At 45.0% G+C, this 121,896-nt stretch overlaps 1 protein-coding gene and 1 pseudogene across 3 annotated transcripts; one reads left to right on the forward strand and one right to left on the reverse strand.

Moving 5' to 3' along the window:
• Positions 1-23,196: 23,196 nt before the first annotated feature.
• On the reverse strand, positions 23,197-108,002 carry BARD1 (BRCA1 associated RING domain 1). Of its 3 annotated transcripts, none has more exons than XM_088449919.1 (12): positions 107,755-108,002; positions 104,085-104,141; positions 101,098-101,246; positions 65,426-66,657; positions 61,776-61,856; positions 61,101-61,273; positions 33,432-33,537; positions 30,798-30,927; positions 29,988-30,080; positions 28,301-28,398; positions 26,119-26,321; positions 23,197-23,893 (listed from the first exon to the last, which is right to left on the reverse strand). In XM_088449919.1, the coding sequence occupies exons 1-12, from the start codon at positions 107,904-107,906 to the stop codon at positions 23,776-23,778; spliced, it is 2,592 nt and encodes an 863-aa protein (XP_088306045.1). In that variant the 5' UTR covers positions 107,907-108,002; the 3' UTR covers positions 23,197-23,775. The 3 variants fall into 3 exon arrangements, with proteins under 3 accessions (XP_088306045.1, XP_088306043.1, XP_088306044.1); XM_088449918.1 differs by having other exon boundaries at positions 23,812-23,893; positions 25,985-26,321; XM_088449917.1 differs by having other exon boundaries at positions 23,801-26,321; positions 107,755-108,001.
• Positions 108,003-111,110: 3,108 nt separating this feature from the next.
• Positions 111,111-121,681, forward strand: LOC148501824 (polyphosphatidylinositol phosphatase SYNJ1-like; annotated as a pseudogene).
• Positions 121,682-121,896: the final 215 nt, after the last annotated feature.

Here is a 121,896-nt window from a genome sequence, read left to right on the forward strand (position 1 = left end):
AAGTCGAGCCTGACTCGGATCGGACTTGGATCGGGGGGGCTCGGGGGGGTTCGGATTTCAGAAATCCGAACCCGCTCACCCCTAATTTATATATATATCTCTGTCTCTATCCTCCAGCCGTGTGCAGGGACAGCGCCACGTGTAGCTGTACTCACACATATTACACTGAGGATTGGGAAGGGGACTCTCTGCCACCATAGTGCTCATTTATACTTATTATTATCCTGTATATATATATATCTCTGTCTCTATCCTCCAGCAGTGTGCAGGGACAGTGCCACGTTCTAGCTGTACTCACACAAATCACACTGAGGATTGGGAAGGGAACTCTCTGCCACCATAGTGCTCATTTATACTTATCATTATCCTGTATTTATATATATCTCTGTCTCTATCCTCCAGCAGTGTGCAGGGACAGCGCCACGCTCTAGCTGTACTCACACATATCACACTGAGGATTGGGAAGGGGACTCTCTGCCACCATAGTGCTCATTTATACTTATTATTATCCTGTATATATATATATATCTCTGTCTCTATCCTCCAGCAGTGTGCAGGGACAGTGCCACGTTCTAGCTGTACTCACACATATCACACTGAGGATTGGGAAGTGGACTCTCTGCCACCATAGTGCTCATTTATACTTATCATTATCCTGTATTTATATATATATATCTGTCTCTATCCTCCAGCAGTGTGCAGGGACAGCGCCACGTTCTAGCTGTACTCACACATATCACACTGAGGATTGGGAAGTGGACTCTCTGCCACCATAGTGCTCATTTATACTTATCATTATCCTGTATTTATATATATATCTCTGTCTCTATCCTCCAGCCGTGTGCAGGGACAGCGCCACGTGTAGCTGTACTCACACATATTACACTGAGGATTGGGAAGGGGACTCTCTGCCACCATAGTGCTCATTTATACTTATTATTATCCTGTATATATATATATCTCTGTCTCTATCCTCCAGCAGTGTGCAGGGACAGTGCCACGTTCTAGCTGTACTCACACAAATCACACTGAGGATTGGGAAGGGAACTCTCTGCCACCATAGTGCTCATTTATACTTATCATTATCCTGTATTTATATATATCTCTGTCTCTATCCTCCAGCAGTGTGCAGGGACAGCGCCACGTTCTAGCTGTACTCACATATATCACACTGAGGATTGGGAAGGGGACTCTCTGCCACCATAGCGCTCATTTATACTTATTATTATCCTGTATTTATATATATCTGTCTCTATCCTCCAGCAGTGTGCAGGGACAGCGCCACGCTCTAGCTGTACTCACACATATCACACTGAGGATTGGGAAGGGGACTCTCTGCCACCATAGCGCTCATTTATACTTATTATTATCCTGTATTTATATATATATCTCTGTCTCTATCCTCCAGCAGTGTGCAGGGACAGCGCCACGTTCTAGCTGTACTCACATATATCACACTGAGGATTGGGAAGGGGACTCTCTGCCACCATAGTGCTCATTTATACTTATTATTATCCTGTATTTATATATATCTCTGTCTCTATCCTCCAGCAGTGTGCAGGGACAGCGCCACGTTCTAGCTGTACTCACACATATCACACTGAGGATTGGGAAGTGGACTCTCTGCCACCATAGTGCTCATTTATACTTATTATTATCCTGTATTTATATATATATCTCTGTCTCTATCCTCCAGCAGTGTGCAGGGACAGCGCCACGTTCTAGCTGTACTCACATATATCACAGTGAGGATTGGGAAGGGGACTCTCTGCCACCATAGTGCTCATTTATACTCATTATTATCCTGTATTTATATATATCTCTGTCTCTATCCTCCAGCAGTGTGCAGGGACAGCGCCACGTTCTAGCTGTACTCACACATATCACACTGAGGATTGGGAAGGGGACTCTCTGCCACCATAGTGCTCATTTATACTCATTATTATCCTGTATTTATATATATCTCTGTCTCTATCCTCCAGCAGTGTGCAGGGACAGCGCCACGTTCTAGCTGTACTCACACATATCACACTGAGGATTGGGAAGTGGACTCTCTGCCACCATAGTGCTCATTTATACTTATTATTATCCTGTATATATATATATCTCTGTCTCTATCCTCCAGCAGTGTGCAGGGACAGCGCCACGTTCTAGCTGTACTCACACATATCACACTGAGGATTGGGAAGGGGACTCTGTGCCACCATAGCGCTCATTTATACTTATTATTATTCTGTATATATATATATCTCTGTCTCTATCCTCCAGCAGTGTGCAGGGACAGCGCCACGTTCTAGCTGTACTCACATATATCACACTGAGGATTGGGAAGGGGACTCTCTGCCACCATAGTGCTCATTTATACTTATTATTATCCTGTATTTATATATATCTCTGTCTCTATCCTCCAGCAGTGTGCAGGGACAGCGCCACGTTCTAGCTGTACTCACACATATCACACTGAGGATTGGGAAGGGGACTCTCTGCCACCATAGTGCTCATTTATACTTATTATTATCCTGTATTTATATATATATATATATATATATATATATATATATATATAAAATTAACGCATAGCAATTAAAAAAGGATCTGGTTGTGGAATTTTAATCATCTCCATTGTTAGAAATTCATAAGTCCATACAACGATACATGAATGGTCCTTCGCTGGGTCCAGTCCCTCTCTGCTGATACTGTAGGATTGGCAGGCTTTGCTAACGTATATGATGATTATCGGCAAGGATGGTAACTGCCGGGTGAAAATAATGGTGTATCAGTGGGTATCTTCCCTCAATGGAAACCAAAATGGTTATTTCCTTAGGTGTATATACACGGGCGACCTCCTCTGCTTAGTAAGACGCTGTGATGTAAACATTCAGATAAACCATTATTGCCTAGTATTAGCAGTGCCAAATATCACTTAATTGCATTATGTTGCAACTATTGGTTAATAATTCATGGATGTCTCCAAAACACCCTAGACACATACTTAATGATCTTCTAGCATATCTGTAAATAAATCCACATGGATAAGTTCTTAAATGTTACCAATTTATTAGTTAATTATATCAATTATGTCGTTCAGTGAACTCATTAGCTACTTATTTATAAATATTTATGTACTAATTAGTGATATATATAAATATTCATTTTTATTTTATTGGAATGAAAAACTATTATTAACATTATTTTTACACAGGAGATTATTTCATTTGGGTAAAGAGTTTATTTATTTTGCTTGGCACTGGAACCGGGTCTCTCTTTAAATATCTGGCAGTTGTGTTTGATTAAAAAAGATATATTAATTGAGGAAGCTAAAAATTGTTATCTGACACCCCTTATCAACATCCGTAACCATGGAGACAGTCATTGCAATCCATTCTGTTTCCGTGGTTACAGATATTGCTAAGTCGTGTCATATATTCAAAACATGACTGCCAAGTGGCAGCACCAGCCATGTCTGAGTGTTCATACTGCAACTTTAGGTAGAAGTCTTATTTCTAATATAAAGAGTTACCTAACTAAAGGTGAGGTACCAAGCATGATGACTTAAATTAGGCAAAATAATGACTTTTTGTTTACATTGTTTAGAGTCATTCCCTGATGAGACAAGGCATGTCTGTTGATGGGCGGACCAAGGCACCTGTTTGAATGACCATGGTACCTATCCAGTCAGTCCAAGAAAATACAATGGAGAGGTCTCCAAACTAAAACTACAAAATACTACATAATGGAACATATGTGTAGGCAAATCCCCACTTAAATTGTGGCAAACATTAATAATATATAATTATCTTAAGTCTAAGCTACAAATCTAGACGCTGCCTCAGATTTCATATGGGTTCAAAGACCCAGCTGTCATTATATATCATCCTGGGGAGAATATATTCCTGTGTTTCTAGACCAGGTAAAAATGACCATATATGTAAATCTGACAGTTATATATCTTATAGCTTTCTCGCTTGTCGACCTTTTGGCTAAGATCGGGTGTAGATGTTATCGGGCTTAAAAGGACCCCCAGTAGGTAATTAATCATACCCTGGTCCTCTGGCCAAAAGGCCAGTTGCCTTAAATGCTACATGCCCCTGTTGTTGCCTGAGCAGGGGGTGCATGGAATTGCACTAGTGATGGTTCCCACCTTTGCACATTTCATTTTCAAGTAGCACTATTTTCCCTTTTACCCAGACTTCTAGCCATGGCAAAGACACTTTTTTTCCCTGACAATAAGTTGTCGGGGGCTCTCTTGTTCTGGGGGTGAACTGAAGATTCTGTTCCACGGGGGAAGCTTTGGCCGACCTCGGTTAGAAAGGTACCCACCAGAGCCTTGCAGGATAGGCGAGCCTTAAGACACTTGCTGGGGCCCATTTATTAATGATCGCATTTTGCAATGCGATCAGGGCATGCAGTACCGCCCATGATCGCATTGCAAAATGCGATCCTATCTGCCGGATGTATTATCGGGGACATGCAGGGAGACGGGCTCCGAAAAGAGCCCGTCCCTGCGATGTCTCCGGAGGGCAGTCGGGGCTTCTGCGCATGCGCAGTCCCGCGGACTGCACATGAGCGTCGCCCATTGCCAGCGGAGGGATCTGGTAGATCCCTCCGCCGGCTGATATGCGGTGAGTCCACATAGACTACAGCGGCTAACACTATCTTTAGATAGCGTTAGCTGCTGGGGCCAATATCGGGAATGCGAAGCATTCCCGATATTGATACATTTTGCAGCATCGCATCCCCCATAGAAACCTATGGGGATGCGGCTGCCAGCGGCAATGGAGGGATCGCAGCAGGTATCGGAGATAGCTGCTGCGGTCCCTCCTTCATACATCCAGGGGATACTAAGTATTTGAGGTAAACCCCCGAAAACATGTGTTTTCGGGAAATTTACCTCAAATTCACTTTGATAAATGGGCCCCTTGCTCCCTAAGGGGCCTGGAAATGTCAAGAGGTCCCTCAGAGCCTTGGCAAAGGGAAACCTGATGGTTGATTGTATCCCCGGGGGACAGGGAAAAATGGGGCTCTTTTCATTTTTCAGATCTAAAGACCTAGGCCCCCAGCAGTTTTGCACTGCACTGGGTGAATGGAACATGTACTCGAGCTTCAAGGAAAAGAAAAAAAAAATGTTCTAGCTTTGCTTAGTTATCATTATCATTTAGTGAGAATAATCCCAGATTTTCCTTTTTTTAAGAAAACTGCTGACAATGGGCCTGATTCAGTAAGGATTGCTATTGCTATTCCGCACGCAGATGGCCGATTGTTACTGCGCATGCATATGCATCGCAATGTGCGTGCGGGAAGGTTCCACTGCGATCGCGTTGCGATCGCAGAGACTACGCAGACCCATAGCAGAGTGATTGACAGGAAGTGAGTGTTTGGGGCTGGTGACGGGGGGTGGTCGGCGTAATGTAGGCGTTCCAGTGCATTTGTACGCCGTACAGGGGCGTGCATATATTATCCACTCAATTAATACATGAAAATACTGTTCCACTAGATTAAAAACAACAACATTACATTAATAGCCCCTAATTCTCACGTCACATTAACGCCCCCCACTATCTCCCATATTACATTAATAAACCTCCCACAATATATTAATAGTATCCACATTATTAATTCATTGCTCCACTACTGTACATAACATTAGTATCCCATCACTACACTTCAGGCTAGGCTTCTCTGCCGATGATGTGGGGGAGGGGCTCCTCTATCGGTCTCCTACACAATCTCTGCGCACATTGGAAGCAGCACCCACCCCATGTGTGCTGAAGAACGGAGCAGTACATGGCGTAGATGGAAAGGGTGGATTAGAAGGAATGGGAGGAACAGAGGAGGGGGAAGGGAGCAAACACAGGTGATCCGTTAGATGCGGCGGTACGGCCAGCCTGCCGGAGCTGAATGTTTTTATTTCAGATGTGGGCATTATTCCAGAGCATTGGAGCAAGTCCAGGAGTTTGGGGGAGCAGCTGGAGAACCTAGCCCTGTCCTGGACATGGTGTGGTCTGCGGAGGGGGTTTCCAGGCAATTGGAACCCCCCTGTGTTTGCCTGTGGAGTGAATACAAGGAAAGGTATATAGGGAAGTGAAGAGAAATAATAGAGGGGAAAGTGAGACAAATGGTGTGGAGATGAGCAGAGCGGTAGGGGAGAAATGGGGAGGATCATATGGGTAGGTCAGAGGAGAAGGGCAGAGAAAAATGATGGGGGAGAAGGAGAGGACCACGTGGGAGGGGAGGAGAGAAACAGGAGGGGATAGGAGAGTAGCATGGGAGGAACAGGAGGGAAGGATAAAGGAGGAATAGGAGGCAAGTCACAATGTATCCTCTGGGAGTAGGACTGCACCTGCCCTGACTGTGCGCCCTAAGCATCGTGCACTAGGCTGGCAGTGACAAATGGGCCCACGTGTGCTGCACGTCCCACATGGTGGATAGGCCCCTGAACTCTATGGGCCTGATTCATTAAGGATCGCAACTCCGTACGCAGATCAGTCGATGGTGCGTACTGCGCATGCGTCACAGTGCGCGCACATGAGTTAGCATTGCGATCACCTATGCAGATACAAAGCCATCGCAGATCAAGAGACGGGACATCAGCGTTTGGGGGTGGTGACGGGGGAAGTGGTTGGAGAAACGCAGGCGTGCCGGTACGTTTGTACACTGTTACATGGGCGTGCATAAATTAGCCACTGCAACGGCATATGCAGCCTGAGTACTCTCTGCGTGCGACACAGTTAGCAATTTCTGAGTAGGGTCAGACCTGCTGTAATTGTGCGTGAGAGGCCGATGTTACTCGATGTTTCCGATGTATACGCAGGACTGCAAGGTATTACAGATAGTGGTAGTGGGCCTCTCCATGCTGTCTGTGCGACAGCTTTGCGATTGCATACATTAGCATATTTTCGCAGAAGATCTGCGTGTTGTAATCACAGCCGCGATCGGAATAGTGATCCGTAGTGAATCAGCCTCTATGTCCGATGTGTTTTTGTCAATGTTTCCCGTTTTCCTCCTGCACCTCGAACAGGGCATGTCTGCAGGGTTTATATCTGAGGAAATAAGGATAATCACTGACCCAGCCAAGTAGACTACAGACGTTGTCCTGTTACATCATTGCTGTGTAGGCGGCAAATTGTGCCACTCATGGAGCGAGGCGTGTGCCTGCCAGTGGAAATGCGCACTGCGTTCGCACCCGCAACTCCATAGGATTGCATGGTGCGTTCACAGTGTGCTCCATAGTGTGCCGTAGCGTACGCTGCTGTGGGTAATCGCATGGCGCGATGCTTGCCCACGTTTGTAGTGCGATTGGCAAGGATGTAAGAGGACACTTCTATAAGTCATCTGAGCATAATTATAGAAAACCTCAAAACATGTACTGGGGGGAGGACGGACCCCAGATTTGGGAGAAATTGTGCTAGTTTTTTTTTTTAGCTTTACCTAGTACTTATGAGCACAAATGCTAATGTCTGCAAAAGATAATGTAATACATTCCATTTATTATTATGGAGCCTTAGGGCCATATCCAGTTAGCACCGAACACTGTTCGGGTGCTAATTGTTCCCCGCGATCGGCGAAAAATGGGGATTTTTCGCCGATAATCCCCGATTTTCACCTATATTTATTTACTCCATATCCTATTAATTCGGGCAAAATAATAGGATAGTTCGCCCGCTAACACGTAGGAGCCGCAATAAGCTTGCGGCCCTATGTTTTCTCGCCTTTTTTTGGCCGAAAAAACAGCATTTATCGTGGATTATTTTTCGGGACACAACAGGTCCCGAACCCCCCCCCCCGATAAGTGCCGTTGTCAGTCAGGCCCACTACCGGGCTAATTTTATAGCCCCCAAGCGAGCTAATTAGCCGCGGTAATTTAACGCAGCTAATTGGTTGTGGCCCTTACAATAGTAATGACTAAACTATACTGCATCGACTTACTTATACACAATACATTTAATTTGATCCCCGGAAATGTAAACGCTATAAATTACATATTAGCGAGGATCTTAAAATCGGCGTCATAAAATTGTCTGGTTAAATCAGTGCCCTCTTTGGCACTAGCAGACTGATGGCGAGCTGACATCATAGTGTTTGCACATTTTACAATATAAGGGGAACACGTAGACACGTTGTGATCTGCCGGGCAAATCCTCGGTAACGGACAAGAATAAAATCATGGCTATAAATAATTGAACATATGAATATCCAATGAATAAAAGATAACCAGTCATCTATTATAAAGCTGAAACATTTTTAGGCCTTTTGTTAAGCAAAACAACAGCTATAAAAGAAAATAAAAAAAATCAAGCTATTTAAATGCTACCCACACGCTCATAATAGACACACATCATTACTCCAATACATACTATTAAATATACATGTACCCCAATGAATACTTGTCCAAGGTCTGAGATACAAATGGCAGAGATGGACAGAATTGCAGAGCCACACACCGGTGTCACAATATGCACACTTTAATGTAGAACCGCTAATATGGGAAATAGCAAACAAACTAAAAAAGACACACTTTAAACCAGAGGTTCTCAAACATGGTCCTCAGGACCGCACACAGGTCATGTTTTCCAGGTCACCCAGCAGGAGCACAGGTGTATTCATTACTCACTGACATATTTTGAAAGATACACAGATGGAGATAATTATTGCACTTGTGATTCTGTAAGGAGACCTGGAAAACATGCACTGTTTGGGGTCCTGATTCAGAGGCGCTCGCTATTTGCGAGCGCTCGCTCTGAGTCAGGGTGGATTTTTTTTCTTAAAAATCTGCCTCCAGGCCGCTCGCATAGCTGTGGGTGACCACCCACAGCTTGTGCGGGCGGCCTGGCGATGGTCGCGATTATCGCGACCATCGGGCTTGCGATGAGACCCTTGTGGTAGGGTCTCGTCCACCGCAAGCCCCAGTGAACTTCCTGCTCTAATAGAGCAGGAAGTTCCCTACTGACATCACGTGTGATGTCAGTAGAGCCGCCCACGAACGGCAGGCGTTCCTTCGGAACGTTGACACATCTTTGCCTGGACTTGGAATTCTTTTTTATGCCTTGAGTGCCGCACTATCCCCGCTGTGTATCTACCTTTATGTGAGGGCACCGGCAGAAGCTGACACGTGTGTACTGTGAGTGCCATTCTATATCTACTCTATATATATATACACACACACACAGTTCCCCAAAACGTTGAAAATACATACCACGTTTTTCCTGCAATTGCAAGTCTCTGAGTACCGACTTCTTTGCGGATTGCACATTTGGGGGTTGTAGGCCTCCTTAGGAAGGCACCAGAGTCAGATTTTAAAGTGCAATAATGAGTGCTGGACTACAAGTTGCTACATATACACACACGTTATTATCCTTTATTTAGTGTTCCGCAGCACCTTACAGGGTACATAAACATAACTGAACAAGCAACCACTGACTTAAGCTGCATACACACACACGATTTTTTTTAACGATTATCGTTAAATATCGTTTTACGATAATCGTTTGTAAAAATCGTTCACTTTCTGAGTCAAACGATGAACGATTATCGTTCATACGCGTTCACGTTTGTAGTTCAGTCAGACTTGTCAACTGAACGATTTTCATTAAGGGAATATGCAAAAATCGTTTGTAGTTCAAAAAAATCGTTCATTACATTTTAAAAAATCTGACAGAAAATCGTTAATAAAATCGTTGGTAACAAAATCGTTGTTTGTATGCAGCTTTATAGTACAATACAGGACAAAGATATGCTGCATTAGCGATTAAAACACTCAAATTAAGTAGCAGGGAGTCAGCAATCAAGTGTTAGGTGCCCTAGTGGGGAGTAAGGAGTAGAAGAAAGTATAAGGAGAAACACATGAGGGAAAAGGGCCCTGCTTGTGAGAGCTTACTTAAAATCTATGTGTGTGTGTGTGTGTATATATATATATATATGTATGTATATATGTGTGTGTGTGTGTGTGTGTATATATACAGTCAGGTCCATAAATGTTGGGACATTGACAGAATTTTCAGATTTTGCCCTCTATTCACCACCACAATGGCTTTAAAATGAAACAAACAAGATGTGATTTAACTGCAGACTTTCAGATTTAATTTGAGGGTAATTACCGTACATACTCGAGTATAAATCGACCCGAATATAAGCCGAGGTACCTACTTTTACCCCAAAAAACTGGGAAAACTTACTGACTCGAGTATAAGCCTAGTGTGGGAAATGGCAGCAGCTGGTTGTGCCCCCAGTAGTAATCCCCCCTTTTAGTGCCCCCTGTAGTAATCCCCCACTGGTAGTGCCCCCTGTAGTAATCCTCCTCTGGTAGTTCCCCCAGTGGTAATCCCCCCTTTTAGTGTCCCCTGTAGTAATCCCCCCCTGGTAGTGCCCCCTGTAGTAATCCCCCCCTTGTAGTTCCCCCAGTGGTAATCCCCCCTTTTAGTGCCCCCTGTAGTAATCCCCCCTTGTAGTTCCCCCAGTGGTAATCCCCCCTTTTAGTGCCCCCTGTAGTAATCGCCCCCTGGTAGTGCCCCCTGTAGTCCCCCCCCCCCCCCTAGTAGAGAGAGACGTGAAAAGATTTTAAAAAAAAGTCACTTACCTGAACTCCCGCTCCTGGTCACGCCGCTGTCCACTCCTCCGGCCGCTTTGCATGGGAGAGACGTCGTCATGACGACGTGTCTCCCATCACCCACTGCGGGAGCCGGAAGATGGCTCCCGCAGTGGGAGCAGCAGCAGCCGCTGAGAGTCTGACAGACTCTCAGCGGCTGCTGATTACACCAAACATGCAGCTGCCGGCTCCGGCGGCTGTGTGTTTGGCAGTGTGTAGCGCTGACCGAACTCCGTCCGGTCAGCGCTACACTTGACTCGAGTATAAGCCGAGGGGGTACTTTTCAGCACATTTTTTGTGCTGAAAAACTCGGCTTATACACGAGTATATACGGTACATCCAAATCAGGTGAACGGTGTAGGAATTACAATGGTTTCTATATGTGCCTCCCACTTTTTAAGGGGCCAAAAGTAATGGGACAAACTAAACAATCCTAAATCTAACTTTCACTTTTTAATACTTTGTTGCAAATCCTTTGCAGGCAATTACAGCCTGAAGTCTGGAACGCATAGACATCACCAGATGCTGGGTTTCATCCCTGGTGATGCTCTGCAAATGTCTTCAGTTCCTGCTTGTTCTTGGGGCATTTTCCCTTCAGTTTTGTCTTCATCAAGTGAAATGCATGCTCAATCGGATTCAGGTCAGGGAATTGACTTGGCCATTGCATAACATTCCACTTTTTAGCCTTAAAATGCCCACGCCATGACACTACCACCACCATGCTTCACTGATGAGGTGGTATGTTTTGGATCATGAGCAGTTCCTTTCCTTCTCTTCTCTTCCCATCACTCTGGTACAAGTTGATCTTTGTCTCATCTGTCCATAGGATGTTGTTCCAGAACTGTAATAGCTTTTTTAGATGTTGTTTGACAAACTCTAATCTGGTCTTCCTGTTTTTGTGGCTCACCAATGGTTTGCATCTTGTGGTGAACCCTCTATATTCACTCTTGTGAAGTGTTCTCTTGATTGTTGACTTTGACACATATACATCTACCTCCTGGAGAGTGTTCTTGATTTGGCCAACTGTTGTGAAGGGGTTTTTCTTCACCAGGGAAATAATTCTTTTATCATCCACCAGTTGTTTTCCGTGGTCTTCCGGGTCCTTGGTGTTGCTGAGCTCTCCAGTGCGTTCTTTCTTTTTAAGAATGTTCCTAACAGTTGATTTGGCCACACCTAATGTTTTTGCTATATCTCTGATGGGCTTGCTTCACTGATAGTGACAGCTCTTTGGATCTCATATTGAGAGTTGACAGCAACTGATTCCAAATGTAAATGTCACACCTAGAATCAACTCCAGACCTTTTACCTGCTTAATTGATAATGAAATAACGAGGGAATAGCCCACACCTGTCCATGAAATAGCTTTTGAGTTGATAGTCCCATTACTTTTGACCACTTAAAAAGTGGGAGGCACATATAGAAACCGTTGTAATTCCTACACTGTTCACCTGATTTGGATGTAATTACCCTCAAATTAAATCTGAAAGTCTGCAGTTAAAGCACATCTTGTTTGTTTCATTTCAAAACCATTGTGGTGGTGAATAGAGGCCAAAATCTGAAAATTCTGTCAATGTCCCAATATTTATGGACCTGACTGTATATATATATATATATATATATATATATATATATACACACACACATTTATATATCAGCACCCCCGAACTCCACCAGACACTGGGAGGCTCGTTCTCTACTTGGACCACCTATCTCAGCCCCTTCCACCCATACCCCAGCATCCTACTTGTCCCGGTCACACAAGGCCTGTTCCCGGGCTCCGAGCTGTATGCACTGAGGTAACATGAGCAGATCACTCAGTCCATCCTTAGATGAAGGAAGATACCGGAAATGGAGTGGGCTTGTCCTGTGTGCAGCTTTCAGATAAAAAGACCCATATCCCTTCTGTTGTCGTTGCCGGGTCCCCTGTCTGGAGCTGCACTGTTGCAGCATCAGTACTGTGTACACAGTGGCTGTGTGTTCCGGGGGGCGATCCCTAATCGCCAACCCCTCCCCCCTGGAGCCTCCACTGAGGCATGGCATGACTAGAAGGGCTGTGTAACCCGCAATAAGGCTAGATGTATGTGGACAAATCTGTATTCAGCTGGGTACACACTTCAGCAGATCAGACTGTTTATACCATCCTACTGCAGACCTGCTCGCAGGTTCTACATCCAAAAAATTCAGGGAACAAAACGTGTAGGGATTCCCGATATTTGATGAACCAGCACCAGAGCTGGCACTGGTTCTAAAAATAAGAGGAATAAAACAAGTAGGGGTTCCCCCTGTATTTTCAGAACCAGTACCGGGCACCAGTAGCAGGGGGGTAATGCCACAGCCAGGGGACACACTTGACGGGGTCCCCCCTAACTAGTCAGCCGAGGACGGGGATCATGGGGAAGTGGCTGCAGATGAAATCAGTTCAGTGCATCTAAATCCTTTACTACATGAAAAATACTTGGTAAAACCATTGCTTAGTGTATATTGGCTGCAGGCTTCCTCTTATTCACATGTATGCATTGTACGTTTCTCCTGATCCATAGCGAATCCGTCTTCCACTGGTGTCCTTCAGGCTGTTCTCCACAGTACAAATGCTGTTTATGAGACATAAATATATTTGCGCACTAGGTTTACTTTAAAAATTACCACTGAAATAGGCATGTCACTTTTTATTGAAATATACTGGAGAAAGTACACATATTACCCTATATAGAATGCTCATTATCCTTATTTGCACGTACATAATCGTGAAAGGCAATAGGGGCCTATTCATCAACACTAAAATAACATTTTTAAGGACATTTTCCTTAAATAACGTTATTTTGGTATTCATGAACAGACTTAGCACAGGAGATATCACAGATATCTCCTTGCTAAGTTCCCCTGCGTTAATTTCCACACTGGAAATTGTGGTATTCATCAAATTCCGAAAAGTATGAATTTTCGGAATTTGATGCAGTTACTATTCACCACTGTGAGGTGGCGAATAGCAGAATCCACTTACCTGTATCCGCGTGTGCAGGTCCCCCGATGAGTCCCTCTGGCGCTCTGCTCCGTCCTCAGGCTCCGGAGGCTGGTCGGACATGTGTGCTCCCCAGCAGAGCACAAGAAAGTTTAGAAAAAAAATAAAAAAAGTTATTTTTTTTTTCTAATCTGTCATGTGGTCTGCTGGGAAACCACATGACAGACCAGCAGGACAGAGCCGGAGGCTGCTGCGCGGACAGGTAAATCGGGGGGAGGAGGTGAGCGGAGGGGGGAGGGGTCGGGGGGTACACAAACTTAACGCATCTGTAGGCAGTGCTGCGCATGCGCTGGTTTTACAGATGTAACAGCGCATGCGCAGCACTGTTTCCAGAAGCGATAAGGTAGTGTAAGCAAGGAAAAGTATCTATTTCCCGAAAAGCTGTCATCGCAAAAATTACAGCTTTTCGGAATACTTATGGAGAGGTGGAATGATGAATTCCACCTATAATTAGCTAGAACTCCATGAGAGTTCTAAACCTAATTATCTCTAGAGAATTTTTAGGTTTAATGAATAGGCCCCATAGTCTTCTAATTAGGAAGTTGTAGTTTTCATATAAATGTGAAAGCAATAATAATACACTACACATGATAGATTACCTTTCAACCTAATGGAGTTCCCTATACTGATGTCTGGATTCTGGCTCCCTAAGTGGCAGATTCAATTACTGCTACTATCCCGCACAGTAAGACCAGAAGGTGCACTTAACGCAGATTTTTCCTCGCAGCCTCTGGAGCTGCGAGATAAATTCCACATTAAAGTGTGACCTCTGGGGCTTACAGCGCATGGTAATTCCATAGCTCCGGGCAATTAACCCAGGAGCTATGAGTTAATGTGCGTTAGTCACGTGCTTACCGCGCAAGGAAATTGCAAAGTGATTAAATAGCTCCGGACATTAAACCTTGGAACTGCAGCCGCACAGTAAGTCTAGTGGCTAATTGAATCTGTCCTTAAAAGCTGAAAGGGAAGGTAAACAGAATTTAGACATTCTTCCTTTGGTAACGAGAGACACAACCCACTAATAACCTGCTGTATGACAGCTCCAGTCCTCAAGCACCCATACTGGTCATGTTTTCTGGATTTCTTAATCGTGCACAAGCGAGTTTATCAATTTTCCTGTGCCAAAAGGCACATCACCAGACAAAAATCCAGAAACTTTTGGGTATAGTTGAGGAATGGAGTTGTGGCTGATGTAAGGAGAGGGGAGGTACTCATTGGGGTCAATTCAATTAGGAGCAAATTGGGTCCTGTGAGCTGTTCTCATGGCAAATTTGCACCATGAATTCCATTCCATTCTCCAAGGAAATTCACGTTTGTTTGTGCACAGCCCACTAAGCAGGCGAAAAGGTCGGGAAACTTTTTATTTTATAGTAAAAATAACGGGGCACAGTGCAGAACCTCTGCTACATACTGTAAATCCCAATGAATAATAAAGCCATTGAAGGGGTTTAAATAGCATAATTTGGCCAAGAAAAGACACATCATGGGAGCTTCTAGATGGGAGCTAAAGTGTTTTTTATTCCCAACGTTTTACAAACTTGTATAAAAATCACTTTACAGTAATTTTTCTGTACCCCCAAAACTGTAAAGACTTTAAATTTGCTGAAAATCACCAGCTGGCTACCGCCTTTCAACTATTCATAAAAAATGCAAAAAAAATAAACAGTCATTTGCCACCTTTTAAGAACCACCAGTACTTTCCTGATGGCCACTAACAGGTCCTGCTACCTCGGTTGCAGTTTTTTTGTATTCCAGAATTTCTCACTTTTTCATACCCTTCTCCCAGGTCGCTTTTCTAGAAAAATTGTGTAATCTCCACGAGATTCCTGCAAATCTGTATTTTCTAATTGAATCTTACATCTGTCGAGTACACGCAATTCATGTGTTGTATTTGAGTTTTATGATGCTAATTCATTGCCTCAAATGCACCCCTCTTTGAATTGACCCAATTGACTGAAACGATCCTTAAAGGATTGCCAAACTGTTTGAAAGAAGTCCCCCCATTTCCGCCTCCTTCCAGTCAGAACTCTTTGATCTCTTTGTTCCAGTCCTACACAGAGCTCTCATCTATCGGTGGTGGATGGGGTTATTACTTGATGTCGAGACAGCAGGAGAGGTCGGCATAGGACACGAGACAGCTCTGCAAACTAGTACTTACATTAGATAGGACTACACCTCCACCTTGCCACTGAAGTCTTGGCATAACATGTGGCTCTTCACCACTGAGTTGGTACCAGATTTGGCTTTGCCCATTAGCCTTGGCTCTACACAGTTGACTTGGCACCAGACATACATCTAAACAAGACAACAAATGGAATGGTATGGTTAGTAAATATATTTCAATGCCTCTATTTTACTGTGCCTAACAATAGGAGTTAGTTGGAGTTCGGGTCTCAATTACAAACGCAAAATGTGCTCAACGTGGCATTTGTGCTTAGCTTGTAAAGTGGCGGTATAAGAACAATGCAAGGACAGTGTCTGCATTAAGCTGGTCATAAACCAGAAGAATGTCGATCCAACAAGCCAACTAGTTGGCTGGTTGGAACGATAGGACATCATTGTGTTTGCTCCCACATGGCAAAAAAAAAAAAGGTAATCTCAACTTGTTGGAAAAATCAAACGTTTGATTTTTTTTTTTTTCCCCCCCCAACTAGTTGCCCAACAACCAATCGAACCATAAGTAGGTGGACAATGGCCGTCTACTTTTGTCACACTCGACATCCTGCTGCAGCTCATCTTCTGCAGTGCCTCTAGTGCTCCTACACTACTTCCTGCCAAATTTGGCTTTTTACAGGACAAGCCCCACATTGCCCTGGAGGGTGTGGGCAAGCAGACGTGTAGGTTGGCCCTGTAGGTCCAGTTTCCTGACTGCACTTCAGTGTCTGCCTCCCAAAGCCATTATCTTACAAGGAGAGTCAATATTATCTCGGGACACCGAGATCTGCAGAGCGAAGCTCTCTAAAGCTGCAGCTTTCTTGTTCATCACAGCCAGAGGTATTGGCAGCAGTACAGCCTGTGCTGCTTCTAGTGTTGGTGCTCTGGCAGAGGGGAACAGGACATCTCAGGGCGGAGAGGGGAGCTGGGCATCAGAAGACGGGAGTTGGGCAACTGAGGGTAAAGAGGAGCTGGGTGTCTAAGGAGAGTAAAGAGGAGCTGGTGGACAAGTCTCTTGGGAGGAAAGAAGCACATTGGAGATCGGAAGAGGAAGAAGGGACTAATGCTGGGTACGCACCGGCATAGATATTGGTTGATCAATTGATCGGCCAAGATATCTTGTGTGCGAGGGCCAGGGTGTACCAGAGATATGTCTGCGAACTAAGTCGTTCACAGACATATTGTTCCAGATATATTGGGGCATCGTGCTGTGTGTACGGGCGATCAGCCGACCGCCCATACACTTGCAGGAGACCGCGGGGAGGGGGGGTGCAACACGCCCCCTATGGCCAGCAGCCAGATAATGGTTGTTCAATGTATATCATGGTATGTACCCAGCTTTACTGTAAGCATCTGATAAGGTAGAAAGGAGAACTGATTAGGTAAAGGGAGATCTGGTGAGGAAGAAGGGAGTAGAAGATTTGATTATATAAAAGGTCCTACATTTAATGCAACGCCAGCGATTTCTGCAAGACTGCTCTAAAAAACAAATTCAGAAGCAACAAGCATTGATCACAAATGTTTCCAAATCCTTTACAATTTATTTCACGGGGACACAAGAGGCAGAGACTGTAGGGGCCTATTCATTAAACGTAAAAATTCAATGCAGATAATTAGCTTTAGAACTCTCATAGAGTTCTAGCTAATTATAGGTGGAATTCATCATTCCACCTCTCCATAAGTATCTATTCCGAAAAGCTGTCATTTTTGCGATGACAGCTTTTCGGGAAATAGATACTTTTCCCTGCTTACACTACCTTATCGCATCTGGAAGCAGTGCTGCGCATGCGCTGTTACATCTGTAAAACCAGCGCATGCGCAGCACTGCCTACAGATGCGTTAAGATTCGTACCCCCCCCCCCCCCCGACCTACCTGTCGGCGCAGCAGCCTCCGGCTCCGTCCTGCTGGTCTGTCATGTGGTTTCCCAGCAGGCCATATGACAGATTAGAAAAAAAATAATTTTTTTTTTTTCTTTTTCTAAACTTTCTTGTGCTCTGCTGGGGAGCACACATGACAGACCAGCCTCCGGAGCCTGAGGATGGAGCAGAGCGCCGGAGGGACTCGTCGGGGGACCTGCACACGCTGATACAGGTAAGTGGATTCTGCTATTCGCCACCTCACAGTGGCGAATAGTAACTGCATCAAATTCCGAAAATTGATAATTTTCGGAATTTGATGAATACCATAATTTCCACATCCCCATACTAATGTATGGGGAGTGTCGAAATTAACGCAGGGGAACTTCACAAGGCGATATCTGTGATATCTCCTGTGTTAAGTCTGTTCATGAATACCAAAATAACGTTATTTAAGGAAAATGTCCTTAAAAACGTTATTTTAGTGTTGATGAATAGGCCATTGTAAAGCTATCCCAGCAAAACGTTTTACACTTTCTGTATACAAGCACTTCACATTTGTGTACAGGAATCTAACTATTGTAATTACCTAATTATACATATAAAGATGTGACAATATTAGCTAACTACTCACAACACATCTAAAATATAGGGGTCATTCCAATCAGGTGCAAATTGTGAGGTTGTTTCACACGAATGCACGCACCCAAGAATTCTCCAATCCAATAAAAAATGCCTATTTGCAGTACACGCAGTGGGGGTTTGCAAATGGACTGCCAAATGAGAATTGAGAGAAGTACATGAAAAAATGACCCCGGGATTTTGAACATGGGTCCAACCCAGCTGCAAACTGGGTCATACCCCTTTCACACTGCACCTTCAACCCGGGTTATTCCAGGTTCACACCGAATCTGGGTCAGCCCTGTTAAACCCTGTGAATGTCATTAAAAATTTACTTTTTCAGGCTCACAAAGATAAGATCAGGGAGAAAGGGAGGGGTGGGGACTGCTCACAGCATTACAGGAATCATGGCTGATAGGTTACCAGTGTGTAGCCCTGAGTTCATGAGTGTTTATGCGTTTACTGCTGTTTGATTCATCATTCAGCCAGTGAGAGCATGATGCAGCATACTGTAGTGTACGGTTCACTTCTTCATCACTCCAATTAGCCATCACTGTAATGACAGAAGTAGTAATAACCCCCTTTTAGAATGCTGTCTCTGCTGTTGTCTGCAGTGCGCTGTCTGTGTGGCTGGCTGCTGACATCATCAAGTGAGACCCAGGAACATCCAATCAGTGGTGTTTGCCAAGTTCCAGGTTGGATAACCCAGGTAGGACCCGTTCACACTGCACTACGGCCTTGGTCGGTCCAGTGTTCAACCCTGCTCGATTGCAGGGTTGAAATACCGGGCTGCTCGACCCGGGAATTTTCTTGGTAGCGCGTTCACACTGCACCTCGACCCGTCAATATCCCGGGTTATCTTTGCGATGTGAAGGGGGCATTAGTGTTCTAGATAATCTGTCCTTATTACATTAAATGCCCTGAATTATTTGTTTATAAATGTAAAGGAGAGAGCAGATTTAGAACTATATAGCAAGCAAACGCTTCTGCATTTCCTAGGTGGCAAATTTGAAGTGTGCCTGCCGCACCTAATCCAACAATTATAGTATAGCACAAGTCTAATTAATATAAATACCCCAATTTTGTTGCATTAAAAAATAATTATTAACATGCAGAAGAGAGCAGACATTGTGCACCTACTTCTGACACATCACAAGACGGCTTGTACAGTATGATGAAAAAGTTGGTAAAGTGTGTGGTGCACTATTTTAGTTGGACATACAAGTTGGTCAGTTGGATGAAAGTTGGTCTGATGTATGGCGAGCTTTACGCTGGGAGTGATCAGTACCAAGAGATGTGACTTGACAGGGATAGTAATAAATGTTAAAATGACAGTACACAATTAATACTCAATATATCCAAGGCTGGACATTAATAACTAATAAAAGGCACATTTACAGCATGACAGGAAATTAGAACAAGATGCAAAGTAAAGTTTCAGTACACCTATGCTTCGTTACTGCAGACTGATTGCTAATATCACTGTAACAATGGGTGTAGATCGCATCAGCACTAGTGTAGTATTATGCTGGGTACACACTGACAGATATATTGGCCAATCAATTGATCGGTCAAAAAATTTGCTGCACGTCAGCCAGTGTATACCAGCAATATGTCTGAACAGCGTCGTTCACAGGTATATAGCGTTGGCTGCGCTGCACAGCCGATGGACAGATATGTCTGTAGACATATCTGCCCATCAGCAGGTGTGTATTGGCCGGCTGCAGACCGCCAGTACACACAGAGAAGCAGCCGCAGGGAGGGGGACGGGACACACCCCCCGGGACCCGCTTCAGCATGCAGAGGATGGCTGTTCAGTGTGTTTGAATGACCAACGTCTGCCGATATATCGCACCATTAGAATAAACCTGAGGGATTCAAGGCACATTTAAGCCTGTCAGATGCAACAGCTGATGCTTCTCATCAGTTAAAATTTTGCGCCAGGGGTGGAGTACCAGCAAATTAGAGTGTCAGCCTCTTAAGAGTTACATAGGTTTGAATGAAAAGCATAAAATGTTTGAGGCTAATATAGTAGCCCAAGGCAAAACCATTTACACATCAAATGAAGGGTCCGGACGCATCCAGTAACACCCCTTTCACACTACAAGCAATAACCCGGATTATTGCACGTGACGCGCAGCAAACCAGGTTATTGTGCAAAGGGCCCAGTCGTAGTAACCCCGGTCGAGCAGGCATTTCAACCTTGGTAACGAGCAAGGTTGTACACTGATTCCACCCAGCTCGCGCTGCAGTGTGTAGACAATACCATTTGGTGAGAGTCCATCTTTTCCCTACAGTATGTGGCGTTTTATTCTGTTAATGTCTTATGTATAATACAGTACTACACTATTGGATATGTTATAGTTATTCTATATATGCTGGACATATGACGTTATGGGAGAGTGAAGGAAGAGTTATCATTTGACAGAAAGCGGTGTGATCCACTTCCCCACGCCCATTTGTCTACGGATGTTGTAGTAGACCACCATTTTTGGTAGGAGAGCCATATTGGGTTGAATATATATTATTGAATTAAATGACCGGGGGGGGCGGGGAGACTACTGCCCTCTGCACACCTCAGATCAATGCTCATAAACCGATGAACGATACCTTGGTCGCCTGTAAACTTAAGACAAAAAAAAAAAATATATATATATATATATATGCAGCACATCGTTTAGTGGCCGCATCCAGGAGCACGCCGCCAGATCACATCTGCTGTGCAGAACATCAGATGTGAGCGTGCAATCGCAGGTACACATTGGACAAAGCCATGCGCTACACAACGGAGGAGCTCCGTGTGATTCGTTAGCACAGGGCATCTTTTTGAGCGACTTATTTGCATAGCGATGCAAATATTTAGCATAAGCAGCTTCTGCTGATTAAAATGATATGCGGCATGCCTATATTCTTTATCCGACTGCGGGTGTATCTGCATACGAAATGCTACGTGTTACAGCCACATTTGAAAGTAAAATGTTGCACGAAAACACTCTGTGCTACAGAGTCACGCCACGGCATGACTAGAAGGGCTGTTTAGCGCGCAAGGAGGCTAGATGTACGAGGACATCTGTATATCATTCCAATCTGCATCAAAACGATGTATTGTCTAATGCAGGCATGGCAAACTCCAAATACCAACCGGGCCGAATATTCAAGGTCTAAGGGCCGTATTCAATTAGGTGCGAAAAGCCATTTTCTGCGGAAAAGTTTAGCCGGTGACGTCATTTCACCCGGCGAAAACTTATCCCCGCATTCAATTATATATAAAAAAAAAAACTTGCCACCACCCCAAAAAAACTTTCATTTTGGGGGCAGGGGTTTGGGCCCACACAGTCGGGCCGCATGTTTGACATGCTTGCTCGAATGTGTACCCAGTTTAAAGAATACAATCACTTTTTTTTTTAGGTGTTCCAAGGGTTAGACTAGCTAGGTTTGCAGATGGTAGCCTTTTGCTATTGGTAATTTGACTGTCATTACGAAGTATGATAGGCCATGGCTTGCTGTCCCAGGAAGTGTTTACAGATTTAAAAAAAAAAAAAAAAAAAAATATTATGGTCAAATAATAATAAAAAAAACCCCTGCACTTTGCTCACACCTAGAGTGACAAATTAGTGAGGTTTTTTTTTTTTTAAGTTACAAAAATTATGAATTTTATATGTTATGTACGCAGCAGTACATTTATTGTATTATACATTGAAAGAGTATATCCCCCCCCTATCAATTGGCTTATGCCACCATCAGTGTATCTATGCTGGCACAGTTGGCTCGTATCTGATTTGCTTCCTGCCCTCTCTATTGATTGGACACCGTGCTCAATGGGAGCGTTGTAACCAATATACAGACTACTTCTGCATTCAGTGGAGATAGTGACATCACCAGGTTTTATAGCAGCCTATGACATCACAACTATTTTTTCACCTCTGTTAAGAATTGTATTCATTTAACTTGTTTCCTCAACCCCCTTCTCTGCCCCACTCATACAGAAATGTCTCACTGCCAGACGGTCAGCCCAAAACAGCAAAAAAAAAAAAAAAAAAAAAAAAAAAAGAATTCAAGCCTGCTCATTTACCTTTGCCTTAAGTAGCTGTATATATTGATACATTGTGCAGCATTCCTACCTCTCCCCATAACATTTAAAACTATACATTTGACACTAGAACTAGCTCAGTACATTTGGAGATAAATAATTGCCGCAGCACTACTTGTGTAAAGATCATTTTTATCCTAGGAACACAGACTTCTGTCCCTGCCATAGTACAGATTACATCTATGCTGCTTGTGTTCCCTGTAAGGCAGAATATGTCTATTTTCTCCTGAAAAAAAATTACACAAAAAGAGCAAGAGTCAACTGCATTAACTTTATTATTATATTCATGTCCATCATACAATTAAAAAAAACAACAGATATTCAACACTGAAAATCACACAATTTTATTTTGTCTGCAGTTTAGTTTGTCGTCAATTTCTTCACATGGTAAATGTAATGTGCTTTCACTGATGTTTTCTTTTCTAATTAAATACTCAAAAACAATAACTAATAATGTTAAAAAAGCCTTAGCGGGCAATTAGCTTGGAACTGAATTGCTCCATAATGCCATATAAGTTTTCACTGCCAGCAATGACCAGGAATTAAAAAACATTGCCCAGTACCATCACGGATGGAGAGAGACATTTTTGCAAAAGAGAACTTGAACACAATACCTCATGCCGACACTGTCCCAGTTTCATTTCTTTAGTCTTACTCCTGGGGGCTGGTTATATACAACTCTCCAATTGGTAAGTACTTCACCTGCTCTTAAAACAATTAACATCTCTCCTTTGCTTATGGGTTTTGTATTGTACTACTTTAGATAAGTTAACTGCCTGTGCGAGTTGTATGTATGTGTTTTGATATTTTGCATTAATAAAGAAAGATATAAAAAGCAAATAGCCCCCACCCTCATCCCACTAAACACAAAAAAATTACAAAAACAAGTCTTATGCAACACTGGTGGGAGCGCCGAACATGAAGCTGTTTGTTAGGAGCCGGGACAAGATCGGGTCATGAGTTGAGATGCTTTTTTTTTTTTTTCGTCATTGCAAAGGCAACTCGACCCCCCTTGTGGCTAATTAAACTGACCCCTGTGTGTACAATATAAAATACCTAGCAAGGCCACAGCAGTAATTTTGGTAAAGAATACAAGACAATACAGTATCACCACAAACAAAAGCATCTCTAGCTCTATAAACTAAGGTAGCTTTACAGATAGGAGGGAATTAAGCAAATGCTGAAGAGGTTAAACAATAGTGTTTTTTTTGCACATGCAAGTACATTATCACTATTTATTATTTATCTTGTGTTTTATTTGCATTTTTTTGTTTCTTCAGATCTCAACACAAAATGAACAGTCATGCCCCATACAAAGGATAGAAAATAAATACATCGGAGAAAACGGGGTGGTCATGACCGTAAGATGCCAGAATGACAGCTAGATATCATTCCCAGTGGCTGGACTAGTGGTGTAAAAGTTAATAGAACTATATAATATATTGCTTTGCTTCAGCTATTTGCCTTATAAACTATTAACCAATGCAATTTTCGCCGGAGGCTAGAAGGGAGCAGAGAGATGGATGGTGCCACAATCCTAGTAGTCTGAAGTGAGAGATGGCCGCATTGACTGTAGGTTGGGATGATGAAAACAAAAGTAATTACAGGTGTCAGCTACAGAAATAATGGTTTTCAACAGGTTAGTGTAACAATATATTCAATGACAGGCCCCACTTCTTTTATTCCACTGCCGGCAAATGACAAATGTCGGCAACAATGGCTAAAATGCGGGAATATATAAGCATATCACCCAAACCTCAATACGATACAGTTTTACTGCAATGTATAGTGTTCGAAGTAACATAGTTAATCGATGAGGGTCTCAGTATAAATGTACATTTTCTTTTATCAACTATGATGGAGTCTTTTAAAAATGTCACCCCAGACTTTTTTTTTTTTTTTTTTATTATTATTATTATTATTATTAGACAGAATAAATTGCAATTTCTTTTTGAAAGAGCACAAAAAGGGATATATATAAAAAAAAAAATTTGGGATATATTTTTGTAATATACTAAGAGAATCATTAGCCGCCTCCATTTATATACAGTAGTGCCAGCAGATTCCGTAATCACCCAGTCCCCGCACCTGTGCCGCTAACAGTCTGATGTACATACTATAACGCCGCCCCAACGCGTAGGTTCCTGGACTTTAGGAGTAATCCAGAGGCACCACAGGAAGCCCACACAGCCACTGGGAGAACATACAAAAAAAAAGAAAAACCACTATGTAGTCGGGTTGGTACAGAACTCAGCACTGCGAGGCAGCATAGACAACCACTGTGTCACATTAAAACACATCGGTGACAAGCCTACTTGCTTTATATGTGGCTTTGGATGGAGATGCTTTACAATTTCCCGCTCAGCTACGCTCATTCCTTAAAATGACATATACTGGGAGTGGTGTTTAAAGAAAAGCAGTTTTTCTGTAAAAGGCCAAAGTAATGCATCTGTTACATTGTAATCTGCTCTTTTTGGTTGATGTCAACTGTGCAAGTACGGACTCATACGCGGACTGTGGCTTAGGGTTGCGTCGCTGCAGAGAGAAGGTGGTGGGGTCATTCTTTTGTAGCCTCACAGCAACAGCCTCGTGCTTTGAACAAGTGGGGAATGAGTAAGACATTCATTGGTTAAATCAGTGGTTCCCAAACTGGGTTCTGTAACACCTTGATGTGCCACAGGGCACGTACAGGGGTGCCACGGGTTGAGGATTCAGTTCCAAGTAAAAACACAGATACTCTTGGGCCCTGTGATTCAAGAAAGTTTGGAAACCACTGGGTTAATCGATGGAACATACTTTTCTACTGGCAAGCTTTCAGACGGATGCTTTGCACGGTTGCTGCAGAAGGCAGAGGAATAAGGAACAAGCTCTGAATTAATGTGTTCGCCATGATATAAGATTGTCAAACTCTGAAACCCTGAAATCTGGATAATGCTGGTTTAAAGGTTTATGGCTTGTCAAAAATTTAATAAAATATTTTCTGTCAGACTATAGGGGTTCATCCAGACTTACCATACAGTGCATCACTCTCAAAGAGCCGGACGCCTATCATAAGAGACTAGGGAGCAGATGTATAATAGTATTATAGTGGCACTTAGGCCGCTATAACGCTTCCTGCTTCGCCTCATTGCCATCTCATCCGCCGGGAGTGGGGTGCGATCCCCGCTAGAGCACAAGCATCGCAAGATCCCGTGTGCAGCCCCTGGATCCGGCAGCTGCCGCAACAGAGACAGCGCTGCACCTGCTGTGGGGAATAGGGTAACGCCAGCTGCCGATATCGATAGCTGCAACTGGCGGAATGGTCAGGCAAACTCACCGTTCATACATTATCCAGCACATCGGCGCTGCCATCTTGTAGATAGTAGCACCGATAATGACAGGGGCGTTATGCGCCCCTGTCATTTACCGCCCAGCCCCCTAGTAATACATGAGGGAGAAGCTGTATCGGCGCACATTCAGCATTTTATGCATCTCCCCTTAGAAGTCATATTGGGCACACCAGAACATTCGCAGTAGCACTTTCGTGCTTTAACTTTCCCTGAATAGTCTGAGGGGTCTAAAATGCGTACCAATTCTCTATACAAAAGCGTAGTATACAGGCAACAGGTCTCGTGTCTAAAGAGTAGTAGGATCTTGATGGTCATCTTGCATTTCTGCCCACCTTATTCCTGGAGCACCGGTAATAGCTGAAAGCAGGTTATACATTCAATGAGCCAGCTTGAGGGGGCAAACCAGACCTTTGCTTGGCGTACTCTGCTTGGGGTATATTTGGAAGCCTTATCGTAGATTACATACTGTGTGCAAAACCTTTGGTCGGAATCCGCCTCGGCGTGGTAAGCTACTGTGTTGATAGTTTGTGTCACATCACTATCTGGTTTTGGTTGGCGAATAAGGATTTGGCCCCCAGCAGCTTTAACCAACTCAATCAGGTCTTCCTTTCTGTGCTCTCTGAAAGATCCCAGGAAGTAGAAGTGACATCCGTCCAGCAACCTCGGCAGCTAAGCGAGATATAACAGAAGCCAAATTACACACAGAGATTTAATTACGGGATTTGAAGAAGCTAACGTCAGAGAACTTCTCAGTGACTCTACAATTAGTCATTTATACAGCTGATCAAGGGGGAAAAAACCTCCCAAAAAACAGGATCCTCAACATAGGAGAGAAAAATTGTTTTGGTATAGATCTATTCCCAGCAAGCTATGGGACTAAGGGTCTGATTCAGAGGCGCTCGCAAAAAGCGAGCGCTCGCTCTGAATCAGGGCGGCCGCTTTTTTTTTTAAAACCCGGCCTCCTGGCCACTTGCTAAGCTGTGGGTGACCACCCACAGATATTGCGTGCAGCCAGGTGATGGTCACGACCATCGGGCTTGCGACGAGACCCTTGCGATAGGGTCTCGTTCCCACAAACCCCAGTGAGCTTCCTGCTCTAATAGAGCAGAAAGCTCACTACTGACATCACGAGTGATGTCAGTAGGGCCGCCCATAAACGACAGGCTTTCCTTCAGGAACGCCTCCGTTTCACCAGCCACCCCCCCTCCCCGCCTACAAAACGGGGCGAGCTGTCGATCAACATCGACAGCCGCGCCGTTTGTAGCGAGCCCCGGAGCGAGTGAATTAGTCTCTCGCTCCGGGGCTCGCGCATGCGCAATGCCCCACCATCGACCCAATTGCGAGCGGGTCTGAATCAGGCCCTAAGATGCATCTCAATTTCATAAACAATAAAAATCCTGGTTTACAGTAACAATAAAATATCTGATGCCAAGTGTTGACCCAGACTGGAATAATTTGCCTAGAGAAGAAATTGCGACTGTGCAGCATAACTAAATATGCACAATAGTTAGGTGTCCGCACATACACTACAGCGATATTACATAGTCCAAACGCACTATGAGTCACCATACAGAGTTAATGCAGTTTTGAAATTGGAATTTACAGGAACATGGTTCTGTGCAAGTAAAAAGTTTACAATAAATCGGAACCTTCTGTCAATTTGGGGCACCCACTGAACAGATTTAAAGAGCCTCTCACAAACTATTCTGCTTGGGTTCTGTAAAACCTCTGACGCCTTCTAGAAATCATTAGTATAGTACAGATTTCCACCACCTCCAAAAGGTCTTGGGCTGAAAGGTTTACCTATAAAAAAAACAAACAACAAAAAAAAACAAAAACCTGGTGGGCTCACTATAAAAGCTAAATTATATTAAATTATTCGGAATCCACGTCACCTTCCGACTATGGAAGTATTTTCCGCCCCATTTGCTGCACAACTGGCGGATCCATCCATTATCAGACGCGACATTTGCTGACTCTGCAGTGGATAAAACTACTCTGCACATTCCTGCATGGTCCCATGGAGCCAGGTGGGCTGTCAGCAATACAATCTTGTGATAACACGCCACCACTTGTGGGCCACTCTTGCATGAAGTTGCTGGTTCGTAAATTAACCCCATTACCTAGCATCTGAAATTGCTTAAGTATATTTAAGAAATACTGAACAAGGGGGCTGCTTCGCTTTTGACCCACATTGAATTCCATGAAGCTTTGCACCTTCCATCCGAACCTCCTTCCAGCTATCCTAGAATGCCAATTATTTCCAGCCGGGCACAAACACTAGTTCCAACTCTGCTTGGAGGACTAAGGTACCATCCCCAGCATGGACATCAAGGGAAAAGGTTTACATTACTGGCATTTCTTGAATCTGCCATATAGTAGTGGCTGTAATTTACACAGCTACAGATGTAGCCACACTCCTATACCTGGCGACTCTCGCATATCCACGTCTATGGCGTGCGCAGACCTCAATGGGGAGAACGCCGGGCATGCCTAGTCGCAGCCCGGCGTGACCGCTGCGATGTGCGATGCTGTGCGCAAACATCGCGACAACGATGAGGGCGGATAGACCTGTATATACTTTCTCCTGAGCAAGTGCCGTCAGTCCCAGATTTCTGTATAAAGGGCTGTTAATAAAGAAACATTACCAGCTGTTCCCTGTTGAGGCGAGCTCTGTGGGGTCCGCCCGGTACCTCATGCTCTTCTTCTGGCTCCTGCCCACATGACTCCAAGCAAGCCTCCACCCCTGAATAAACACATCAGAAATTGTACATACAGAAGTCTTTGTGCCCAAACCATTTCTCTGCAATTACAGGAGGCTGGAAAATGTGGTATTAACTGTACGAAAAGATAAACTAATAGGTCTGTGATTATGCCTCTACGTCCCTTTAAACCATTAGCAATAGAATACATACACAACACTTCAACTGATGATATAAGCTAGAGGTTTAAATGATCTAAATATTACCATGTCATTCATTTTTCCTAGCCTAATGGATAGCAGACAGAAATGACATTTACAGTTATTTTTTGCCCCAGTATCTATACACACACACCTAACCGTATATCTCTATACATAGCCATCTCCCTCTAAACACAAAAATATAGCATGCTTTAAATATACAGTGAGATCCTGTGCACTCAATAAAACCCACAAGATATTAGAACACTACACTGAATCCAGCTGACCTAAAGCATCCGAGGCTTTAGTTCTTGTGCAGAGATATACTATTTAATGAGGCTTCGTTGGTAACCTCTCAGAGGTACAGTACTCCTATTCTCAACAATCATTACACATTTTCAAGAAATAATTGGGTTCTACACAGGCAGAAGAGGCCTCTGAGCAATAGGTTGCCCTGCGGTCAACACCTACTCCAGCATAGACCAGTATAATTTCTGGGTATGTTCTAGGACCAGTAATATATCTAATTTAACACAGAGGTGTAACACTTCCTAATAAATATTATTTAAAATAGTTAAAATACACATTTGATAGTGGAGAGGTTTTGTACTTAATTTGTGAATAGCCCCTTGTACACTTTCTCAATTCTCATGTTACCATAACACAGTGGCGGGGGATACGGAGTGTACTGTATACACAGAGGACGATTACCTTATGGCATATTTATCTCTTTATTAACATGTAGAACTGCAGGTATAAATTGTAGTATCAGTATCTTGTTCCCTTAAGGTAAAACCATGACAGAGTTCGGTTTAGTACAGTTATTTTGGAGACGGCCTTTAACAGTTTACTGGTTACCTGCAGCTCCTGAGATTCGCACTATACCTTTATACCTTTAGGGGCTGATGCAGTTTCTCGCAAGTCCATTTTGCTGGCGGATCTTTTAGATTTTTAGCACTGCGCATGGGCTAAAGAGCACATGCATTCGCAGGCGCACCTCGCCCGTAGGTAGTGTTGAGTGAGGTGTTGTACGTTCGCATAGATCTGTCTGCAAACTGATCTCTTCCACCAGGTGTAGGGCTGGTGCGCACGGATAAAGCTGAGGGTTATCTGCAGTCACAGATGCGTGTAACTCGGCCTTTAGGTGAAAACCGACATGTAGTTGTGTGCACGTGCAATTGCGGCCAACTTGCGTGCTCGGCTCCTTATGGTGCAAGAAATTTTAATTACCCCCCCAGAGTATTTTACACTCTATGCTATCCGCACACCTGGCCAATTACAGGTAATAGTGTAATTAGGGGAGTCAGGAAGCTCCCATGAATGGCTGCATGTGCATGAATACAGACCAGTAGTAAACCCTACCCAAAGGTAAGCACCATCATGCCTTATAGCATCACTAACATGACTTTGTACTTTTATTGACATCAACTCACAAGTCCATCGGAGGATCCAGCACCCGGCTAAGGTGCCCATCATACACTTCATAGTACGGAGTATGGGCTCATCCCCAACTACGACGTGGCTCACTAAAGAGAAAGGAGAGAGACGTGAGCTTTGATTGGTTAAAAGATGCACAGAATCCAACAAAAGAAAACTGGTTATACACGTGTTCTCCATCGTGGCGTTAAACAGCCCTTCCAGTCGCGCCTAGTCCCGCGTGAGCTTACTCATGCCGAGCGTCTCTTCGTGCACAAGCAGACTTTGCGGAATAATATGATATGCAGCAGGTATATGTTCTGCGTGCCACTGCATCTGTATACCAAATGCTACGTTACAATGTCAGCGCCACGTTCCTTTGGGATGAATTTAGACTCGGACGCACACAGAACGCACACATGCCGCATATCACATTACACAGCAAAGTCTGCTCGGGCGTCTTATTTGCATCGCATATGAGACGCATTTGCGTAGAAAGGTTCCCTGTGCTGGCCGATATAGTGCGGGAGCGGCGGCTTTCATGCGCCCTGTGTAACACGACTCATAACACGTAGGATAGACGAGGAAGGACGTATCTGTACTGTAGCCACAGGATTTCTATGTCCGCGCTGAGGGTGATTAAATAGTCCAGCTGGCCAGGTTACATTAATTACGCATAGTCTTCTTCTGACTGTGGGCCTGGATGTCCGTATACATTCTGCAACAAGCGTCAGTTCAAGGCAATCACTTCTAAAGTCGAATGACAACGACATTGCACTATATTTTATAGATTCAGAAAGTTCCAGACTTGCAATGCAGCCACCTACCTGAGCTGTTGTAGTTAGAACAAACTTCTGCCCTCAGCAGTTCGGCAAGCTTGGTGAAATCAGCCCTCTGAGCGGTGGACAGGCCGCTAGCTAGAAGAACGGCAGCTCCTTCCCGGGGCTGGCATGAACTCTAGAAGTAGACAATGCAAAGATACACCATTGAGAAATGACCGCACCTGACATACCCACCAGCTGACCCATCCCACTGCACATTGAGGCCATGTAATAACAGGAGGGGTGGTGTGCTCTGTGGGAAAGGTGTATACCAACACTCATGTAACAGGAATCCCCCGCTCGCGCTGCCAGCTACAGACTTGTAACACATCCACCTACCCTCAAAACGCACCAGACAGACCAGGTTTGCGCACCACAGACTTCGTGATTTAGCCCCTCATGCGACTTTCTTAAAATATGCATCAGTCTGCTACTTTACACCAAAAGCGGGCAAATTACTGTAAGACTCAAAAGAGTGCGTAATCTGGGTTAAAAAAAAAAAAAAAGGCAAAAGCCAGAGGTTCAAAATGAGTGACGTCATTATGCTGTTAAGATGTTACTTTATACAAATGACTTTGTGGGAAAAGAAAAAAATTACTCAAAAGCTGGAGTCACTTCCCATGGCGGAGTGTCCAAGTCGCACCAGTAGTCTCGCACCATACAGTATGGTCCAAAAATAGGTGCATGTAGACATCTGTATGTGCAGGATAATACAGTGTAAACACTCTGGGTCCATTAGAGTTGAATAGTATCTGTGTGTCCCTAGCCTTAAAGAGAAGTATGGCCTGTACGTTACCTACAACTATTATTCTCCGTATAAGGGCCGTATTCAATTAGCGGCGAAAACAGACAAAATTTTTCACACAAAAAAAAGAAAAGGTTCTCTCCATCCCAGGCCAGGAGGATATAAGAAAAAAAAAATCTCCATTTTTGGTTAAAATGTGGGGATTTCTTACAGAACCCTTTGGACACCCATCCCAATGATAAATTACCCCCAAAAAATTATTGTAAATTGTGTACTTTGGCAAAAATCTGCGCAAATTTTGGGTGAAAAAAAATCTAAAAAAAAAATAAAAAATCGTTGAAAATGATAGAAAACAAAAATTTTTTCCCCCAGGAAATTACTGTTCCACATAAATTGAGGGTACATTAAAATGTGTGCAGGTATATTTTCGTGTCGCAAAAGCACAAATTTTAAATAACCGTTAAAAAAAGCCTGCTGCGGCCGCTTGCAATGTTTAAAACACTTGACGCATCCATAACCGTCCCCCGAAAAAGCAGACCCAATAAGTTAAAACCATTTTCAACGATCTTTTTCCACCCAAAATTTACGCTGTCGTTTTTCACCAAAGTACGCCACTTACGATATATCATTAGGGGGAGGAGGGTCCATTAGGGTTTTGAAAGAAATACCCACATTTTTAGCCAAATATAGGGATTTTGCCTTTTTTTTTTTCTCCCGGTCTAGGATGGAGAAAACCTGTCCAGTTTTTAATTCTCCATTTTCACCTGTTTGCCTTTTTTGGGCGAACAACTGCAGTTTGTAGTTTGCGAAAAAGACGACAGTTTTCACCGCTAATTGAATATGGCCCTTTGTGTGCAAAGTAGATCTAAAAACTAATACAGGTTGAATCTCCCATATCCAAAATGCTTGGGACCAGGGGTATTTTGGATATCGGAATATTCCGTATTTTGGAATAATTGCATATTATAATGAAATGTCTTGGAAATGGGACCCAAATATACACACAGAATGCATTTATGTGTTACATACACCTTATACACACAGCCTGCAGGTCATTTTAGACAATATTTTTTATAATTTTGTGCATCAAAAAAAGTGTGTGTACATACATGAAATTCATTTATGTTTCATATACACCTTATACACACAGCCTGAAGGTTATTTTATACAATCTTTTTAATAATTTGTGCCTTAGACAAAGTTTATGTACGTTAAACCATCAAAAATCAAAGGTTTCATTATCTCAGTCATGCTGAAAATATTCCGTATTTCGGAATATTCCGTATTTTGGAATATTTGGATATGGGAGACTCAACCTGTAGTATAAATGTAACAGACTCTTGAAACACAGATGTCATTTAATAATAAAAAAATCATTAACTCTAAAACACCTAACAGATATTTGCATTGCTATGACTACACTTTGTGAATGTTCTATCAAACATAATTTGTGCTTGATGCTATTAACAGCAATTCATGAGGTCAAAAGGTCCATGGGCTTTAAAACCCGTAACACAAGTAACATTAATTTCAAAAACATAAAATTGCTCTGTAGGACTTTTTTTTTGCTATTGTTTAACAAAAAGACTAAAATAATCTAATGTACTATGGGTACTAAATATATTATCCAAATTAGTAAAAATCATTAATGATTTATATATATGTTTTGACAGTACTTCGTCATTTTTAAAGTCTCAATTTCAGTAAAGACCTATAGTAAGCGGAGCAGACAGCATAAAAGGTAAGAGCATGATGCACAAAGGATGCTCTTTGGTACAGAGACTATAAATGGAGGACATAAACTGATTATACGGTACTCTTCATTAGAGAACGTAAAAGGGACTTGACGGAATATAGAGTAGCTCTGTGAAACGGGAGCAGATTCCAGCACTTACAGCAGGGCGCCTCAGAAGTGGCTCCTTGTTTGTCTGTGTTTGCAGTAAAGCCGACTTCATCTCCTCCGTTTCAGTATAGTCCACAGGCCGCAGACCGAAAATATTACTGGTAAAACAAGAACAGATGGGTTTTAAGTAAATACAATATGTGACTGGATTCTTAACGAGGTACATTAGCAGGAATCCAGTTTTATTTCCCGTGTCTTGTTTCTCTGAAGGTTGGACTCTCAACACAAACAAAAACCATAAGCCTAGTAATTACAGGCGAGACAGATGGACCGCGGGCGGACAAGCTGCTGAAATCAAACAAGGCGCATGAATCGCATAAGCCAGTGTCTCTTCTCCTCTGACTGAACGGTCTTCTGTTTGCTAGTGATACCAAACGGCCTGAAGGCTTCTTCCTTAGGAGGCCCCTCTCTAACAGACGTGTGCAAGCCTGACATTTCCACATGACAAGGCTCTGACACGGTAACTCTTCTACTTGCTCTTCCAAAAGACTCAAAATGTCATCGCCCAAAAAGGAAATGGAAAGCCAAAAAAACAAAAACAAAATTTATTTTTTATTTCAATTATTAGCATTTATTTTGGGGATGCGGCACATTTCTGCACCGAGGTACAGAGCAGTTACACAAAACAGCACGGTGACCAGCATCTCCGTACATACTTACACATGTTGTATACCTGTTGGTTTAGTTACATGATCTTCGGGAGGAGGGGATGAAACAAGACCAGGGAGACTCCCGCTCGTGAAAGTGCACACTCGAATATAATATCGTGTATTTAATAACCAAAATGTAACTAAATCAAAAATTAGCTTAAATAGAACAGCAAACAATAGCATTCCCCGACATGTCTGTGTTATCCAATTCATTAGTAGAAATGCCTGTATCTTGAGAAGATTCAGTTTCAAAAAGAAATTGTTGTTTCCTATTACGTCTAAAAAATGGACGTTTGCCCTCCTGAGAAGTATTACTAGAGAGCCACCTGTACACTGTACACCTCTCGTAACCTAATTCTGCTTTTGATAATCTCTCCTTTTTAAACCTAATAAGGTCTCTCTTGTATTGGGACACCCATTTAAGCCAGTCCATCCAGTCTGTTTCCTTATCACTTAGTAGAATAGGCATATGTACACTTTCATAGGTGCTAATTTTAGCTCTGGTCTTTTCCAATTACTTAGTTGATTGTTCAATTACTAACAATAGCGGATCGAAGGAGCATTTATTTAAAATGCCAATCCAGCGCCTGCAAAAAAAGTGGGTCATAGCATCCTATTGTCGGCAATTTTTTTTTACCAGAAATCCTCTAGGGATTTTTTTGGACTTGTAATAGTCACTTAATGAGAGTCCGTGCAAGTGGAAATCCACTTCCTTCTTTTTAAGGCGTAGCAGATCCTTATACAGGATATATCCTCAATAGCTTGAGATTCTGCTTCATCATCTATACCCCTTGCAGGGAGAATTGCCTCTGATTCTGAATAAGTTAGAGTTTCCCCAATAGGGTACTGCATATGACTCAACTGGTCCTGCATTTCTTCCATCATCAATAGTGAAGAAGTTATTTAACTATCTGACACAATATGGCAAACAGCACTTCACAAGTCGTCACTAATCCCTGTATCAGAGTGTGGCTCTCTCAAACCAACAATAAAGTGCTGTGCTTATAGCATCTAAAGGCAACTTAAGTCCCAGAAAAAAATGTGCAAATATTTTTGTGCAAAGAAAGTGCATTAAATAAAAAATGTTTTTAAAAAATAAAATAAAAATCAAGCAACAGAACACCACTTCAGAAGTCAGCAATGTTCTTTAACATGTGTTTTTGAATAGTGCTGGTGCCAGTTGAGACGCTTATTGGTAGCTATGGTGACGGGGATACTATGCACTCTGATGACGCAACCACGCGGCTAGCATGATGACATCAGATCACGGAGACTATGGATGGGTGAGTGGTCCCGCTCTGGGAAGCCGGTTTGATGCACGTGGGGTGAGCAGGCTTGTATAAAGGTATGTCAATTATTCATTTCTGTTGTAACCTGAAGACAGTTAAAATACTGAAACGTTGTTGACTAAAGCTCAAGTCTGACTATTCTTGTGTTGTGAGAGCCGCACCTTCTCCTTTATATGCTACATTTGTGAGGGCACCGATCGCAGCTACTATACACCTCTTTGGGAGTGCCGGTCCAAAGGTAAATTATATACATACATATACACGCACACACGTGAAAAAACAATAGGACCAGGCAGCACTCATCCAGACTTATATTTTTTTTCTACAGCTTCTTATTATTTAAGCTGACGTTTCAAGGCACATAAGCCTTTTCATCAGGGTGCAAAAAACCTTTTTGCACCCTGATGAAAAGGCTTATGTGCCTTGAAACATCAGCTTAAATAGTCCACATTTATATTCTTCTACAAGTCTGGATGAGTGTCGCCAGGTCTATTGTTTTCACATAGACTTTTCTTTTATTATACTCATATTGGGAAGGCACCCCAGCAGTTGCAATTCCTTGTACCAAGAGTGCCATTCTACACGTATGTATGTATGTATGTATGTATGTATATTCACAGATATGGGCGCTCTTGGATTGCACTTACATCAACATAATGTCAAACAAGCATTGATGTACTGAAGTGTATTCTTTGGGAAATACCCATCCAGTATACTGTAAGGTGACGAACATAATCACCTTTACAAATCATTTGGAGCACTCAAGGTGGAATCAGACCATGTTATACACTATATTGTGCTTTATATTATTCTTTGTGGACGGATTCCAAAACATTGAGGATGGATCTAGTAGTTACAACTGATAGGAATACAAGGGACTTTCGCCTTCCTTAAGTGTTGTATTACCATTTATGATATAGGAGTGTATTTAGAGGGCTCATATCTGACTATACAGCCATGGTCAAAAGTTTTGAGAATGACAAGTATTGGAATTCACAAAGTTTTGCTGCTTCAGTGTTTTTAGACCTTTTTGTCAGATTACTATGGTATACTGAAGTAAAAATTACAGCATTTCATAAGTGTCAAAGGCTTTTGTTGACAATTACATGAAGTTTATGCAAGAGTTAATTTTTGCAGTGTTGACCCTGCAATTCGCCCTGGCATGCTGTCAATCAAATCCTGCGCCACATACTGACTGATGGCCGCCCATTCTTGCCTAATTAATGCTTGGAGTTTGTCAGAATTTGTGGGATTTGCTTGTCCCCCCCGCCTCTTGAGGATTGATCACAAGTTCACAATGGGATTAAGGTCTGGGGAGTTTCCTGGCCATGGACCCAAAATTTTGATGTTTTGTTTCCCGAGCCACTTCGTTATCACTTTTGCCTTATGGCAAGGTGCTCCATCATGCTGGAAAAGGCATTGTTCATCACCAAACTGTTCTTGGATGGTTGGGAGAAGTTGCTCTTGGAGGATGTTTTGGTACCATTCTTTAGTCATGGCTGTGTTCTTAGGCAAAATTGTGCATGAGCCCACTCCCTTGGCTGAGAAGCAACCCCACACATGAATGGTCTCAGGATGCTTTACTTTTGGCATGACACAGGACTGATGGTAGCGCTCACCTTTCCTTCTCCGGACAAGCATTTTTCTAGATACCCCTAACAACCTTAAAGGGGATTTATCAGAGAAAATAACTTTACCCCAGTCCTTAGCAGTCCAATCCCTGTACGTTTTGCAGAATATCAGTCTGTTCCCTGATGTTTTTCCTGGAGAGAAGTGGCTTCTTTGCTGCCCTTCTTGACACCAGGTCATCCTCCAAAAGTCTTCGCCTCACTGTGCGTGAAGATGCACTCACACCTGCTTGCTGCCATTCCTGAGCAAGCTCTGCACTGTGGTGCCCCAATCCCGCAGCTGAATCAACGGTCCTAGTGCTTGCGGGACATTATTGGGACGCTGTGAAGCCTTCTTCACAACTATTGAACCGCTCTCCTTGAATATCTTGATGATCCGATAAATGGTTGATTTAGGTGCAATCTTACTAGCAGCAATATCCTTGCCTGTGAAGCCCTTTTTGTGCAAAGCAATGATGACTGCACGTGTTTCCTTGGAGGTAACCATGATTAACAGAGGAAGAACAATGATTTCAAGCTCCACCCTCCTTTTAAAGCTTCCAGTCTGTTCTTCTAACTAAATCAGTATGACAGAGTGATCTCCAAACTTGTCCTCAACTCTCATCTGTGTTAACGAGAGAATCACTGACATGATGTCAGCTGGTCCTTTTGTGGCAGGGCTGAAATGCAGTGGAAAGGTTTTGGGATTAAGTTCACTGAATTGGTAAAGAGGGACTTTGCAATCAATTGCAATTCATCTGATCACTCTTCATGACATTCTGGAGTATATGCAAATTGCAGTCATAAAAACTGAAGCAGCAGACTTTGTGAAAACCAATACTTGTGCCATTCTCAAAACCTTTGGCCATTGCTGTATGAGCATTGATATTGGCCAATAGGCCCAATACTGCACGGTCTACGGCCTGAAAATGAGCTACATAGAGGATCAGGTGTTGCTAGGCGACACCAATTGGTCATTTGGACATAGGTTGCTCCTTTAACGCACATTTTATATACAATGGTTATTTCTCATCTTAACATATCACAGCTTCGTACACATTCACCAAAACTAGCATAAAGTAGGAACCAGAGTATTACAGGACCTCAACGTACAGTATCCCCATCATAAAAGATGGACTGGTTTCAATTTACCAAAGAAACTTCTGCACTGAACTACAGTAACTATCCGCAACTGGATGAATTGTCATCAAACAAACAAAATTTTAAATGCAAATCCATATTCTCCTTTATTATAGCGACACCATACTCTGCAGCACTGTACACAGATTTCTAGGGCACAGAACTTTCAGCACTGATCTTCCAGAGTCAGGAGTGTGGCAGCAAACAAGACGTTAACAATGGACAATCGGACCTTCAAGATCATTTTTTTTTTTCCTGGGATGCCCTGATTAATTTTGCACTAATAGAAGCCCCCGGTTTCCTTGCATTAGTAATGTTCCTGGAGCTGGCACATTACAAATGCTCCAGATTAACGGATAATTGGTTCAGCCTCAGCACGGCATCCTGGGAGTTCCAACCCATTAAATACTGTCATGCTGCTCTGTTCTGGCATGCATCAAAGGTGCAGATATTTGGCCCTTCACAAAAAGCTAGTTCCTTCCTTAGGTACAAAACAGGCTCTGGGACGAAGGTGTAACTTATCCCTGATCTAAAAAAAAAATGCTAAATAGTTGTCAAAACCCAAAATGGAAATTTGTTTTAAAACCACCCTGTATTGTCTGCATTATTTTGTTACAGTTTAAAAAAAAAAAGTATTTAAGTGTACATACATCCACATTGTTATAAAGGCTCACTGATTTACGTTACAGCTAAACAAAATACTAGAACACAACTTGGTATAAAAACATTAATAGAACAACTAATTCCTACGTTTGATTTATAGATTTTTTGCATATAAAACCACTCTCCAGCCTACCTTCTAACTACAGTCATCTGCTTATGCTATTCTCAGGTGTTGGATTGTTATTATAAAGCGATGTAACACTAGACTGATTGCTGCATTTTCTGTCGACCATTTTTCTGAAACTATGGTCAGGCAATTTGGGACACAATGTTGGGGAACTGGCAGGGGCTACATTGGGCTGTGATGTTAGCATTCTGCTGACCTAAGCACGTCTGACCTATTGCCATTGGTTGATCTATTTCCCCGTTATCAGAACAAAGCTGCACTGACTTCACCAGACACCGCTGAATTCTCGGGTCGGTAAGTTGAAGTGAGGGAGTCGCACTGTATCATCAGGTGAAGATATGTCAATACTGTAGGTCTCTTTCCTAGTTTGTGCCTCTCACTCTATTCTACTACTGAATTCATACCAGGCTATTTATGTGCACTGGCAAACTGTCCAACGTTTTCCCACTACGAGCCTGATGCCTGCAAATGACTGGGTGGGAATTATGACCCAGCATGCCTGTATTTGCAGTCAGCAAATAGCCACTATATACTTCTGTGTGTAAGTCAGTTGCCAACTGCAGTAACAGACCCACTGCTAATGGCAAACTACAGGGGAACTTTGAATTAATATATTGATTAGCCCAGCTGTTGTGCCTATACATAGTATTTGTTACAAAAGGTCGACATTCAGGATGCCGACATGGATTTTGTCGACATTCACAATGTCAACAGCTGGCAGAGCGTTTTCAGCCAATAGAAGCCCTAACCGTAGCCTAACAGAGCTGTAAGCATTCACAATGTCGAAATAACTGCATACCTACTGTTCATGCTAGCACCCTGCACCTGTCACAACCTGTGCAGTTACCCTTTCCTACCTGCGGTGTTGCTCTCTGCTATGGTGCTTCTAGCACACTCTGCTAATGCAACAATCTGCCGAGATACAGAGCAGAGCGTGCTAGAAGCACCAGAGCACAGCGTGACAGCCCAGGGAGGAAAAAGGAACTGTCATAGGTTTTGAACATATGCTACAATGAACACTACATACCAATAGTGGTACACGCTCTGTGCTTTTTTACTGCTTGCTGTTAGAATTCTGTAATCATTGAGCTTCTTTATATAATTTTTTTTTTCCCATAAGGGAAATTGTACAAATCAAAAATCAGAGCTTTCTTCTCAATTTCGGAGAAAACGAGATGGGAAAAAAAAAAAAGACACTTAAACTTGAAGTACTTAATGCAAAGCTCCAATTTGTGCGGGATAACTAAATCCAGACACTCACCCATTAGAATTTCATCTCCCTTGAAAAAAATGGAGAATGCAAACAGCTTTTGCTAATACCAATCCTGCTGTGCATGGAAAGCCGGCAGGACAGTCCATTTTAGCTAAAGTGTTTATGAACAACTGTGAAATTGCAAAATGTGCAGATCTAATTTGTCAATGACTTGGCTGGCTGTGCCTCGGCCAGGAGGTGGGGGGGGGGGGGGAGGCACAGGAATTGGAGACTGTACTTGAAGAAAATCTGCTATAAAGAAAAATATAAATTAGTTCTGTGCAGAAGATTAACTTAAGGGAAAAAAAATTAACTAGACCAGCGGGGCAATTAATAGGTCCAATGGTCCAGATCGTATTTTCCATTTGCAGTTTGCTATCTTGCCTACACAGGGGGATTTGCCCTGAATGGAGGGGAAAGCAGCAGAAATCTGGGATCTTTACCATTTCAGACTAGGCACATGAAGGGGCCTAGCCCCTACCGCCTCTTCTGTGAGAATCCAGGCATAAGCTTATCTACAGGTACCTTTTCATTAAGGGCTGCGCAGTTTTAAAACACTGACACTGTAGCAGTCTATTTAGAACTTAATTGAAAACTTGCTACAGAGCAGATAAATAAAAAAAAAGTCTGAAATACATAAATTGTTGCTTTTCTAAATACGCAAAGGCTTGGTTGCAATCTCCTGTTGCTTTAGACGTTTGGTGACAGTGGTATAAACATCGCAAATGTATCTGTTTAAAATGCATAACTTAGCTTTACCACCCACTGCAAGCAGTGTAAACAAGAATTAGGGAAAACGGCTGTAAGTACACTGTGTAATAATGTTACAATACTAGCTTCTGGCTGGCCACCTGTTTTTAATTACTGAAGTTAACAAAAATATCTTCACATTTCTATGGGCCAAATCACAGAAATTCAGAGCATTATTATGAACTTTGCATTACCCATCCTGCCTTTGAACCTGTGTTTGCAAAGGGCAACAAACGCCTTTTGTGTTGTGGTTAAATGGACAACTCGCTGTTTCAGATCCCGTATCAGAGGGGGTGACAGGAAGCAGGACTGCAATGATGCAAGACTGACCACTGCAGCTGTGCACTTGCAGCCGCACGCGCTTTCTAAACACACTGAACTTCCCGGCAAAACCTTCACAAATGTCAGGGAAAAAAAAAAAAAAAAAATTAATTATATATAAAACACACACACACACACATTTATTTTAGGGAGCGTAAATAAAAATAGAGTGAAGTGATCATTTCCCACTCCTAAATAAAAACAGATCTCTTGTAGCCAAAATTTTTGAATCAAAAGGTTTTTTGTATTTTTAATGAGAACTGTGCCGCACTCAGGACGGTCTTTGCAGAGTTTTGGGCAACAAGTTGCGAGCTCTGATCAAATGCAGGACACAGGTGGCTCGGAAAATCTCAAAGGCAGAGTGCAATGGTCTTTGAAACCACTGCAGGCTCTGAAAAAGGATTAATCTTGCGCAATTTGTAGATTGTTGAGATTGCTATAACTGGACACAAACTCAGGTGTGAAAGATGTATAGGATACATAAAAGTAGCGGATATTTTGTGAATAAGTACTCGACAAGTCCATACCCACTTGCTGTTGATAAACACCAGGCTAGCAATCTCTCCAGCTCCCTTTCCCTTACAGCTGGCTGTAGGTTATCCCCACAAGTCAGAGGTGTCAAACGGTAAGGACATTGCATTTGGACTTTTAGTCCTGTGTAATATAGAGATATAAAAAGGTAAGCACAAGTGGAGGCTAGGAACAGGCAGGCACATACAGTACCAAATGTCCAGGACAGACGTCGAAATCCAAGGCAAAAGTTAGGACAAGCTGCAAGCAGGCATGGCCGGGAATCAGGTGGGTTAACAGACAATACGAACCGATCACAGACGCCACTCGTTTGCTTGTTCCCAAGCACAGAGGCCAAAGTGCGCAATGGATCCCAACACTCTGAAAGTTGCCTGTGATGGTTTTTATTCTTTAGACAACACTGTTCGGAGGATTGTCAACCCTGCTAAACACCATGTGAGAATCACCCATCTTTGGCATCGAGATCTAACCGCAACATTCCATGTACCCCATACCAAAAAGTCAAGCTTCCTATATGCAGACAAAACAGAGGTCTCACAGATAACAGGTCATGGAGTGATGCTGGGTTTACACTTAACGAGGTGTGTACCCAGCAATGCGACGCCCCCGCCGACGGGCCGACATATTGGGCGAACGGTACACACTAGACCAGGGGTTCCCAACCACGGCCCTCAAGGAACACTAACAGTCCAGGTTTTGAGGATAGCCATAGTTGAGCACAGGTGACTTAATTAGTACCTCAGTTTTGAGTTAACCATCTGTGCTCAAGCCTGGATATCACCAAAACCAGGACTGTTAGTGTGCCTTGAGGACCAAGGTTAGGAATCACTGCACTAGACAATTCGGTGGCCGACGTGTCGGCCCCTGCCGCATCCAGGCTGCATGGGGTCTCAGTCGCATAGTCATGTTGGCCTGCAGGTAGGACCAACCTGACGTTGCGGCTGACGACTCCACGGGAGAACGCACCAGACGATGCAGTGCGTACACACTAGACAATTTTGAACGATAGGTTGTTCCGATGAGTCGGAATCGGGCGTATCTTTCCAAATATCGGCTAGTGTGTACGCACCTTAAGAGTGTCGGATAAACTACAGATGTCTCCTCACACATCTAGCCTCAATACGCCATGCAGCGCGACTTGCTTGGCGTGAGTGAGCCGCCAGGTCCCGTACAACTCTGCTAGCATTGGGAGTCTTTTTCTGCCGATAACTATCAATTGCGATGCGACTAGGACGCATCAGCAGACTGTACCGATTAATGTGATATGCGACACTTGAATATCTATGTGCACCTGAGTTTGTTCATGAAGCACAGCGGAACTTGAAATGAAAAAAATCTGCGGCCGCTACATTGTAGCACTTCGTATACAGATTCAAGGACTGTTGCACATAGATATACAAGTGTTGCATACCAAATCAATCAGCAGAGTCTGCTGGAGCGTCCTAGTTTGATCACATTGCGACTTAGACGCATTTTTTTGCAACAAAACAAAACAAAAACACCCAGGACTAGCAGTGTCCCACAGGACCTAGCACACCGAGGTGGCCTTTTTGGTAAGACTTCAGCAAAGATGTGCACGGACACATCTGTACTACTACTTGTGATATCAAAGCCGTGCCAATTGTACCACGAGAAGGAAGTTTCACAGTGCAGACCAACATGAGACTGGAGACAAAACATGTAATATTAGTTAATACTTAGCCAGCAAGATGCAAGTAGGGGTGGAGATTCCAGCGAGTTTGGCATTCATTTTAAAGCGACAATCGGTGAAAAAGGCAAAACCAACCTGGTTTTGCCATAATGATTGCTACGCTAAAAGAAATGCATCCAGACTAGCTGGAATCTCGTCTGTCTGTATCTTGCAGGCTATTACATAAACCCCCTAGACTTAGAGACATGTGACAAAGGGAGCAATGTGCGCACACCTCCGCTTAATAAGGATACCTCAAGATCACAGATTTTCCTGTGCACAAATGCGGCGTGAAAATCAAAATCTGTGACTTTGGTGAGCGCGAGGTGCCAGAGAAGTGGTTGAAAAGCCGCCACCTCGCACCCATTCCCTAACTGAATTTCCCCCTAGGAATCTAATATTCATACATCATGTTTAAGGCATCAAATTATACACATTTATTTTCCTCTGTGCCCGGAGTGAAACCAGTATGTTTTCTCTGTGTGTTAAACAGAACGGAGAACCATGATACAATCATTAGTGTAACGGACGAACAGACCACCCGGAAAGCGCTAAATAATCTGCGTCATTGTACTTCAGCTCCTCTCCCCACCGGTTTGGTTATTGATTTATCACATCAATCCACACTCCTTTACAATAACACAAGCCCGCATACCATGATATATGGCTCTCCTTCCTGATGTATAATGTAATGTATGATCTCGTTAATGTTCAGAGAAAAATGCTAGAAATTCCACAGCAGAATTCAGCTAATGCACACGAGTCCAGCACGTATACTGCTCGCTACATTACTCTCCAGAATTTTTTTTTTCCCCTTATACCACCCATCGAACTGAAAGCCAGAAAAAAAAAAAAGAATCTTTAAAAAAGGTCATATAAAAAACAAAAAAAAACCAAAACACCCCACCAGCCTGTGCCACCTATAAGATACAGCCAAGCAGAGAGAATGGCTTACAATTGCCTCCCAGTCACACTGCAGTGGAGTCTGCAGCAGCCAAGTAATTGTACACCAGCTGCATACATAAGGAGGCATCAGAGACCATCCAACAATACACACTGCACGCTACATACAAGTAACGGCTACCAGGGGCATAACAGACTTTCCCTGGTCCAAAGCCTGTGTCTTGTCAGGTGCTGTGGACGTGGTCGAGCCAGAACAGACACTCACTGAAAGCACACTGGGAATTTGTTGCAGGTGGGAGTGGATGTGTGTGATCACATCTGGATTTCTACAGTGCATTCTTTGCTTTTGTTTGAATTATATTCTCTTTTAACTGAAAATAATGCGAAGGGAAACAGTACGTTAAATAATGCAATGCAAAATATCCGAAGCATGCAATTAAAATAAACAAACGAAAATAAAAACACTGCTGAATAATTCCTCCGCCTGTCCACCCAGACACATTTTCATTTTTCCGTCACATTGCTGCAGAGACGAGCCCTCCTTTTCAGTGGACAATTATGGTAAGAAACTAATGATTAGACACCTTTTTTTGGTCGACTATACAGTAAAAATACAGAACAATTATAAAATTACAATTATAAAAGCTTTCACATCTGACAGATTTAAAAACACATTTACTTATATAATTGCAAGGTGTGAAGACTAATTATGCGATAAGCAAGTATCTTCAGCTTCACAAATTTCTTCTGCACTGTGCAACCTAGACCCACCTTACAGGTCCCAACCTCAGATGCAAACAAACTCCTGAACATTAGGGATGGCAATCAAATGATGTTTCATCAGAACCATCGATGGTTTGGATCGGATGACTAACCCTACAATGGTGAGGATCCAATGTCTCCTCGGGAACTCGATGGATGGAATCCCGACCGTCGGCTTCCCGACTGTCTAATCCCGGCAAGGTGTTAAATGACAGGCGTCGATATCCCGACGCCTGTCATTTTACCTACGCCGGGAGCCCAACACAAGGCATGCCGATCGAAGGGTAGCCGGGCGCGGACAGCTGCTTTGGGGGGGGGGGGGGGGGGGGACTTAGGGTTAGGCACCCCCCCGGGAGTATAGAAAAGAAATGGGAGCGCTGACAGCGGCTGCTGGTTTAAAAAATTATTAGTCATTTTATTACATATAACACTATTAAAAACATCAAATAATGGAAATACAGATGAATATAATTAATTGGGCTTTAATGCCACATGATATAAAGCATGGAGCCGGCTCCACCATATAATATTAATTATCAATATGAAGATACTTCAAAAAGACTTCTGCAAGATACTCTTCCTATAACTTACACATTATGATAAAACGGAGCGTTAAATAAAAGTCACTGGTCACAGCCTATTAGTATGAATTAGTTGCTTGTTAGTATTGGTATCCACTTATACCCAGTTAGTCGAGGGTTAATGAAAAGTGAAGAAAACAACGCAGCTCTTTCCACACAGATTAGAATGTTAATATTGCAGTGTTAGTAATATAGTGGAAAATAGGTAATTCCTATAGTAAATGTATTACCAGCCAATCATTTTTAGTAGACAAAGCAGGGTATACTGTGGCAGTTAACCTCTACCCCAATCCCAGGGGGAGGAAACTCATGCAATTATCGTCTGCTCACAAAGGTAGAAGCGTGATAGCCAAAAAGTTTTTACCACTTAGTGCACCATGTGGTCCGGAGGTGCATGCGTCCTCAAGCAGAGGGACCTCTACTCCTGGATCCTGGCACTTCTTACCACTCTCAGTGGATCAGTCGACTGGATAGATAGGCTTCTAACCGCTGCTGGCTAGTACCCGCTCAGTCTACTCACTGCTGCACGCTGGCTGGTAGCCGCTCCGTCACTTCCGGTGGTGTATTTCCGGCATGCGTGTCACCTGCGTTCCACGAGTCAGCTGACGCGTTTCTCCGCCCAATGACGCGGCGGTTTCATCAACCCCGGGAGGTTAGGTCTAGGCTAGGGGAAGGGGTTAGGGCTAGGCACCCCCCAGGGGACTTAGGCGGCAGGGAATTAGGGTTAAGCACTTGGGGGGGGGGGGGGGGGGATTAGGGTTAAGCACCCCCCAAGGGAGGGTTAGGGTGTAGAATTAGGTTAGTAAAATACTTACCTTTGACGATCGGGATTTCCTCCACTGCCGGAATGCCGCTGTCGTGATTACAACTCACGGCCGGCGGTAAATCGTATGTATTCAGTTTCCTCACCAACGCAAGTTTTTTTTTCCCCCCCCCTAATATTCTACCGATGTATTGGGAGAACGCAGGCGCGGGCAAGCAGCCTTGTTTGATTGGCTCCAAAATGTACAGGAGATATTTGCACCTTCAGTTATATCCCACTGCATATAAAACATATTTCTTAGCATATACACAGGACTCAAACCTCCCAAACTCACATACTATAGTCAGACACCCAACACAGGAAGCCATTTGCACCTGCATAGGAATCCATGTAACTCTAATTTTATAAACTAGTTGTAATGGTCATATTAAAACGTTGCAACTAAACAGATCTATGTAGTATGGACCACACATTATATAGACCTGCTTAGCTGCAAAGGTGTAAAAACTGACCATTACAACTAGCTTCTTACAGTTAGAATTTCTAGGACTCCTATGCAGGAGCAAATAGCACCATGTGTTAGGTGTCTGATTGTAGTACTTGAAGTTGAGAGTTAAAGTCCCGTGCACGGCATGAAGGGGAAATTATTATGGTAGACTTACCTAGATAACTCCTTTTCTAATTTTCTTTTTCATGGTCCATAGGAATCCACAGGGATAAAATGGTGATATCCTAAAGCAGTTCCCCTAGGGTGGGAGACACTCCTGAGCACAAAGGAGAACTCGTCGCCCAAAGGAAGCATCCTGAGAGGCAAAAGTATTAAAGGCATAACACCTAAGAAAAGTGTGGACAGAAGACCAGGTGGCTACCTTGCACAATTGTTCGGCAGAGGCACCACGTCTAAATGTCCACGATGGCCCTACAGACAGAGTAGAATGTGCTGTCACCGTGCTTGGGACAGGGAGATCAGCCTGAGTGTACACCTGAGAGAGAGAGTCATTCGAAGCCATCTCGCCAGAGTCCGCTTATTAGCTGGCCATCCTCGTTTGCGAAAACCATAGAATACAAAAAAAGCTTCTGATTTTCTAAACAGGGTTTGTGCACTCCACATAGATACGGAGAGCACGAACTACAGCCAGGAAGGCTTCACCTACAGAAAGATCTGGAGCCTGAAAAGCTGGAACTACAATTTCTTAATTTACATGAAAACGGGACACTACCTTCGGAAGGTAACTCTCCCTTGTACGAAGAACAGCTTTATCCTGGTGAAAAATCAAAAATGGAGAGCGACAAGAAAGTGCTGCCAAAATCAGAGACTCTGCGAGCAGAAGAGGTAGCAAGAAGAAAAAAAAGTGACTTCGCTGTCAACCACTTAAAATCTACAGAGTAGAGAGGTTCAAATGGAGGAGCTTGTAGCCCCTTAAGAACCAAAGGACAAATGCCATGGTGCTACTAGTGGAACAAAAGGAGGCTGAAGTCGCAGAACTCCTGGGCCAAATTTTCTAACATTTGGTAATGAGGCAATTTTCCTCTGGAACCAGACTGACAAAGTAGCCAGGCGGAGACCATGGTCTAAACCTGCCTGGAGAAAAGCCAGTATCCTGGAAATCTTAAACACCTTAGAATCATACTTTCTATGGGAACACCATTGATCAAAACAATGCCAAACTCTGCAATATATGCGGGCAGAGGCAGGCTTCCGTGCTCTAAGCGTTTGAATTATAGAATTGGAAAAACCTTTTGCTCTTAGAATGGAAGATTCAAGAGCCATGCCCTCAAAGCCAGAAGAGGCAAGTCTGGATGCCGGCAGGGACCCTGCATTAGCAGATCCTTCCAGGAAAGGATACGAATTGTCTATTGACAGATTCTGTAGGTCGGTGAACCAATGACGTCTGGGCCAAGGCGGAGCCACTAGCATTACTGTTCCGCCTTCCTGCTTGAATTTCCTGAGAACTCTTACTGCCAGTGCGTCCATGAAGGTTGCCGATGGGTCTCTTGACTTGTACCTGGGGACCTTGTGGTTGTGACGCGACACCATGAGATCTCTCTGGTAGAGCCCATTTGTTTGCCAGGAGCTGAAACACTCCCGGATGGAGAGCCCACTCTCCAGCATGTATGTCCTAGCATCTTAGGAAGTCTGCTACCCAATTTAGTACTCCCAGTATGAATATTGCCGAGATGGCCCGAAAATGACGTTCTGCCCAAATCAGAACCTTTCTCACTTCTTTTATGGCTGTGTAACTTCTTGTGCCTCCCTAATGATTGTAGGCCACTGTTGTCGCATTGTCGGACTGGCTTGCCCTGGAGCAGGTCCTGTACCATGACAAGTGCTTTGTATACTGCTTGCAGTTCCAGAATGTTTACTGGCAGCTTACTTTCCCGATCTCTCCATTTTTCCTGCAAGGTGTGATGATCTGTCACTGCTCCCCATCCACGAAGACTGGTGTCTGGTGAGCAGCGCCCAATTTGGAATCCAGAATGGGTGCCCATTGTTCAGATGATTCTTTCTCAGCTACCACAAGAGGGAGTGATGAACCTCTGGAGTAAGGATCCTATGGGACTTTATTCGATGATACTCTTCCGTTCCACCTGGAGAATCATTTGTTGCAGAGGCCTGGAATGGAACTGGAGCATAACCCAACATGTCAAAGGTGGCTACCATTGATCCCAGGACCTGCATTACTAACAGAATGGATATCCTTCGCTTGCGAAGCAGCTTGCATATTCTCAACAATAGGGCCACAATCTTGTCCTCTGGCAGAAACAGTCTGTGCCGGAGAATCCAGAAGAGCTCCCAGAGGTACCATCTGCTATGTTGGAGAAAGTGACAATTTCTTCCAATTGATGATCCAGTTGTGCTTTTGTAAGCAGACTGTGGTCAGATGAAGATTGTTTTATAAAACAACTGGAGTCTGTGCCATTATCAGAAGGTCGTCCAGATATGGCAGAATTCGGACTCCCTGATATCATGACTGCCATTATTTTGGTAACTAGCCGGGTAGCAGTAGATAGGCCAAAGGGTAGAGCCTGAAATTGGTAATGTTGCTGAAGGACAGCAAACCGTAAAAATTGCTGGTGGGATGGTATAATAGGAACATGCAGATATGCATCCTGAATGTCCAGGGAAACCATGTAATCCCCCAGCTCCATTGCCAAAATAATTGAATGGTGAGTTTCCATACGAAACTTGGGTACATGGATAAACCTGGAGAGTTTTCAGATTCAGTATATGTTAAGGCCCATTCGGTTCCTGAACCAGAAATAAATTTGAATAAAAAACACCTTTCCTGTTGAGACACAGGAACTGGGACTATTACCCCCCGCCTGCAGCAGGGAATGAATGGCTTCCTGAAGGGCCAAAGCCTTTACCGCATCTGCTGGAGGATCTGTGCAAAAAAAAAAAAAAAAAAAAAAACTTCTGGGGAGGATGCCTCCTGAAAGTGAGGGCATGCCCCCGAGATGCCACTTCTCGGACCAAGGCATCTGTTGTTTGAAGCCAACAATCCACAAACTCAAGAAGTTGGTCTCCCACCCTGGGATCACCCAGGAGGCAGAGGGTTTGTCATCCGGTTTAGAAGCTGGACGTCTTGCCGGGCTAGACCTCTTAGTTTGTTGCCTTGAAATTTTGCGAAAACTAGACGTCTTAGAGGAAGGCTGTTCCCTTGCTCATCCCTGAGAACAGAAGGACCGAAAATAAACCTACCTAGACTTTATAGTCGCCGTAGATGGTAGACCTGCTGACTATTTTAATCGAACTCTGCTCCAAAAAGTACTTTCTACATCAGGGTCCATAGGGTATCCACAGGATACCTTGGGATATAGGTGATGACGTCAGGCATCGGGCACCATAGAGTTAAGTTTTCAGCCTGCCAGGATGCACTAGGGTCCCCCTCCTATACCCCGCCCCCGAGCCAAGGCATCTCAGTTTCGTTGGTGCCTGGCTCGGAGTCGGAGCACCTGTTTAGAGAGGGGGCTAAGGATAGCCCCTGAAGTTTTCTTCAAGGCAGCTGTGGCTGCCCATCTGGAAGTACAGCATGGACAGTCACTACTGACGTACATGCTGTCTTCCCTACACCCCCACCGGTACAGAACGCCGGTACTGATGCAGGGATGCTGGTAAGCATCTGTGGTCACAGCTAGCGGTGACCCCAGATGTTTTGGACCATGGCCGGATTCAAGGGGGGCAGCAGGTAAGCAGCGGGGTCCCGCGGTGGGTCCCCACTGAAACATGGTCCAGAGTCCCCAGGCAGGGGGCTCCCTGGGGACTGGCTGCAGCGTGGAGCCAGGTAACAAACCTGCGCTTCCACTACCCCCCTGGGACAGCGGACCGCAGCTGAGCGGTAGCACTGCGGCGTCCCAGGGGTTAATTGCATGTCAGGGGAGCGCGCCTTCCCTGTACACAGCCGGCGCCTCCCCCGCTGCACACAGCCCTCTCTGCACCTGCCGATTGGCCCTGTGGCAGCACTCCTCCCCCAGGCCGGCCTCCTCTCTGCTCCTCGGTGGCCATCTTTACAGAAGCATGGTGAACGCTGCTGATCGGTGGCATCGTGGTCTGGGTCCCCCGGCATACCTCTCCTCCGTTTGAACAGGTCTGTGTATGCAGCGCTGTGTCCTACCAAACTGTCTGCGTAGTTAAGGATCAGCGCTGATAGTGCAGGGATTGATTTCTTTGCATCGTATGTGACTGCTGCTAGCGTCTGCTGCCTGTACTTTCACCTTCTACTGTCATCCTTTTCACTGTCCCTGCTCTTCTTCTGCTAAAGCCCTTGCGGAGCGGTGATTGCAGGGCGGTTCTCCCACTATACTAACGAGTATCAGTGAGAGGGGTCACATACTTGCCATCATGTCTGAGAGTGATTTTCCTCTCCAGCTTCTGTGTACTACGTGCAAGGTATCTATAGCGGAGGGGGAGGGTAGCGCGGAGGGGCTATGTCGGCAGTGTTTTTTATTGGCGCGACCAATTACTGTCACGGCTTCTGTACAGGAACCGCCCTGGGCTTGTTTCGCCAAAGCGCTTACAACCCTAGTGGGCCAGTTAGCTCCGAGCTCTGTACAGCATTTGTCGGACGTGTTACAAGGGGAGTCTGTATTGCGGCCTCACAAGCGGCCGGTGACGTCTGTCTGCTTCTAATGACGACAGGACGTCCGATGGGGAGATTCTGGATCTTTCTGACCAAGAACCTCTCCGTACTAAAGAGTCGGACGCCAAGTCTAAGGTTTATATTCCTGGCCTTATTCGGGCAGTCCGCACAGCTTTAGTTATTGAGGATGATGATCCTCCGGTGTCAAAGTCCAAATATGCCTTTTTCAAGGATATTAAGGGTGACGCCACAGTGTTTCCTCTTTCGGGTCAGTTAGTAGATCATTTAGAGGAGGCGTGGAAACATTCTGGCAAACGGTATCAGCCTCAAAGACGTTTAGCAGTGGCTTACCCGTTTGCGGACACTTATTTCTTTAAGTGGGAATACCTTCCTCAGGTGGATTCTCATGTGACACGCCTAGTATGAAGTGCCACATTGCCCATGCCCTCCATGTCCTCATTGAGGATGCTACGGACCGTAAGGTGGAGATCCGCTTAAAATCCATTTATTCCCCCGGGCGGGGGGGCATCCAGACAGACTATAGCCCTATGTTGGGTAGCCAGACCTATGGAGCGCTGGGCTGATAGTTTGGAGGCATCCTTGGTTTCCGACTGTTCGGCTGAACAGTCAGAGTCTATAGGCAACCTCCGGGATTCGGCCACTTACATCAATGATGCGGCCTTGGATATTAGTACCCTCACTTCTCGCATTTCCTCGGCAGCTGTGGCTGCTCGTCGCACCTTATGGTTGCGATCCTGGAAGGCGGACGCTGATTCCAAAAAGGGATTGGAAGCTTTGCCATTTAATGGAGAAGTCCTCTTTGGTCCGGATCTGGACAAAATTGTGGCCACGCTGGCGTCAGCCAAGTCTGCATGTCTCCCGTCTGCTGCGGTCCCTTCCAGTTCGGGTACGTCGTCCTTTCGGCCTTATAGGGCCCAGGGTAGGCCTAAGGCACAGTCCTTTCCCCGACAGGCTGGGCCCAAGAAATAGGCCAAGCCTAGGAAACAGGCCTGGAGTACCAGACATCTGGCCCCCAAGTCTGATGACAAGCCTGCGGCCTGACGGTCCGGGCCTCCCTTTGGGGGATCCCAAAGTGGGAGGCCACCTGCTGCAGTTCGCCCAGTATTGGTCGGCAACTACGACAGACACTTGGGTTCACGAGGTGGTTTCTCATGGGTATGCCCTCTCCTTTTGGCACAGGCCCCCATCCCGATTCTTCACCACGGGTCTTCCCTTAGACCAGACCAAAGCCATGGAACTGCGGAAGGTTTTGCACACTATGCTCCAGGCTGGAGTTATAGTGCCTGTTCCATTCTCCCAGAGGGGCCAAGGTTTCTATTCAAATCTATTTTTGGTGCAGAAACCCAATGGGTCTTACCGTCCGATTCTCAACGTCAAGGCTCTCAACAAGTCCTTGCGGGTACCGCGGTTTTGGATGGAGACCCTACGGTCCATCATTCTGGCGCTGGAACCTGGGGATTACAGGGTGTCGTTGGACATACAGGACGCTTGCCTGCATGTCCCTATTCTTTTGCGTCACCAACAGTTCCTCAGGTTTGCAATTCGCAACGATCACTTTCAGTTCCGGGCTTTACCTTTTGGCCTGGCGACAGCACCACGTGTATTCACCAAGGTTATGGCGGTGTCCCTGCGGCTGCAGGGAGTCCGCATGTTGCCATACCTAGAGGACCTTTTGTTGGTAGCAGGGTCTCCAGAGCTCCTTCTACGCCACTTGGATCTGACGATTGCAGTACTGCAACGCCACGGCTGGTTGATAAACTGGCAAAAGTCCACCCTGATCCAGTCTCAGAGGATTCTGCACCTCGGAGCCTTATTGGACTCCAGTCAGCAGAGGATCTTTGGGACGGGGGAAAAGATCTCTGCCTTGCAGTTGAGGGTGCGCAGTTGTCTGCAGAGTCGCCGTGTGTCTCTACACTCGGCGATGAGGTTACTGGGCTCGATGGTGTCAGTATTCGACATGGTGGAATATGCCCAGTTTCACTCCAGACCTCTGCAGCAATTGATCCTGTCCAAATGGAATGGACTGCCTCAGAGTCTAAAATCCCAGACGATGGTGCTCACTCCGGAGGTTCGCCTGTCCCTTGCCTGGTGGTTGCAGACGACCCATCTCAACAAGGGTCGTCAGTTTTGGGTGGCGAACTGGGTCCCATTGACAACGGACGCCAGCCTTCGGGGCTGGGGAGCGGTCACGGGTCCACACTTGTTCCAGGGCAGATGGACTCAGGCGGAAACTGAGCTTCCGATAAACATCTTAGAACTCTGCGCCGTTTTCAATGCTCTCCAGCAGGCACAGCGGGTTCTCCAAGGTCACCCCGTGCAGGTCCAGTCGGACAACGCCACCACCGTGGCCTACATAAAATCGACAAGGCGGAACCCGAAGTCGGGCGGCACTCGTAGAGGTGTCCTGCATTCTGGTCTGGGCGGAGGCGCAATCTCCCGGCCATATCAGCAGTATTCATCCCGGGAGTTCTCAACTGGGAGGCGGACTCTGTCGCCAGGACGTTAATCCGGTGGAGTGGTCTCTGCACCAGGACGTCTTTCAACTTCTGGTGGACAGGTGGGGGGGGTCTTCCAGAGATCGACCTCATGGCGTCACGGCACAACAACAAGTTGCCGGTGTACGGGTCTCGCAAAAGGCGTCTCTGGTGGATGCTCTGTCCGTCCAGTGGACGTTCCGGTTTGCTTATCTATTTCCTCCGTTTTCCCTTCTTCCACGGGTAATCCAGAAATTCAAACAGGAAGGAGGAACGCGCCTTTTGATAGCTCCCGCGTGGCCTAGGAGGCACTGGTTCTCAGACCTTCAGGGTCTGTCCGTGGACAGTCTTCTGCAGTTGCCGCTGCGACCGGACCTACTGTCTCAGGGTCCTTGTCTTCTCCCGGACCTGACTCAGCTGTCTTTGACGGCGTGGCTGTTGAGACGGCCATGTTAAGGTGCAGGGGGTTTTCCAGCTCTGTAGTACGAACTATGCTAAGAGCTTGGAAGCCGCCTTCTGCAAGAATATACCATCGTGTGTGGCATACGTTCTTCCAGTCTAGAGTATTGGCTTTCCTACAGGCTGGACTAGACCATGGGCTTTGCCTTGCTTCTTTGAAGGTGCAGGTGTCTGCCCTGTCTGTCTGGTTCCATCGTAGGATTGCTACAATCCCAGATGTGCGCACCTTTATGCAAGGTGTTCTTCGAATTCAGCCGCCATTTGTTTCACCGGTGGCGCCTTGGGATTTAGCTGTGGTCCTGAGGGCTCTCCAGGGACTGCCGTTTGAACCACTGGGCTCAGTGGACCTTAAATGGCTGACAGCTAAAACAATTTTCCTTCTGGCCATCGCTTCGGCCAGATGTGTTTCTGACTTAGGGTCTCTATCCTGTAGACCCCCTTTTCTGATTTTTCATGGGAACAGGGCAGTGCTGCGCACTCGTCCTGAATTTCTTCCCAAAGTTGTTTCACGTTTCCATATCAACGAGGAAATCGTTGTGCCGGCTTTTAACTCACCCGACCTTTCAGTGGGAGAGGCCACTTTGGACGTTGTGCGGGCCTTAAGGATTTATGTTGACCGCACTTCCTCGTTTCGGAAGTCGGACGCCTTGTTTGTCCTCTATGGCTTCCGTAAAAAGGGTTGGCCTGCTTCAAAGCAAACTTTGGCAGGTTGGATTCGGATGGCAATTTCAGAAGCTTATCTTCATGAAGGCCTTCCGGTTCCATCCTCTGTGAGGGCTCATTCCACTAGGTCTGTGGGTCCTACGTGGGCAGTTCGACGTGGTGCCTCTGCAGTCCAGATCTGCAAGGCTGCCACGTGGTCCTCTGTCCACACCTTTGTGAGGTATTACGCGTTTGACACCTTTGCCTCTCAGGATGCTTCCTTCGGGCGGCGGTTTCTCCTTTCAGCACAGGAGGGTCCCCACCCTTGAAGGATACTGCTTTGGGACATCCCCAAGGTATCCTGTGGATACCCTATGGACCCTGATGTAGAAAATATGAGATATGGTAAGACCTTACCTTTGTTATCTCTATTTCTACGAAGTCCATAGAGTTCCACAGGACTCCCACCCTGTCGCACCTGTGCTGCAGATGGGCTTTACTCTGGTCACCGGTTTTTCCGTCTCCCTCTGGTGAGAATGTGATTCTTGCGTGTGTCCAGATCTTTTTTCTCTCTTCCTTCTCATCCTCCGGCCTATGGCTTGGTACGTAACGGCGATGCCTTTTCCTCGGGGGCGGGGTATAGGAGGGGGACCCTAGTGCATCCTGGGAGGCTGAAAACGTAACTCTATGGTGCCCGATGCCTGACGTCATCACCTATACCCCAAGGAATCCTGTGGAACCCTATGCACTTCGTAGAAATAGAAATAAAGGTAAGGTCTTACCATATCATGATTCTGTATCAGCTTTCCAGGATATTAACCAAAGGGCCCTGAGTGCCACTATTGAAGCTGCTGATGCTTTAGAAGCTAAAATTCCAGCATCTACAGCAGCTCCTCCCAGATAGGAAGCCGCTTCCCATGTATGGGAGATATACATCATCTGCTCTCTGGTAGAGAATTTTCCAATGCTCCCATCCATTCAACAGCTTTGGCTACCCAGGCTCCAGCCATAGGTGGACGAGTAACAGCTCCAGATGATGAAAAGATCGTTTTAAGACATGCTTCTAACTTTTTATCCGTGGAATCCTTCAGGGAAGATGCTGACGGAATAGGCAATGTAGCATTTCTGATCAAATGCGTCAAATGAGTATCCACAGTAGGAGGTACCTCCCGCTTAGTACATACAGAAGCCAGGAAAGGATACAACGATGTTATTCTCTTATTCACAAAAACTGTCAGGGTTTTCCAATGCCTCATCCATAAGCTCAGTGAGCTGTTCAGATACAGGAAACTCCGTTTTGACCACCTTCTGGAGCCTTCTTATTAGGGGTGAGCGGGTTCGGATTTCTGAAATCCGAACCCCCCCGAGCCCCCCCGATCCGAGTCCGATCCGAATCAGACTCGACTTTTCCCGCCTGACTCGGATCTGAAATCGAGGCAAAACGTCATCATCCCGCCTTCCGAGTCTCGCGGGTTTTGGATCCTATATAAGGTACCCACGTCGGCGCCATTTTCTCACTCGGCTGTGGACAGTGAAGAGGGAGGGTGGGAGTTAGGGCTGTGTAGTGTAGTGTAGTGCTGCTGTTGTCCACTACTTCAAAGTCCATAGGGGCTGGCTGTGTTGTGCTGTGCTGCTGTTGTTAATAGGGGCTGTGTCCACTACTTCAAAGTCCATAGGGGCTGGCTGGACTGTGTTGTGCAGTCAGTTCTCCATAGGGGCTGTGTCCACTCCAAAGTCCTGTGCAGTGTCCCAGTCCTAAAGAGGTGCTGTAGTGTTGTCCAGGGGGTGCTCTGTCCATCAGGGGTGCTCCCCCCAAGTGCTAAAAAAATAATATATTTTCTGTGTTTGTGAATTGTGTGCGCAGTAGCCGCACGTGCATCAACAAAGTAGTGCCAAGCGTGCGCCTGTGTCATAAGTAAAGGGCCGGCTGGCTTGACCGTTAAAGGGTGCTGTAACCCCCGAAAGTACACTCCAGTCCAAACCCCCAAAAAAATTATTTTCTGTGTTTGTGAATTGTGTGCGCAGTAGCCGCACGTGCATCAACAAAGTAGTGCCAAGCGTGCGCCTGTGTCATAAGTAAAGGGCCGGCTGGCTTGACCGTTAAAGGGTTCTGTAACCCCCAAAGTACACTCCAAACCAAAAAAATATATATTTTCTGTGTTTGTGACTTGTGTGCACTGTGGCTGCACGTGCATCAACAAAGGAGCAGCGCCAAGCGTGCGCCTGTGTCCCATAAGTAAAGAGCCGGCTGGCTCATTTCTTAAAGGGTGGTGTAACCCACAAAGTGCACTACTCTCCAGCAAAAATAAAAAAATATTTTCTGTGTTTGTGTGCGCTTTAGCCGCACGTATATATATCAATATAACATAAATGGAGGACCAAACTTTCTCTGATAAAAATAAAATAGGGAAAGATCAAGAACCACTTCCTACTAGTGCTGTTGCTGCTGCTGGGAGTTGTTCATCATCCCAGAGAGGAAGTAGGAACATCACTACTTTTACTAAACAATTGACCCTCCAACAGTCCCTAGCGATGAGGATGAAGTACGACAGCAGTCATCCTGAAGCAAAACGTATAACTGAGGCCTTGACTGCTATGTTGGTGTTAGACGTGCGTCCGGTATCCGACATTAGTGCAGTGGGATTTAGACAATTGATGGAGGTAGTGTGTCCTCGGTTCCAAATCCCGTCTAGATTCCACCTGCATCCTCAAAGCAGCAGCGACAAGCGTGCGTCTGTCTGTTAAAGGGTGGTGACACCCTCAAAGTGTGCTACACAAACAATAAAAATATTCTTCTTTTTTCTGTCTTTGTGAATTGTGTGGGCTGTAGCCGCACCTGCATCCTTAAAGCAGCAGCGACAAGCGTGCGTCTGTCTGTTAGAGGGTGGTGTAACCCTCAAAGTGTGCTACACAAAGAATAAAAATATTCTTCTTCTTTTTTCTGTCTTTGTGAATTGTGTGGGCTGTAGCCGCACTTGAATCCTCAAAGCAGCAGCGACAAGCGTGCGTCTGTCTGTTAAAGGATTACATCGGTGACAGCATCCAAGTAGGCATGTCAGACAGTCCGTACCTGTACTGGCAGGAAAAAGAAGCAATTTGGAGGTCCCTGTACAAACTGGCTCTATTTTACCTGAGTTGCCCCCCCTCCAGTGTGTACTCCGAAAGAGTGTTTAGTGCAGCCGGGAACCTTGTTAGCGAAAGGCGTAGGAGGTTGCTTCCACAAAATGTGGAGAAGATGATGTTCATAAAATGAATGATCAACTCTTCCAGGGAGACCAGCCTCCAGAACGTACAGAGGGACCTGTGGTTCCAGCAGGGACGAATTAATACTCTGTGAGGATGAGGATGTACATAACACTGAAGAGGGTGAGGAATCTGTGGATGAGGAGGATGAGGACGACTTCTTGCCTCCGTAGAGCCAGTTTGTGCAGGGACAGATTAATTGCCAGCTTGTTTTGTGGGGGCCCAAACGAACCAATCATTTCAGCCACAGTTGTGTGGCAGACCCTGGCGCTGAAATGATTGGTTTGTTAAAGTGTGCATGTCCTGTTTATACAACATAAGGGTGGGTGGGAGGGCCCAAGGACAATTCCATCTTGCACCTCTTTTTTTTCTTTGCATTATGTACAGTTTGGGGCCTAGTTTTTCAATGCCATCCTGTCTGCCACTGCAGTTTCACACCTAGATGGGTCACGTGTTTGTGCCGCCCACTCGTGTCGCTTAGCATAGTCATCCAGCTACCTCGGTGCAACCTTTTGGACATAAAAACACTATTGTGAGGTGTGAGGTATTCAGAATAGACTGGAAATGAGTGGAAATTAAGGTTATTGAGGTTAATAATAGCATAGGAGCAGAAAAACCTACAAATTCTGTGATTTTAGCTGTTTTTATGCTTTTTTAAAAAAAAATACAGATCCAAAACACAAAACCCAGAACCCAAAACACGGAAGGGTGGTTTTGGCAAAACCAATCCAGATCCAAAACACGAAGAAAGATCCAGATCCAAAACACAAAACACGAAAAGTGGCCGGTGCACACCCCTACTTCTTATTATGAGCTGGTTAATCATCCTGAATGTCTAGGATTGATTTAACCGCCTTCACCCAAGGAGGAACATCCACTGTAGACGGATGGTGCTCCTCCCCCGAGCTATACCCTGGAAAGGAACTTTGCGCATCATCTGAATCCATATGTTGAGCAGACTGATAAAAAGATAACTTGCGCTTACTCGCCTTAGTAACTACCAGTCTGCTTTCAACATTAGATGGTGCCATACTCTGACTAGAATGGCCATCAACATCCTTCCAGGAAAAATGCATAGGAGGTGCAAACATAGCTTGCTGTGGACACACCATCCAAGGAGGCATAGTGGGAGCAGCCATACGATCCACAAACTGCTTCGTTACCTGGGACAAAGAGGCTACACAAGAAGGCTCTTGTACAGGAACAGGTAAACTGGACTGGTTAGATGGCTCTTTATGAAAGACAACACACAAACCATCCTTAATGTCCTGAGGGGACAAATAAGCCATACATGATTTAAATGAAACCAGCACAGAGGGCTCCCCCTCCTGTAACCCTTTATCTTTTGACATGTTCAGTAAAGACATTAATTGCAATGTTATGTGACAGCCTTCACAAAATCTAAATGAACGTGAAGTACTCAGAAAAACCACCACCCCAAGAGGATGGAGAGAAAAAACAGTGAGATATATTTGAAAGACAGAAATAAAAAACAATGTCAATAAAGCAACTAGCAAACAGTCACATACAATGCATATGTAATAAAATTACAATAGACTCTAAATCAACTACACAAACAAAAGGACTGGTAGGATATAGAGCACTATAAACCTTAACCAAGGGAGAGGTATACAGGGAGACTGACCCAAACCCTCTTGAGACCAACAGCTACAGGGCGCACTGAGCGTGGACCATGAGCATCTCATATATACGTGGAGGGGAGGCGGAGCAACCCAGACGCGAGAAACCCTTCGTAGGGACTGCGTCTGGGTCAGAACTGCCGGGGGAAGCGCCTACCTCCCCTAAACTGCGTTAACCAGCTGGGTACGCTGGCCTTGTGGCAGCTGAAGAGTCTGTTGCCGATCCCCAGCATCATACCATAAGGCGCCAGTCGTGTTGTGAGGATGCGGACAATCCCAGGCCCTGACAGCAGCGACTTCTGGTGCGTCTCTGACACCAGAAGAAAGTACTGCCATGCGCAATTCCCCGTAAGCGATGAATCGCCTTACCTGACATCTGTGCGTCCAGTTGCAGTCCAGGTCGCAGCAAGGCGGCTAGCAGGCTTAGCCGCAACCCGACAAAATCACCAACCCAGTAACTGGTGATGCGGCCCGGCGGAGGTAGATTGAGTCGCAGTATATAAGTCTTAATTCAGATGCTTAGTTCTGCCAAACCCACCCCAAAAAAAACAAACTTAGGAATGCCAGAGCAGTCCCCTGCTACAAAGTGCGTCTTTATCCTGCCACACAAACGAACAACTGAAGTCCTATGGCTAAGGGCGGGGTATAGATGGAGGAGGACCCAGGGCATCCTGGGAAATGAAGCTTTAACTGTTTGATGCCTGGTCTCCAACCATAATATTTCCATGGTATCCCTGTGGATCCTGAAGAAGTGTGTGTTTCAAATACAGGAGGATTTAGCTGAATAACAAGGTGCACATAAATCACACTATTGCTGATTATTTCCAAATTAAGTGTATGAATATGGTACAGGAGGTTTCATGTACAAATCCCTTGCTTGAAGTGTTAAGCAGATAGTTTATTTCGAATAAACAGAAACATCAGAAATCACTGGCGTTTCCGAACCAATGTTTAGGACTAAACAATGTTTGTGGACCAAAGTTAAAAACATTGGTGCTACCGATGATTCCTTTTGATGTTCCATCCCTACTGAACAGGTAACCAGAGAATTATCGGTGTAGGCCGGACTTACACTGCGTCTCGCGATGCTCCGTGGCTGAGCAGAAGTCGGACAACGGCTAGATGTCCATTTCTAGAAGCATCATGGAGAGGCGTGTCATTCTGGTACCCCGTGGTATTCACTAGAGCCTGGTACTGGAGCAGCAACTTGACCACGTCTGTGTGTCCATGGTTACACGCCTCATGCTAGTTACACAAAGACAATATCATTTAGAGAAAGGCGCAAGTGACGTGGGTGTGTGTCACTGGGGATGGGAAGGAGGGCGGAAAAATAATTAGTGACATAAGGCACTAGCTGAGAGTGGGGCAATATAACCACAGGGCCTATGGTCACTGATTGGTGGGTGGCGGTGATGCCACTGGGGACCATTTACCGCTAAGTGGTAATGCTACTGGGGGTCTATTGCCGCTAGGGTGGGGGGGGGTTAATATAACCACAGGGGCTTGTGGACACAGGGAGGTGGGAAGGGATGAGACACACCCCATGGCATATTTTAGGTTTTCTTCAATAACATTTTTAAATATCTTTTTTTAAAGTGTTTAAAATACTTATTTTTACTTAATTGAACAAAAAAAAAAAAAAAAAAACACCACATTTTGGGGGGACTTTTTGTAAAGAATAATGTAAGACTGGTAAAAAGCTTCATTCTGTTTATACAAATCAATCTACTGGAATTGAAAGACTTACCAAAGGTGTCCATCCAGCATTGTCCTTAACATTTGGGTTAGCCCCACTCATCAGAAGTTCCTCCACTGCTTGCAGGTCCCCCTGTGTGTGGTTTTAACAGACATTTAGATTGTTGCACTTCAGTTACGTATTACTACTAGTAATCAAAATGTGAAGAGGTTACGGCCTAAAACTGCCAATCATCATCTAAATTGCAGTTAGTCAGTCTAAATGAATATGGTGCAATGAAAGGAACATTTCTTTCTAGCGGATTTCGATAATGAGACCTCAGAATGAGACTGGAGATGCCTCGGAACGTCTGAAGGAGGCGTCTCAAGGGTGGTCTCTGGTACAAGAACAATTCCAGTAATTTGTATGGAGACTCTAAAGCGTAAAAACACGTAAAAAGTGTATTTTAGGTCATGTAAAAAAAATAAAAAATTTCAGAGGTCAGAGGAGCATCAGATTGCAGAAATGTATGTAGGAGGAGAGGCAGCTGTCCTTACCCTATTTGAACTAAAAAAAAAAGTTAGGAAAAAACTGTCAATGGTCATTTATTAAGTATAAAACCTATTCCTTCACATTCTCGGCTTCCTCTCCGCCTCCTTTAATGCATGCACTCAGCTAACCAATTCTAATGAAATCCCCTTTCATTCCAGCAATTACCATATTGCCCTCCTCAACCTCCAGGCCACTCCCGGAAACTGTGTACACCTACCTAACCCCTGTTTTCTCCTCTCAAGCCATTGTCTACTCTCCATACACCTCCTTCAAGGCCTCTAAGCTGCAATAAGTGGCCACATGAACATATGGGTTATTCCACAGCAAATCAAAGTGTTTAACCGGACCGTTTCAGTTTCTAATAAAATTTGGGATATTAATTGATCCCTTGGATGTGAAGATAAAATTAAAAAACTCTTAGGCTGGTAAGTACACTGGTTTTGAAGCTATACGCCTTTAAAGCTGCAATTTTTTAAAACAAAAATTTGCTTAGTCATCAAGGCTGTTTTGACTGTCCCAGCGGCGGCTGCAGGTTGCGGGAAGGTTATTGGGGTCCAGCAGTTACTGGGGCAATCCACTACTTGGAAACCATTTCGATGAGACTCTGCTAAGAGGTTAGAGGAGCATGTGATGAGCTCTGATTGGAGGAGCCCATCACATGCTCCTCTGACCAGTGGAGATCAGCAGCAGCCTCATGGGCTGTGCCTTCTCTTCTCAGCCGGGTGATTGAGGCTTCTTCTTGTGATTACAGTGTTGCTCTCAGTCTGCCGTCTCTCCCTCCAAGTTGCTGTTCCCTCCTGCTCCCAGAACACATTCTCCCAGTCTGATACTCCACTGTAATTAAACACTCCACGTTTTAGAATGTGACAGGTTGAGTGTGGTTGGGCTTAAATTCCATGACTTAAGCACCCACTAAGCAGGGATTTTTTGAATTTCAACTACTTAATGGGGTGAAAAGAGGTAAAATGTTTCCTCTCGACCGAGGTGATTGGGTGACAAAGTAACAAGTCCCAAGTGCTGCGGGACAATGAGCTCATTGTCTGGGTAGCATGGCGGCTTCAACGCAGTCCAATATTTAAATAGGGGAGCCACAACCTAGTGAGGTTTGGCAGCATTTGGGGAGAGTTAGTGTGGCTCCCGTATTTGAATATTGGGCAGCTCTGCAGCCCCACCACTGTTAATGACTTAATGACTAGGATTTTTCCATTTGGATACTTCACTTGCTTTGTATTTTTTTATTTTCTCGAACATGGCAATTGAGTTTTTTAATGTTAAAGAGGAGATGGTGCCTCACACCATTGTCAAACACAGAAAACGGAGGCTGCCTTATCCGGTCCCTCTCCTATCTCATGTATTAACACTCAGCAAATGGCTAGGGAGGTGGGTGAACTAATTGTGAGGCACGTGGTGGACAACTGGAAGGTGTTCATCTCCGACGACAAGGGAGACATCTACACCAGCTCCGCAGAGTAGCCATTACTTATGGTGGTTTATGCGAACTAGTGGCGGCTGGGCAACTGTTCGAGTTTGTCTTCAAGTTGTTACCACAATGAGAGTTTCAGAGCTGAACATCACCCAGTGAAGAGGCTACACTTTACACAGGACCTCTCTAGGGGCCATTGCGATGCGTACCTGCCACGTGAACCTCAAAAAGATTGCACCACACCATCCCTCCTCCAGTCCAACTCTGCCTCACACCTCTCACAGGCATCCCCTCTTCCTGTCCCCAAGAATGCTTCTGGCCAACGTTGTGCCAGATACACCCATGCTAAAAGGAGGAAGCAACTCCAGGATGTGGCAAGGAAATATGCGTACCTTAATCCTACAGTGCACCATGCTGCGGTATTTAAGCACCAGCAAAAAACAACCCAAAAACTACTGAGTAGCGGTGGCCAGGTACCAGCAAGACCACCCCAAAGTGCACAGAGCAGCAGTGGCCAGGTGCCAGCAAGAAGTGAAAATATCTAAGGTCTACCTGGGTGAAACTGGGTACATTAGCTAGTCTTGGTTTTTACACTGCATAAAGCTCTTTAGATGCACCACACATCTTGTGTGACTGGTAACCAGGAAGTTTTTCTTTTGCATTTTTGTACTTACACGCACACTTGCCTACCTTCCTCAGAAAATTTAAATGACATTTCAATAACCCTATTTAGTTGATCAAGTACTATATTCATAAATTGAAGTCACAGAAATGTGACTCATTGATCAAAAGCAGACTGCAAATCTCATGACTCTTCAATAAATGAAACCCAATAAACACTTCACATAATTTGCAGTTTCAGCTATGTGCAATTACTCCTTTTGTAATTGTAGCCCTTTGTCTAACTTATTTTGGGCGTTTGGCTTCCTATGAATAAAAGTGTGGTAGTTGGCTGCTTGTATTGCTGAGAGAATATGCAATTTTGTAAATGTGACCCCCCCCCCCTTCAGCCAAGTCTATATCCAGACTAGATGATAAAATGCAAAATTTCAGACTTCTGGAAATTTTAGACTGCAAAGCAGCATTCTTTCAGGCGAGGTTATCAATTTCCATTCATCTTTTCTTGCACAGTTATTGTTAGTCACACAATGCTAGCAGATAGCTTAATTGCAGCATCTTAATTTTTTTTTTTTAGTATTCTCCTGGAGAATCTGACTAGTTCCAGACCAATTTTCTTACCAATGGAGCATTTCCTGGAAAATGCATAATAATCAAGCACAGCTCCCGACACCTTCCAAAAGATAAAATTAACTCAAATCAGACGCCAAAAAGGGAACTAATAAGCATCCAAGAATGGTCATGTACAACGTTGTAACGATTGCTGCACATAAAAGAATTTTATCTTTGACAGCTGGGAATAACTAGAGCTTTAAAGCTATGCATTTAAAATTTTCATCAATAATTAATAATGAAAAAAATAAATAAAAACAAAGTGGATTTTTAACCCAACTAATACACATACATACTTTCATAACACCAAATAGACAAAGTAGGAGACCTAAAAAGGTCAGACCGTGATGGAAATGTATCAGGAAACAGACTAAAATGCAAGGCTATCAAACCTTGCAATAAATATATATATTTTCACACGCACGGACGGACGGACAGACATCTATACATACACGAACAGAAAAAACATTTTTACTTGTCCTACTAGCACACAGAACATCTGCTTTTAACTACTTACCTTGATAGAAGCTACATGGAGCATTGTCTCACCCTTGTGGTTCTTCTTTGCGATTGAAAAATTACTCGGGGACGTCTGAATGTTGGTACCAGTTTGGCTTGTTCTTCTGCCATCTTTATTACGAGAAGAGGGCGTTGAAGGAGACTTGGAAAGCGTATCTGCTTGTACAGGTTTTCGCTCGCCATCGAATCCATTCTTAGTCGGCCCATGGGTAGACCTCTCGGGACTGAAATCATCCGCAGATCCAAGTTCTTTTTTTCGGAGACGTTTTGAAGCTACGGAAGCAGGAGACCCAGATGGGCGATGCTTGCGTTTTACAGGCATCTTGTTCTCTATCTTGGGACTCCCAGAGGAAATACTCCTTAGCCTTGTACATCTTACAGATTTCCTAATATTGGGCTGTTTTCTAGGAGTTTCCGCTGACCTGGTCTCATTTTTGCTTTTTGCATTTATGTTTATTAGATCACTGTTGTAGCCACTGTCTTGTTCAACAGGAGCCTGGAGTACAGGGGACTCCGATTTTAATAGATCGCTGTCACTATTAGTTTGCACTTCAGTACGGTCCTCGGACCTGCTCTCCTTTTCATCCAGGTTTTTTCTAACCAATGGCCCACACTTATAGTCACTATGCTGCACGACAATAGACGTCTGAGGAGACTCAGTTTGCAATAGATTGGGGTCACTATTAGTTTGGTCTTCCGTAAGTTCCTCCAACATGCTCTCATTTTCATCCAGTCTATTCCTAGCCAGTGGCCCACATTTGTACTCGCTTTGTTGTGCAACATCGGCTGTCTGAAGCACAACAGGAGAACTGCAAAATGAGACTGATCTGTTCGCCTTCAATACCTCACTTTCCTTGAAGTTTTCGTTAATTTGATCCTGTGCTGCAGGGTGCGGTTCTTGGGTGAGGTCTTCTGATCTCTTCTGTGACATAAAGCCCCATTCCTGGTTTATATCTTTCAGTGTCCTCTTTCTCGTTTTCTTAGATTTCTTGACACTTTTCTTTTTGACGGGCTCCACATTGGGTGAAGAGGAGACAAAATCATAACATGGGAATAATGGAGCTTGTTCAGAGTCTGGTGGGATCTCCCGGCTGATCTCTCCACGCTCCACGACGTATCTCACCTTCCGTTTCCGGGGGCTAAACCACATCTTTATTTGTTTTCTCTTGCATTCTCCTTCAGTAGCGTTCACTTTGAGCGAAACATCTTGACATAAATCCATTTGGTTTCCTGCAGGAGAAGAAAAAATAAGTAATTTTCAGCAGTTTATGTAAGCACCATTAGTTTCTAATAGAAGCAATTGTTTTGAAATGGTACTTTTTTTTTTAAATGGTGTTAAAATAGGGCACTCTTGGGAAAACATTTTACCTGCTGGAATGGATTGTCTTGATTCGGCAATTTTCAAGAACAGCTATAGAAAATGTGGGGAAAGGTTTTTTTTTTTTAAAAAAGCAGGTAGAACATATAAGCATACAGACTCCATTTCACTAAATACATATTCATTCCTATAGCCCAAAAATAATTTAATAATTTATTGGTATGGATATTAATTTATGAGGCATTTGAAATTACTGTTTTACCTGCTTTCGAATAAACACAATTTCGAAAGTCACAAAAGCGTATGGGCTAGCAAGCCACTTCCACATGAATTTGGGCTTTACGGCACAATGAGAACAAATGTGAAACATGAGCCACATTTTGATCAAAACCACCAATGTGAACTCCGAGGCATCTTATAAATAAAAGATAAATACAACTCTCTCCTTTTAACAGTTTGTAGAAGCAACCTTAGCTACAATTAAAAGTGGTACAAGTCTACCAGCTTTGCACATTCTGAGCACTTCCATTTTTTGCTCATCCTTCTTCCCAGTGGCGCTACCTCCTAGTTCAGGTTGGATGGGGACTATTGCTGAACAGTAATTTTCAAATCATTCCACAGACACTCAATGAGTGTATAAGGGCTTTGACTGGACCACTCAAAAAAAAAAAAAACCCCAATGTACTGGGGAGTCTCCTAAATGGCTTTTTTGCGGTATGATTTGGGATATTATCCTTCAGGAACCCAAACCTCTTAATTCTAGGTTTCCTGCCAAGTTCAGGTGGTTTTCCAGCAAAGTTTGCCTAGATTTTTGTTCTATTTTGTCCTCAATTTGGAAAAGCTTTCTTGTCACTGTAGACAAGTAGCATCCCCCACCACACTATGCTCCTGTCACCTTGTCCCACAGGGAATGCTACTAACAGTTTGCACAGATGGTGTAAATGGTTAGCATCACTGCCTCACAGCACTGAAGTCATGGTTTCAATTCCCTCCACACCCCTGTTTGGAGTCTGTATATTCTCCCTGTGCTTGCACGGGTTTCTTCCGGTTTCCCAAATAACTGGTAATAAATAATGGTTTGGCACATGCACATAATCATCTAAGAACAATGCAAGACTATATATAAAAAAAAAAAAAAAAAAAAAAACCACAACAAGAATACTGGGGTGTCAAAACTTACACATGCCCTGAGGAAGTTCTTAAGAAATATGTGGCACCTTTGCCTATCTTCCTAATGCCTTTGATAAATAATTTTAAAGGCACTTAAATAGGATTATATTTTAATATATATGTGTAACTATTGTATATTTATACTTCACTAAATTAAGACACTGGGGCCTATTCATCATACCTAAAGTTTCTCAGGAGGTAATTAGGTTTAGAGCTGGCATGGAGTTCTACATTCCTCCCACCCATAACCATCTATTCCGAAAAGCTGTCATTTTTGCGATGACAGCTTTTCGGGAAATATCTAGTTATCCCTGCCTGCTCTAACTTACTGCAGCTGGAAACAGTGCTGCGCATGTGCTGTTGCATCTGTAATACCAGCGCATGCGCAGCACTGCCTACACCTGCGGTAAGTTTGTGTCCCCCCCCTCCACTCACCTCCCCCCCGCAGCAGCCTCTGGCTCAGTCTGCTATGCAGTCATGTGGTCTCAGCAGAACACACTACTGTTTAGAAAAAAATATTTTTTTTTCTAAACTTTGTGTTCTCCCCAGCAGAACACAATGTCAGCATAGCAGAAGGAGAGTCCAGAGCGCCGGATGGAGATGCCAGGGGACCTGCCCAGCTGGAAGCATGCAAGTGTTACCTACTATACGCCTCCTCACAGTGGCGGATAGTACCACCATCAGATTCTGAAAATACATAATTTTCGGAATTTGATGAATACCATAATTTCCATATCCCCATACTAATGTATGGGGAGTGTGGAAATTAACCAGGGGGACTTAGCAAGGAGATATCACGCACAATTACTCAAGGTCAGATCTTACTCAGACATGGCTAAGCTTCCTGTACGCAGTGAGAGCTCAAGCTGCGTATGCCATCGCAGTGGATAATTTATGCACACCCTGTAACGGCGTCCAAACACACTGACATGCCTGTATATCGCCAACTATCCCCCCCTCCCCCAAACGCACGCTTACTGTCAATCAATCTGCAATTGGTCTGCATGGGTGCCTTCGCGCACTGCGATGAATGCGCAGAACGGAACAATCGGCCGTCTGCATGCGTAATTGCAATAGCGACCAGTAATGAATGGGGCCCACAGTTTCCACAAATTTAGCAAGAATTTGTGTTATGGCAAAAAACAAAATCACTACCACCATACTCTTAAATACAGACAATGGACTAATCGCACACTATTCTAACATGGCTTTAATTTTACTGAAAAAATACGTGTGAACATATCAGCTACTCCTTTGCCAACATTTGTAGATAGGTGGGTGAGCTAGTGATTAAACAACCTATAAATCAGGGTCATAAAAGGAGAAGTCTGTAAGAGACAAAAGTGAAATAATTTTACTTACAATAGTATAAAAAAAAAAATAATAAAAAAAGTCACAATAACATGCCAATTAAGATAAATTAAAAAAACAAACAAACAAAATTTAAGCCCGTATTCAATTCGAGGCGAAAATTTGGAAAAGTTTAGCCTGTCCAACTTCCCACCTCCTTCGCCTGTTTCAGAGGCGAAATCTTTTTGTGCGCTGTATTCAATTCCAAAACAGGCGAAGACTGAAAAGGCGGATATCAGTCTGTACTCCAAAAAAAGTACACATCTACATTGATTCCCTATGTTAGTGCATCTAATAGTCCTAATAAAAGTGTCTGTGGTAATTAGTTTTTAAATTGCTGTTTATTAGCATCTTTGCATAAGTGGTGAAGAATGGCATAAAGCTGTATTTTTTGGTGAAAATAAGTAGTCCTGTCAAATTTAGGGTACTTGAAAATGGGTACTAGCATATTTTTGCGTATCTAAACTGTAGGGATGTGCAGGCTTGGATAGGTTAGAGTTTGCACGTTGAGTTCGGAGTTCCGTTTTTTTGGAGGGAAAAATCCGAACTCAACGTGCAAACTCTAACCTATCCAAGCCTGCACATCCCTACTCTAAAGTGAACTTTTAAAACAACGTGAGAAACCACCCTCATACATGCACCTGCAATTTCAAACACACTTAGCCCCTCCATACAGCACCACAAGAAGTCTATTTTACTAGTTTTTATAGTTGTCCCCCCACTTTTTAGCCCCCAAAATTAAAGTACTTTTTTGGGGTGTCCTGAGAATTTTTTTTTTTGGTTGATTTGTCCTTTGGGGGGCTGTCCCAAAGGTTCTGAGTGGTTTCCCCACGTTTGCCCCCCAAAATAACAATTTTCCACTTTTTCTCCTGCTATTCAGAAGAGATACTCAATGCAATGTAATGGGCGGAAAAGTATCAGCTTATTTCGAAATCGCCCTGGAATTGAATATGGAGATAATTTGAAAACAGGTGGAAAGTCCAAATCCGTGGGAACTTTTTCGCCAAACGGAACTTTTCGCCTCTAATTGAATAAGGCCCTAAATGGCTTTAAAGTCCAAATTAAGCAAGAAACCAAACACACATAAGGGAGCAGATTAAATCTCCCAGATTACCTAGAAATTCCTAACAAAATGGTCGGGCACAGGCCCTTTGCGTCCAGTTACATCAATAATTTTCCTTGCACAACAGATATACGCAGGAAAATGAGTGATGTTTGGCTGCCATTATATAATGTGATGTGCTGAAGATCGTGATGGTACATAGAGAAGTGTTTAAATTCTTGGCCAAGTCACAGTAATGCTGGGTACACACTAGACCAGTGGTCTCCAACGTTAATTGAGGTGTGAGCTACTTTAAAATGATGAAACGTCCTGAAGAGCTACTAAAATTGTATAAAAAAAACCCGAACAATTGAAGTTCATTTAATTAAAAAAATAAAATTTAAAAAATGGTTTCGTAGAAAATAAAAATGCATTTAATTATTACAGTGATATTGATGTCGTTTTAAATAAAAAAAAAAAACCACACGTCACTGTTAATTACCAGCTCCAACAAGTGCAGTAGAGGGGCAAGAGATAACTAGCGTTCCCGCTAGGCTGTTTTAGCGGAGCGCGGCGCCCTGCCCTCCTTCTGGAGGACAAAAAGCACCCTGCCCTCCAGAAGGAGGGCAAAAAGCACCCTGCCCTCACAGCCTGCGGGTGCAGTCTTCACCCGAGGGACGCAGTGTGCCGCGGGTGGAGAAATGTGCGGTGACTCAGTCACCGCCGGAGAATAGACGCCGGGTGCATGCGCACAGCATCTATTCTCCCTTTCTGCAGCGCTTGGGGGCTGCCCGGCGTGTCCGTAAGTGCCGGGCACGCCCCCAAGTATTATGAAAAGGGGACGAGTCTTATAGACACGCCCCCTTTTCATGACCACGCCGCCTTTTCGGCCGCGCGCGCATGAGGTTCCCCTCTCTAGCTCCAGCGCCCTGCCTGCCGCCGGAGCTAGAGTGAACACTAGAGATACTGTATAGGCAGGGCTGCTGTGAGATTTTCTGTCAGGGCTAGATGGGAGTCACTCGCTCCACCGTAGACTCGATGAGTGGAAGCAAGTCAGGTGCTTGCTGTAGAGGCTGCAGCAATCGCCTGACGTGCTTCCCTGCGGCTCCACCCATGGCGTTGATGCCACAGGGGAGCACACATCAGAGGTCACTTCCTCCTAGTTGATTGGGCTGTACTGCAGCTAGTTGAGCTACCAAAATTAAGACCGCGAGCTACAGGTTGGAGACCACTGCACTAGACGATGCGAGTACCCAGGGGCGGCACATGTGTACATACTGCACGATCTGGTGTACGACAACACAATATATAACGTACCCCCACCGCATCAAGATGTACGGCGTCAGCCGCCAGATCTTTTCAGCACAGCAGTTCAGAAGTTGCAACGGACGACGCACGGGAGTGTGTACACCCTGAGCGATGTGGCAGAACAATGTACCGTCCAGTATATCGCTTTGTGTGTACACAAATTTAGACATATTGGGCTCTCCAGCTGATGTGGAAATACAGCTGCTACAAATACTGGAACTTGTAGTTCCAACATTTTGAGAACCAAATGCTGCCAAAAGACAAACAAAAAAAAAAAAAAAAAAAAAGGAAGAAGAAACCAGTCGTGCCATTTACAAGACAATAGCGTTTCCCCCAAACCTAGCAGAGATCTAATTCTCTCCTTCACGCATGTAACAGCTACAAGACTGAGGCCGATTCTTCTCAAACATCTTTATGTAGTAAGAAAACCTCGACGGCAAAATGAAGCAATTACAAAGCGCTGCTTTTGCTTCCATTAATCTGCATCAAAGAAATATAATGATCCGCGCTGTGTGCCTTTCAAAATCATTTCCCATTACCAACAGAAGTTGAGAAATCTCTTTGATAAATGCGCCTCTTATTAAAAGAATCAAAGGAAAATGGTTTTGGTGCCATCTGGGTAACAATTTTTGTCTTCACTGTAGAATGATTATTTTGCTTTAAAAGAAGAAAAGAAAAAAGGTGGCCGTTTACAAACTCGTCTTTGGCTATTATGTGACCTGCAACATATGCAAAACACTGCATATATAACCAAACAAATGTGTTTATAGAAACCAACTATTGTTTGTAGACTGGAGAGTACATGCACAGAAGTCGCTACAGTATAATAATCCATGTAATGGTGGTCCATTATGTTGCAGAACTAGACAATGATCAGTACTCCAAAAGTCGCATAACTACAACTCAAGAGACATGGTCAGTCATTTATGAACAATAATTTGTATAGTGTGCACATATTATGCAGTGGTTTAGAGATTGTTTGTTAGTCCCTGCCCCAGTGGATCTTACAAGGAAATAAACAAAAACAATAAAAACAGCATGCTTTACGTGTATATGCAGAATTGTAGGCATAGGCAAGGTTTATAAAAAGGTGAACAGGTCTTAAATTTGCTATAAGTGAAAAAGCTCTGAATAGAGCAGGTATAATCTCTTCTGGTGTAGTGATAATAGCAAAAAAAATAAGTAAAATAACGATTCAAAAATAATACACATGATAAATGAAAGAGGCGCAATAAACTTCAAAAAGGTCATTCTGCAACCACATTATCTCGATGTGGTTGCACTAGCCATCAGACACCTACAATGCTACCTACAAGTGAATAAAAAAAAAAAATCTCAGTCTATTAAAGAAGTGGATATTCTTGTTACTCATCATAAAGTCCATACCGGGGAACACTGACGCTGAGATACGAGGGAGAGGATGAGGAGTAGGCACTAATAAAAAAAAAAAAAAAAAAAGAAGAAGGACTGGGCCAAGACTCCCTCTTCCCTTAGCTCCTCTGTTAAAATAGTGAAGAAAAAAAAAAACCACACTCAGGGTACCCCAGATTGGACTCCATAATTGAATTTACGTTGACTATCAAGAAAATCCTCTTTCCTCCTTATCTATGGGGAACACTTGACACTTCCCAAAGAGAGCCTCAAGAGGGAGGGGAATCACGTACAGACAGTGCTGAACGCAAAACCTTGTGAGAAAAATTCACATCCTTAGCCACAAACACGCGGAAACTAAAACATTAGTTAAACGTGTGCACTGAGGACGAGGTGGCCGCCTTGCATAGCTGTTTAACTGAGGCACCCTGACGAAGGAGCACTCACAGTCCAAGTCGAAAGCAACCGAATAGGATGAGGAATAGACTTGTCGCCCATAGCTATACAGGCCTGTATGTGATGGTTGAAGTAAACCAACGAACAATAGAACCCTCTACTCAGCGAGCTCTGTTAGCCCCGAGATACCGGAAGGACACATAGGCAGTCCCCGGAAGTGCAGCTGTGCACTCCAAACTGCGTTTTAAACAGGAAGTCTGCGACATCGGCCAGCGAGGATAAACAGCGGCCACTCCGGCTCACCACTAACTGCAAACCGGACCAGTTAAAGCTGGGTATACGGGGATATTAGGATTGTTCGTTTGGTGCAGCAGGATCAAGACGCATCTTTGTAACAGGAGCACTGCTCAGAGCAGTCCTAAGCTTTTATTTTAGGTTTTCTGAGCTGGCAGTACCAAGCGTCTGAATCGAGACGCACGTACTGCGGCTCCATCTACCTCTGCTGGGCTGCAACATCAGTAATTGTGCTTGCGATATCGGCAGGTCACAGCTGAGCTTAGCTAGCAGCAACCTGGACTGTATCGGAAGCTCGGAGATATCAGGTAAGGCGATTCGCCGCTTACGAGGAATAACGTGCAGAATTCCTTGCTTTTTATATCAGACGCACCAGAAACCGCTGCTGTCAGGGCCCGGGATTGTCCGCTTCCTCACTACACCAGCCGGAGGCCTTATCTGATGCCAGGGATCGGCAGCAGACGCCATCTGTTGCCACGAGGCCAGTGTACCGGGCTGGTTGACGCAGCTTAGGGGGAGGTAGGCGCTCCCCCGGCAGCTCCTCCCCCGATCCCTACAAAGGGTTTTGCACGTCTGGGTTGCTCCGCCTACCTTCCGTGTGTATACAAGACACTCACGGCCCACGCTCAGTGTGCCCTGTAGCTGTTGGTCTCAGGAGGGTCTGGGTCAGTCTCCCTGTATACCTCTCCCTTGGTTAAGGTATATGGCGCTGTGTGTCCTACCATTCCTTTGCGTTGCTGTAGTTGATTTAGAGCCAATTGTAATTATATTACATAAGCATTGTATGTGACTGTTTGCTAGCTGCCGATTGACACAGTCTTATTTCTAAATCTGTCAATTGTAACTACCACGGTTTTCTCTCCATCCTCCTGGAGTGGAGTTTTCTGAGTATTTCACATTCATTTAAGATTTTGTGAAGGCTATCACATAACATTGCAATTATTGTCTTTATTGACCATGTTAAAAGATAAAAGGGAAACAGGAGGGGGAGCAGCCTGTGCTGGTTCCATGTAAGTCTTGTATGAGTTATGTGTCCTCTCAGGACGTAAAGGATGGTTTGTGTGCTGTCTGTTATAAAGAGCCACCTCACCAGTCAAGTTTACCTGTCCCTGGACAAGAGCCATCTTGGGTTTCCTCTTTGTCCCAGGTTATGGTGAAGGTTGTGGATCATATGGCTGCGCCTACGATGCCTCGTTGGATGGGGTATCCATAGTATGCCATGTTTGCACCTTCTCTGCATTCTTCCTGGAAGGATGTTTATAGCCATTCTAGTCAGAGTATGGCACGATCTAATATTGATAACAGACCGGTAGTGACCAAAGAGCAAGTTATCTTTTTAAGAGAGTCTGCCCAACATAAGGATTCACACATCAGGGGAATCAGATGATGTGCAGGGTTCCTGTCCAGGATCTAGTTCTGGGGAGGAGCACCATCCGTCTACAGTGGATGTTCCTTCTTTGGTGAAGGCAGCTAAATCAGTAAAAGATATTCAGGATGATGAACCAGCTCATAGTAAGAAGGCTCCAGTGTTTAACCACCACAAGAAGGTGGTCAAAATGGAGTTCCCTGTATCTGATCAGCTTACAGAGCTTATTGAGGAGGCATGGGGTAACCCTGATAAACGATTTTATGTGAATAAAAGAATAACATTGTATCTACTACCACCTTCTGTGTGTACTAAGTGGGAGGTACCTCTTACTGTGAATGCACATGTAACATTTAATCAGAAATGCTACATTGCCTATTACATCAGCATCTTCACTGAAGGATTTCACAGATAAAAAGATTGAAGCCTGTCTTAAAGCAATATTATAGTCATCTGGAGCACTACCAAATGTTACCAGAGAAGAGATGATTAATATCTCCCACATATGGGAAGCAGCTTCCCATCTGGGAGGGGCTGCAGTGGATGCCGAACTTTTAACTTCTAGGGCATCAGCAGCATCAATAGTGGCAGGCAGGGCCTTTGGTTAAGATCTTGGAAAGCGGATACAGGATCAAAGAGGTCGCTGGAGGACTTACCTTTCTATGCAAAGGTACTTTTTGGAGCAGAGTTGGATAATATAATCACTACTCTGGCGGCTTCAAATTCATTACTAAATCTAGGCAGGTCTCTTCAGTTCTTCCTTCCTCAGGGATGAGCAAAGGAACAGTCTTCCTCTAGGCCAACTAGTTTCCACAAATCTAAGCGACAAACTAAAAGGTCTGGCCCGGCAAGACGTCCAGCTTCTAAGCCGGACAACAAGCCCTCGGCCTGATGGAGCAGGCCTCCTCCTGGGGAATCCCAGGGTGGGAGGCTGATTTCAGTTTGCGGATTATTGGCATCAAACAACTACCGATGCCTGGGTCTGAGAAGTGGTTCAGGAGACATCCTCACCGGAAGTTTTTTTGCACAGCTCCAGATGCAGACAAGGCCTTCACTTTTTTTTTTTTTAGGGAGCCATTCACTCCCTGCTACAGACAGGGGTAATAGTCCCAGTTCCTGTGTCTCAACGGGGAAGGGGTTATTATTCCAATCTGTTTCTGGTTCCGAAACCGAATGGGGTTCATCACCCTATACTAAGTCTAAATACACTCAGTTTTAGCCATGTACCCAAGTTTTCTATGTAAACTCTCCAATCTATTTTGGCAATGCAGCCAGGGAATTACATGGTTTCCCTGGACATACAGGATGCATATCTGCATGTTCCCATTACACCATCCCACCAACAATTTTACGGTTTGCTGTCCTTCAGCAACATCATCAATTTCAGGCGCTACCCTTTAGCCTATCTACGGCTACCCGGGTATTTACCAAAATAATGGTAGTCATGACGGCCTACCTCAGGCGTCAGGGAGTCAGAATTCTGCCATATCTGAATGACCTTCTGATATTGGCGCAGACTCAGTTTATGCTACAAAACAATGTTCAAATGACCATAGCCTGCCTACAAAGGCACGGCTAAATAATCAATTGGAGGAAATAGTCACTTTATCCAACACAGCAGTTGGTACATGTGGGAGCATTTTTGGATTCTCAGGCACAAACGGTGTTTCTGCCAGTGGATAAGATTGCGGATCCATCATTGCGAATACTCAAGCTAGTACGCAAACGAAGGGTACCCAATTCTGTTAGCAATGCAGGTCCTGGAATCAATGGTATCCACCTTCGACATGGTGGGGTATGCTCAGTTCCATTCCAGGCCTCTACAAAGATTGATTCTCTCCAGGTGGAAGAGACAGCATCATCTGATAAGGTCTCAGAGGATCCTATTCACTCCAGAGGTTTGTCACTCCCTCCTGTGGTGGCTGAGAAAGCAGGGCTTGACAAAAGGTTTCTAAAATCTAGAATAAAAGTGTAGGAGCCAGACCTCCCCCTACCCCTAGGAGAACATTACTGAGCACCAACCACCCCCCACCCAGTCGGCGAGGAGTCAGCACACCAAGACGAAGAGGTGGAGGAGCCCGTGCAGGGGACACTCAGCACATGCACTCTTGCACATGAAATGGCCATCGCAATACAACAGGCTGGCACGCCCACGATGTCCGCTGGAGCTGCTGAGGCTGACAAGTAACTGGTTCCTCCCTCCAAAATCTGGTAGCCATGGTGACCTGGCTCCCCAGGATTTGTGAGGCCTGTGAGAAAGAATTATCTAAAAACAAAAAAGGGCACCCATTCAGGATTCCAAATTGAGTGCTTCTCACAACGGACGCCAGCCTTCGCGGATGGGGCAGTGACAGGTCATCACACCTTGCAGGGAAGATGGACAAATCAATAAAGTCATCTGCCAATAAACATTCTAGAACTACGAGGAGTATACAGAGCTAGTCGTGACACAGGACCTGCTCCAGGGCAGGCCGCTCCACATCCAGTCAGACAATGCGACTACAGTGGCCTACCTCAATAATCAGGGAGGCACAAGAAGTTATGCAGCCATAAAAGTGACAAAGGTTCTGATTTGCGCAGAACGTCATCTTCCGGCCATCTCGGCAATATTCATATCGGGAGTACTAAATTGGGAAGCAGACTTCCTAAGTCGCTAGGACATACACGCAGGAGAGTGGGCTCTCCATCCAGGAGGGCTTCAGCTCCTGATAAGCAAATGGGGTCTACCAGAGATGGATCTCATGGCGTCCTGCAACAACCACAAGGTCTCCAGGTACAGGTCCAGAAATCAATCAGCAACCTTCGTGGACGCACTGGCAGCAAGATGGGACTTCAAGCTAGCGTATCTCTTTCCTCAGATTTCTCTACTCCCAAGAGTTCTCAGAAAAGTCAAGCAGGAAGGCGGAAAAGTAATACTGGTGGCTCCGGCTTGGCCCAGACATTATTTACAGATTCTGTATGTCTGTGAACCAGACAGTCCATACCCTCTTCCTCTATGGCAGGATCTGCTAATGCAGGGTCCCTGCCGACATCAGGACTTACCTCGTGGCTCTTGAATATTCCATCCTAAGTGCGAACGGTTTTTACAGTTCTGTAATTCAAAACTATGATTAGGGCATAGAAGCCTGCCTCTGCCCGCATCTATTACAGAGTTTGGTATTCTTTTGGTCAATGGTGTTCCCATAGGAAGTTTGATCCTAAGATAATCAGGATTTCCAGGGTACTGGCTTTTCTTCAGGCAGGATTAGACAAGGGTCTACACCTGGCCACTGAGAGTGCAGAAACCTGCACTGTCAGTCTGGTTCCAGAAGAAGATTGCAAAAATTCTAGTATCTGGTAATGAAGCAATGGAGTTTTGTGAGTTCAGCCTCCTTTTGTTCCAATGGTAGGAACGTGGGATTTGTCTTTGATTCTTAAGGTACTATAAGCTTTCCCCTCCCCCTGGCGAGTCTGTACAGACAAGAGAAAAAAAATCCAGCTGTGGTTTCCTGTGTTTCCAAACTTGACAACTTGCAAGTGAGGCGAACGCAGGCGTGCCAGTGCGTTGGGACGGTGTTGCAGGGGGGTGCATAAATTATCCACAGCGATACAATTCCTGAGTGAGGTCTGACCTGCCTTAACTGTGCGTATGGGTCCGATGTTACCGATTGTTTAGCTATGTTGCCCAAGTATACAGATGTAAGGGTAAGTGGACGTCCTTATGTCAGGCTGCGATCGCAATGCGAATGCAAACATTTACATATCACCGCTGTTATCATCAACTGCATTACAGGCGTATTAGCAGAATAGCGATCCGTGCTGAATCAGGCCCAATGTCCAGATACATTACTTCAGTAAATTGAAGTCTGCTTTATATTGTCTACGAGGGCTAGAAGATCTGAAGAGTCTGCTCCAGTCTGAATAGCCTCTGCTAGCTGGTCTGATCAAGTTTCTATAGCTTTGGTAGCCCAGGCCACTGCCAAAGCAGGGTGCAAGGTAGCATCTGTCAATGAAAACAAAGATTTAAGTAAGGATTCACACTTACAATCTGTAGGTTCTTTAAGGGCAGAAGTTGTTGGAAGGACCATGGGGATACACTGCTGGTGGTACCTCCCATGCTGCTGTATCTTTGTCAGACAGAGATTAAAGTAAATTTCAAACCAGCTGGAAGCTTAACAAAAAAAAATAAAAAAATAAAAAATCGGGTTTAAGCCACGCTTCATTTACACACTCTTCAGATGTTTTAGGTGAAGGAGAGGCCAAAACCACCTCCTGTCTCTCCTTAAATAATCCTAAGGAAATGGCTGAAGCATAAGGCTCCTCATTTTCAATCTGGCGGATAACCAGATAGGGGGAAATAAAAAATCTAATAATGTGCTTTTTTTTTTTTTCTTTAAAGAAACAAAATAGAATAAATAAACCTAAGAAATGCACAAGTGGAGAACTAAACTATTTAGTTTCAGTTTTACAATACAGGTTGAGTCTCCCATATCCAAATATGGAATATTTTTAGCGTGACCGAGATGGTGAAACCTTTGCTTTCTGATGGTTCAAATGTACACAACTTGTTTAAAAGGCACACCATTATTAAAAATATAGTATAAAATTACCTTCGGGCTGAGTGTATATAAAACATAAAAAGCAGTCTGTGTTTAGATTTGGGTCCAATTCCCAAGAGATTTAAATTATGGTATGCAAATATTCCAAAATACAGAATATTCCGATATCCAAAATATCCCAAGCATTTTGGATATAGGAGACTCAACATGTACCACACTTCTCCTCCGGACACAGCAGTGTGAAGCAGACATCAGCTGGCTCTGCCTTTTCAAATAGCCGGAGATCACTTGACCCGGAATAACACCCACAGGCTTCCGGGAGTGTAGGCAAGATGAATTTATGTGCAGGTTTGTAGTCCCAATTAGCAGAATTGTTCAAAATACTAATATACATCCGGTACTGCGCCCTATGGCGTCTTTTCCCAACAGAATGCATCGAGATTCAACAATATGGAAAAAGGGGTGATGCACAACCAGAAGTAGGTTTACTAATCTGAAGATTTACTAATGGTTAAAAGCTTGTACATTAAAGCAGACTTACAGGGGTATTCAATATGGGAGCAATAACATAGTTTTTGCGTTAATATTGCACTTTTGACGTCATTATCGCAGATTTGACTTTTACACCGTATTCAATTTCAAAGACTTATCGCAGTTTTGAAGTCTGATAAAAAACAGGGATAACTTTTCACCATTGAATAGGTGTCGAAAAAAAGTGCAGAATTGGGGTTTAGGAGTGCAGGCTTAAAAAAAAAATAGCCTGCACCCCTGGGAATGACATTTAAAAATAAACTGTGTCAAAAAAAGTTTAAAAAAAAAATAGGGACACCCCAAAAAAATTTATTTAAAAATTGGGGTGCAAAAAAAAAAAAAAAAAAAAAATTGTTTAAAACTAGGGAAATAGGTTCTGGGCTATTCTGCAAGTATGCGGCAGGTGTTTTCTAGAATAGATTTATAGCGGCAGGTGCACAATTGCAGAATTTTTAAAAACTTACTTTAGGGACATCAAAATATGCTAGTACCCATTTTCATGTACCCCAAATTTGGTGGGACCACTTAAAAAAAACGAAGAAAATAACCTAAGTGCTCTTCTGCATCACTTCTTCAATGTCGGAAAAACACACCTGCTGCGGCTATTTAAATCCCCGACTTTCAATTAAAGGCTAAAACGGGGGTACCTATAGCGTTCCCCCATGTTTTTACTACTTTAGGGGGGGGGGTGGGGTCCTTACAATTTTTTCCAACTTCGGAGTTTCCCGTTTTCGTTAATTTTATATTGAATACAGGTATAAGCGGGAGCGCGCCCGATACTTTAACGCAGGTAAAAACTCCGATATGAAACGTTAACTTCGACAGTGAAGTTAACGTTTCATATTGAATACCCCTCTAAGGGATCTCCTTACTAAGTGTTAGGAGACAGAGTGAAGAGTGATAAGGTGCCAACCAATCCGCTCCTAACTGTCATCTCACAGGCTGTGTTTGAAAAATGACAGTTACGATGCCAGTCAATCAGCTCCTATCACTTTTCACTCTGTCTCCTAATGCTGCTTAGTAAATAGACCCCTTTGTGAGCATATCAATACAAGTTTGTTAGTGTGTCTCAGCTGTACCATCCACCAGAAACTCAGGAGCTCCTCAGATGGTTCTATTGTCCCAGGTCTTATTCAAAAATTGAAATCGTTGCTACAGGTGATTATACAAAAAAAAAAATATAATTTTACATACACACAACACTGAACAAGTCTCACACATGGTGTGTGTAACAGTATAGCTGTAGATGACTATCCTTACAGTCCTCGTTGGTGGTGTCCAATCTGTATTACAGCGTGCATGGACGCTAAAAGTGGTGGTCTGTCCTTGCACATTTGGTCGTACAAATGCACACAAAGGAAGGAGTTTGTCGCGGTATTTGCACACACTCGCAGAGGGGCGACCAGCTATAGACGCTGCCGTGTGCTCCTCAGAACCAAGGCCCTAAGATCCAAAAACAGGAGGTGATGCACTTAGTAAGAAGGGTCCCCAGCACTGCTAGTGTGTGTCCTTCACTGGATTCCAAGAAAAATATTTGAACCCTGTAAAACGTCTCTTATCCTGCAGATGCGGAAGGATACAGACATTACTGCTGGGGTAGCCCTAATGCCCGATGTTTATAGCCAGCAGTGACCAAACAAGCACCATTTGAAGCTTGGCGATGTGGTCTAGAGACCATCTTGTCACTTACAGCAGACATAAAAAAAAAAAAAAGAAGGTAATCTGATGAACATAAAATGGGTTTATAGTATACCCATAGGCACCACAAAACACAGCAGCCATACAGAATCTGTATTAGGTGATCAGTTCATTTGCAATTTTTTCCAGACCCTTGTTTTAGGCACTCTGTCCATGTCTGATGCAAAGCATTTTATATCCCTGTGATGCATTTCAGATAAAAAAAAAAAAATAATGCAATAAAGCGTCAGCATTAAGCAGCAGGTCAGCACCGTTCATTTCACTACTGGCATTTATTAAAGTTTGTAGCTGTGTGTGACCATCAGAATGCCATGTATCTAATAGCCAATCTGAAATGTCATGGTTATTAGAAGCTTCTTGCTTGCTTATAGCTGGAATTCAAAACCTGAATTATTTATGATTGAATAAAATAAATACACCTTACACAAAGTATTTTAATGACTTAAAGTACACGAAACCTCATCTCATTCTTGGGGTCTGGAAAAGAATAGGCCAAGGTGGTGTCTCCCCCCTCCTCACCTGTGGATAGGGACCCAAACATCCGAGCAGCAGACCTGCTGCTCTTGTATCCAGAACGCTCCCTAGTATGGCTGTGCTACCTGAGGCATCCAGAAGGCAGTACAACCAAGGCAAGACACACGGGACCCTCACTGGAGCACCAGTGATGAGAGATGTCCACAGAAAACAAAAAGCACTACGGTCCCAGTAAACAGGAACCAAAGCCGTGGCATAATGCAACTGGTTTTGCCATGAACTCCACTTTTATTTACCACTTATAACCAATGATTTGTTTTCCCCACAAAGCAGGTCAAAAATAATTTTATTTTATTTTTTTTTTAAAATTGAATAAAGCTTAAAAAGTATATTTACATAGATTGAAAAAAAAAAATAAAAAAAATAATAATATATATATCCCTAGGGGGTCTCTCGCACCCCCTCAGTCCATAGGCCCCAATTGTAAATTTACCTCCCACACCCATTGGCAATAGATCCCCCTAGTAGATCTTATTGACAATTCCCCCACACACGTCGTTAGTAGTAAAAGAAACACAGTTTTATACCCCAACCACCGGCAGTGTAAAACACTCCTGGTTTTTTTTTGAAACTCTTATAAAAATTTACATTGTATATCAAAATGAAACAGAAACATCTCCCCTCTGTTCTCAGCTGCGGGAAGTGATGTACGAGGATATTAGAACACAGGCTCGCTCAGCTGCACCCTGACCCTTAACTATGCAGCCAATTTCCAGACAGAATCCTGCATTTCGTGAAAGCCAATTAGAAAAAGAAAAAGCAGCTCTTTGGGTTAGTAAATGAAGGGCACCGTCATTTTTACATAAAAAACTTTCTGCAAAAAAGTAATTTTGTATTTCTATAAACCAGAATTAAAAATGGAGCACGTTTTGTGCGTTTTTTGTTGTAGAAGCTACATACGATAGGAAGGGAGAAACAGAACGTTAACAAGCCAGAGAGTCCCCAGGGCCACGTCACCTAAGGATCTATGTTTTATATGTCTTTAACCTCTGGATTATCCTGGTAGTTGATTAACAAGCACTGCTTTATGGTTTATGTACAGCTGGGGCTGCATCCTGGCCTACCCCTGAAGCGCTCACTATAAAACCTGACAATATGCCGCTTCATAACATCACAGCCCCCACAACAGCAGCAGGAGGAATTGATTTTCTCATCTAGGTGTCCTGCTGATCACTATCCTGGCTAATCCCATTATCCTGTCCTGTGTCTCTTACTTCTGTGAGTACATTGGTCCCTTCGCATTTGTTTGGATGGAGTTGTAGCAGCTGCTTCTTTACATTCGGCACCTTTGTCCTGGCCGGTTCTTTTGCTTGTTTCCTGTCTGGCATCATCGCTTTCCCAAAAGCCACAGAGTACCAGAAGTCTCTTCTCAAAGAGAAAAGTAGCTGAAGTACAAACCAAAGCCGGGTCTGTAAGACCATGTAAATAATGGGTGTACCATTGTAAGATGCAAGCCCCAAATGGCATCTGCAGTTTTTAATATTGGCGATCACCCTCTTCTAGACACCTTTCATCATGATCTAGTTCTTGCATGGCTCACTTCTTTCCAGTGAACCCCTCCATTGGTGCATCAATTTCTGGTACTTCCTCCGCTCCACTCTCACTATCCTTTGAAGTCCCCCAAGGCCCTTCTCCTCTCTATATACCTCTTGAGTTTGAGGTGATGCTGGAGGTCAAGTGATCAAATACTATGACAACACAGAAATTATCCCTTCTCCACTGGCCAATCCCTTTCTTTACAAAGTCACAGAACAAATTGGCTCTATTCTCTCTCAACATGGATGTCCCAACACTAACTTAAGTTTAACATGTCCAAAACCGTACCGATCATTTTCCCTCCTCCCCCAAGTCACCACTTTCCCAACATCTCACCATCAATAACATTCATCAGCCTCCCAGACCACTACGTGGCCCTGCCATCAGCTATATTCCTCATATCCAGTCTCTCTCCCAATCCTGTCACCTCAACATATTGCTAGAATAATATGAGATATGGTAAGAACTTACCCTTGTTATCTCTATTTCTACGAAGTCCATAGGGTTCCACAGGATACCTTGGGGTATAGGCGATGGCGGCAGACATCCAGGCACAACAGAGTTAAATCTTCAGCATCCCAGGATGCACTCGGGTCCCTCTCCTATACCCCGCCCCCGAGCCTCAGGCCACTCAGTTTCGTAACAAGCCATAGGCCGGAGCAGGAGCAAAAAAGAGAGAGAAGACAGTCTGGAACACACAAGAATCACATTCTCACCAGAAGGAGACGGAGAAACCGGTGACCAGATCAAAGCCCATCTGCAGTACAGGTGCGACAGGGCGGGAGTCCTGTGGAACCCTATGGACTTCGTAGAAATAGAGATAACAAGGGTAAGTCCTTACCATATCTCATATTTTCTACTTCAGGGTCCATAGGGTATCCACAGGATACCTTGGGGATGTCCCAAAGCAGTATCCTTTAAGGGTGGGGACACTCCTGTGCTGTAAGGAGAATCCGCCGCCGAAAGGAAGCATCCTGAGAGGCGAAGGTATCAAGAGCATAATACCTTACAAAAATATGGACAGATGACCACGTGGCTGCCAATCACCGCTGAGGCGCCACGTCGAGCTGCCCACATAGGACCCACAGACCTAGTGGAAGAGCTTTAATAGAGGATGGAACAGGAAGACCTGTGAATCCATCCTGCCAAAGTTAGCGTAGTGGCAGGCCAACCCCTTTTATGGAAACCAGAAAGGACAAAACCGAGAGTCTGATTTCCTAAATGGACTGGTACGGTCAACTTAAATTCTTAGCGCCCGTACCACAGCCAAATAGGCCTCACCAGCAGACAGGACTGGGGAAGTAAAGGCAAGCACTGCCCTGTTCCTAGGAAAGATGAGAAAAAGGGAGGTCTACATGACAAAGCCTCCCATTCTGAGATCCTACTGGCCAAATTAAGAGCCAGAAGGAATACAGTCCTAGCCGTAAGCCATTTGAAATCCACTGAGCCCAGTGGATCAAATGGCGGTCCTCAGAGAGCCCTAAGGACCACAGCCAAATCCCAAGGAGCCACAGGTGGAACAAAGGGATGCTGAATATAACGTACACCCTGCACAAAGGTGCGGACATCAGGAAGAGTAGCAATCCTACACTGAAACCATACAAACAGGGCAGAAACATGCACCTTCAGGTAAGCAAGGCGAAGACCGTTATCTAAGCCCACCTGTAGGAAAGCCAACCTCTGGATATCTGGAATACCTCAGGAGCTTAGCCTCTAGGGCGACACCTGAAAGAAGTATACCATACCGAATGGTAAATTCTTGCAGATAAAAACTTCCGAGCTCTTAGCATGGACAGAGCCCCTGTTAACTATAGAGCTGGAAAAACTCCTAGACCTTAAGAGGGCAGTCTCCACCGCCACACCGTCAAGGACAGACAACCCAGGTCTGGGTATCAGCCAGGATCCTGAGACAACAGATCCGGGCGTAGAGGCAACAGCTTCGGAGTGTTAACTGAGAGGCTCCGAAGATCTGAGTAATAGTACCATCTGGCCTACGCTGGATCTATCAGCAGGAGCGTGCCTCCTTCTTGCTATTACTGGAGGAAGAAGGGATAACGGAGGGACGAGGTACACAACTTGGAAGGTCCACTGGACCTACCAACGTCTATCAGAAGAGTCTCATCTCTGAAAGGCTCCACTTGTTCACCAGAAGATTGAACACCTCCTGATAAAGAGGACATTTCCCTGAATGCACGTCTTGACGGCTGAGAAAGCCTGCTTTCCATCTGAGGATTCCGGAATGAACACTGCCGATGACGGCAGGGATATAGCCTTTCACCCAAGCCAGAATTCGGGACACCACTGTTAGTGTCGCCTGACTTCGGGAACCTCCTAGGTGGTTTACATAAGCCATCATGATGGCGTTGTCAGACTGTACCTGCACGGTATTTCCTTGGAGGACCTGTCCTGCATGCTGGAGAACCCTGAATACTGCTCAGAGTTCTCAGATGTTTATGGGAAGCGCAAAAACTACTGGTGTCCACCTGCCCTGGAACAAGTGTGGACCCGCCACTGCTTCCCAGCCATGGATACTGGCGTCCGTCGTCAGAAGGACCCTGTCCGCAATCCCAAAGGGGGTGCCCCTTGTTTAGGTGAGCTTTCTGCAGCCACCAGGCCAGAGAGAGACAAACCTCTGGGGAAAGCCTATTGACTTTATCCTTTGGGGCAACCCATCCCATCCGGAGAGGATCAAGTTCTTTAGAGTGAAGCTGGGTACTCTCCACCATGTCGAACAGTGACATCCTGTAACCCAGGAACCACATTGCCAAGTGAATAGACACTCGGCGACTCTGCAGGCAACTGCGTACGTTTGCCTGTAATGCAGAGATCTTTTCCTCAATCACAAAGATCCTCAGATGTTGGGATATGGAGCATCCTCTGAAGAATCAGAGAGGACCATTTCCAGTTTATCAGTCAGCCCTAACGTAGCAACACAGATATTGTCCGTTGCATATGGCACTGAAGTATCTCTGGAGACCGTGGTAACAACAGGAGGTCACTCGGATAGGGTAACAAGCGGACCCCCTGCATCCGCAGGTGGGCTGCCATAACTACCATGACCCTGGTAAACCGTGAGGCGCGGAGGCCAGACCAAGGGGCAATGCCAGAAACTGGAAATGCTTATCGCCCACTGCAAACCTGAGGAAAACACTGGTGTGCTAAGAAAAGAGGGATATTCAGGTAGTCACCCTGAATATATCCAACGACACCACAAAATTCCCAGGCTCCATTGAATGATGGAATGCAGGGTCCCCCTCCCGAACCGAGGAACCCTTAAGAATTTGTTGAAGGATTCGAGGTTGAGAATGTCCTGGTAAGACCCATTGGGTGTCTGTACCAGAAAGAGGATGGAGTAATACCTCGTTCCCCTTTGGGGCAACGGAATAGGTACTATAACTCCTGCCTGGAGCATTGAGTGTAACACCCTCAAAAATTACAGGGCCTTGTCCTGAATTGACAGAAGACCTGTAACGAAAAACCGACTGGGAGGCTTTTACCGGGAGGAAAGGACATACCTTCAAGAAAATACTTCTCTTACCCCAGTGTCCGTGGTGGTCAGACACCAGCACTGGGCGAACTGGAGAAGCCGGCCTCCAACAATGAGGGCTCCCGAGAGGAGGCCCGTCCCATGAGGCTGAAGGCTTATAGTCCAACTTGGGAGTAGGACGTCTTGTACTTCAAGCCTGTTCTTATGGCTGAGCAGATTTCCTGGCTACTGACTGTCTTGGAAAGCTGTATTTTAGACTTACCCTGGCCTCACAGGGCCGAAAAGACAAAGTCCCAGACCCTGATGGGACTGTAGCCGATGGCAGACACGCAGACGTAGCTGCTGCCTGCAGGGCCACAATTGCGTCCAGACGAGGGCCAAACAGGACTTGTCCCGTAAAAGGCAAAGCATTCCAAACGGAATCTGCGTCCGCTTTCCAAGAGCGCAACCACAGGGAGCGGCAAGCCGCTACTGCTGCCGAGGAGATTCTGGAAAGGAGTAGGCTATATATATATATATATGCAAGACCGTCTCATTATGAACGTGGCAAAGTCTCTGAGAATCTGCCACTATCCACCTGCTCTGCTAGAGAGTCAGTGTGCAGAGATCCAGTTACCTACTCAGTGTTCCATGGCTCTGGCCCCCCAGCACACGGCCATAGCCGGCCTGGAAGCCCCTCCAGCAAGGGAATATTGGATTTTAGATATATTTGCACCTTGCAATCTGGAACCTCCTTCAAAGAGGACGTGGAGGGCATGGGCAACGTAGCACTCCTCACTAGGCGTGTAACATGAGAATCTACCCGTAAAGGTAACTCCCATTCGGAAATTTAATTATCCGCAAAAGGGGTATGCAAAAGGTCAACCGTTTTTGAGGCTGGAACCACTTACCCGGATTTTCCACGCCTCCTCTAAATGATCCACCTGACCAGATAGAGGAATTACAGTGGCAACACCCTTATCCTTAAAGAAGGCATATTTGGATTTAGCCACGGGGGATATGTAATAACCAAAGCCGCACGGACTGCCCGTAGAAGGCCAGGTATATAGATTATAGGGGAGGAGCGCTGACACAGCCCGCTCAGACCGCTGTGGAATGGCACTGTGCAGCGGGGGAGACGCCGGCTGTGAGACAGGGAAGGCGTTCTCCCCTGGCGTGCTATCAACCCCTGGGACGCCGCGCTGTACCACACATGCTGCGGCCCGCTGTCCCTGGTGGTCTAGTGGAAGGCGCAGGATCAGTACCTGGCCCCACGCGCAGCCGGTCCCCAGGGAGCCCCCTGCCTGGGGACCAAACAGGACTGTGTTACCGGCGGGTGCCCACCGCGGGACCCCGCCGCTTACCTTGTTCCCCGTGCATCCGGCCACAGTCCAGGTAGCCGGGGATCACCGCTAGCTGTGACCCCAGCTACCTACCAGAATCCCCGGATCGGTACCGGCGTTCTGGTACCAGCGGGGTGTAGGAGTGACAGCATGGACGTCAATACTGACTGTTCTATGCTGGAGCACTCTAGTTGTGCAGCCACAGCTGCGAAGAAATATTCAGGGGCCTTAAAAAGACCCCCCTCTGTACGGTGCGACTGGTCCGGCCAGGCACCTACGAAAACTGAGTGGCCTGAGGCTCAGGGGCGGGGTATAGGAGAGGGACCCCAGTGCATCCTGGGAGGCTGAAGATTTAACTCTGTGGTGCCTGGATGTCTGCCGCCATCGCCTATACCCCAAGGTATCCTGTGGATATCCTATGGACTCTGAAGTAGAAATACGCATTCCTTACCCATCTATCCCGCTTCAAGTCATCCTAAATGCAGCAGCAAGAATAGTCACCTCTTCTCACCGCTGCATCACTTTGCAAATACCTGCATTGGCTTCCTGTCCTCCAGAACCCAATTTTATAGAACTCAATTTTTACTCATAAATCTGGCACTCACGGGTCTTGTAGCTAAAGAATGAGCTGTGTCATATTCTAAGTAGAGTGCAAGCACTCTAATGAGCATGGTCCCTCATACACTTTGTTTTCATGTCTAAATTTATTTAGTCTACCTGTATGCCCTGTTCTTCAGTAATTCTCACTCACCGGATCACTCTGGCGCCTTACAGATCTAAGTTTATAAAATATCTGCTAAAATCCCATTTTGCTCCTTGGATGAAAAGGTTAGAGCTAACAAATTAAATCTCTACGGTGTCCTATGTAGAGATTCACTTTCTACTTCAGCACTCTGTCGGGTAGCAAGCAATTCAGATCCCAAAGCAAGTCGACAGAAGGAAGTGGTCAGAATTATAAAAAAAAAAAAAAAAAAGTTACTCTTCACTACCCTGGCAACTGGTTGGTCTGGCCAAGCGTCCAAGTAGCGATCAGTCACTACAAGGAACTCCACACATACTAGTAATCAGTCAGGGTGGAAGAGTAAAACTATTCCTGTTATTGTGCATAACAGAAATTAATAAAAAAAATAAAAATAAAAGAAAAAGGAATATTTACTTAAGTGTAAAAATGTCCAAAAGGCAATCATAATCCAACATAAGGCATGACCATAATCCAAGCATAAGCAGTGATACTCTGATGTACTTAGCATATTTGAACATTTAAGAGGGGATTTAGTCAGATAAATTAGAACGCTTACATTAGAAATGGTGAGATACAAGTTTCCCAGTGTTATGCGGGCCATACAGGGGGCGATTTGAAAACGCACGACACCTCGGTAAGTTTTCAAATTCAGCCCGATGCATCGCATGCTGCTGGAAATGGTAAACGATTCATCTAACAAGATGCTTCGTTTACCTATTTAACAGCATGACTGATCGCAGATCTTATGTTTTTTTCATAACATCTACAATGCCGATGTACGACGGCAGGGACGCACATCGCCGTTGTACAGCATGCCAGACCACACACGATATGCACGATTGATCGTTGCGATCAGATCTAAATCTTGCACATCGTGTCAAAAAAATCTTACCGTGTATGGGCTCGCCATAGGCTTTTTAGTTGAACAGTGTTCCATAGCACGAGTATCAGCAAGACATTCTTACTAGCGATTTCTTTAAGTTACCCCATGTCACATTCCAATACTACCACAAAGCGATAACTGCACTCAGGTGCAATAATAGAACCTAGGTGCCAGAGCCGTAACTAGACTTTTTGGTGCCCTGTGCCAGAGAACATTGGGGGCGCGCCCCCCCCCCCCTTGCCCATTTTTAAATAGGGATATAAGATAGTGGACCTTAAAAAGGGCCATAGCCTCATGGGGAAGGGCCAGGTAAGAGATAGCTACAAGTGAGAGTGATAATAAACAGGAAAATTGACAGGCCCGAACAGTGCCCCCTGCTCTGCGGTGCCCTGTGCCATGGCACTGGTCGCACTACCATAGTTACGGCCCTGCCAGCTGTTATACTATGGTGAGCAATGTATTCCCATCTACTTCAGCCCATCAGCAAACTGATTAACAACTGCTGCACAGCAAAACCACAAAATGCCAAAGACAGGGGAAAGAGACGTCTATCTGATGTAGAACGATACAACACAAACACAGTATTGCCACATGCACAGAGATTAGGATGGTCACACAGCTCATCTATGCCAATGAGACTCCACTGAAATCTAGTGATAAGAAAAGTACATAAATCACCCAGCAGTAAGAAAACATACATAATGCATTCACTTGTATGTTAGGCTTCAAACTGTGGATACAGGCATTCAATCTAAGATCCAGAAACGCCTCAGATGTATCCCAGTGCAGAAACCGGAGCACCATAAGTAAAATGACATTTATATTTCAAAATGAGATCCACCAAGTTTTCTGCACACACTTCCTTTATTTACCTCCTCTGTAACTTGGTGCCTGATTCAGCAAGGATCGCTATTCAATATGATTATATACACACACACACACACAATGCAGTTGCTAATATCAGCAGCGACATGTAAAGGTTTGCATTTGCATTGCAACCACATCCTAACATTAGGACAGCCACTTCCCCTTACACAAGTATAATTTGCCAACATAGCAAAACAATCAGTAACATCGGACCCAAACGCACAGTTAAGGCAGGTCAGACCTCTCAGGAATTGCTTACTTCAGCGCACGCTACAAGGCCTCAGACTGCATATGGTATCGCAGTGGATAATTAATGCACGCCGCTGAAACGGCATGCGAACACACTGGCACGCCTGCGCTCGGCCAATGCCCCCCCCCATCACGACCTATAAAGGGCACTGCCTGTCACGCCATGGGTTTGCGTAGCCTCTGGGATCGCAGTAGCTTGTTCGTGCACTGCGATGCATACACAGAGCGCAGCAATCGGCAGATTGCGTGCATATAAGCAACTGCGTTCCTTGCTGAGTCGGGAACTTATTTAGCAAAACGCCTTACAATGACTAAACACTGTGCAGCACCAAGTATGCAGAACTTTTTTTTTTTTTGGTCTTGTATTTCTGGAATAAAGAGCGTGTTTCCAGATAAAAAGATAGATTTTAGATATTATATTATTTTTTTCTAACTAATCTCCAATATGTATAAATAACCCAACAAGTTTATTTACAAAAAAAATAAAAATAAATGATAACATATGGCCATTAATAGAATAGTCCTACTATTCTATGAAGGAGATAGGTCAGTTTTAGAGATGGTTCAGGCAATCATGAAAAAGTTGTAAAATTATACAAAGTACATAAAAAAAAAAAAGTTGGCAACATTACTTAAGGGTGAAATCGCCCATCAAAGAGAGATACAAGTAAAGGCATAATTACCATCTAAAGCATATTTATATCTCACGGTTTAATTATCTCCTTGTGATTAAATGAAGTGTAACAAAAAGGTACTGCCAAGCCAGACATTGCACACTAGTAAAAGTAATTATAATTGAAAACTCACACACAAAATACTGAAGATGGAAGAAAAAGCCTTTGCTAAAGCGTTAGATTAAAATTAAACTGGGAAATCAAACTATAGATCAAATATCCATTTACCCAATCTCGCATCAATCTGCAGAGAGACAAGTAATGTGAGAGAGTAATATTCTAGATGACCTGGGAAGTGACTGCCATGTTAGGTTTAGGGCTCCCAGGGGGTTAGGCATAACCCCGGGAGGTTAGGGTTAGGCTAGGAGGGAGGGAGGGTTAGGCACCCCCAGGGGGACGTTGGGGTTAGGCATCCCTAAGGGAGGGTTTGGGGGGTAGGTTAGGTTAGTTAGTACTTACCTGGGGACGATTGGGATTTCCAGCGCTGTCGGGCTGCCACTGCCGGGATCTGTTCCTCTGTCGGCCTGACGCTGCCGGGATCCTAACTACCGGCGGTATTGCATACGGATTCCTAATGAAGAGCCACAGGCATGCACTGGCTCTCTGTGTTCACTAAAGCTTGAACAATTGAAATGCCGCTCTGAATTGGCTCCATCATTGCATAGTTTTCCAATCAAGCGTTAGCTAGGGGGCATGTTCATTTTGGGACAAAAAGGACACCATTCTGTACAATAGTTTGAGGGGTTTCTTGTAACATCAGCATTCAATTCCACAAACCTGGTTGAGTGTTTCATGCACTGGCCAGTCTAAGTCAGGGCAACATTGCCATGGGTCTATAGATCATACCACTCAGGACGCCTGGCTCAGAATTGGGCTGGACAGTGACACAATAACACCTTCTAGCAGGAGTTCGTGCCTTGCAATTTTCTAAAAACCCACACTGTACATCTCAGGGAATGATGCTTGGAAAGGAGCCCTGGTCCATACAACTTCTAATCTTCAGAAGCCTTTGTTGCCAGTTTCTGGAGTTCCCCAAATAAATAGGTCATACGTCCACTACACTCCTATAAGATGCTACCTTTGCGTGCATCTGATTAACCATCTCCCCCATTACCTCCCAGTATCCGTCCATTATATTTCAAAGACGTTAGGTCCAAGCCTGTACTGCGTCTCTGTATCAACACCATTAGGGGACGCATAAGAAGTCCGAAGCAGATGCTTGTCCATACAAAAACAAACAACTTTCAACTGTGTTTTGACATAGACGCTGAGTTATTTTGTTTAGCATTGTCACATTAAATCTGACAACTTGAATACCAATGTGACAGTGGAGTAGTCATAATAAATGAAAGAAAATACAAATAAAAGTTGATCCTCTGAACAACATTTACTAAAAACTCTACATCATTCACGCAAAGGTAAAAACAACTTTTCCCACTAGTGCCTGCCTGGATGCAAAGTCTGATGGAAATTGTATTGAATAGTTTTAGTGCAGAAATTTGGAACCCCCGTTATCCCCTTTACCAAGGCAATAGCTATTAGTGCATATGTTCTCAAACTGGGTCCTCAGGACCACAAACAGTTCTTGTTTTGCAGGTCTCCTCACAGAATCACAAATGATTGGTTCCACCTGTGGATCTTTTAAAAAGGTGTCAGTGAGTAATGACCCCACCTGTGCACCTGCTAGGTGACCTGTGTGGGGTCCTGAGGACTTAGGAGCTCATTCAGAGTCGGTCAAGCGGCTGCTCATTGCAGACGATGTTCAATAATGTGCGCATACGTGTAATTCGCAGTGCGCAAACTGGTACGAGCGATCGCAAATTTCTTGCTCGCCCAGCAAAGACAACCCAGTGGAATAAGTGACAGGAGAGGCAGTTTGTGGGTGGCAACAAGGGCAGGACAGTAGTAACGGGGGAGTGGAGTTGCGAACGCAGGCGTGCTAGTGTTTTCATGCCGTTTCTGGGGCGTGATTAATTAACAGCCAGCATCAAAGTTCACGTCACCTGGTTGATTTTTACACTGAACTGCTCGCAGTGCTTGTGGTAGGGTACAAATAACCGCAAGCGCTGCGGTCAGATTCGATGGATCCCGATGGTTGTATATACTTCCTGGAGATGACGTATGCAAGTGGGCGGCTAAAGACAGGCTGATGGGCGTCTAGAAACAAAAGGTGATCGCTCGCCCAGACAGTGGGCGTGCCTTGATGTCACTTAGCTGAATTTCCATACGCTGGGAACGGGCAGCCGCAACTAGCGAGCGGGTCTGAATCAGGCCCTTAATTTGAGAACCACTGTATTAGTGGGGAGGCCGTTCCACGATTTTAAATGTTACACTTTTTATTCAAAGTGGGTCTTCTCCATAAATAGCAAATCTCCTCACCTGTTTCTAAAGCCTTTAATCTCTGGCTTTTAGGTTTACCCTGGCTTCAGGAACAAAATGTAGGTCTTTATTGGATTTCCAGACAAACTTATATTTTGGCAATTTTCATGTTATTCCCTGTGGCATAGCTGGGAATCCTTCATGGCCATTATATTCAGAAAGCAAATTTCTCATCATCTTGTAAATCTCACTGGGCACTCTTGCTGGTAGGATATCCTTGTGACCTTTCACACTGGAGGTGAAGACTGGTGCCCATTCCTTCGGAGGAACCCGCACATGTAATTGACAATTCCTGGATTCTTGTCTCCACAATGGTCTTCATTGAAGAATCCTCCATAGAAACTGAATTAAAATTACCCATTTACCCCACAATTTCAAATTTGGGTGCCATTTGGGCGTAAAGACAAGCCTGGAAATCATTTGATGTACCTGCTGGACAAATCTCTGAAAGGACGTCGCCAAATTAATTTCAGCCTGTTTGGTGCGCACAGAAAATAAGGTCTCCTATCAGTTTCCGTAAGGAACTGTGTTACCTCTCCCTATCCCTACTAAAACCTGAATTTTATAATCAATACACCTGAATTTAAAAGCATGTACCGTTATCTGGGTAGAGTTTACCATTTTTCATAATGGTCAGATTTAGTTAATTTAGAAAACATTCCTACGGATTCCCTCCTAGCAGATCTTACTGACAAAAAAAAAAAAAATCTCTTGATTACAGATATTCCAAACCAAATAGTCTCAGACACAGAGTTCACTTTATGGTACAATTCTTTTGCTTACAATAATCACACTCTAAACTTCAATGGCAAAATCCAACATTGTGTATAGTACCCAAACTAAATACCCAGATTGTTTTCACCCTCGAGTCCTCCGAAGTAAATTCCGCCATTACCAATTTACAAAAATTGTAATAAAACAATGACATTAAAAGACCTGCTCTCAACTTAAACCTGGCTTCAGGTGAAATTTGCGCCATAATTCATTGGTACTTCCGAAATGATTAAGCAAGTTAACCTCGTGTATTGCCATCTAAAACTGCTTTAATCTTTGCAGATATATTTTACATGTTCCCCAGTTAGAACTGGTTTACTAATATTTCCATATTTAGTACAGGTAACCCTCCCAAACACCCACTGACAGACAAGAATTTGAAGTCAATTACATTTTGCCTACTGCATGAGCCCTTGCAAGACCATTTTGGCTGTGCACTATAGTTTCAAGTGCAAACTTTCCAGCGTATTTTGGCCTTTTTGACCAGTCTGAGCAACGTATTCTCTACATAAGTTATGGGGCCTATTTAATAACCACGAATATAACACTTATAAGAATGGTTGCATTTTGGATCATCAGGGTAATAAGGGGGTAACGCAGCATTAGATATCAGATATATGGCCCATTCCCCTTTCTACGATTACAAATGCAGTTTCCATTGCTTTCTAAAGGAACTGTGTAAAAGCCGGATTTACCCAATCTTTATATGGCACTAGCCCATATAATCTCCTCCTCCTAAGCCATTACTTAGGAGGAGGATGGGACAAGGAAAAATTGCCCCGGAACGGCAATCCAAATAACTGCAATTCAGAATGTCTTTAAAATAGGCCCCTAAATGTCTAAACTATTCTACTACAATGCCGTCTCTGGACCGCATCAGCATGCTTGCGCCTCTGGACTTTATTAATGTGCTTTTAAACAACGTTTCCTGTCCCTACACTTGGATTGTATTCTCGTTTTTGCACCTGAGCTGAAGGTTCGGAGCAAGGTACAACCAAAGCCAGTGGGACAGCAGCCCTATATCTGGACCTGTCATTACATATCTAGCACCTATGTGCAATTCCTTGGCACTAGATTAGCTCATTATTGTAGAGATTACATTACACAGGCTGAGCGTTTAGAACGGTACTATTACTGAGTATAGTAGTAAATTTAAGTTACCATAAATATATTTACAGTTCAGTCATCTATTTTTTTTTATGTCTTATGGATGAGATAGTTATTTCTACATAGCCGCAAAGCTTGTTATAAAAGGCAATTAGCCACCCCCAATTCTCATCCTGAGCAATGCAAAAAAAAAAAAAAAAATGCTGATTAATGTAGGCGTATAATGAAAGTAAAATATACAAGCGATGAATTGTTGCATTAATAAATCTTAGTTTAAAAAAGAAAGTACACTGTGCAGACTAAAAAGTACTCAATTATAAGAGGAAAGGAAATGAGGAAAACAAAATAATTTCTTATTTGCCTATACATCATGCTAAGGTCACAGAACCGGATCTCAGAAATGTCCGACTCCCTATTGCAATGCAAAATTAACTCTGGCAAAATCAGAGGTGTAGAACCTACAAGACCACCGGTATTCACCAGGGGTGTTGTCGGAAATAGAAAACCAAAGAATTCTGCTCTGGAGAGTATATTTATGGTCAACACATAATTTTATTAATACAAACACATATTAACCTGTATTCATATAAAAAAAGAAATAAAAATATAAATGAATAAATAGATTAAAAAAAAGAAGAGGCAATTTGTATACGAAACAAATGGCTAGTGCAAGTTTTCATCAGCAGTTGCTGAAACAAATCAAACACTGTGTGTAAATACTCAAACCCATAAAAATGAAAGAAAAGAAAAAAGTTCACAGAAAGTTCAAAAGCCAGTGTGTAAATATTTCTCGATCTCACTCGTGGCTTGTAGTGCTTCTTGAGTGCACATATAGTAAACACTGGTTAATTTAAAAACACCTCATTACCACCTCCAGTGCATGAGCTTATGGATGCAAGTCCCCCAGATCGCAGGAACCGAGAGTCCCGACAGCGTGCTCAGGGTCTCAATCGGTTTAAGGGGCATCCCCCTCTTGAGTCACTAGTACCTGCTATTTGTCTGGCTTGGTAGAGACACGTGCTGGACCTCTATTGATGGTAGTGGAACTTATTCACAAGGCCGTTCCTGGGTCGCGCTTCTCACTCTACATCGGCACAGGTTTGCCGGCAGCTACAAACTTCAGATAGGAGGTAAATAGATCGTGGTGTTTCAGAATGTAATAACAGGAACACCACCACGATTCGGACACTCCTGTGACCTTTTTCAAGTGTTGTAGGTTATGTTGAAATGGTCACAAAGTCAACACGCTTAGGTCAACATGTCGTGCATGTATGCACATATGCTATGTCGACATAACGTCCCTGGTGGCCCAGCAGTCATTTACCTGGTTCAGACGGCCGCAGCGGCTTCTGGCACACCTCAGAGAGCGGCAGTTTTGCAGCGTTTGACTATCCCTTCCCCTAAACTCCCCCGCGACCTAATCCCAACGGCGGCAATCCTTAACCTTCGGCATTCTGAGTATGTCGACATTTTAGGTGCCGCCATTGTGAACTTGTCATCATGGCACCTGTCGACATTGTGGATGTTGAGATGGTGAAGGAATCCAGTCACATTGTCAACAGTTACCAAATACCCCTGCAAGGAGGTTTGGGCTTTGCTACAGGGTGAACCACAAGTTGTAGCTCTCTGATCTGCCCCCTGGCAGTTCAGCTTGGTGGCTAAAGGTGGTGCAATATGGAAAGAATTACATGAGCCTCAGTCCGGAACACAAGTGAACAATGTAGTGCCAAATCTGGAAGTGCCAAGGGAATTGGGAGAAACCGGAGTTATGACATTGGAGCCAGGTATAAAGCTGAATCAAGAAGCATTGAGGGAAAACCAAAAAGCCAGGGGCTGGTACATAGAAGAAGCAAATCACAGGAAGCACAGAGTGAAGGGTGCAGCTGGTACTGAACAAAGGTGAAACTATACTCTGGCTCTGAATAGTGTACAGAGAACAGCTTATTATAGGCTCTCCGGATTTCAAACAGGCAGGCTTATGTTGCAGTAGGTGGTCAAATGACCTGTCCCTTGGACAATATAGCGTGCAAATGCTCCCTCCTGGAATAGGAAAAGAATTACTGCTTTCCTAAAATTACAAGGCCGTAATGAGGGGTGCGAGACAGATGCCGCCACCAAGGGAACAATGCAGAGTCGGAAGTCTCTACCCCAGCAGCATCTCGCCACCCTATTCTATCTCCGCGGCACATAGAGGCGCACTACGACTCAAGTAAAGCCGCAGGACCCGTCCCTACGAAACACCCAGCAGCCAACTTTTCCTCTTTTTGCTGCGTGATGTTATGAAGACACGTGACGAAGGTGCCCTGCTACAGCACTGTATAGAAATATTACAGCAGTACATGCACACATTTTACACACACACACAGAGTTCATGGACGGCACTTTTGAACTTTGCAACTTATCAATTGTGCAGTTCAAGAGTGCCATCCGTGAACTGGGCTTATTGATTGATCTTGGAAAGGCACCTTGGCATGTTGCAAATCAAAGTGGAAAGCCAGCCACCAAGCTTGCGATAGCTCTACCTAGCTATGTGTATATATAAATAGATCCATCTGGAACGCTATCTCTCAGCGTTTCTCAAACTCATTCCTCAGGGAGCTCTAAGTGCATAGTTTCCATTTTTCCTAGTTGGTGCACAGGTGTATTCATTACTAGCTGACATTTTAATAGGTGGCGCTAATTATTTAATTTGTGGCTCTGCGAGGAGACCTGGAAAACCTGCGCTGTCAGTGCTCTCTGAGGAATGAGTTTGGGAAACATTGCTATACAGTAGCTGGATGGCACAGCAACAGCTAGCAGGAGCGCCATGAACATGGCAGGTGACAGCTGGATTATGGGCTGTCTATAATGTTCCTAGGCACCATATGTATCTTCTCCCCACTTTCCCCATTCAGTTTGCCCACTTCTCCATTTTCTGTATATTCATATATCTAAAAGAATATCCATCTAGAAATAGCATGCGACAAAAAAAAAAAAAAAAGGAGAAACCTTTCCCTAACATTACAGAAACTCACACACAAGTCATTTAGGGGGCAATTCAACTGAGCGCATTGTGAACAGCGCTGAGAAGGGGTACTCGGAGCTATTCAACTGACCGCACTGTTACCCTGACTGAAGGCTTTCTGCTCGCACCTTCCTGAGGGTGCGAGCAGAAATCTGTCTGAAGAGCCTGACGCAATGCAGTTTCTCAGCTTATCGCGGCGCTAACATGGCGGCCAACACTTAAGTCAGAAAATTCCAGCTAGCGCACCTAAACACCCCCAGGTTAATGGTGCACTGACGGCATCCCCCGACTAAGTGCCGGGCGCGGAGGAAACAAATTAATAGCTCCGGGAACTCCTTCCCGACACTATTCACATTGCATTCAATTGAACTGCCCCTTTAATGCACTTTCCATTTTGTAATACCTGATGCCTTTTTAACAGGATACGTTCAAGTAGCCGGCGGATGGGATCCTGGATGATGATATACCGTCGTCCAGCATCCCGAACGTAAGGATACGGGTGAGTACTGCACTTACCCCAGGGATGGATGGGGGGGGGGGGGGGGGGGGGTTGTTAGGTTTAGGAACCTCCCGGGAATGGGGTTAGGCTTAGGGTGCTGGAAGGTGGGATAGAGTTAGGCACCACCAGGGGAGGTTAGTGTTGGGAGGGGGTTACGGTACTGATGGGCTTTTGCACAATGGGGATTCCAGTGTCGGTATTTCAACAGTTGGCATCTCATCCACCAGCATTTCATACCCAAACCCTTTTTAACCTACATTTACCTTTTATTAACCTACAATTACCTTTATTTTGGTAAACAAACACCGTCATTGCATTAATTACTCTTTCAGTCTACAACAGACGAACCAATGAAGCAGAAACTCAAACAGCGGCTGACACCTACAGACCATAAGACAGGGTCTTTAAAACCCACATTTGAGTCTAAAAAAAGTGCATCTTATGCACACACACACCAAAAATAAAAAAAATAAATAAAAAAGTCTTAGTATAATTTGTCTTATATAGAATAATTCTTATCTTCTATACAAGACCCCAGATCAACTAGTAGAAGTTCTGCCATTTGTGCAATGAAAGAATGATTGGGTTCCAAATAGACACAGCTGAGGCATATAATTTAAGATCTACACACACAACGAGTTGTAATATAGAGTACTTTTATGGTCAGGGCTCGAGGTGTGCATGCTGCCTTGGTCACCAAGCTCCCCCACGTATCCCCTTCCATTTCGTGTTACATCAGTCACTGAACACCTGTCTATCACTAGTGGTAATGCTGTTTCTTATACTACATGGAGCTCAGGCAGCTGATCGGTGACTGAAAACAAACGTATCAGCCACTAACAGAACAGGCTTATGGCTCGAGGACTCTGCAACATAATCGCTCAGCTTTCTAGATTTGTCACCATACAATGGATATTTTCTGTGCTGGTCACCAGAGTATGGGCTAGTTTTCCATACTTGGTACATGACATGTTTGGGCTTTCTAGATTTGGCACCAGAAAAGGGGATCCTCTGTGCATTCCGTCTCCCGGAAAGGTTTACCAGGAAATCAGTGTACTCTGGTCTATCCAACTACTAATAGCGGAGAGCAAGCAATTAAATACATATTCCCGTAACCCAATTCCAGACAGGATATTGCTTAATAAGCAATAGATAAGTAAAGTAAAGTATATACAATGATTATAATGTAAAACCACTTTAATATAGAACCGTTCTTCAGAAGGCCACTTACCAGCTTTTTGTTCCTTATCCAGCAGGCTGTTCAGTTTGCTGCAAAGCTGAATGATGTTGTCAAGCTGCCTGTTGATCTGCACATCTTTTACCCATGCTGGTGTATGGCACACAGGGCACTCATTTCCCATGCTTTCATCCACACATGTCCTTAGGGAAAACAAAATAATGAGAAAAACGGGGGGGGGTTACTCCCATGTCTCAAACATAAGGCGGAAATGTATCAAACTATTCTAAAGCCGACAAGTGGAGGTGTTGCCCGTATTAAAGTATGTACTAAATAAAGCATAGCGATAAGTGAATTGGTTGCCATGGGCAACATCTTCAATTGCCCTCTTTAGAAGGTTTGATAAATCTCTCCCGAATATGCTTTCTGTCATTTATATTTCAGTGTGCTTGTTTGGGGGTGGGGGCAGCGGTGGAGGCTGCAGCATTCCAGAAAATGGGGGCGTTGGCTCTGATTTCTGGGCATGCCCAGTGTATGGTTCTTTGGACACAGCTTCACTGGCCCTGGGGCTGCATGAAAACTCTAGCCATCCCGAGTAACCTGAAGACTATTCAGAAGGCCGATTGTTCACGCAAGGTTGTGTCCTCAGGCGCAGCAGCGGATCAGAGGCCAGCAGGTGGCATCTATTTACATGAGACACCTGCTGCGGCAAAGACGCAGCAGCAATGCTAACACTATACAACTCTGATTTTTTTTTTTTTTTCTTAAACTCTGCATGCCAGGAAAGTGCATCATAAAAGAGGTGAAGTGTCCCGGCGAAACAGTTTCCCCCCTTTGCAGCCATTTGCCACTAGCCTCATGCAACAGTGAATGCCTACACTTTTGAGATGCTGTGCGAGAAGCTACTAGGCCACGCGCGTACACAGTCTAGTTGCCGGAGAGAGGGTTCACACGGTCCTTTTCAGGAAAGAAGCCCAGTGCCTAGAGCCATCTGCACATACAGTAGTATTAACTAGTGGGGGTCAATCTCCAAAAAGGCTAATAAATTGGGTCAGCAGAGTTAGTTTTGCTGGTGTTAGGCTCTTAATTAGCTCCCATACTTAAATCACTACCAACTCCACATGGTCTTCAGCTTCTTAGATAAGCCCCTTATACACCTTTCAAACATACTGAGATTCCCGGGATTTTGGCCTGCCAGGGTTTTTCCCGGGACTTAAGTCCCCGGGAAATGACCCTGCTTCTGTCCGAATGGTGCTACCAGGGAATTTACTACTCCCGGGCAGCACCAAGCAGCTTTTGCATGTAGCTGACAGCGCAGAGCGTCCTATAGGACGCTCAGCGCTGCTGCTCACCACCCCCAGCACCGGCCGGCTGTGCCACAGCGGGCCGTCCGCACTCCCGCTGGACCACCAGGGAATTAAAATAAATGTTAAAAAAATTATAATAAAAAAAAAAACTGCATTACGCTTGGCCAGCTTTTGGCTGGGAGCAGCAGACGGCAGAGAAGAGGCAGGTAAGCAGAAAAACCCTGCTCTTGTCTGAAAGGGGGTCTACCTGGGAATTTCCCGAGTAGACACTGTAGTGTGAAAGGGGGGTCTCAACCAAATACCCGGGAATTTGCACAGGAGAAATTCCCGGGTCTGAGCAGGAAATTTCCCCGGGTTATATGTCTGAAAGGGGTATTAGTCTGACCATTCTGAATTGTGACAACTTGTCTCAACAACACTGTGAAATTAGTATGGGCCAGAAAACAGGCTTTCATTCATGATTACCAAGGTCAAGGATTATTCATCTCTCTGGTTACTACCAATGCATTGTTGTACAGGAACGACAGCAGAATGGTCTACTATTGCAATTACTGGACTACAGATGTGCCCTTGCTCATCTAGCCTCAATATGCCATGTAGCGAGCTATGCCTGGCGTGAGTGAGCCACCAAGTCCTCTGCTAGTGCCGGGCAACTAGGACGCACTGGGAGACTGCCGATTAAATGGATATGCGACACTTGTATATATCTGTGTGCCACAGAGTCTGTAAAGGGAACTTGGAATGGAAAATAGCTGTGGCTGCTGCATTGTAGCACTTCAACTGCTGATTCAGATACTCAGTTGCACTCAGCAGATTGCTGGTGTGACCCACATCGCAATGCATTTTCGGCGGAAAAAAAAAGGAAGCCCAGTGCTAACAGATTCTCGCGGGAACCAGGAGGGGCTATTTTACGCGACTGCAGCAAAGACAAGTGAGGACACATCTGTACATAAATGTCACGATACAGATCACCATAGATGCATTGATTCAGCAACAAAACTAAAGGTGCCCATCCACTTAAAGACATGAAAACGATTGCAGGATTACGACATTGTATTTGTGCAGTCGTTTGTCAGTCTGTGATGAGCCTGCACTGAACGAGCAGTGCAGGCACATTAATCATCAGCAAACATGCTGAACCTGACGTTATCGTCAGGTTGTCCAGCATGTTTGCCCGATGATAGATAGATGCGCATCGCTGGTCGTTTTAGACATTTTTCTTATCGCTTTGCAAACGATTTATGTACGATTGAATGATAACGTTATCGTTCAATTTAATAGTCTAGCGCAGTGGTTCCCAAACAGTGCGCAGCGGCACTCTGGGTGCCTCGGGACACTTGCAGGGTTGCTTTAAGTTGGTGGTCCAGTACCAAATCAAATTCTTTATGGTCAGTGTAATGTAAATATGTGCACAAACAGTAGCACGAACTTGTCTACCACTATATAACCAAACCTAAGGGTGACAGGTCAGCACAATTTACTTCACTACATTTTTTCTGAATTTCACAATAACACACTTTTAGCTTAGGGGTGCCGTGCAAACAATGCTGATACACTAGGGCGCTGTGATTCCAAAAAGTTTGGGGAACCACTGGTCTAGTGGATGGGCACTTAAACCCCTGTGCTAAATCTGGCAAGTCATACCTGAAGGGCTGCCACTAAGTATCTGTGAACTGTAAGATTTATTGCAGACTAGTGAATATCAGTTGCATAATAAAAATGTAAGATGCTCACCTACAAAACACATGCTCGCAACCACCCAAGCACATGGGCTCCTTTAATATTGACAAACTGTAGACAAAAGATAAAAATAAGGTACAAAGTATATTAATCTACAATATTCTAAGGTCTCACACAATGGAGTAAAAACATAACCCATCATATAATCACCTCTAAATTCCTTCCCTAAATAAGTCACAGTACCGCTGTTATTTGTATCATTGCTACAAGGGAAAAACAAAAACACTTCTTTGCCAATTTACTGAGCTTTTTTGACAACCCACTTAATAAAATACATCTGACACTTGGCTTTCCAGCAGGACATTTTATTTGTCCTTATTCAGCTTAAAGTGAATGTATCAATATTAAAGGTGCAGTCCCATTTACTGCCAATTCATGTATTTAGAATGGGTCTATTTGGTCTCTCTCCTTACTAAACAGTATTATCAAATATTTATTGCAAAATGTTTTTAACATATTACTGCAGAGATTGGATGGCGAGGGACTCTCGTTTTTATAAAGGGTTAATGAGTCTGTAGGTTATGAACTATAATAAAAAAAAATATATATATTTTTTTAAATCATAAACAGGGCTTTATTAAGCTGGGCACACCTGCACGGGATACAGCGCCAACATCCCGAAGGTAAGCAACGGGGTTGGGGGGAGGGTTAGGGCAGGGCTCGACAAAACCCAGGTCGCCAGATTTGGCTGCCTGGCGACCAAATTTGCAGCAACCCCCTGCCGCCGCTGCACCCGTCACTAGTGTGGTGCAGATCGCGATCCACACTACACAGTTTACAAACACACAGCCGCCACTGGCGTTTCTTATAGCAGCCAACGAGAGTCAGACAGACTCATTGGCTGCTGTGTCCACGGAGTGAGCCGGCTTCCTCCTTCCCGCTCCCCCTGCAGCAGGCGATGGGAGAGACGTCACAACGTCTCTCCCATAGTTAGGGTTCCTGCTAGGCTGTTCTAGCGGGGTGCGGTGCCCTGCCCTCCTTCTGGAAGGCAAAAAGCGCCCTTCCCTAACAGCCTGCGGGAGCCGTCTTCACCCGCGGGTCGCAGTGTCCCGCGGGTGAAGAAATGTGCGGTGACCCGGTCACCGCCGGAGAATAGACGCCGGGCGCGCCCCCAATAGTGACGAAAAGGGGACGCGTCTTATAGACACGCCCCCTTTTCGATGACCACGCCCCGTTCTCGGTCGCGTAGAATGAACGTGCCCTCTCTAGCTCCGGCGCCCTGCCTCACGCCGGAGCTAGAGTGAGCACTACATAGTGAAGGAGAAGAGCGGGCCGGGACTCAGCGGACAGCGGCGGTCGCGCCAGGAGCAGGGATTCAGGTAAGTTGTGTGGGGTTTTGTGTGTGTGTGTAAGGGGCACTGCATTGGGCAGGGGGGGGTGACCACTACTGGGGGCAATGCATAGTGGGGACTGTTATTAGGGCCATTGTATAGGGGGTACGACTACTGGGGGCACTGTATAGGGGGGATGCTGGGTGGACTACTACCACGGGCAATGCATGGGTGGACCACTTCTGGGGGCACTGTATAAGGGGAGGGCGCTATTAGGGCACTGTATAGGGGGGCCGCTACTAGGAAGTAATCCATAGTGGGGACTACTACTGGGGGCACTGCATAGGTGTCCACTACTGGGATGGGGGAGGGAATTACCTGGGGTACCCAGTTAGTGGTGTTGCCATGGGGGTTGGTTGCTTGGGGTGTAGATGCTCAGTAATGCTGCCCCGGGCTAAGGGGGGGGGGTCCGGATCCTACACTTTCCTCCTGGCTCCTAGATTTTAGAAACATTTGTCAAGCCCTGGGTTAGGATGCGGGGAGGTTAGGTCTAGGGAGGAGATTAAGTTCAGCCACCGGGGAGGGACCGTGAGGGTTAGGGTAGGGAGAGGGGGAGGGTTAGGATACCTGCCGACAGGTGTCTGTATCCCAACCCCGTTGGGATGCCGGTGTTGTGATTTTGACGGCCGGGATCCAGACCTCCGGCATCCCGTACCCATCCCCACCTGCATGATATCGGTCAGATTGGAACAACAAAGTCGGCATATCGTGCAGTGTGTTCCCATTTTGCGCGCTCCCACGGTCGCATGATTGACCTGCAGCACGGCCAATCACACGATTTCACATGCGAGGTTGTGCACATTAATGAAGGCACCCCAGGGTGCCACGACACCCAGTTTGGGAACCACCTGCATAGTTGGTCACCATCGATGTATACTTGCAAAAATCCCATCGATGATAAGCCATCCCTAAACAACACAAAACAGGGCACGGCAACGCCCCTAGATAGCAAGACCACACCCATTTTTCAGGCACACACTCTTCGCACCATAGTTGCCAAGTCCGCTTATAATAAGCGGAATTGTGCTTCTTTTCCTGAGATGCTTGTTTTTTTTTGTATGGTTGCTTGTTTTTGGGCTTGTTTTTTTGTGCACTTTGCACCCATGGAGGTTATTTTTTTTTTTTTTTTTTTACACCAGTAGTGACTGAGGGAAGGGGGGGTGGGGGGAATAGAGGGCAGTAGTCAGTGGACAGGGTGAAGTTGGAGGGGGCAGGCATGAAGGAGAGGTAAACTAGATGATAGAAATGAGGCAGGTACATGGGGGCGAGTTAAAATTACTGAGGCTGTTATAGTGAGGGGATAATAGAATTAGACAGGTGACAGGAATGAAGGAGGTAATAAAGAGGGGTGAGAAGAATGGGGAGTCAGATAAAGGAAAGGTGGGTATACACTAGATGATGTCACCTGATCCTGCTAATTGGGCCAACATATCGTCCACATCAGCCAGTGTGTACCCACTGTGCACGACCCTGCGCACTCCTAATGGCCGCCATCGGGATTGTTCCGTCGGCCTGTATGTAGGGGTTGATGGAACGACCCAGATGCAGTCGCTGGCATAGTGGATGGAGCCAGTGCCCAACATATCGGGCGTTCGGTCACCGCATTGTGCAGTATGTATCGACCGCCAGATATATATTATGTGGTCGGGCATCGCATCGCTGGGTGCACACATAGGCAAGCTGAAGACTGGCAAGGGAATGAGGTATAAAAAGAGGGAGAAGGTAAAAATATGGAGACTGGTGTAGAGGGAGAAAAGCAATATAGGCAGTGCATACACTGACATATTTAAGTTAGTGAAATGGGGGGAATAAAGGAAGGCAGATAGTGAGGATAAAGACACCCCCATAAATTGGGTTATTTATTGGTTGCTTATTTTTCATTTCAGAGTTGGCAACACTGCTGCACACACACAAGCTCCCACTCCCCACCTTCCTAATGCTGGCTGGCATGTCACATTATACGACCTACCCCACAACACACACCAGCTAGGAAACCTGTATCACTCCAGCTGTTGTGAAACTACAAGTCCCAGCATGCCCTGCTAGTTTTGCTGTTAGAGAATGCTAAAACTGTTGCAAGGCATGCTAGGACTTGTAGTTTCACAACAGCTGGAGAGCCACAGGCTGGCCAGGCCTGTACTAGGCATAGGAAACCTGTGGCACTCCAGCTGCTGAAACTACAAGTCCCAGCATGCCCTGCTACATTGTTGGACGCTAAAGCACGCTGGGATGGAAGCTCTGCAGCAGCTGGCGTGCCACAGGTTGCCTACCCCCGTGACATACCGTACGTGCACCATATTATACACCACCCTACATAGCATACTCCTCCGCACCATACAGAGCAGCGCAGCCTCCCCTCCAGCTCCCGCAGCGCCGCCCGTGTCCGGCTCCAGTCAGGCTGATAATCCCTCATGGTCACGGAGTCCCTGCCGGTGCTGGCGTCTGGGAGCCGGTTCCCGGAGCGCACTCTGAGCGGCATAGTCATGTGACAAAGCCAGCTAATGGTGACCGGGGGTCCCGCTGCAGCTTCGGTCTATCCCGGCAGGGGGGCGGGAACTCAAAAATGGCGCCAGAGTGAGGGAGGCGTGGCAGCAGCAGTGGGCGGGGCTGTGTGACTACTAGTACAGTACAGCGTGACTGTAGTGCAGTGGTGTCAAACTCGGGCCCTCCAGCCGCAATGGAACTATATATCCCAGCATGCAGTGCCACAGTTCTGCTATTAGGGCATGCTAAAACTGTGGCAGGGCATGCTGGGACATGTAGTCCCACAAAAGCTGATGGGCCCGAGTTTGACGCCACTGCTGTAGAGGATAAACCAGACCTCAGGCTTCCTGCCCCTTCTGCAGAGCTGCTTTGTTATTGGCTAACTCATTCAGTTAACTGGCTCTTGAACCTGTCATTTATAGCGTAACGATTGGCTGACGGACACCACTGGCTGCAGCTCTCCCTGGCTTTCTGTTATACACGTTCTGGGGCTGATTCGGATTTACCATACCTCCCAACATTTCTAAAATGGAAAGAGGGACAATGCACCGCGGTGAGGTTTACATTGTGGCATGGCTTATACGCCCAGTGGTCATGTCTTGTTACACCCACAATGGGCCGTATTCAATTTAGCCGCAATAAGTCAGTTTCTGCGGGAAAAGTATCGGGGCGTGACGTAATTTCGCCATGCAAAAACTTTCCTCCATATTCAATTCCAATGACTTTTTGCCGGTGTGGAAACTCAGTGGAACCTTTCGAAAAAGTTTTGCATATGAGTTGTCGAAAAAAAAGTGCAGAATTGGGGTTTTGGGGTGCAAAGCTTCGGGAACCCCCCTGCAACCTTAGGACAATCCCCCAAAGGTAAACTGCATTAAAAGAAACAAAAAAAAGTCTTTAGATCACCCCAAAAAAGTATTTTCATTTTGGGGGCGAAAAAGTCCAAAGATCGGGGATAAACTTAAAAAGTAGCGAAATAGACTCCATTAATAATGTTGGAAAAGAACAAGTCACCGTCTATTATTTATATTAAATTATATATACACAAATATAAACATCCTTCATCTTTTATTTTTATTATTTTCCAATACCTTCTTCCTATTAAATACAGTCAGGTGCATAAATATTGGGACATTGACAGAATTTTCATATTTTGGCCTCTATTCACCACCATAATGGCTTTGAAATGAAACAAACAAGATGTGCATTAACTGCAGACTTTCAGATTTAATTTGAGGGTAATTGAACGGTGTAGGAATTACAACGGTTTCTATATGCTTTTTAAGGGGCCAAAAGTAATGGGACAATCAACTCAAAAGCTATTTCATGGACAGGTGTGGGCTATTCCCTCGTTATTTCATTATCAATTAAGCAGGTAAAAGGTCTGGAGTTGATTCTAGGTGTGACATTTGGAATCAGTTGCTGTTGACTCTCAATATGAGATCCAAAGAGCTGTCACTATCAGTGAAGCAAGCCATCATTAGGCTGAAAAATCAAAACAAACCCATCAGAGAGATAGCAAAAACATTAGGTGTGGCCAAATCAACTGTTTGGAACATTCTTAAAAAGAAAGAACCCACCAGAGAGTTCAGCAACACCAAAAGACCCGGAAGACCACGGAAAACAACTTGGTGGATGACAGAAGAATTATTTCCCTGGTGAAGAAAAACCCCTTCACAACAGTTGGCCAAATCAAGAACACTCTCCAGGAGGTAGGTGTATATGTGTCAAAGTCAACAATCAAGAGAAGACTTCACAAGAGTGAATATAGAGGGTACACCACAAGATGTACACCATTGGTGAGCCACAAAAACAGGAAGACCAGATTAGAGTTTGCCAAGCAACATCTAAAAAAAGCCATTACAGTTCTGGAACAACATCTATGGACAGACGAGACAAAGATCAACTTGTACCAAAGTGATGGGAAGAGAAGAGTATGCAGAAGGAAAGGAACTGCTCATGATCCAAAACATACCACCTCATCAGTGAAGCATGGTGGTGGTAGTGTCATGGTGTGGGCATGTATGGCTGCCAATGGAACTGGTTCCCTTGTATTTATTGATGATGTGACTACTGACAAAAGCAGCAGAATGAATTCTGAAGTGTTTCGGGCAATATTACATGCTCATATTCAGTCAAATACTTCAGAACTCTTTGGAGGGCGCTTCACAGTGCAGATGGACAATGACCCGAAGCATACTGCAAAAGCAACCAAAGAGTTTTTTAAGGCTAAAAAGTGGAATGTTATGCAATGGCCAAGTCAATCCCTTGACCTGAATCCGATTGAGCATGCATTTCACTTGATGAAGACAAAACGGAAGGGAATATGCCCCAAGGACAAGCAGGACCTGAAGACATTTGCAGTAGAGGCCTGGCAGAGCATCACCAGGGCTAAAACCCAGCGTCTGGTGATGTCTATGCGTTCCAGACTTCAGGCTGTAATTGCCTGCAAAGGATTTGCAACAAAGTATTAAAAAGTGAAAGTTTGATTTAGGATTGTTTAGTTTGTCCCATTACTTTTGGCCCCTTAAAAAGTGGGGGCACATATAGAAACCGTTGTAATTCCTACACCGTTCACCTGATTTGGATGTAATTACCCTCAAATTAAATCTGAAAGTCTGCAGTTAAAGCACATCTTGTTTGTTTAATTTCAAAGCCATTGTGGTGGTGAATAGAGGCCAAAATATGAAAGTTCTGTCACTGTCCCAATATTTATGCACCTGACTGTATATGGCTTTACCCTTTTAAACTAATAATTATTAAGCCAGATCTGTAATAAAAACTAAAATAAAACTAGTACTACCTGTAATCTCAATCTAAAATACCAGCTGAGCCAGGGAGTATACCCTAACATGCCTACCCTCCCGGTTTTCGCTGGAGGCTCACGATTTTTTGGGTAACTCCCCGCACCCCTGGAAGGGTAGGCATTTCTCCCGCATTCTGCCCACTTCCTAATGAAGTGGGCAGAATGAGGAGAATTCCAGCACCGATCGCGGATCTCCGTGAAGGGGGTGGGGCTTAATGATGTGTCTCTGCATGAATGACATCATTTGGCCCCGCCCCCTATGTAAATTATAGCCAATCGCGGCAATTTTACCATGAGGGCGGGGCTTAATGATGTGACTCATCAGGCCCCGCCCCTGTCTCCACCTTCCCGCTTCTATTACCCGGGCCTCTCTCGAGAAGAGAGCTTTCAAGGTAGGCAACTATGAGTATGCCACATGATATTGAGGTAATGTCTAAATCCCCTTCACGGAGAGGACCCTGACATCAACAGCCAGTGGGTGAACCAGGGAAGGAACCACTAATTTGAGTCTGTCTGCTATTATTTTCATAAAAAGCTATTATATATTTAGTAAATATATGGGTCAGTAAGAAGCAGGACGAGTGAGGTCTCTCCCAGGTTTTGGCAATACTTTGATGATTGCATGCTCGAAATACGCTGGCAGGGCATTCCCATAGAGGAGTGAATGATAGAGATTCATTAGGAGATCTGAAGAGCTTTGTACAACTCTCCAGTATAGCCATCAGGGTCTGGTGACTTCCCAGGATTGAGACCTTTAAAGAACCTCCAGTTCAGTGATGGGTTGTGTCAGCAAAGACACTTGTTCATCTGTTAATTGTGGGAGAGTAACCTCCCAAAAGTTATGTCTGTTTGCCGCATGGTCTATTAAATACTATTGCTGTGTAGGAATCTGTGCTTATTCTACATTGGACTAAATCAGTTTTTTTGTCCTTTATTAGGGATCAAGAAAGGTCATCAGATCCCAGGAATTTGAGCTGCCACATAGTGGCTCATTGGAGGATATTGCCCTGACCTTTTCTCTACAGGTATCATTGTTTTTATTCTACACTACTGCACAATACACTGTATGTACCAAGCACTGATTACTAGGATCATCAGCACATTGTAACATTAATCCATTATTCTCTTTATTTGTCCATCACTAGTATCGTCACCTACTGAAGAGATCAGGCAATAAGCTGAAGGTTATGCTGCAGAGTAAGAGACAGTACAGAAATCTGCCTCTTCTCGGCTACAAGACTGGAGCTGTCGGATACATGGACATGGATGAGGTGGGTCACAGTGTTTATTGAGGCTTCTCCTATCCACACAGTAATACAGTCATGTGGCCATAGGCACAAGGAGTATGTAACACCAGTATAATGACAGCTGTGTGTGCTCAGTATATATCTGTAAGGTTTGTACTTACTCATCACTTACACATTATATAAGTGAGGTGAGCGCGTCCTATGTCAGTAGACCCTGCCCTGTCCATGCAGGACTCTGCTCTCTCCATGCAGCATTGCTGACTTGTGGGGAGTACAGAGATTGTGTGTCCTGTGGAATAAAGACACAAGTTCCTGCTGCTGGATGCATTGGTACAGGTGCTAAATATTTATTGCCTCCTGGCCGCTCGCATAGCTGTGGATGACCACCCACAGCATATGCGAGCGGCCAAAAAGATGGTCGCGATGGTCTTGACCATCGCGACCATCGGACTTGCGACGGAGACCCTGCGGTAGGGTCTCCCTGCCACAAGCCCTGGAGTGATTTTGGCTCTATCAGAGCCAAAATCACTCCCACTGACATCACTAGTGATGTCAGTGGGGCCGGCTTCAGACGGTAGGCGTTCCAATGGGAACGCCTCCGTCTGGCAGGCACGGCCTCGGCACGCCCACCAAAGGGGGCGTGCTGTCAATCAACATCGACAGCACGCCCCGTTTGGTGCGATACCCGGAGCGATGGAAAGCCCGTCGCTCCCCGGGTCTCGCGCATGCGCACGAAGGAGCTCCCTCCGTCGTGCGCATGCGCAGTGGGCAACATCGACCCGCTTGCGAGCGTACTGCCGCTCGCGAGCGGGTTTGAATGACCCCCTTAGTCATCGTGGAGGCCTATGATTCCCACCCCATCCCACCTATAACTCTTCAGATCGGTTCCCTCCAATCCCACAGAAATGATAAATATAGCCCTAGTCAGTCTTCAGTAAAGCAAGTGGTTTGTTTGCTCATATTGGAAAATGTTTTATACCCTCATTCTTTGTGTTGTAGAAATAAATGGTCACAGTCACACTGTATGTATGAGGCCTTTTCAATAGCATTCAGATCCTAGCAGTTTAGAAAATGAAGCCAATGCCTGGTTTATTCTGTTTATAGTGCATATAAGTAGATAACTGTGTTACTTACTTAGTAATATTCCCTAATAACTAGATATGTGTGTATGTAGACTGACTGAAGGCTTCCCTTGTCTCTTCTAGCACCTTCGACAGTATTACGGAGCATGTGTGAGGACCATGACAGGTGCGCCAAGCCCAGGAAGATCCGGGTCTTTGTCGGCACATGGAATGTGAATGGTTGGAGGAATCAAACCCTGACAGATTGGTTGCTACATGCTCCTAAAAATGCTGGTGTGCAAGATTTCCCAGGTACCAAGATCTATATCTGTGCTGTGCGCTGAGCTATGTGTGTGTTGTACTGTCAGCTATTGCTGTACTCTACCAGAATAAATACACTTTACTGCTCTTCTATAGGCTGTAGATATTCTATAGGGCGTATTGGGCAGCACATATGGTGTAATGGTAAGTATTACTGCTTCACAGCACTGAGGTCATGGGTTCCATTCCCACTGTGGCCTTATCTGTGTAGAGTTTGTATATTCTCCCTGTGCTTAAGTAGGTTTCTTCTGGGTGCTCCGGTTTTCTCCTACATTCAAAATATATACTGGTAGGTTAATTGGCTTCCAAATATGTGTGCGAGCATGTGGTAGGGAATATAGAGTGTAAGCTCCATTGGGGCAGGGACTGATGTGAACGGGCAAATAATCTCTGTAAAGCGCTGCGGAATAAGTCTGTGTTAATTAAATAACTCGTAATAATTAAATAGATCTGATCTTCTGATGATGATGTCACAACGGTTATATATACTGTATATATATAATATATATATAAATATATGTTCTCGATCAGCAGGTCCTGCTCCAATTTGTCAGGATTGTGCTCAGTGGTGTCACGTGGGGGAGTGGTGGGGTGCGGCCCTCAGGGAAGCCGTGTCCTATATTTTAGTTTATTGATAAAAATGTTCAAAGTTTTGAAGTCTCCAGTATGGTTGAGTTAATAAAACCCCCTGATTAGCTGGTATACATCCCTGTCTGGTTTTAGGCAACACTCCTCTGATTATTTATTAGTACACTGAATTGTGCAATGTTTCCATCCCTCGTCCTCTCTGATCTTTGCCCAACCCAGCACTAAGAAGGTGTATCCAACAAAGCACATAAGCTGTATGTTAGATGCACCTGCCTAGTACTGAGTTTGGCAAGGATCAGAGAGGACGAGGGATTGACACATTGTGCAGTGCAGTGTACTAATAAATTATATCTATATATATATATATATATATATATATATATATATATATATATAAAATATATATATATATATCACTATGGTTTGGGCTCACTGCACTTTATCTAATCACCAGTTGGACCCTGTGCACAGCCTGTTCTCCTTTAGATCTGTCATACATTTGGATAAAGTGCAGCCAGTACAGACTGCAGCTTCCTTGTAAAAGCAGATTACAGCTCAGCGCATCAAGGGCTGGGGGTATAGCCAGGGGCGTAGGGAGGGCGGTTCCAGTGGAGCACATGCTCCAGGCGCCGAAATTGTCAGAAGGCACCGCACATTGTGCCTGCTGGCTGAACATTGACTCCGGCAGCTGAGCTGACTACCCTGTCAATACAGCGCTTTCCAGCTGCGCCAGCGGCTGTCTCTACTGTTGCTACTGGCAGCTAGATACAGCGGACAGTGACACAGAGCAGAGCAGCTGCAGCAATATGCTTGGAGGCTGAGCAGCTCCGCCTCTTTGAGCTCTGCTCTGCATACTGCTTGCTTGTTGTAAGACGCGAACGTGACATCACGTCGCGCATACTATGAAGAGGAGCCACGCTGCCAAACATGCAACGCAGCAGGGACCTAGCGGGAACCCTGTAAGCAACCATAACCCCATCAGCAAGAGCTGTGCCGGCGGGGGATGCCAGAGTGAATGGCCGCAGACAGGCCAGCATCACTGATCAGGAGCCCTCTGACGGGGTTTGGTGGGGAACATCCGGCTCATGCAGTACAGACTGGAGGCCAGTAACTGACCTCCCCGAGGGTTTCCTGGTACAGCAGCAGCCCCCGTTATGTCATGATGAGGTTGCCAGAAGAAGGAGCTCTGAAGCAGCCTATCATTGCTGCACACTGGGCCTGATTCAGAGCCGGACGCTCTGACCAGAGTGCTCGCTCTGAATCAGGGCCATCCTACCTATTATTGGAGCGGCCTCCTGGCCGCTGGCATAGCTGTGGGTGACCACCCACAGCTTATGCGAGTGGCCAAAAAGATGGTCGTGATGGTCAAGACCATCGCGACCATCGGGCTTGCGACGAGACCCTTGCGATAGGGTCTCGCTGCCGCAAGCCCAGGAGTGATTTTGGCTCTATCAGAGCCAAAAGAACTCCTACTGACATCACTAGTGATCACTAGTGATGTCAGTGGGGCCGGCCCCAGATGGTAGGCGTTCCCATGGGAACGCCTCCGTCTGGGCAGCAACGCCCCCGGCACGCCCACCAAAGGGGGCGTGCTGTCACTCAACATCGACAGCACGCCCCCTTTCTTGCGAGACCCATAGCAACGGCTTGGCCGTCGCTATTTTGGTCTCGCGCATGCGAACGACGGAGCCCCCGCCGTCGTGCGCATGCGCACTAGGGCACCAGCGACCCGCTTGCGAGCACTCAGCGCTCGCGAGCGGGTCTGAATCAGGCCCACTGTCCCTTACAATCTGCAGTGGAGACTTCACCTTCTAAAAGAGACCTCTGATTCATGCCCATCTGAAGATCACACAGCGCGAATCCCACTCACACTACAACTTTGGTGAGTGTACATATGCATATGACACTTTTTCCCTATCCCACCTCTCGCCCCCTGTGTGTCTTGTACCAACTTTCCCCTTTGTTCTACATTTCCAGTACTGTGCTTTTTTTTTTTTTTAATAACTGGTGGCAATTGCACTCCCCATATGCAATAAATCCCCATTTAAGGTGTCCATCCACTAGACGATTTATTTGAGCGATTGAACGATAATGATATAGTTCAATCGTTCATAAATCATTTACAAAAGTGTCTAAAACGGCTAGCGATGCACGTGCCCGCTGGTCGCTTAGGTCGTCAGGTTCAGCATGTTTGTAGATGATTGATGTGCCTACACTGAACGAGTGAACGTTCAGTGTAGGAACATCACAGACTGACAAACGACTGCACGATCACAATGTCGTAATCGTGCAGTCGTTTTCATGTCTCTAAGTGGATGGGCACCTTAACTCCTCCCATATCCAATAGAACAAGTATTACAGCAACACCCCGCTAGATGTTCTGCTTTTGCCCCTAATGGAGGCAGTAAATACAGTGCATCTCGTGTGTTTATTTAAGTACCAATAGAAGAATTCAGCCAGTAGTTTTAAGAACTTATGTGTGCATTCCCCCTCCTCTCTCTCCGGCGACCGGTCCCACTGTAGCATCCGTAGACTCAGAGTCTACTGCACATGCGCAGATCGCCGGGGAAATGGCGCAGCCACCATTTTCCCTGCAATTTTCTCACTGCACATGCACAATACCGGAAAAATGGCCGCGGCACCCATTTTCCGGCGTTTTGTGCAGCACTGAGACACCCGACATGGGACCTCGGAGAGATAAGTTTTAGATAATATGGGTGCAGGGTGTGCGTTGCGGGCCCCCCATGGACCCGGGAGCCCGTGTGCACCGCACTCCCTACACCCATTATAGATACGCCCCTGTAGGGAGGGGGAGCACTGATATATAATGCAGTCAGTGAGTATGGTGGGTGTAATGCGTATTAAAGACAATTGGGGCTGCTACAATCAGTGAGAGCTGGAGCACTGATATATGATGTGCTCAGTGAGGGTGTAATAAGGAGTATTATAGTGAATGGGGGCCTGATAAAATCAGTTGGGGGAGAGACCGATTAGAGGTTCCCCTTTGCAGAGAAACCACCATTTATTTTATTGTTATTTTTATTAATGGATTTATTTTAGTAGTTGAGAATCTATCATTTCAATACCTTTCCTAATGTTTATTTTTACATCCCTTTAATTTAATCCCATATGCTGGACACACCTCCTCCCTGGAACACCTGGGGGCGCCATAGTATGCACGTGCTCCGGGCGCCCTGGCATCACGCTACGCCTCTGGGTATAGCGCACACATATCCCGCAGCGCTTTACAGAGAATATTTTGCCATTCACATCATTCTCTGTCCCAGTGGAGCTTACAATCTATGTTCCCTACCAAACCCACAAGGGTTTGATATTTTGTTGTAAGCCAGTTAACCACTAGGAGAATATACAAACGCCACACAGTTAAGACCTTTGTGGGAATCAAACCCAGAACCTCAGTGCTGTGAGGCAGTAAGCTAACCATTACACCATCCGTGCTACCCATAGTGCATCCGTCTGTGTTTGATCTGTAATAATGTTTTCTTTTTTTATTATGTTATGTGTGATTCCTTGCTGACTGTCATGTTTATGAATTATCATCTGTAATATCTCACATATGCTGAATCTCTACAAATCCTCTCACCTGACCTTTGTATACACTAGATCAGCCAATAGATAAATTCGCTATTGGACTCGAGGAGATGGTGGAGTTAAATGCAGGAAACATTGTCAATGCGAGGTGAGTGCTGCGGTGGTGTATTATTGTAGCTGCTTGCAGCACGTTTCACTTTAATAATAATAATTTTAATTATATAGTCCAAAAGAACTCAGTAACATTATACAGAGGTTTAGCCTTACAGAACGTATAAACCTAAAGCAGAGGATTAGATCTGCAGGAAAGCCATGATCATAGGGCCTGATTTAGTGATGGAGGCCTGAGGCACAGGCTCTGTGTCTTTGTACATAGCACCTGTGCAAAATGATGCTAATGCCGCAGGAGGCACTTAGTATAAAAACACACCTACTGCCTGCATCAGAGATCCGAGGGCTGCATCAGATCTACACCGCGACCATAGCATCCCCATGAGCCTAAAGCTACTCAGAATGGCCGCCTCATCTCCGCTGCCGAAGCCATTAATCTGCATCAGAAGATGCAGTCGCTGTCCAATGGCACTCCCACAAAGCAGAGGCGGCACACCCGGCTCCACCCCGGAAAGCCTGTAGCCTATCAGTCAGGCTGTGACATCCAGGACACTGTGGGTCTCATTCAGACCCGCTCGCGAGCGCAGGACGCTCGCAAGCGGGTCGATGTTACCCAAATGCGCATGCGCACAACGGAGGGAGCTCCGTCGTGCGCATGCGCGAGACCCGGACAGCGACAGCCAAGCTGTCGCTCCGGGTCTCGCCCCAAAGGGGGCGTGCTGTCGATGTTGATTGACAGCACGCCCCCTTTGGTGGGCGTGCCGGGGGCGTTGCTGCCAGACGGAGGCGTTCCCATGGGAACGCCTACCGTCTGAAGCCGGCCCCACTGACATCAGTAGTGATGTCAGTGGGAGTGATTTTGGCTCTGATAGAGCCAAAATCACTCCAGGGCTTGCGGCAGTGAGACCCTACCGCAAGGGTCTCGTCGCAAGCCCGATGGTCGCGATGGTCTTGACCATCACGACCATCATCATGGACGCTCGCATAAGCTCGTCCATAAGGCCGCTCCAAGTTGAGGTAGGAGGGCCCTGATTCAGAGCGAACGCTCTGGTCAGAGCGTCCGGCTCTGAATCAGGCCCTGTGAGCGATGGCGTAGGGCAAGATCTACACATGCTCAGTGCGGCTTCTGCGCATGTGCAGATATCAAACCATCGGAGATGTATCTGAACATCGGAGTTCCGAACATCTCTGAATTAGGCCAATAATACAGAGGTGAGGCGGCCATCTTTGGTCATAAATTCCAAGGATAATTTATACTGCCCATGAAGTGACCAGGTGAGGCAGCCATCTTTGGCAGTACATAAGTTTAATCTAATGATCATTTCATCTCCCATTCTGTGCTTGTTAATGACTGTGAGCATCTCTCTACAGCACAACCAACCAGCAGCTGTGGGCTGCCGAGCTCCAGAAAACCATCTCCAGGGATAACAACCACGTCCTCCTGGCCTCCAAGCAGCTGGTCGGTGTCCTCCTCTTCATATACGTAAGACCCGAGCGCGCACCTTTTATCCGGTCAGTCATTGTATCTGGGGTTACCGGTCAGTGGTTGGGTTGGCCATTGCTTGCTCGCTGCTCATTGTCTGGCCTTACTTCTTTCAGGGATGTGGCAGTGGATACCGTGAAGACCGGTATGGGAGGAGTCACAGGAAACAAAGGTGCGGTGGCCATCAGAATGCAGTTCCACACCACCAGTCTCTGCTTTGCGTGCAGCCACTTGGCAGCTGGGCAGGCTCAAGTGAAGGAGAGGAATGAGGACTACAACAACATAGCTCACAAGCTGAGCTTCCCAATGGTAAGGGGGACAGAGTCCTATTTCCTATGAGACCATCTTGTCCGTGCTGAGGACTCTGCAGCACCACTGTGAGCAGTTGGACTGTATGTACTTGATCACTACTCTGTTCTCTGTCACTAGGGGCGGAGCCTGTTCTCCCATGACTGTGTCTTCTGGTGCGGCGATTTCAACTATCGCATCGATCTGCCCAATGACAAGGTCAAAGAACTGATCCGAAATCAAAACTGGGATCCTCTAGTTGTCAGAGACCAGCTTGTTACCCAGAGGATTGGAGGACAGGTATGACAATCATGGATGTTGTGTTTATCCTGTAAGTCATGTGATTGTTACCCCCTGGTCCTATGTAACCTTTTCCCAAGGACTGACAGTGGAAGAATGATCTACGTTACACTTAGGACACTCGTCATCCTCCAGCTGTTAAACTACAAGTCCCAGCATTTCCTGCTAGTACTTCTCAGCTATATGAATTCCTTTCCGGCTGTGTGAGAGCTGCCAGAAATTACAGTCACTGGGCAAAGGCAACCGCCAGGGTGTAATATCCATGCTTGCGGCCCCTTGCATACAGCCAGGATGTAATATCTATGCTGACGGCCCCTTGGATACAGCCAGGATGTAATATCTATGCTGGCGGCCCTTGAATACTGCCAGGATGTAATATCTATGCTGACAGCCCCTTGGATACTGCCAGGATGTAATATATATGCTGACAGCCCCTTTGATACCGCCAGGTGTAATATCTATGCTGGCGGCCCCTTGGATACCGCCAGGGTGTAATATCTATGCTGGTGGCCCCTTGGATACCACCAGGGTATAATATCTATGCTAGCAGTCCCTTGGATACCACCAGGGTATAATATCTACGCTAGCAGTCCCTTGGATACCGCCAGGGTGTAATATCTATGCTGGCGGCCCCTTGGATACCGCCAGGGTGTAACATCTATGCTGGTGGCCCCTTGGATACCGCCAGGGTGTAATATCTATGCTGGTGGCCCCTTGGATACCACCAGGGTATAATATCTATGCTAGCAGTCCCTTGGATACCACCAGGGTATAATATCTATGATAGCAGTCCCTTGGATACCGCCAGGGTGTAATATCTATGCTAGCAGTCCCTTGGATACCGCCAGGGTGTAACATCTATGCTGGCGGCCCTTTGGAAAGTTGTGCACCTTGGGTTTGATAGAGTTAAACGTGCGCCCGCAGACCGAAGGGATGAAAATGGGGTGTGATATGGCGCTCACACATAGACAAGGGCACCTTTTTGGAGGTGTAACCTCTGCACCTAGTATAGGGAAGGTACAAGCACTCACTGATGGTGACCTGTAGTAAAACAGGTACATACCCTGCATGCATAGATATGGGCACACCCGTGATGCCTCCGAATCTGCATATGGGCCAATATACAGTATGTTTTCTGCTATACGCCCAATTTACTATCATCTCTGCCCAAAGATCACACCTGGTACTAAGCCCACATATTTTTTAAAAAGATAACATCAAAAAGTGGCCAGCTGCCACCTAACCGTTACATGTAAATGTTTGTTACTGCAGGTGTTCCAGGATTTCTTGGAAGGAAAGACCAACTTTGCCCCACGTATAAATACGATCTGTTCTCCGATGTCTATGACACCAGTGAGAAGCGTCGCTGCCCAGCGTGGACAGATCGTATTCTCTGGAGAAGAAGAGAATCTCCGTGTGACAGATCAGGTCCTTATTGTGTTTCTTTATATATTTACTTGTAATGACACAAATGTTCTTACTGCTCAGGGTTTATAAATCAGTCCCAATGTGTAGTTGCTTAATGGAGAACCGAACTAAAAGTTGCTGTATGTGAAAAAGCCACTAATATAAGAGTCACCCACAGATGCGCACGTTACAAGCGCTTATTATAGCTCCAAGATAAAATTACTAGTGCCTACTGTGGAACTGAGTCATAGTTGTACGTAAACCCGATGGTTTGAGTACAAGTCTCGTGGTTGCCGATCGGCACATGATAGACTGAATGGACAACGTTACAGAAATATAGATGAATCAGTACTGGAAAATTGTTATTAATAGAAGATATTTATGAATGGATCCTTTATTATATTGTGTCAGAATGCAAACCTAATTTTAATCTACCATACGGTTTCCCCATCCATATATTAAGATATACAATTGTTGGCGGTGCACCGTTGAGTTAGGAAATATAAACTTTTTGTAGGGATGAGAGATCGGAAGGAGGTCCCATCAAAGAAAGACTCCTTCTCCGTGCAACCATTTTATCTTGCATATGAAGTATGTCTAATTGTTAAAACTTAGGCCCTCATTCAGAGCCGCTCGTTAACAGCAGTACGCTCGTTGCGTTCCGATGTTGAGAAACCGCACATGCGTCGGTGTAACACTGCGCATGTGCGTACGGCATATTGCGAGCTTTTTTTGTCTCGTTCGTCAAATTGCGTACAGGAAGTGACATGTCAAATGTGATTGACAGAACAGGGCGTTTTTGGGCGTTGACGGGGGTGGAGATGGAAAAA

Source organism: Taudactylus pleione, unplaced genomic scaffold (assembly GCF_031769625.1).
Source record: "Taudactylus pleione unplaced genomic scaffold, aTauple2 ptg000500l, whole genome shotgun sequence".
Lineage (NCBI taxonomy): Eukaryota > Metazoa > Chordata > Amphibia > Anura > Myobatrachidae > Taudactylus > Taudactylus pleione.

Excerpts from the sequence above, each read along its gene's own strand:
- BARD1 (XM_088449917.1), bottom strand. The coding sequence starts at position 107,906 with ATGACTATGCCGCTCAGAGTGCGCTCCGGGAACCGGCTCCCAGACGCC. Across the intron at positions 61,274-61,775 it reads ATGCTGGATGGACACCTTTG|CATGAGGCGTGTAACCATGG; the intron begins GTAAGTCTTTCA and ends TTGTGTAACTAG. Across the intron at positions 30,081-30,797 it reads TTCTAACTACAACAGCTCAG|TGAGCCACGTCGTAGTTGGG; the intron begins GTAGGTGGCTGC and ends CTTTCTCTTTAG.